This window comes from Megalops cyprinoides, chromosome 19, assembly GCF_013368585.1.
Source record: "Megalops cyprinoides isolate fMegCyp1 chromosome 19, fMegCyp1.pri, whole genome shotgun sequence".
Lineage (NCBI taxonomy): Eukaryota > Metazoa > Chordata > Actinopteri > Elopiformes > Megalopidae > Megalops > Megalops cyprinoides.
The window spans coordinates 26154591-26265629 of record NC_050601.1 but is presented as its reverse complement, the minus strand read 5'-3'; the positions used below and the strand labels follow the sequence as shown (position 1 = coordinate 26265629).

The 111039-nt window shown below is 44.5% G+C and overlaps 5 protein-coding genes across 10 annotated transcripts; 2 read left to right on the top strand and 3 right to left on the bottom strand.

Moving 5' to 3' along the window:
• The first annotated feature begins 2693 nt into the window (after positions 1-2693).
• LOC118794002 (serine/threonine-protein kinase PLK1-like) lies at positions 2694-11518 on the top strand. The gene is made up of 11 exons (XM_036552136.1): positions 2694-3053; positions 3606-3774; positions 3865-4009; positions 4506-4599; positions 5256-5478; positions 5566-5626; positions 6071-6171; positions 9172-9249; positions 9496-9650; positions 10716-10898; positions 11285-11518. Exons 1-11 carry the CDS (start codon positions 2694-2696, stop codon positions 11516-11518), a joined length of 1803 nt encoding a protein of 600 aa, XP_036408029.1.
• Positions 11519-13149: 1631 nt separating this feature from the next.
• Positions 13150-18814, bottom strand: rpusd1 (RNA pseudouridine synthase domain containing 1). The gene is made up of 6 exons (XM_036552720.1): positions 18730-18814; positions 17678-17871; positions 15862-15985; positions 15125-15227; positions 14935-15036; positions 13150-14302 (listed from the first exon to the last, which is right to left on the bottom strand). Exons 2-6 carry the CDS (start codon positions 17857-17859, stop codon positions 13920-13922), a joined length of 894 nt encoding a protein of 297 aa, XP_036408613.1. The 5' UTR covers positions 17860-17871; positions 18730-18814; the 3' UTR covers positions 13150-13919.
• Positions 18815-37624: 18810 nt separating this feature from the next.
• LOC118794994 (guanine nucleotide-binding protein G(I)/G(S)/G(O) subunit gamma-13-like) lies at positions 37625-46737 on the bottom strand. Of its 2 annotated transcripts, none has more exons than XM_036553313.1 (3): positions 46271-46737; positions 43211-43346; positions 37625-38828 (listed from the first exon to the last, which is right to left on the bottom strand). In XM_036553313.1, exons 2-3 carry the CDS (start codon positions 43306-43308, stop codon positions 38723-38725), a joined length of 204 nt encoding a protein of 67 aa, XP_036409206.1. In that variant the 5' UTR covers positions 43309-43346; positions 46271-46737; the 3' UTR covers positions 37625-38722. The 2 variants fall into 2 exon arrangements, with proteins under 2 accessions (XP_036409206.1, XP_036409205.1); XM_036553312.1 differs by having other exon boundaries at positions 43211-43343.
• An 11400-nt stretch (positions 46738-58137) lies between these two features.
• On the top strand, positions 58138-98469 carry LOC118794048 (RNA binding protein fox-1 homolog 2-like). 5 transcript variants are annotated; one of them, XM_036552188.1, is made up of 13 exons: positions 58138-59796; positions 66384-66434; positions 78559-78756; positions 78964-79143; positions 79613-79666; positions 81289-81381; positions 92192-92279; positions 92502-92555; positions 93159-93303; positions 94903-94945; positions 96260-96345; positions 96737-96815; positions 97328-98469. In XM_036552188.1, the coding sequence occupies exons 1-13, from the start codon at positions 59545-59547 to the stop codon at positions 97370-97372; spliced, it is 1368 nt and encodes a 455-aa protein (XP_036408081.1). In that variant the 5' UTR covers positions 58138-59544; the 3' UTR covers positions 97373-98469. The 5 variants fall into 5 exon arrangements, with proteins under 5 accessions (XP_036408081.1, XP_036408079.1, XP_036408077.1 ...); XM_036552186.1 differs by lacking the exon at positions 94903-94945 and adding an exon at positions 94271-94313 and having other exon boundaries at positions 58140-59796; XM_036552184.1 differs by having other exon boundaries at positions 58140-59796; positions 92499-92555.
• A 5173-nt stretch (positions 98470-103642) lies between these two features.
• On the bottom strand, positions 103643-108759 carry LOC118794888 (G-protein coupled receptor family C group 5 member D). The gene is given in 11 exon segments (XM_036553178.1): positions 103643-105121; positions 105449-105504; positions 105827-105845; positions 105847-106029; positions 106031-106084; positions 106086-106121; positions 106123-106155; positions 106157-106471; positions 106474-106508; positions 106511-107121; positions 108532-108759. Coding segments are annotated over 10 exon segments (1395 nt in total). The 5' UTR covers positions 107076-107121; positions 108532-108759; the 3' UTR covers positions 103643-105022.
• Between the last annotated feature and the right edge of the window lie 2280 nt (positions 108760-111039).

The window sequence follows — 111039 nt, the reverse complement described above, 5'->3', positions numbered from 1 at the left end:
ATTATGTGCGTGTGTGTTTTGGGTTGTACAGGCTGTTGGGGAAGGACTTCAGACAGAATGTAAGTTCACAAAGTGGCATTTTAACAGTATGATGGAGGAAACTATTTCACAAAACCAAGCTTAAACAAGCATATCTCGTTAGCCATTTACTATAGGAACATGTTCAATCATTGCTCCACAGAAGTGTGTATCAAACCAAATCGGATGTTCTCTGCTCTGAAAAACTGACATCATCTTGATGTATATATAACGAGGCTATAAATTAAAATGCAATTCACATCAGTTCATGGCGTATGGAATAAACTTCATGAAACATACTGAATGTAATATTAAGTTGTGACGATTAGCCAGGGTTTCTACAACTTTGCAGTTTGAGCCCCCGTCTCTCTTGATGTGCTTGACAAGTTTTCTGGAGTTACAACATGAGTGCGGTTTCAAGGATCATACACCGATGAGCCAAAACATTTTGACCACCTGCCTAATATACTGTTGGTCCTCCGTGTGCTGCTAAAACAGTGCCGACCCGCCGAGGCATGGACTCTACAAGACCCCTGAAGGTGTCCTGTGGTATCTGGCACCAAAACATTAGCAGCAGATCCTTCAAGTCCTGTAAGTTGCGAGGTGGAGCCGCCATGGATCAGACTAGTCTGTCCAGCACATCCCACAGATGCTCAATTGGATTGAGATCTGGAGAATTGGAGGCCAGGGCAACACCTTGAACACTTCATCATGCTCCTCAAACCATTTCCAAACAATGTGTGCAGTGTGGCAGGGCACATTGTCCTGCTGAAAGAGGCCACTGCCATCAGGGAATACCATTGCCATGAAGTGGTGTACCTGGTCTGCAACGATGTTTAGGTAGGTGGCACATGTCAAATTGACATCCACATGAATGGCCAGACCCAGGGTTCCCCAGCAGAACATTGCCTAAAGCATCATACTCCCTCCACCGGCTTGTCGTCTTCCCACAGTGCATCCTGGTGCCATCCCCCAGGTAAACGGCACACACATACATGGCCATCCACATGATCTAAAAGAAAACGGGACTCATCAGACCCGGCAACCTTGTGGCAACCCCACTGCTCCAAGATCCAGTTCCGATGCTCGCATGCCCATTGTAGGCGATTTTGACGGTGAACAGGGGTCATCATGGGCACTCTGACCAGTCTGCAGCTATGCAGCCCCATACACAGCAGGGTGTGATGCACTGTGTGTTGTGACACACATACCTTCCGTAACCATCATTAAAATTTTCTGTGACTTGTGCCACAGTAGACCTTCTGTCAGTTCGGACCAGACGGGATAGCATTCGTTGCCCTCGCGCATCGATGAGCCTTGGGCGACCCACACCCTGTCGCTGGATTGTGGTTTGTCCCTCCTCAGACCACTGTCGGTAGGTACTCACCACTGATGACCAGGAGCACCTCACAAGCCTTGCCGTTTCAGAGATGCTCTGACCCAGTCGTCTGGCCATAACAATTTGGCCCTTGTCAAAGTTGCTCAGGTCTTTACTCCCGCCCATTTCTCCTGCATCCAACACGCTGACTATGAGAACTCATTGTTTGCTGACCATCTAATCTACCCAGACCTTGACATGTGCCCTTGTTTGGTTATTCGGTTCACCTGTGAGTGGTCATAATGTTTTGGCTCATCGGTGTATGCAAACAATTATACATTCTGAATGAATTTAGCTACGCGCAAGAAATGCATTAGAATAGTTAATGCTTCATACTAACCGAATATTACTTAACATGCGTGATTTAATAGCCTACATGATATTTGATACTTGTGTAATCAACTGTATTTGACAAAGACGAGTCAAACAGAAAGCATACAGACAATATCAAAACTACTGGATGGTCTTCGCAGCCATTAAAGCGTTTATTGTGGTTCTGACTGAAATAGCTACTCGGTTTGTGTTTCCATATGTTATTACCATCGTGATTCCATAACACAAAAACAAGAAAATGTTCTTTCTATTTACATGTTTTGACGGGAAGATCATGTGGACGCGAAGTAAATGTCATGGCATCAAACTTTGAAAAGGGCAAGAGTCATCATTTTCTCTGATCTCGCCGCGACCACGATCTTGGGCGTACTGTGCTGTGTGAAAAATACAGTTTGAAGATAGATACAGTTTGTTTGAAATTTTAAAACAACTGGCTAAACAAAAGATTGATATGCATCTGTTTTCCTGGTTTAAAAATAAGGGAGCACCAACATCACTCCAGTGAGCGAGGGACATTTAACTTTTCCCATGATGCATCGCAGGTCTGTGACGTGAACCAATCATATGCGTCGCTAACGACCGGCGCAGAATTTGAAATATCGCAGCAGACCCTGTTGCCAGAAAACAAGAGGCCATAGAAACAGACGGAAGCGTAAACGCAAACTTTCGGACTTTTTGGTGTAATACACAAAACGTTACCGTTAAGCAACTTTACGTGTATTGTACGAACTACTGCGTTGCGGAGTTTTGATCACTGCTGAACACTGCTTGCTCTCTCGGCAAGCAGCAGCAGAGAGGAACGACTAGCTAAGCGAGAGTCATTGGCACTGGCTAGCAAGAGGCAATCCGTGACTATAGTCTTGCTAGTTGCTGTAAACACTGTTTCAGTAACTTTTTCCTCAGGGAAAAGTTAACTATTCCTGAAACTGGTTGACCGCTTTTAAGCTACTAAAAGGATCTCAAAATGAGCGCAGCGACGAGGGCAACGAAACAGTCGGCTCACGCGGATCCTAAACCTTCCCCTCTGAAAGAAATTCCAGATATTTTGGTAGACCCTCGGACGCTGAAGAGGTACATGCGGGGTAGGTTCCTCGGAAAAGGAGGCTTTGCAAAATGCTACGAAATCACCGACATGGCCACAAAGGAGGTTTTCGCCGGGAAAGTCGTCCCGAAGTCATTACTGCTAAAGCCCCACCAGAAAGAGAAAATGTCTATGGAAATCTCGATCCACAAGAGCCTCAATAACCCTCACGTTGTTGGCTTCCACGGTTTTTTTGAGAACGACGACTTCGTGTTTGTGGTTTTGGAGATATGTCGGCGAAGGGTGAGTAAATGTATTCAGCAGCGAGGGTCTAAGATAGATCTTTTTAACTTCTGTCCTCGATTTAGCCGTCTAACTAACTTGTACTTCCGCAGAGATGGCTAGCTAACTACTTTCGCTAACGTTAACCTACACTAGTGTTTAGAAAGTCACAAGTTAGGCCTGCTTTAAGAGAGGATGCTGTAACTTCATAGCTAGGTGGAAGGTTCTGACTAAAGAGGCTGTCAAACATTAGCCAATTGCCACGTTGATGCGCACCTAGTATGTGAGCTGTAGTCTCCATTTCCGACTGGACGCGTTCCATCCAGACAAGCGCTGCATGTAGCTTAAAGCCTTCCACTATGGACAGTACTGTCAAACTGCAGATCAGGGGCATGGAAGCATAATGTTACATAGTTAATCGTAGGTGTGGTGTGTTCGCACACACACATACGGTATATATAAAGAATTTATATGAAATATTTTTCGGGGTAGAACGTATTTGCTCGCTGCCCTATTTCTAATCAGCCAACATTAGCCATTGGCTCACCTCATTTCCCTCTGTCGGACAACTAGTCGCTCCTAGAACTGCACAAAAGGAGGAAGGCTGTGACCGAGACCGAGGCCCGCTATTACATGAAGCAAACTATTGAGGGATGCCAGTACCTTCACAACAACAGAGTCATCCACAGAGACCTGAAGCTGGGCAACATCTTCCTGAATGATGACATGGAGGTCAAGATAGGTAAGACGGCGCCCCCCTCCACCACCTGTACTTTGCCTGTTTTGTACCTGTTCAATCAGTAAGTGTAAACAACCACTCCGTCTTTACAAGGTGACTTTGGCCTGGCTACAAGGATCGAGTATGAGGGTGAGAGGAAGAAGACCCTCTGCGGGACACCGAATTACATCGCCCCTGAAGTCCTTTGCAAGAAGGGCCACAGCTTTGAGGTGGACGTCTGGTCTTTAGGCTGCATCCTGTAAGTATGGGGAGTGTGATACATACGGTGTCCGCGTCAATGCTGTTGGCCAAAATTAGCATGAAGCGCTTCTATTTTGTGACCGTCAAATTCTTGCGCTTGCCTCTGAGAGCTACAGTTTTCAGTACCAGTGAGCCAGAATTCGTGCGGAATTCAAACCGTATATATTAACTTGAGCGTCTGATTCGAAGCTGAAGTGCTGTTAATTTTTACCGTTTTTACGATGTCAATTGCAAGTGTAACACTTCGGTGGCTAATTGTCTCCATTGCGCAAGAGCTGTACTAGGTGCATGGAGCATCAAGAGCATTTTATACCCCCTGAATCTGGCTTCAACTGTCAGTTGTGCTGAAACAAAAGAAAAACCGAGCACAGCTTCATTAACAGCGGCCATACAAGCAGTTAATCATTGGGTGTCACATATTAACATACTTCCCTTTTGGACAAAACCAAAGGGAAACGTTGAAATGGCTGAAAATGTTGTTGTTCCTCTCCCAGTTACACTTTGCTGGTGGGGAAGCCTCCTTTTGAGACGTCCTGTCTGAAGGACACCTACGTGCGCATCAAGAACAATGAGTACACTATCCCCCGGGTAAGCTTCCATGTGTTGTGAAACCTACCTCACTCTTCCTAGTGAAAACCTTCCTTGGGTCCCCCCACTCAGTCATATATTTACATTACATTTACATTCTGTCATTTAGCAGACCCCTTATCCAGAGTGACTTCAAAAGTGCAAGTGCAAAGTTCATTAAACAAAATGGCATATGTTGTACAAAACAAGGACATGACTTCGCATATTCAAACATATGTCAGTGTCAAAAATGGTGACAAACATGGTGCCATGAGATGCGTCAGTCTAAAAGGTTATTTAATATTAACCCCCCCCCCCCCCCCCCGGAATAACTTGGAATTCTCTCTTATTTTTCTATTGTTTTTTTGCACAACAGAAACCCACATCTGGCCCTCACCCAACTTGCCTGACTCACATTTATCATGCTGTCCAGTAGTTTAACTCAATGGCTTTTGTCAATATCTAGTTGAAGTGCCTTGCTCAAGGTTAAAACAGCAGAGCCTTCAGGATGTGATCCCAGTTTCGACTGTACCACACTATCAGTGTAACCTGCTGATGGAGTGTGAGAAGTCAAGCTGATGACCAAGTTGAGCTGAACCAATCGTACCGTTTTTTTGTGAAGAGCATTACCTTTTCATTGGTTGATATGACTGTCTGCTGCACCCCCCTATCCACAGCACATCAGCCCGGCGGCAGCCTCCCTAATCCGGCAGATGCTCCATCCTGAGCCCGCCCTCCGGCCCACGGTGTCTGACCTGCTGGCGGATGATTACTTCACATCAGGCTACATCCCCACGCGTCTGCCCACCACTTGCCTCACAGTGCCGCCCCGCTTCTCCATTGCACCCGGCTCCCTGCCCGAGCCCAGCCAGCGCCGGCCCCTCACTGCCCTCAACAAAGGTGCGGAGGCCTGCGCCGAGTTCCAGGAGGCTCGGACTGACTTTCCCCCCGAGGGCTCTGACTCTGAGTGTTTCCCTCCCCCTGCAGGAACCGAGAGCCCCATGGAGAAGGCGGGGAAGATGGAGCCGAAGGAAGAAGCCCAGCCCAGGTGAGGAGTTCTGGTTCCTGCGTCATGGATTCAGGGTCCGGTATCTGACCTGAAGCCGCAAATGTCCATCTCAACAGAGGCTCAACAGTGCCACTGTACACACACAGGCTGAGCTCCATAACTACTTGCATATGGTCAGCCACTTTCTGTATTTGTTGTTTCACATTATTGTTGTCATTGTGAAGAGTCGGAATCTAACAAAGTCTGCCTAAATGGTATGAAATGTCCGGTTGCAGATGAGTAATAGCAAGTTGTACTGCACCTTCCCTTGAGCTAAAGCCGAGCGTTATAGCAGTGTTTTCCCCAACACAGGTGAGATTTGGGTGTGAATGCTGAAAATATGAGTCTTATTAATGAGAACACTTAAAATATAAAGCTGAATCATGTAGGAGCCCTGAGAAGGTAAATCTGAATTGAGTGGGAACCCTGTATTCTCCTTTGCAGGGAGGAGCCTCAGCCAGCGGAATGCCATCTCTCTGACTTGCTGCAGCAGCTCAGCAGTGTCAATGCAGCCAAGCCCTCAGAGAAAGCCCTCATTCGGCAAGGTAAGGATAGAGTTAAAAACAAGCCCTCATTCGGCAAGGTAAGGAAAGGGTTCATAACAAGTGGAGTAATAACACTTAATAACAAGGGTGGATGGCAGTAGCGAAATGGTCATCCACGGTTTTACAGGCTCACCACTTAAACACCACAGTCATTACTGACCAACAGGAAGTCAGTTGAAAGGGGCCTAAGCTCAAACTAATCATAGTAATCTGCAGTTTTTTCCTACTTTTTTGTGTTTACATTTTGCATCATTGGCTCTGTATATTACTGCTCAGTTTTGGTAATTAGTAATCTCCTGTTATCTCTGTATGTCAAATATAGTGAATAATGTGCCAAAAGAAAATGTTTTCACCACGTGATCTGCCTTTTGAAGAGATAATGTATTTCAGTGAAAGTTGATTACATTACATTACATTATTGTCAACTAGCAACTAGCTCTTGTCCAGAGTGACTTACAGTTTTATCCATTTATACAGCTGGACATAGTACTGGGCGGTGTTCATCCGGTATACCGGTTTTAATTTCCCGTACGGTATGAATTTTTCCTACACCGTAGCATAGCTGAAACAACAGCTGTAACGCTACAATAGGCAGCAAACTATATAATTTTGTTCGCTCAATATACTGAGTGCTGTGTAAAGTGCATTGAGAGGGGACCCCCATTAACTGTGCGTACCCTTCTTACGAACGGTTCTAACTTTATAACACAACAATTAATTACCCACAACTTACTCTCTTCAACAGGGCAAAACACCATGGCACACAACAATTTGTAACACCAGTGGCGGCTGGTGAACTGGAAACAGGGGAAGCGGAAACGCTACCTTTAAATCTGTCATTACTTTCAACCTGTTCCCCTTTATCCTCCTTGATTAACAATAAAATAAATCACAGAAGAATCGACACCAATCGATAAAACTTCCAATAAACTTAACTTTACAGGCGTTTATTGGAGACTCGATAATAAGAGACCTGCGTTTATATCACCTAAAGCTCTTAAGCTTCTGCAAGTTATTGGTAGCTGAACTGACCAGGAAAATTCACCATGTCCCCCCCCCCCCCCCCCCCCCAAGTAGCCTACTTAGCAAACATTATACAGCGCTACTTGGAAGCAACTCAAACAAGAATCACTAATAAAGTACTAATAAAATCAGTAATAAAGTTAAATAATCTGTAAGAATAGCAGTATCATTGTGAATTTAGGCTACCATGATCCGAAAGATAGCCTGTTTTGTTCGTATATGTTTAATCTAATTCGTGAACAGATGAACACGCATAAGACAAATTGAATTCACTAGAACAACCTCATTTAGCCTAATGTAAAAAATTGTTTGCGCTGCAAAGTCATTAAGTAACTGGCCTAAAGCATCCCCAACAAAAGACATTAGGAAACACACTGGCTAAAATTATGCTTGCAAAATGATTTAATTTACAAAAACCAAATTCCATTTAACATTTCAGCTGTCAATGCTATGCCGAAATGTTAAAATTAGCCTACTTTATTGTCTGCTGTGATAAAACTTTCATAGGCAGAATATTTTCGTTTATTTTCACATTTTAACCCACTGCTCTTTCGTTTTATAGTCAAGGCGTGACTTCCCCGGCGTTTATTTGAGGCACTTTCGCGGTCACTGAAAGGGTCGCGCATATCGGCGATTATAAGAGGCCTGCGTTTATTGGCGACTCGGGTTTTACGGCAAATGATTATGCTCGCGAAACAGCGCAGATTGTCTGTAGTTTGTGAAAACTACAACGTTATTTAATTAACAAGGATGGCATTTATCGATTAAAATTACGTTAAATTCTTATGACACATTACAGCTTTTGTGAGGTCTGGTTTCTAAACGTTATTGTTCATTGCACTCAACCTAACCTAAAAGTTTATTCTCAGTAATTTAAATCGATTTAACTAAATTTAGCTCCGTTTTGTAATTTGAATTTTGTAACACAAGGAAGCTGTAATGTGAAACATTTAAAATAAAGCTTTGGGATTACTTGCCACTTAATTATTCAAATTGCCATCCTTGTTAATTAAACAATCTCATGCTGTAGCTTTCGCAATAGCACACACATTTAATCTGCGATAATTTCGCGATCATAATCACTTATTCTAATTACGCAATTGGTGTCGATTATTCTGTGAATTATTTTATTGTTAATCAAGGAGGATAAAGGGGAACAGGTTTAAAGTAATGATAGATTTAAAGATAACGTTTCCGCTTCCCCTGTTTCCAGCTCACCAGCCGCCACTGATATTAAGCTTGCTTCTTGCTTGTGCAATAGAACATTTGAGAAATATCTCTTTGAATACTTAAACACTTTGACTATTTTAGGTCAGTTCATAGTGTTCATAGAACTATCTTAAAATATTTTGTTTTGAAAAGGCAGCGACGTTAAAGTTGCTGGCATATCTATTGTTTAAAGTTCTGTTTTTACTGCGTTGCCGTTTGCACAATAAAAATTGTTTACATTCTGCAACTGTTTTATACATACTGATTCCTTCATATATTGTCATTTTCTGGGGCCAAGCAAACCCTATAGTAATCAAAGCCTTCATTATATACATAATGAAATTAAAATGTTTTATATTCTATGTACTCCTGACAGTAGAATAATCCACAAACCTATATAAAGCCCCAGTCATGGAAAAAAAACGTGAAACTGTCAGAATCTTAATAAATACTGTGATACAAATTTTTGGTCATACCGCCCATCACTAGCTGGACATTTACTGAGGAAATTGTAGCTTAAGTACCTTGCCCAAGGGTACAACAGCAGTGCCCCTGGAGGGAATCAAACCAGCAACCTCTCATTTACAAAGCCTGCTCCATATCATTATGCCACACTGATCCTGAAATACAAACAAGTATTTTGCCTTATGGCTGACCACGATCTTTCCATTTGGGAAGACTCAGTCCTAACATTTTGTTGTCCCCTCTGTAGTTCTGAGAGTAACTCTGCATTGAATCTTTCCAAACTATTGCTTTTGACTCTTACAGAGGAAGCTGAGGACCCAGCCTGTATTCCCATTTTCTGGATTAGCAAGTGGGTGGACTACTCTGACAAATACGGTCTGGGTAAGTTGCCTCGCCCTTTAGTGATGGGAGAATGGAGTTTTGTGAACTCGAGAACGGGCGGAGCTACCACATGCTGTCACTCGCTTGGACCAATCAAAAAAGTGTTTCTCTCCTGGTTCAAATACACAAGTCGCTGGTGACGCAGGACAGGGCCAGCGTGTTTCACAGGTTCTCGAATCCTGGCTCTCCCGCAGCCCGCCAGCAGGCCCCAACTCACCACTGTTCTAACCTCTGTCCCGTTTCCAGGTTACCAGCTGTGCGACAACAGCGTGGGCGTGCTCTTCAACGACTCCACCCGCCTCATCATGTACGAGGACGGGGACAGCCTGCAGTACATCGACCGGAACAGCGCAGAGTCCTACCTCAGCGTGCGCTCTTACCCCCCCTCGCTCTCCAAGAAGGTGGGTCTCCACAGGGCGTCCCAGAGGGGCACGTTTAGAGGGATCCTTTTGCACCGTTTTATCACACTCACAAGACGGCCTTGTGTGACTGAGACTTGGTTAGCTTATAGTAGGTGGGTATTTACTGAAGCCAGTCAGGTTTAATACCTCGTTCACTACCGCAGAGGCAGTCTGCTGTGCGGGATTCAAACCTGCACATTTCTGGCTTGAGATCATTTCCTAACTACTGTGCCGCCCTACTGCTTGGTGGTAGGACATGTTATGCCATAAAGGGCACCGTTGCTGGTTCCCTGAAAAAAACTTTAAAGTTCATGCTACAGTTTACATTTCTATCCATAATTAGAGCTTGAGTTTAGTTAAGTTTTATGGGGAAAAGCTATGATGTATTCAATAATGTAATAATAACCAAGGGGAGTGTTTAGTTTGCTGTGCCAAGCGACTTGAAAATCATGGAGCAACCCAAGGGATGAAAGGGAGTTGAGGGTTTGCAGTTAGCTGAGGAAGACAAGCCAGGGCTTTTTGGCAGACCTGGCAGTGCTGGAGGTTGGGGTCAGATCAGCAGCAGTCCAGGCTTTTGCGGGTTATATTTTGAGAGAGCAGCCCTCTGTGCCTTGCCAGGACCCTGCTGGAAGGCCATGTCCAGACCACACGCACACGCATACACACATGCCTGCCCAAGTGATAATAATCTTTATTTAGCTCTCCCACAAGAGTGTTCTTTCAAGTGTTAAGATCAGCCATGTATATGGCACACTTTTGAACTTTTTCTTGACATCTTTACATTTCTGCCCTGCGTTCCTGGGGGGTTTTATAAATAAGTGGAGACTGAGGTGCGCCCTCCCCAAAATTCATTTACAGTAAAGGGCTTTGAGACCCGTGAAAGGTATCATTCATAAGCCTCCATGCACATGTGTGTGTGTGTGTGTGTGTGTGTGTGTGTGTGTGTGTGTGGGGAGGGGGTTGGGGGTTAGGGGATTAGGGTCTGAGAGAATGCCTCCTCAGTGTTTTGGCCTGCTCCTTCGGGGTGTGACACGGCTCTCAACCCCCCCCCCCCCCCCCCCACAGGTCACTCTGCTGAAGTACTTCCGGAATTACATGATCGAGCACCTGCTGAAGGCTGGTGCCAACATCACCCCGCGAGATGGGGACGAGCTGGCGCGTCTGCCCTACCTGCGCCACTGGTTCCGCACCAAGAGTGCCATCGTGCTGCACCTCACCAATGGCACTGTGCAGATCAACTTCTTCCGGGTGAGTTGTCCCACTGCATGCCTGTGCTTGCTAAGGTGCTATTTTAAACTGATCCCAGTTTACATTACACAATTTCAGAAACAGTCCCTTAGCTTAGAGACCTAAATAAAGAACATTTTATTACCTGCAAGTTTAAACTGCAGGACTAAAATGGAACTGGAACTAAAATTTGAATAGGAAAGTCAAACTTAATCTGATATTTGAATTAGAATTAGAATGGGAAAGTTGGCTAAAATCAGTTCAGCAACAACCCCTTCAGAACCATACCTGATTCCTGTTAACCCTCTACAGTTTAAAAGACAATCCCTTATCTTAGAAACCTAAACATTCTATTACCTGGAACACAAAATGCCAGTCCTGTCCTAAAATCCCCGTCCCCCCTCCAGGACCACACCAAGCTCATCCTGTGCCCGCTGATGGGGGCGGTGACCTACATCGATGAGCGTCGGGAGTTCCGCACGTACCGCATGAGCCTGATCGAGGAGCATGGCTGCTGCAGGGAGCTGGCCAGCCGCCTGCGCTACGCCCACACCATGGTGGAGAAGCTGCGAGGGGCGCAGACCACCTCTGCCCCCACCTCCAACACCCGCAGGACCGCAGCCGACCCCGAGTGTGCCTGAGCGCCCACACAAAAACCGCACTCACAAACATTTCTGGAATAAGGACTGATTTTATGTATATATGTGTATCTATTTAAATGTTTGATATTCAGGTATTTTTATTGTTCCCTTGTTGTAAATTACTAGCCCCCTTGGTTCAGGGCATGTATCTTTCAATGATACTTGAATTGGCCAATCAGGGCAGCAGAATAAGAGCCATTTATCATGTCTAGGTGGGATGGATATTAGTTTAAAATGTCTTGTCTTTTTTTGCTAGATGTTGGTGTTTATTAGGTATTCTGTGTAAGAATAATGCTTAATGGAGAGTTGTTTTTTTATGCTTGTGCGCTGAGTTTACAATAAAGATATTGTGAGAGATTTATGAATTATCCAAGTTTTGGGTTTCTCATTACTGATCATGTGACGAGTGCACCTGTCACTTGAAGCAGCAAAACTTTTATTGTAAAGACACGTACATGGGGGGGGGGGGGCATTCAAAGTTATTCTTCCATTACATCCTGCTGAGGGTGACAGTTTTGTTCAAATACAGATCTTAAATGCAGTTGTGGGATTATAGCACTCAAAGCATTTTATTGGCATTTTCCAGGATTCCAGGATAAACTGCTTTCTGTGTAACATCCAATACTTTATGAACTGACAGGTAAAATGTAATCCTTTTTCCACACCCTCCACAAAAAGTTATGAAGTGTTTTTACAACACAAAAGGCACGTTTGAGTAAATAAATTAAAACTTCATAGTCATTGGTTAAAACTACACCCTGATAGAAATGGAGTCAAATGAGGCATTTCTGTGTGCTGAGCAAGACTTGACATGTAATTGGGCAATGTGAACTAAAAAGTAAAAGTATTTACTTGGTCTATATAGGTGGAATTTGATGACATAACTGCTATGCACAGAGGATTGAAGCATTGTTGCACACCTCTCAGTGGTAGGCATCTGGTGCATTTAACCTGAAATGGAACTGAAGAATTGATTTATCATTGTAACGAACATCAAGGTACAACCTCTACATTAACCTGTGCCACTGCCTCCAAAAGCAGTGATGAGAAAGTGATGCTACATAGAATCCGATGGGCAGAGCTACAGTGAGCTGTCAATCACTGACTCAGCTGAGCCAGTAAAAACATTTCAGTCTTCAAGGCAAAACAAGTATGATTGGTTCAAATCGTGAGGGTCAGCCTCCTGTGGTAAGCTAAAAGTGTATCACATTCATTTGTTCTTTCTCTAAATCAAGGAATTTCATAAAAACTGAGGCAATATTAATGGAAGGATTAAGGAACCACAGAACCAAATTTTCATATATTGGGTTGCTCTGTTTGTATTTATTTGGTTGTTTTTTGCAAGCTGATTCGCCTTCCTTCCCCACGCACACATACTGTCTCACTCTGCCCGAGAAGCCAAATGCAACGTACACTCTACACATTCATATTTATTACATGACAAAACACATGGGCATCAGCAAGAGGAAGTGACAAAACCATACTGCAAAACAGGAAGACAAACCATGCAGAACTGTCGCGTACACAAGTGCCAGCATTTAATAGTTTTTAGTTTAAAAGTTTAATAGGCTTTATGTACTTTCCAAATAAAAATATAGATTTAAATATATAAATACAATATTTAAACATATCACAGGTAAAAAAAAAGTAGTTGGCAAAAAAATGGCAAAAAAATCACTGGCAGCTGTAGTTGTAGTACACATACGATACAGACACTGTTCCAACACAGAGGCATAAACTGAGGAATATAAGTAAACTTTACTGAGTCCCACTCGGACAGATTGAGGAAATACAGAGAAAATTACTCATGCATTTGGGGGGCACAAAGGTACACGTCTGCATGCTGGTGAGAGCCTGTGTCATGGAAACCTTTTTCCCCATTCAGAGGCCTTTGAAAGACTTTGAAACACTTCCCCTGTGCAATACGATATACGTAACTACAGAATATTCCAAACCTTACATCAGACCCCCCCCCAATGAAGTATAAAATTCCCAACACTGACCAGTTTTAAAAATAGAGTTGTTAGCTTCATACCTTGTAGAATGCAAATCACACAATTAACCCATTCATACATAAACACGCTCTCAATCATACCAAGATATACAGGTGTCGTTAAGAACTTCAGTAGTAAGACTAATTAAAATATTAAAACACACCATCCTCGTGCTGTGGAGGCCGTTGCTGATCAGAGCTTCAGAGCTCCCTCACTGGTGTTGGCTGTCAGCAGAGATTGGAGGCATAGAGATGGTGTTACATCACAGTGGGAGAAAAGTGAAAAAAACGATGCAATCCCAGTGAGCAGGGACTGCAGGGGACAGTGATATCCAACATCGTTCGTGATCTACTATATATGTGTGTGTGTGTGTGTGTGTGTGTGTGTGTGTGTGTGCGTGCATCCCTTTAGTCCAGCGCCCACTCACACAGCCACTGCTGGCACTGTGTAATCTGCTCTTCGCTCTCTAAGGGGGTGTGCTTTTTCTCCCCGGTCCCTATATCCTGCTCTGGGCATTCTTCCTCTCCCTCTCTCCCGCATTCCAGCAGGCCCTGCAGAGCGCCCTCTAGTGAGAGGACTGCTCGCTGTGGGACCCAACTGGCGTCAAGGGAGGGCAGGAAGGGGTCGGGGGCCGTGACCTCGATGGGCTCCTGCTCCAGCGGGATGCGCAGTAGGTAGGCGTGCAGCATCATGCGATAGGGGGCGCTGTCTGCGCGGAGGCTGTAGGTGAAGTCGCCCACAATGGGGTGGCCAATGGCACTACAGTGCACCCTCAGCTGGTGTGTCCGGCCTGCAGGACGAAAAAGCAGGGAGGCGCTGAGACAGCAAGACATAAAAGCAACCAAAAGCAAATAAATAGCACTAAATGAAATTTCAAAACAGGGAAAACAATTAGTAAAATCTCTACAGTGAACTCATATAGGTGCACTTTGCCTGTTGCATTGTACTTGCACCTACGTCCCAGCAGAGGGCAGCAATACCCTTTCCATGAATCATTTTCACTGTACAGTAATTTTGTTCCTCCTTTTCTGTCCAGTGCTGCAGTGTCGTGATATTTTTCACAGAGCAGCGGTTCTCAAACTGCAGTCTGTGGACAACCAATGGCTCCAAACTCCACAAAACTCGTCCGTGAAAAGAGTGATATTATCAATAATGTTTTAAAATGTGAGCTGACGTACTGATTAAGCAGCTATTTATTTAAATATACGTTACATTACCTTATTGCCATTTAGCAGACATTCTTACCCAGAGTGATGCACAATTTTTTACATGTTATCCATTTATATAGCTGGATACAGATGAAACCAGCAGCCTTTCAGTTAGGAGCCCTGCTCCTTACCACTACGCTACACTGCCATGTGTTTTACCATGTGCTTAATAAAGGTTTTCCACAGTTTAGTATCAGGAAGGCCATTTCCCTACCTGTTAGTGGCTGAAGCAGGACTTTGGTGACCGGGTCTCCATTATAGGAACCATACTCCAACACCAGAAGCTCTGTCTGACACGGTTTAGGACTCTCACAGCCTGCAAGGGGGTAGAGAGGGGGTGAGGTGCTCTGCATCACTGGCTGTGAGGACATGTGTGTGATTGTGTGGAGGCCCTGGACTCTGACCCTGAACTCCCTCGATGCACATCATGTGAGTCTTGCCCTCCGAGGTGTTTTTGCCAATGGCGAAATTCAGGGTCATCCTGTCGCTCTCAACGAAGCCTCGAACCTGGGACCGGGAGCGAGCATAGAGGTAGAGAGAGAGAGAGAGAGAGAGAGAGAGAGAGAGAGAGAGAGGGAGGGAGAATGAGAGAGGGAGAGCAAGAGAGACACAGAGAGGCCGAAAGAGAGCAAGTCGGGGACATACAGACAGACAGAGAGGGAGTGAGAGGGAATGAGTGAATGAGGGAATGAGGGAATGAGTCACGTATATACAGCATAACACCATTCAGAAATGACAGACACAGACAGGCACAGATGCATTTGAAAAGGATTAAATCAAAAATGTTTTGTTGGTAAATCATACAAAACAAAGCTGAGGGATCTCTCTTCTGCCTCATCAATCATTATTTAAACTAATTACACATGCATGTGTCAACATCGTGTATAGCGAAAGCAAATGTCAAGAGATATGAGTGACTGACGTCCAAGCTGTCTCATAAAATGATTAAAAAATTTAAAATGTTTTGCCTCTGCATGCATTTTGCCTGCAGACTGAATGTGCCATATAACTGTATCCTATTAGAAACCACATGGTAAGTCAAAAAGGGTCTCTCTGCAAGTACAAGCACCATACATGAAATGTGCCTGGTACTGCATAATAATACATAATGTATGCGGTCTGCAGTTTACTGTTGGCATACCAGTGCCAGGTAGGCCTTGGTGACGAGGCGCTCTTTGAAGCAGCGGTATGCCCTCCCGGCAGCAGCCTTGTTCAGGGCAACACACAGCGCCCCACTAGTGGAGAAATCCAGCTGGTGACAGAACCTGGTAGAGACACACACAAGAGCCACGGTCGTCTCGACAGTGTGGCAGTCCAGCTGTTAACAGAACCTAGAAGGGGCATATACACACACACACACACACACACACACACACACGCTGGGTTCATCTCAACTTTGCCATGGTCATGCTGCTAACAGAACCTAGCGGAGACACACACATACACACGCAAGAGCTGTGTTCAGCTTGACTGTGTAGATGTCCAGTTGGTGGCAGAACCCAGCAGAGACTTATGCTGAGCTCAGAACCACACACACACACACACACACACACACACACACACACAGGCACACGCACACAGAGGAACCCTACTCATCTTGACCGTGTCGCAGCACAGCGCCAAACCCCCATTGGCGCTTCGCTGCGGCGCCATTGGGTGTAATGGATACCCCAGCGCAGTGCTGCAGAAGCATGGGGGGGCAGGAGGCGCGCCTCTCTCTGCGTCACATCACATCGCAGTCATCTCCAGTTTCTCAGGCTCTCTCAGTCTGCTGTGCAGAAAAGCACCTCAGCCTGAGATAAGAGGCTGCTGCTGCTATACTCGCTAAAGATAAAGATGCTCTGCATGGTGCCTCTCCTACTCCGTCATTAGCCTAAAAAATGTTTGTGTGCCTTTGTGAATGCATGGGCAGGAGTGTGCACATACACAACTGTGTGTGTGTAAGTGTGTGTGCATGCATGCAAGAGCAAGCGTGTGTGTGTCCATATTGGGTGTGCGTGTGCAAGTGCATGCGTACGCAAGTGTGTGTGTGCCTGCATGTGTGCATCAATGACTGTCAGTGAGTGCGAGTGAGCACATATGCAAGTATGTATGCATCTGTGTGTGTCTGGTCATGCCACATATCTAAGTGTGTGCGTGTCGTGAACGGCCCCATCCACCCTGCAGTAGTGGCTGCCATAATCGATCCATCCTGGTTTACTGTGGAGTTCCTGGCAGCTCTCAGCAAAACTCCTTCTCTTACAGGAAGACAAATTTAAAAGTCCTGCTGGGACATAATTAACATCCTGAATAACAAATGTCACACTCTTCACAGCTGCCTGCTCAATACCTCTTTGAATGCTGCAGCACTCACTACAACTTGCACTATTTGATTTATACATTTCATATAAACCCTGAAAAACATGGCAATGACTCAAACACCTGAGACCTGTTTAAAGGTGGAAGAGGATGGGTATGTCTGAGACTACCTTTAACCAATAAATGCACATGGAAGTCTGATTCCTGTCTCCTGTTAAAGGGAAGTCAAACAAAGTTGCAGTCAATGACACATCTCATGTCAATATTTCAAACTGGAACTATCATAACTGAATTTGTATTTCTCATCCTGGTGATCTCTAAAAGCTACCAGCTGTTCTTTAAAAAACATATTGGCACTTTGCGTTATCATTAAACACGTGAATGCCGATTGAGTGTGTCGGTGACGTACCGTTCAGGAAAGCATACTATTAATCACAATTTAAAGAATGAACCTCCAGCGTTTTGTTGGACAGACTTTCCAAACACACACCAGCTTAACAGCCCCCATAGTGTTCATTTATGAATTGGTGATGATTTGATTTGGTACGGAACCCTATGGATTCATTTTTTCCACAGAACAGAGTGCAATTTAACCGTCTGTGCTTATTTAATTGCAATTGGAGATGGAAGCTCAGAGGAGAATGTTGGGACTCGGACACCTGAAGCCGTAGTAGGTGCCGGGGTCGGCCAGCTCCGGGAAGCGGTGTCTCAGCTGGCTCTGCACGGTCTGTTTCTCATACCACATCTTGCTGTCGATGCGGATGTCCCAGTGCTTGTTGACCACGATGAAGTCAGCGCTGTGGTACAACACGCGCAGGTTCTCCAGACTGGCTGGCTCCATGGTCACGTTGTGCTAAGGAAAAACACGTGGGGGCGGGGAGTCAACTTCAGTCTCTGCTGCAGAAGTATTTAGCTATCTACAGCAGTGTTCTGATCATCGTTTGTAACACTTACTGAGGGCTGACATACAACAAAAGCAGCTCTAGAAGCCGCTATTATTTTGAATAATTTATGTAATCTTCCCGAAGAGCGGTCCCCACCACCGACCACAACTTTTTCCGTCTAGCTAAGTACAGTAGGCTTCGAGCAAGTGGACGTGGTAAACAACCACGGCACGCATCATCATCATCATCATCATCATCACCACCACCAATCAGGGAGATAAGCATCGCGCCTCCATAACCATTGCCTACTGCAATAAACAGCTTTCTATCTAACTGTGGCGACAAAGTAATGAAGAATATTTATCATGTGGATAGTTCATACTACACGGTCATCGATTATTGATGACGTTACCCAATTCAAAATATGTTGTGCGCAGTTAAGTCGCAAGCTGACTGGATGGCTAGCTAGTTAGCTAAAACGTCACTACTTCGCCAGCTAGGTAGCTGTCTTGGGAACTGTGATTAGAAACTCTAGATCCGTCATTATGTCATGTCACGTTTTCTGTCTATCTCTGGATGCTTAGCGAATTACATTCACTTTGCTATATTTATTCATATTTTATGCTACCTACGTCACGTAGCTAGCTAACTAGTTAGCATCCTGTCTAACACAGGCATGGTCATTAAAACTAACGTTAGCTATCTAGCGACCCAGTAATCTAGCTTGCTAACCCTACTAATGTCACCCACGGATGTCAACCGAAATAGTTCTGGGGCTAAAGAGATTTCAGTCGGACAAACTTTTACATAAAAAGGATCAAACCTACTTGATTTTACCGCTCAGCTTTGGATGAATCGTGCAGTTTATTACATTGCTGTCTCCCAGCCGGACCACATTGTGTCAGTGTACAAACATAGCACAACCACGCGTCAGCTACAGCGTCATAACTATACTGACAGATGAAGCCACCAATTACGCAAAAAAATACGTTGCACATCTACCAACCAGAGGCCTGCTAAATCGGATGAGAAAGATACGAGTGACCCGGAAACAGATGTGCATAATCGTTTTGCGCGAAATGTGAATACAGTTCATTGAAAGCGTAGAAAAAGTGTACATGGCAGAAGTACCATGGTACATCTGTAACGACAGAGGGCGTGTTTAGAATGTACATTTTCATAAACGCAGTATTGGTTGTCATTCGGATGTCACTCAGTTTATGACAATATGCGTTTTGTGTTTTGTAGTACAAGTTGTACTACAGATTGTTAATAAGGGGTTATACTGTACAGCCCCTTATTAACAATCTGTCGAATTATATGTTTTGGGATATTTTATCTATTAACTTAATTTTAATAAATGCATACCTTTACCTAGTAACAGGCGTGGAGTAAAGAATAAAAAAGAAACAGACGCAACACCGCGTCTGGCAATACAAAGCAAGATTTAAGGACTGGCGTTTTAGTCGAAAGAACCATTAATGAAATAATTAATTCCTCGAGGTAGATCTGCTTTGATTTTTTTATACATGTTCTCTTGTTTGAAACATACAATACAACATGCAGGAGAAGGAAATCCATGCTTAATTACCCCACCTGCTCCTTCTGTTCCTCCTCCTCCTCCTCTTCTACCCTCCCTGCCTCTCTCTCTCTGCTTCAGTCATACTGTCTGATGAGGCAAACCTGTACTTATGTGCTTGGGGCCCCGCAGACAGAAATGTCTGGTGACTAGCGAGACAGGAGATGCTCCCTCTGTGATGTCAACTCTTAATGTTCATCACTGAGACTCACCGAGAGTCTTTGACTCTTACCTTTTGCCTTTTAACCTTTGACACTACATATACTCATAATGACTCATAATGTGTGTTTGTATGTGTGCGTGTAGTTGGGGGTTGTCAGTCCACCAGTGTGCATTTATTTGTAGAACTGAACTGCTTCAAAAGCAGTCCAGCTGACAGCAGCATGGCTTTATAGCTGAATAACTGAACTTATGACCACAACATTGCAGGTTTGAATCCTTGAATGAGGCACTGCTGTTATTTCCCAGAGTGAGGCACTCAGGCTGGAGGGACTCAGGAACCCTGCAGCTGCATTGATGGATGATTTGTAAAAAATGATGTAAATCATTCTCAATGGGGACATTATCGAAACAATATGGATAGATTCAAGTGTAGAAGCTGTGTGTTTTAATTTGTAGGAAATTCTTTGATCATTTTTCTCCCTCATTCTTTTTTATCCACCTGCCCTCTGCCTTTACCATCCTATGTTCCAAGTTGATTCTGTTTAACCACCCATACTTATCTTTCAAGGCTGTCATCCATTCTGAAACAGAGAGGGAGGGGTCAGACACACAGTGTCACTTCAACCCAATGGCTCTATCTGTAATGACCTGCAGGGGGAGCTCTAACTTTGAGAGCCTCTGAAGACTTATTTATGTTTCAACTGAGGTTCATTTGTGAGATAGTGAATTCATGTATTCCATGAAATAATTGAATATATGTATTTCCAGTTGGGCCACATTAATTTCGAAGGTATCACATTTTTTGTGAGTCATTTTTAACGCACAAACACACACATATGATCATATGAGAGCTGTGAACTGAAATGCATGTTTTCTGGCTCTCTCTCCAGCAGACAGATCTCAGGGTGTCAAAGGAAGATGGAACAAGGTGGGGGCTCCAGTGACAAACTGTAAAAAGACAGCCAGACAGCCACTCCCAGGCTACAATTACCCAGGTTGGGATCTGCATTGGCCGCTAGCCAGGACTAGTCATTGATTGGATGGTCATCCAAAGCCCTCCTGCTTCTAACCCTGAGATATGCTGTCCCACATACCCCCATAACTCCTCCCACACAGAGAACCTTTCGTCTGCTACATGCTAAAAGGTGTTCCTTGAATTGCGCTTTTGAAAGGCAAAAAGGCTTTCCCCTATTATTTCTAATAATTCTCATTTTATTAAGTGCAGTAAAACAAGAAAGGTCAGCACCTAGCATGCAGGGAGAAAGCCTCCTACAGTCACACTGTGCAGTAAACCCAGGTGCATACAATATATGTTTCTAGTTGGACACTGAATACATTTTCAATGTCCATCTACACGCATACAGTGTTTGTAATGGTGGTAATGCATATCGCACATGAAATGAACAGAAGAATAAAGAGTACAAAATATACAATTATGTATTTGTACCCAAACTCCAAAAAAAAAAATCAACTGGATTACAGCATTTCTTATCAAAATACACATCACTGTTACTGTTGGCTTAATTCAAGCCTTTTCCACTGAACTGAAACTTACCTATGCAGCATTAACATTCGCATTCCATTAAATCCACAGAAAATATTGTGCGAGGTGCAACAAAACAGCACTCACTTTATTTGTTTCTCACAGTTAATGGCAAAAAACAGTATAGCCTGAATCAAGGCTCAGAGGTGGAACTAAATCTCAACATGCCACGGTTTCCCCTAGGATGTTTTCCTGGAGAGAATATTTTGTTGGATGTGCCAGGACTATATAAAAACAGCTTTTACAAGGCTGACACTCATAAATTCTTGATATGTCATACCACACACTTTACCTGTATTTTATATTCTCTACATTTCATATTTATAAGGTTACTGTAGCTGTTAAACCTGTGCAGATGAAAGAGTTTTTTTCTCGCTTCACTTTTAAACTCTGTGAGGTAATCATTTCTTGTATAACACCTCTGTAATCCTTCTGTGTTCTGTGTTGGTCCATTGTGTTGCAGACAGCCATACAGTAGAAGCTCAGGGTCCATATGTCATTGACAAGGTCATGCAAACACTCTATCGACCCATTCACAGTTAATCAATAATTTCCATAAGGGGTCTATCGAAACACCATGGTTATTTCCTTTATGGCTTGTGGTTCTTAATATAGAGGCCCACCTCCATTCTGCAGATAAATTAGTGCTAAGAGCCACCGGCAAATTTTAGCGATGCCTGTCTTCATTAATTGTTAAGCCCCTGAACATATTTTCTGTCTATTGCAATATATATGATTTCTGTAAACACAAATATAAAACAGAAATGTGTTTTTTGTCTGTGTAGAGCAAACACAGTTCTGTTTGGACAACATGTATAAGCAAGTGTTTTTCACAGCTGATTTCAAAAATGAAAAAAGTACAATCTTCTGATGTGATTTATAATGTAAAACAATTCAAATTCATAAAAATATTGAGCTAATTAAGTAATTAAGGCATCAGAAATGTGCCTCTGTCAGAGATTACCTCCAAAATGTTCTACATTGAAAAGTAGTTAGTCAGTTATTGCTCTATACAATCCTGGGCAACATGCAGATGATCAATTTATCAAGCTGGACATATGCTGTAAAAACTCAGCCCCAGGCTTTGCCCACACTGGATTTGAACCTGTGACCTTCTGGGTATGACTCAGTACCCCTTTACAAGGTATGCATCTAGTCCACCATAGACTCATTTGCCTACCCTGCATCTTTGTTTGGCTAACACTGAAATATGAACATTCAAACTATATCCTCAAATGTATTTGCTAAATCCTAGCAAATATTTGCTGACTTTCATTTGCACCTGCTATGGCTCTTAACAGAATTTGGAATGTTATGTAATGACTCCTCCTATCACATTATGACACTTTGATTTGGCATGGTCTCTGCTCTTAGATTAACCTTCCCTGTATACACCTTTGTACGTCGCTTTGGGTAAGAACATCTGCTAAATGGCTAAATGGCTAAATGTAATGCAAAATGTCATCCTGACTTGGGAACAGGACAGCTCGCACACCTCCATATCTCCGAGGAGTGGGATTAGGGGTGCGCCAGGGATCAGCGGCAAAGGTGAGCTGCTTTTCAGTGGAAGATTACAGCACAGCACATGGAGGTCTAAATTCAATCACCATCAGCCCCCCCCTTCTGAATGAGGGGGATGATTAAATCAGCACGGTCGGCATCCCGACCGATGATGCCAGCTTCGGCCTCGCCTCTCGCACCTGTGGGACAGGGTGGAACAGAGCCTCCCTCTGTCTGCTAACCCACAAATCAAATCCCCAGCTTTCTGCTCTCAAAGCGTCAGCGCCCCCCATCACTGTGCTGAGCTCTGTGCATGCGTTTCTCCCTTTAAGCGAAGGAGCCATTACTCATACCCAAAGTGGTTGGGGGTAGAGAGTTGGGCTGAAGGGTTGAAGCTGAAGCCCAGACCTTCCACAGCTGGGATTGCAGTGAGAGCTAGGCAGAGTGGGCATTCCCACTGTATCAGATTGCAGGTCGAGACTTTATCATGCATGTTTGTTAATCACAGCCTCTGCAAGAGTTAGCAAGCTTATGCACCAATATCTGCGCATGTCATCTGCTCCTCTTCCACCCGCCCGGCCCACGCCTCCTATGTATTGTCACTTTCTATTCCAGATCTGCTGCCCAGCAACTCTGTGGGAGTTCCTTAGGCTGGTTTTGAGCCAAGCTGCTCATGCTCTCACTGTCAATGACTTTTTCCCATAGAGGTAGAAGAGAGGGCAGAGGAGCCCCCTTTTTAGAGATGGTGATCCAGGGGGGTGTTGAATTGAACAGAAATGGCCATGTGGGCTGGAAGCAGAAGAAGAAAACAGGTGGGCATGCACTCTAAGTGCTGCGCCCTGGAAAGCCCGTCTCATTTACGGCCTTCTATATGGGTCTGTTCATTGTGACAGTCCTGCAGTGGTCGCACCTACATGCTTGTCAGTGTATTTCTGAGCTTTGAATTGCAGTACGTCATTATTACCATTAATATTATCGACTTATTCATCAAATCAGGTTACGTGTCTTGCTCAGGGATAAAACAACAGAGCCTGTTTCACTTTCAACCTACAACCTTCAGTTACAAAGCCAAAAGTAAATACACTGTGCAAAATAATAATAATATTGAACCATCCCAGCTGCCTTTTGAAAGTAGGGTGTGTTCTCCAATGAGCACCAGATTTTCAAATGAAACAGACAGCTCTAATGAAAATCAGTCCGCAGCTATTTCTGGAGGCAAACAGGTTGTGTTCGGCCACTGTTTACCTCAAGCTTTGTACTGATAACGGGCAGAATTGTTTGAACTAGAATTCATTCAGTTATGTGGCGAAATAGATAAATGCACTAATGTTGCATGGAATGCTGTAAGTCCTGTTACATCATCATCCCAACCCTGTAACTCTGTTGGGACAGGTGGGGGGGTAGGTGGGGAATTGTACAGTATTGAGAAGTAACACCTTTTGGAATGTTAACACCCGTCTTCTGTGCATTTTTTTCAAGATGACTGTTAAAAGGACAGTGGAGAAATGCCTTGCTTTTTTACTTTTATTTTCTGGCGTCACTTTGTTTTGTTTTGTTTTGCATGGCTGCCCTGGAAAGTGTCCTCATCTCGCGCACCGGTCACCTTGTCACCATCCTGCGTGAGGGCTTAGTGACGAGGAAGATTACGCTCTGCTGTGTTTACTCTTGATTGGCAGTGGCGGGTCTGCCACACACCTGTTCACCCCCGCTCGGCGTGCCCGTCACTCTCCTCACTGTCCTGCTCAGGCACTGAGCTGATTCGCCGTCTCTCTGGCCGTGGGCGTTCTCTCTGCCATCCGGCACAGGCAGGGCCGTGCGGCCACAGCGGTGGGCTGCAGAGGGACATTGGACGTTTCGCTTCTCAGTCAGAGGAGCACAGAAGTGGACCTGATTGCAGAGAGAGGGGATGGATCCTGCGAACACGCCACGGAGGGGAAGTTCGGGCTCCGCGCTGGTGACCTTTGGGCCTCCCCCTGCTGGCGCCAGCATACAGCAGTCCTTCCTGCAGGCGCGCTGTCAGGAGCCCATCATGACCACAAACTGGGGGCTGCCCCTGTTCATTGCCCTGGTGCTGCTGGGGCTGGTCTACGCTTTCCTGTACCTCCCAGCCACACTCCATCGCGCCCTGCTCCAGGAGGCCATGGCCAACCAAACCACCAGTGGCGCCGCCTCGCATGGCAAGGGGGACTGACAGCACAGGACACGATGGGAGTGGATGGCATATGGATTGAATTCTGCTACGTGACAGCGTGCATGCATTTCTTAACAGCATGGTCATGTTGTCATGGGTGCTCTCTGTGTGTCTATCTTTCAAACACGTCTTTTTTTCCTGTGCCCGTTTCGGAGATTTTCTATCCAATGTCTGGGCGGATGTGGGCGGATGTAGGTGGGCCCCCCAGGCGGAGGCCGCACAGACCTCAAGCATCTGCCAGTTATTTTTACATGTTGGAGAGAGTCCCATCACCAACATCACTCCTACTGCCAAGAAAACCCTCTCAACTCCACTGCGGGAGAGGAGGCTGTAGATTCTGATCTAAAAGTTTTTGGCTGGGCATGGGTAGACAGGTAGACAAGGTTTGTGTGTGCACGTGTGTGTGTGTGTGAATTGTATTTGTGTGCTGAAGGAGTTGTTAGGTGGCAGGTGACCACTGACCTGCCTTTCCTGACCCCCCAAATATATTGCAGCTGCTGCAGCCTGAAGAACTGGGACAGTCTGGATCCTCTTGAGCTCTAGAGTTCCTTCGCTTCAGGGGAGACTTTCCAAAAGGGCTGGATGGAATTGAGCACGCTCTCTGCAGGCGCCGTGATTAAAGCTTGTATGCTCACAATGAATGCTTCTGTGAATACTCACTTCCTCCTGTTCGAAGGGCCATCCTTACACGGAACTGCCTTTTTTCCTGCAGCTCAGAATTTGGATATAGTTAGAATAGGCATTACGCACAGATACATAAACCTGAAAACTGTAACATACGTCATGTGACTATCATAACTGTTGCCCTACAAAACACCCAGAAGCAAATGAGCAGGCTACACACAGTCACTGGTACGTGCGATTAAATCTTCACTGTAAATATTCCTTCACTGTAGTATATACGCACTGTCCTCTGTTCAATGTAAAATCGTTGCAAGGTTCATAACACTATCCCAACTGAATCTCAAATGAAGTCACTGCATGTGTTCATGTAAAAAATTACAACTGTCTGTTCATTGTATTTTGTGAATACAGGGCTCAAGACTGGGCATAACTGGAAAGGTGTAAGAGATTAAATTAAACTCATTATTCTGGGATTCTGACATAATATAAATGTATGTGTACAATTGTAAATATGGATTTTTTTGCTGTACATTGTGTGTACATATCGTTTTATAGTCTGCACACTTAACGTGTTCTTCACATTATTGTAGCTCCTAGATGGGCCCCTTTGACAAAAATTGTTACAGCTTGTTTGAGGCATCTTAAATTGACTGAGGTTACCTCACTGTCATATTAAAGGTAGATTTTGTCAACTAAGCAATTCTTTGGTCTTGAACAGGTTTGGTATAAAGTAGATGGAGAACAGTACTTTTACCCTGTGTGGTGTGTCATTGGTATATTTGCATGCTGTTGTCTGATTACATGGGCCTCCCTTAAGTAATGTTTGAGAAACAGCAATGTCTACGTGAATTGTAATCAGCGGTATGAATAGGTAATATAGTCAACCGATAGTGATTTAAATGATGGTGGAATTAACTGTCTTCAGTGCTGATGGAAGCACTGGGCACCTCTTACCACTTTTTATCATGTAAATCCATAAATAAATCTGCAAGCAAAGCAATGAACATACATCAGTGCTCTGCCTGCAAGTACTCTGTTTACACATACTCCATGTGTCTGTGTGACGCGATTTGTGCACTTTCAGCTGCAAAGCATAGCAATGTTTATGCTTTATACTTTATACTTTTAAACTTCTTCATATCCCATTTATAGAAAACGTAAATGTCAATGTAAATGTATGGTTATTACTTTTATAGTTATCGTTGTCCACCAGTAAATTCTGCACACATGTACATAGCTTTGCAACCACAATATTGTTAATGAGTCCACTAACATTCAAACGTACCTTAATGATGAAACTTATTTATGAAAATCTGTTCTCCAGCCTTACATCTTCAACCTCAAGGTCACAAGCTATCAAAGAGAGGCTCGTTGATCCTGCTAATTTCTCCTTTTTCTTTCAGAGTAGAACCTATATGCACTTTGAACAAATCTCACCTATTTTCAGTACTTTGCTCAAAAGTATGTGTTTTTTATTCAAAATTGAATACACAATCAATGCGTCATTTGATTTTTAAAAGTAATATTCAGTGATTGACATTGTATTGGAAAAATCTAGTTTTCAACCGTGAGTGTGATCGCCTGTGAACCTGGGGTCTTTTGATCCATGAGATTGTATTCCTACAGTTGGACAGACCATTAAATAGCCCCGCGTGACAGGTCTAGGATCACTGGACTTGAAACAAATGGAAATCACAAAAATAATGTCTTTTGTATTCGTAGTACCTTTGAGTCTTAAGTATAACTGCACGAAACTGTGAGGGGATGAACGGCGCGCCCACCAATATGACTGATTACAGGTGTTATTTTTCCCCGAAGTGTTTCTCAGAATGATCTCTCTATACATGTATATTCAAACTAATCTCTCTATACATGTATATTCAGAATGATCTCTCTGTTCAGATATATATAATTTTACTCATGATTTCGAGCAGCGCTCGAAATCCTTTTTTATTTTTCCCCACACACCCGACGCCCGGCGCTTTCATCCTGCGTTCTGTTTCATCGGGGCATTTTAGAAATCACGCCAGGATTGATTTAGTGATATTGCTTTGTATTTGAGCACAAGATTAAAGCCGATCTTACCCCCTCCTAGCTGGTTCTAATTTAATTTGTGTTGTGCGTTATCGCTCGATCCGCGCTGCTGAGCCGGTGTTGCGCTGCAGTTGCAAACGGGGAGCAAGGAGACACCCAGGATTCTCCCTTGAAAATGAACCAATCTTGGAGGAGGCTGTTTGTTTGGGCTCCTTATTTACCAATTAGCCTTATAATGGCCGCCTATTTTGGTTTATGAAGTGTGCGTCCAAACAAACACGTTCCCTGTGTTAAGTTCTTAAATGCCTCTTTATTGAATTTGAACAGCTTTTATTACAATAAGGTATATTTGTTGAATAAGGTATTGTGGTCTTCAGTAATACAGTCAGGTGTACAGTACAGCACTGGGTGATGGAGATGGCTCAACTCTGCAGACGGGGTTCGGTCTCAGAAGTATAGTTGGACTGTATAACTATGCGTGAGTGGGTGCGTTGCTGTTTTTGTCTGATTGCTGGCTTGCATCTCCACTGCTTGGTAAATGACTCCGTTCTTGGTTTTTTGATTTGTTTGAATCAGAATATGATTGGTTGTTGACAGCGTTCTGCGTGTATGACAAGTACTGTACACGCATTCCCTCAAAGAAAAAATTGATTTACTTCGTCAGAGAAGGACAAAAAAATTATTGTGTGGGTTAATTCCCTTGAAGCTGACGAATTCCCCGCTGGAGCAAATAGGATGATCTATATTTATTATCAGTGTGAAAATGGCTGAAAAACAGAAGGCTCGTTTGTCTCGCTTTCAGATGAGTAGCTATAACTGTGCACCGGGGGGAAATAAAGCAATGCTTTAAAATAACGATCGCATTAATTACAAGAAATATGCTGTTAGTGTGGCATTCCTTATGCTTTTTCAATCTAGTGACTATATATTTCGTATGAAATTATTCAAATAACAGATGGGCCCAGTTTACAGATTTGACATTAATAGGTAAGCTCTTTGGTGAAAGCAAAATGTCTCTTGCAGGCCAGCAGCATTTGGCCTTCGCCTAAAACTGCTTAAGACATTTTAACAGAAACATTACGAGACCTCTTTGATCGTGCTTTGCTGTCGCGTGGAGTAAGCTGATTTAATCAATTGCCACCGGGAAAGGAGTCCTCCACTCTGTTCTATTTAATTTTCAATGGGCTGCACATCATAAGATTAAGGACTAATCCCTTTTCGCTTTGCTGGCGGGGCCGTGTGGAGAGACGCGGACGAATCTATTGTTTGGGGCGAGGCCTCGCTGAGAGGAGAGTCTCACGCCATTATCTCGCGGCTGTCCTGCATGAAAGCGTTTCATCCCGAAGTGAACACAATCCTTGGCAGATTTTAACAATGAACCAAATGCATGTTTTCCACCCACCTACCTAAATGTATAGGCCTACTTCTTTCTCTTTTTTCCAAAGAAAAAAGTGTGCTTAATATCAGTAGGGCTTGAAAATATTTCGTAAACCTATTTGGAATAATAATAAACATGCAAGCATGCGATAAATATGGATTTTTTACGATACTGATTTATAAACGATTTACAACCAAACATGATCACATTGCCATCCTTGGTGCCAGTCGACACAATCTTAATGGCAATCTTAATGTTTCAGCATACCAAGACATTTTGGACAATGCAATGCTTCCAACTTTGTGGCAACAGTTTGGGGAAGGCCCTTTTCTATTCCAACATGACTGTGCCCCAGCGCACAAAGCAAGGACTATAAAGACATGGTTTGATGAGTTGGGTGTGGAAGAACTTGACTGGCCCGCACAGAGCCCTGACCTCAACCCCATCGAGCACCTTTGGGATGAACTGGAACGGAGATTGCGAGCCAGGCCTTCTCGTCCAACATCAGTGCCTGACCTCATAAATGCTCTACAGAATGAATGGGCACAAATTCCCACAGAACACTCCAAAATCTTGTGGAAAGCCTTCCAAGAAGAGTGGAAGCTGTTATAGCTGCTAAAGGGGGACCAACTCCATATTAAAGTATATGTATTTGAATACAATACCATTACAATGTAATGGTCAGGCATCTGAATACTTTTGTCCATATAGTGTATGTGATTTGGTGAGACAGGCAGGCGGCGAATCACTACGATACAGTTAGAGAGGCACTCCCAGTAACGAGGCTTGATCGCTCGCACCGGAGACACAGCAGGATTGCCTGGTTTGTCTTTTTAGTCAAATTGGCTGCATTGTCACTAATCCCCCACTAACCTGCGGGATTGAAAACAGCCAGAACCCTGTATTGTTTGGTTTTTTGGTCCCCAAAATCGCATCAACTTAATAAAAGCAAGCATTATGAGTTTCAACTGAAAGGTGGGCTGGTTCCTGTGCAAGTATAATCATGGTTGTGTTTATTTGGTGATCATTGTAAGAGGTAGAATAATCTCTTTTTCAACACTTTCAGAATAAAACGCTGAACACTATTGGCTCTTTTTTGGGCCATGTAACCATGGATTTGGCTGAGGGATGACATCACATTGGCATGGGATTTTGAAATTGGGATCATATCAGGTTATTATTAGAAACCATCTCCCCAGAGTTAAAGTTAGGGTAGGGATTCGGGGTTAGGTTAGGGTTGAAGTTAGGGTCATGATTAGGTAACTCCTTTAGAGACAGTAGAAAGAATGACATAACTCAAAAATTTCAATGTGCTGTAATATAAAGGGAACCAGACCTGATGCAAACCCCAACAGCCCGACTGCTACGTGCCTATCATCCGTAGGCAGAGACAATCGCAGGAGAACCGGGAACGTGCGCATTCTGCCCTATTCCAACACGCGCATCACACCCAGCCTCGTCGCACACCACCCTCGCGGTGTTTCCCAATAGCCACAAGACCTGGATGAGTGTGTCATACCTCCTCCATCCCCGCGTGAAATCTTTTAAAAGCCATTTTCCCTACTCCCTCCCGTTGTTTTGGAGGGGTTTTACGAGGTGAACCGCTGCTCCTGAGGAGGATGGCCCAAATGTGTGCTCATGTGGGTTAATTCTCCGGGACAGAACCATGAAAGATGCATCAGGAACGGAATGTTTTATTAAGCAGTGTTCTCAAGTGCAGGGGATGCAGATGGGAGGCGCAGAGAGAGAGAGACAGGCTGTATTGGGGACACAAACCTATTCATTACCTGCAAGAATTGCCTGGAGTCCAACGTGCAACAAAACATAACATCTTAGGAATCTCCACTGTACTGTACTAGTGCAGAACCTTGATCACATGATACTTTGAGCTGGGCTGAGACTTGGAGAGTAAACAGTTTTCTCTGAATGTACCAACCTTACTGGTTATGATGTTTACCCCTGATCTGTGAATGTCCTAAGTGCTTTGATGGCTCTTTTTAATTTAAGACATATTGAATGCAGAATTATCAAATGAACAAATGAGATGCAATGGAAAGCTGTCCAAAACTCCTGTATCATTGTTTTTGTGTATATGGTCTGATCTTGGGGATAAGTTGTGGTGGACAGAAAGAACTGCCTCTTCAATAATAACTTGACCATGCAAATACTCTGGTCTCTCCTGATTGGATTAGCATTTAGCTGCCTCTCAGCTGGGCCCAGCCAGAGGGTTACTGGAAAGTGGGAGAAGGTGACTGAAACCCTGTGTGCACTAGGGGTCTGGCTGTGAAGTGAAGCTGAAGCCTTTAGACTGGAGCTTTCACTGTAGACTTCACTGTAGGCTGATGTCTATGTCATCATCGACCCAGTGAACCCCTTTCCAGCTTCTCTCTCATTCACATGATCCTGGTGCCTAGCAGCCTATACTATTAGGCCCATACAGTGCAGCCAGAAGCTCCCCCCTACAGCCAGATAAACTTATTTTGCGGGCACAGAGCTCACCAAAATATTAGGGAGGGTATTGCCCTATCCTGTACTGCTATGCCACTCTGATTGCATAGAGAGTGGGATCTTGCTGTTTCTGAAATTTTTACAGCCTGGTCAGAGTTTGCTTGGCTGGAGGTTCATAGGTTTTAATTGTGGGGAGCACAGCGTGGTTGCGCAGTTGTAATCTTGTGCTTCACCTGAGTTGCCTTCCCCCTGGTAAAAATCCAGCTGAGCCACAGAATGTCTCCAATGAAAAAGTGCAAGCTGGAGGTCTCCTTGAATGATAACATCTGCTAAAATAGATAAATAATGTAATGGCGAGTTTCTGCCCGGTTAATTAGCTCTGTCAAACGGAGGGTTGAGGTGAGAGAGAGAGAGAGAGAGAGAGAGAGAGAGAGAGAGAGAGAGATAGAGATAGAGACCGGAGGTGTTACCAAGGCTGGGAACAGGGGAGAAGGCCGCTCCCATGGGGACTCCCATTTTCCCTGTGTTTTGGATAAACAGAGGTGCCCCAGGTGCTGCTGGGAGATGTCCTGGCTTGTCCCAAGGAGGAGGGTTTCTCTTCTGTGTCAGGATGCTTCACATGTGAAGAGACCTTTTGGAACAGTCGTATGGGCTCATGCATGCCCATCACAGGCCACTCACAACCCCTCCCCCCAGTTCAAACAGGTTGTGTTGACGAACGCAGCTGTTTCAACTCTTGCAGTTTGTGCCCTTCAGCTATTTCTTGTCAGACCTTGGCACACAGTGGTTTCAACTGTATTTTAGTCATATGTTATTTCTCCACACAGCACTCATAAATGCAGTACATCATTTGTTAGATCCAAGGCATGGAACCCACATTGGAATCACTATTCATTACCCCCCCACCGGCAGTTTCATTGGCTACTCAAACCCTCCCTTTCCATCTCAGCTGATGTGCGGTGAGTGTTCTGGGGCAAAATGGCTGTATCACACAAATGGAGGATGCTGCACATTGTTGATGGGTGAGGTGAGCTGAAAAGGGCTTGAAGGAGAAGAAACGTGTCCTGATAAATCGGTTTAATTTTCATACTTTAACCCTGTGTGAGTGTGTGTGTATGTGTATGAGTGTGTGTACATCTGTGCATCTCTGCATGTGTTTGCATGTGTGACATAGGAAGGGGTGTGACCACACCACACCTGCAAGAGTGCAAGTACATTTAACAGGCAGAGCATTGAAAAGCATTTTTCAGAAGGTGCTGTATAGAGATGAAGTCCAGGTTTCAGGGTTGTGGACTATGTTTAAACTGGCTCTGGACTTCACTTCCCAGCAGCACCTTCTGTGAAACACAATATTAATGTCTCCCCTGCTCCAGGGCCCTGGTGCCCCTTCGCTACATGGTTCCCTGGCAAAAAAGAGGTTAGAGACATCTGTTATCTCAAGCTTTTCTTCTACTATGTACATAGTGTGTGCACCTTTGTGTGTAATATTTGAGTTTATGAATTTTTGCACATGGTATTTACTTGCCTAAACTTAAAAATATTAATCCCTAGTCATATGGAGTTATCCATATGAAAATGAGCAACTCTGTACACAGTACAGTTACCCTGTAGCTAATGCGCATCTGGTTGGCATGAGAAGTCAATTTTAAGTTTTATGAAAATAGTCAATTAGTATTTGAAACCTAGGGAAAGCATTCAGTAGCACACGCCAAGCCAGATGGTTTCTGCACTTGTACTGAAATAGAGCTACTAAAAAAACAGAAGAAAAACCAAAAAATTCAGACACAGGCACCACAGGAGCTTGGCATTCTTTGCCACCCCATCTCCCCCTCTCCAGTGCGCTCTCCGCCGCCCGCGTGTTACTCAGAGAGACTGGCAGCGCTTTTCTCCGGTTGGCTGTTGTGGGAGAGGCGGGGCCAGTTGCCGTGGGGACGGTGGCGGTGGGGAGGACATGGCGGTCCCTCGGCTCACCTCAGGCAGGGGGGCTGCATGGGAGGTGGCGGGCTGTAAACTTGACGCGGGCCCTGGCGGGGGAGTGGCGCAGCTGTGTAATGAGGACGCGGGGGAATATGGCTGCCCCTTCGAGGCTCCCCTGGCCACAGCCGGCTCCTAATTACAGCGCTGGCTGCTCCCTGTCCCCGCGCTGCAGAGCTGCCATCACCTTCAGTCCCACAGTCCCCTCTCTGGAACTCCCATACTGCTGCTCTCCTCTTTCCTCTCCATCTCCAAACTCCACACATAGAACACACTTATGTCTCTTACCCACAGCACACTTACTGTGCACAGAAGAGGGGCCATCCTCTCACTCAGATATAATATCCAGGCTTTTTACTATTTAATAATACTCATAAGAATAAAAAAGAATAATAATAAGAATGAGAATAACTACAAATACATTGCTATATATAATGTCATTCACAAACCAAAAGCATTAAAAAATGACATTTATACGTAAAGATATAATAGCATATGATTCAGATTCAATATGAAATAAGATAAAAGGTAAAGTAGTTAAAGGAATAATCAAAAGACAATGAAAGACAGTAAAAGTTGTGATAAGGAGAGTTCCTAAATAAAATATTGCTTATCTGTTTGTGGGTCAAGATGGGTCTTGAGACTTGTTTTAAATGTTTGGAAGGATTGGCTCTGTTACTGGGGTTGGGCTACAGGCCTTGATCCTTGCCTGTCTCTGTGTGCAGGCTGTCTTCACACCCTCTAAGTTTAAAGTTCACAGGAATACACAGACACCTTGCCTTGAGAGAGGACATGCATGTGATGAGCGGGCATGGAGGTATTCTGCACAAAGGCAGACTCTCAGACTCCCCAAGATCTCTGTGACAGAAATGGATTGCCTCACCTCCCTGAGATCCTGAGATAAGGGGGTGTGCTCACTGGACAGGTTCAACAAGATTGGCACATTCGCCTCTGTGACATTGGGTGCAGGATGATTGAGATGGAGGTTGTGGGAGCATGCCTTTCTCTCTTGCCCAGCTCCCCTCAACATTAGGAGACACCTGCTGCTGTGGCTGGCAATGATGACCAACTCTGGAACTACAGTGCTGTTTCAGATGCCATGCCAAGAGCTCTGACTAGTGTACCAGCACCAGAGGTTAACCAGCCCTCTCTGAGATTAGCTGGCCTCTCTGAGGGAAATCTCTTGAAGGCTTCCCTCCTGGCTAGGATACAGGAGGCCTGTCATAGCAGCAGGGCCACCATGTGGCTGTGTGGGGGGTTGAGGGAGTGCGAGGGGAGATAGGGAGGAGGAGGAGAAGGAGCAAACAAAGGGAGAGGCGCAGATTTCTGATCCTAATCCAGAAAGCCACTGGGAAATCAGGTTAATGGGTGATAGCTGGCATTAGACACTGCACAGATCCGCTCAGAAAACCCACTGCCAGCCCTGGGGAGGCTGGGCTGTAAAGCTGACACAGAAAAGCCTGAGACCCCTTTATCCACCAGTGTCTTCCTCTGGTGGTGCGGAGAGTTCTGGTGGAAAAATCTGGCTTCAGAAATATGGGCTGCTGTCAGTCACCTGTAACATCTGGCTCTGTCTCCCCCTGCTTTGGAGGGAGGATTTTTTCTGCATTTTTATTGTTTTCAGGTTAAAAACATCATCAACACAGCCAGACCAGAATTTAGTATGTCATTAATTGAAAAAGACAAGAGAGAGATACAGACGGAGATATTGGCCTGAAGAGTAGGACCATAAGCACCCTTGTTTGTGTGCTTTAATACTGGATACCAGTCATGTCCTGTGTGATTTCCAACTCCTGTAAAGTCAAGTGTCCTTAAGATGTCGTCAGACCTACAGTATGGCCTGCTGGGTCTGTACAAGCTGACAAAGAACGATGCTACAAGAACATCGACATTCCCTCCTGGCATGGCTCATCAGTCACCTCTCAGTGTATGTGATGTTTGATTTCAACCTCTACAATTCCTGGGGGAAGAGCTGAACTCTAGCCATTTGTCTCTGGTTGAGAAAGACTATACATTCAACACCATCCGGTAACACTACAAGTGAGAGCACAAGTTTTACCAATGGATTTTGAATGAGGTGGATTTAAAAAAAACAGCCAGTGGCATGACCCACAGATGGTGTTTTCCTGCACTATCCACGCATGCTGGGTTTGGAGCGACGAGATGCAGATCACCTCTTGGGCATGTAAAGATCAGGGGATCAATTTTAACCCAGATGTATATGCTCAGAGAGAGGCGGGTGGGGGGGGGGCATGATCTTCCATGCATTTATTAATATAGCTCAGGGCCAGAGAGGCAGATTATGGTGGGTGGATTAGTTGGCATCTGGTCTCTCACAGTGTGGACAGAGGCAGTACGAGGCTGGGCAGGGCAGGGATGTGCCAGGCTGCCAGATTAGCGGAGGTTAATCCCACACATTGAATGGGGCCCATTATTGACTGCATTACTTTCCTATCTGATGCTACTGCCACCAAGCATCTTGGGAGATGGGCTGGGGGTTTGGGAGTGGTGGTTGAGGTTGGGGGCTCAACCCTGGTTGGCTTTTTGGAGGATGGCCATGACACAAAGGGAAATGGGAGGGGGATAATTTGTGAGTTTGTGGTTGAGGGTTGGGGGGTTAAGACTGGTTGGCTTTTTGACCGACAGCCATCACAGTAAGGAAGAAGGAGAAGGGACATTTTTGGTCTTGTGGTGTTTTGTAGTTTGAGGTTTGAGTATGAGACGAATCTGGTTCAATTTTTGGCTGAGGACCATCACACAAAAGAGGTGAGGGGGAGGGGTTGTGGTTGTGGGTTGAAGGAGGAGCTTGAATTCGCTTAGCTGTTTGGGTAACCACAACAAAGCAAAGGCAAGAGGGACTGACAGAGGGAAGGGGTGGCTAAAGTTCAGAGCCATCACATGTATATTTCTCTCTTCTGTCGAGTGAGCTGGGATGACAGGCCGTTACTTCTGAGTGGCTCCTGTGTTCTATTATTTAGCATACACAGAGGCAGGAGTTCTGCCTTGCAGAATGTCAAGGGAATTATGGGAAGGAAGACAGCTGAGAGTGCAGTTTTGGATGCAGAGTGAATGGGCCCTTTTAGCTTTGAATTAAGGCTGCTGGGAAGCATGAGGGACAAGGTCTGTGTATGTAGTCTTTCTATGAGCAGTAATTGGTTTTATGAATCTGGGCCTACATGAATGTGTTTTTACTCTTGGCCACAGCCAATGTGGTAAAATAAATTGTGGACATGCGTGATAAATCAGTGGAACAAGGTTACCTGGCTCTGTCTCCATGAGGGCATGTTCTACATGGTTTGTTGCACCCACTCCATATATGGGTGGGAGAGTCAGGCTTCATGAGCTCTGTGACACCACCATTGGTTCAGTTCTGTGTATCAGACAGACTGTACAGTAGGTCCACCCATTTGGCATGGGATAGTTATGATATGTTATTGCTGAACTGTACTATGATGATAGTTCAAGGGAAAGAAAACTATTATCTTCATTATACTGTTATTTGTAGCTGTTACCTCATAATTTATTTATGTTTGAATGATATTAAAAATAAAAAAATAATAGTAAATAAAATTAATAATTGTTAAAATCTTAGATGGGCCAAAGACCTTGTTTGATTCCAAATGGTGAGCCAAAGGTTTTTTTTTTTTAATTCTCAAGATACTGCCTTCTGCATGAAGCAGAGCTATGTTTGTACATGCACTGTATCTCACTCACAAAGGACATGGTTCAGTCTGTCCAAAAATCCTCACTTTATTCAATATGACAAATGTTTTTGTAAAACATTCAATAAAAAATTGTCATTTATTGCTTTTCATCATTAACTAGTACTTCATCTTATGCATTATTTCCAAAAGCGCTCATCATATAGATTGGTAGACAGATAATATATAAATATAACAGACAAGACTTAATAAATAACCCCATGTCCTTCACAGATATCACAGCACTACTCCAGCATTGGCTAGTTCACACTAGCTGTCACCATCCCAGAAACCCAAGACACTGCCCCAGCCCTGAGCTAGCCCGCATGAACATCACATTTCAATGTATGGTAAAATGCAAAATCCACACTGTCTGTCTAACTGACAGTTTTTCTCATAGGTCCAAATATAGAGTGTATATCACAACACAAATTGACTCTGGTCACCCCCATACACACGTAGCTTTGGCACGTGCTATGAATTATATTTTACAGTGTAAAATATTCCACAGTTTAAGTATGAAGTGGTTTAAAAATGAAATGAATATATATCAGTTCCTGAAGGAATAGGAAATATTTTGATGGACGCTTAATTCATTGTTTTTAAATGTTAGTTATGGATTTTGCATTTTAGCATGCATTTTTCATGAGGGTGTCAATGGCTGAGTGACCTCCAGCAACAAAAAATACATTCTTTTTAAGGAAACAGTGTACAAGGCAGTATCTGATGATGATCCAATGGTGTTTCTCCACTGTTGTGTTTTTTTGGGGAATGACGAGGAACAGGTTCATCGCAGCTTCTAACAGTGGATTGTGGCCATGCATGATGGCTTGATTCAATAAATAACACAAATAGACAAATAAATAAAAATAAGTCAATAAATAAAATGGGCCAATGCCTGTAGGTGTGTAATCGATCATGTTCCGATGGGTATGCTGTGTGCAGTCATGAGTAGACTGCAGGAAAAAGATTAGGACTGCATTAAAACCATGGAGGTGGATACATGTTGAGGCGATTAAAATCGCTGAGGATTGAAACAGAATGACAAGGTATGAGTTGTTTCTGTTCACTACAGACATGCATGGAAAACAATGCTGCTTGAAACCTTTGCGCAAAAATAAAGTTATGTAACTGTGTACAACTGCATAGTGGCTTTTGCCTTAAACTGTATATGACCGAGAATAAGAATGGTTGTGCCGTCACTGAACCAGACAGCCTCTTTGGGTTACATTAGAGGTCTGCTTCAGTCATTTGAACCAGTCTTCTTCCCTCTTCCCTCTTTAACAAATAACAGAAGCAGTAGTCCTGACAGTCTTTCTGAGGAATAGCGATCTGTGGCTGGCAATGAGTGGTTTCTGCTATATATATACATATATATCTTGGCCTCTTAGGTTAAAATGCGCAGGCAGCAGCAACAACGACAACAACTGACCAATCAAAGTTTTTGCTTGATAGAACTATGAACTGCATATAGAGACCGTGTGTGGGTATATGGACATACAGAGGGTGCCCGCGAGTGTTGTCGCCAGCTTGTACGGCGACCGTGCAGGAGTCATGGCCAGCCTTCCTCGTTGTTCTGCACTGTCTGGCGTACGTTCACCGTGAGAGAAGGGGTGGGGAGTTGTCCTTCGGTGGGGGTGCAGTGCGGTGTGGTTGGTGGCAGAAGGTGGCGCAGCCCCCACCCCGTTAAAGGATGACACACTTGCCCTTCTCCACCCAGGGGTTGTTCTTCATCAGCTCTGGGTTCAGGAAAGGGTCCTCCGGCACACCGTCTTCGATCCACTTCACCAAGCTGGGAAGAATAAGGGGGTGGAGGTATGGGGGGGAGATTATCACCATTGTGTTCTCTTCCCAGAATTCCCTGTGTCCCAGAGTTCACCTCTGGACACTTAGATTGTGGCACATACACATGGATTTATGCATTAGTCTTGAGGAGGGAATGATGCATTCAACAGAGAAAGCAAAGCTTCTTACTTCACCACTGCAGGCCTGGTGGTTACGTTGTGCACATTGTTTTTGTGTTTTTCTTTAAGTGTGTGTGTGTGTGTGTGTTTCTGTGTGATATTTGTGTTTGTGCTTGTGTCTGTAATATGTTTGTGTATACGTTTGTGTGTGTGTGTGTATATGGATTGATCAATGCAACAACGGGATACTTGAGTCAGCTTGCACGAAACTCAAAAGACAGCTGTCCTGGGGTCAGCTCTCAGTCCACAACAGCAGCAGATATTTTATTGTTACTGATCTCGGATCAAAGTATTATTGTCTGAAGTGAACACTACCAGCAATATACCTATGAAAATTCTGCTTTCATGTCCCACCAAGATGATCAGCCTGAAATCCCCGTCACATAGCCTGTTTGTATTAAGAGAAAATTAAACCTGGGGAAAGTTCATGGTTGGATGGATCATACATTTAAAGTGATAAAGGTGGGAAAAATAAAATAAAACTGACTGGAGTCTAGTCATTGTCTAAAGGCCATCTATAACAGGGGTGGCCAACCCTCTCCTGGAGAGCCACTTGTCCTGCATGTTTTAGATTTCTCCCTGCTCCAACACAGCTGATTCAAATGATCAATTTGTTATTCAGCAGCTTCAGGAGTTCATAATGAGTTGATCATTTGAATCAGCTGTGTTGGAGCAGGGAAAGATCTAAAACATGCAGGACATGTGGTTCTCCAGGAGAGGGTTGGGCACTCCTGATCTATAAGGTAAATCATTGACAATTAACAGTCCTAGGGGCCCTTTAATGTTGAATTTTTACTTTTGAGGCATTTTTGTGCTCGATTGAGCTGATCTGTACCCTACCCCATAGCTGCTTCATAACAGTATGAATATTTTCATGTAAGTTTCACGGGCACCTTGTGAAAGTTCATTAGTCAAACTAAATTGCACTCTCTTCCCATTGAGTGATGTGCATCTGGGAAAAATTATTTTAAATCATGAGAGGCCCACATGATGAGGCGGGGGAGGCACATCTGGAAGAGGGATTAATGAAACTGCACTGAGCTCAAACCTACAGTTCAACTCCTGGAAGAGATACTGCTGCTGCACCACTAAGTAAGACACACAACCTGCTTCAGATCCATGACTGAATCTAGATTCATGAATGAATTCCCTCAGATCCATGCATGGATTATTTATAAAAAGGAAGCTTAGTTTGTTGATAAGGTATCCTGTTTTGAAATCACCAGTTACATGGCCCATGTCACCGTGACAAGCTCTGCACTCATGCAAGAACACTGAAACAAAACAAATGAAGTCATCCAGTACACTCATTCATAGTGACTATTTTTCACACTACTAAGTCCTATGATGCACTGTGGTGAAATAGGTGTCCCTGGAGGATAGGTGCTACTTCACCAATGCTATTTGAGTGACCCGCAGGAGTCTGATGAATCACAGGATGCATGAGAGCAGTGATATGAGGGGACCCTGCTGACATATTCAACCCTATGGCTCGAAGTGGCTCAAAGCCAGGTTGTTCCAATAGTTTGAGCTTAGAGTCATTGTTGACTGATGACACAGTTGGGATCAATCCTTGTCAGTAAGACTCAGCCTTACATTTGAAGAGAGCACCTAGTTGACAGCCACTTGGGAATCCAAATACATTATTCAATGGTTTGATTTTCGCATCTTCTCTCATTAGTCATTTCCAAATCGATACACATATGTAGGGGAAGTCAAACTCCAGAGATAATTACAGAAATCAGGCAAGAAACAGGTTTAATATGCTACTTTTACAGCAGACATAAACTTTTATCAGAGTGGAAAAAATTAGTTTTCCCATTATCTCCTTCTTTTTGGTATAGTCATTTCCTGGGAGAGGAAACTTCCACCCAGATTACCCACTTGTAATGGCTCACTGCCAGCCTGCAAACTTCTTGTGTCTTGAAGTAGCTCCCTTGCTTCCTGCTGATCTCTGATCACTGCTTAGCATTTCATGCAAAGTTCTTGTCTGAGGATCACTGGTCTGGGATCAACGAGGGGGTTCAAGTTTCATTCCCAACTGAGGTACTGCCATCATACCTTTGCAAAAGATATGTAGCTTAAATTGCTTCAGTGGATGTTAAACAGCCATATGGATATATCTAAATCTATGTGAATGTGTGTATGTATGTGTGTAAAATGTAAGTTGCATGGCTAAGAGTGTGCATTAAGCAAATGATAATAATTTAAAATCATTACAGATTCCTCACACCCTGGACACAACCTTTTTCAACTCCTCCCCTCCGGCAGGTGCTACAGAACCCTGTATACCAGAACAACCGGACACAAGAGCAGTTTCTTTCCTCATGCCATCACCCTCATAAATAGCTGACCAGTATCATCTGCTATGCTGTAGCTACTCTCGTTTCTTTAGATAGTTATGACACCCCGCTTCACATCTACAAATACTGTATTGTACAAATACTCATACATCACAAATTCATTCCCATACGTGATACACATTATTGTTGTTTGCACCAGGTAACGGAGCTGCTAGCCCGTTACGGAATGCCGCTATAATTGTATCAATAAAAAATAACGTACACGATTGCTCATTACATCAAACAGCTTGCAGAACTACGGTGCAAGTTTGTTTGTTCGTAACCGAGCGCACTGCGCACATGTTTACAAAACAAAATTTTAAATTACTGTCAGGCTACACTGTTGTTGTTACGGTGGCCAACTAAAAGGGCAGTGACACGTTGTTAAAAACATAGCTAAACAGTTTTAACTTTGTTTGAAATGTTTGTGGTACCGTGTACCAAACGTCTTACCACGCATCTGTTTGGGTTTCAGTCCGCAGCCACTGTTTTCGCGTCATCGGGGAGCCAAGGGTGATTCGGTGCGCTGGGACTGTATTTATTATTTAATGTACATTGAGTCCACTTAACACCAGTTTGCATATATGTTTATTTTCTGAACTTGGGTAAACTGGAAAATGTGTAAACTGTGTTATAACTGAAATGCTATTTGTAATGTAAATTATTTCTGTGATTTACAATATTACCAGTTTTGGAGTGAAAAGAATTAAAATTGTATTGGATCATCCCAGCCAGCTAGGAGGGTATATAAGGGAGTCTTTGCTCTCATTTTGGTTGGTTGGTTGAATGGGAGTGAAGACTGGTCAGAGTCTAAGCATGTACAGTGAGTGGGTATTATTGGAAACCCCTGTAAATAGTTTTGTTTACCTGTTTATTATTTTATTTTTTGTTTTTTTTTTTGCATTTTTGTTACTTGAGTTCTGCTTTTTGTTTATTTTGATACTCTTGCCACCTGCACTGTATATAGCTGTCACCTTTACCTGCACGCCTGGGAACCAATAAAAACACCCTTCCCACTTCATTTATTGTTTGGCTTCATTTTGGAATTTTTTTTTCCTGGCTGCTGTGGTTGTCCCGTCACACATCACCACACACACTTGCACTTTATGTATATTTTTTGTCTTTTATATTATCTGTATATTGCTTGTATATTGTGTATTGTCTGTAAATAATATGTACATTGTCTGTATATTGTCTGTACTGCTGAGAGACACCAATGGCCATAACCAAATTCCTTGTGTGTGCTAACATACTTGGCCAATAAATCTGATTCTGATTCTGATAATATGCCTGAATGGCAGAGGTCAAGTGACTGCCTGAGAGACAGGATGCGGTGTCATTGTTCTTTTTATGGGAGGTTGTGAGGCCCTAAGCACCCATTTGGCAGCACTGTCAGCCACTCTAGATAAAAGCAGCTTTGGCAGTGTACATTAATCTGTCTCCATATATAATTGTGTTCCTAGTTGCTCCAGGTAGTCCACAGTTTGTAAGGTGGTGCATATTCAAAATGCTGCATCCAGTAATATCAAGCTGTGTGCACAGTCCTGTGCACCCTAAATATATTTTAGGGAGCTATCCTTAGTCGTGTATCATGTTATTCGCCTTGATTGCTATTTGCACTCCACACTTGTATCCTCAAATGCTTTATTTGTTGCTGTTGGTGAAAGAGTCTACCAAGTAATAATGCTAATAATCATCATATTCATACTCATCACACTACTCCAACAACTACTGCATACTGCTACTAGTATTGCTACTACTACCTACTATGTCTATTTCGTCTATTACAGCTCCTATTCCTACTACTATTGCTACTAATAGAGCTAGTAGTGAGGACAGTAGTAAGAGGAGAGGGAAGGGCCACTTACTCTGTGACGGTTTTGGAGGACTTCTCTCGCTTAAAGGCCAGCTGGTATTTGAGGCTCTCCACCTCCTTTTTCATCTGGGGCAGGTCCATCTCGTCCATGGCTGCAGCTGGGAATGGAAGTGTTCAACGTTCTGCTGCTTCAAACACACAGGGGAGGGGTGTGTTTGAGGGGCTGAACCACTTGTGCCTTCAGGAGCCATATCAAGGGTGCTTTCACACTCTCTACTTTTCACTGCCCTGGAATTCCACTTCCAGCCAGATCCTATGGAGTCTGATTTCTGTAGCTTGCATTGTATTTTGGGCTGTTCCTCAATGGTGATTAAAGGAGAGTGGGTGGGAGCTGTCATTTGGGAGAAAATTATCAGACCTTGTGCTAGATGAGATCAGTATGTTTTAACACCTTGAGGTTTGTGGGTATGGCCCATTTACACTTGGACTGTGGATCACATCACTATTTGCTGTGACAGTGTGGTGGATTGGTTATGGACTTGAAAACCAACGGTTGCAAGTTTGATTCCCAGTTGGGGTACTGCTGTTACGCCTTTTAGCAAGGTGCTTAACCTGGATCATTTCAGTAAATATCCTGCTAAATAAAAGGATAACAGGTAAAAAGATATGCAAATTACCCTGGGTAAGGGTGTCTGCTCAGCAAACATGTAGTTTGAAATTGTGAACAGCATTCCACTGAACTGTCCTCAGTGAAACTCTTACATGACAAGGACTCAAAAATAAGCCATCTTTTGCTTTGTGGATTAAACTGGAACAAGCTAAGGGGATGGAGCCCAGCTGGTTAATGGGTAGGGCTTCAGGAAAAAAAAGTCAAATCACTCACATGATTTCAGTCAAATCCACCCTTGAAAAGCATAGCTGCCATACGAGGGTATGAAACAACCAATTGGGCCAAGCTGGGAGCTGCTTGTGTTAGCGTAGGGGTGACAGCAGTGTATCTCCTCTCCAGTTTCTTTCCTTCATTGACCACCAGGCCTTTACCAATGTCTGTGGAAAGGGTGTGGTGAGTGATGTTGGACATCTGGCAGTGTGTGAGCATGCCCAGTCTTTGCCTAGGGCTTCAATGTGCACATCAAACCATCAGGTTGCCTTTACTGGAAGTTGAACTGAAGATTTGTCTGGTGTCATTATCCTCAGATGAAACCAGAGCGCCAGTGGAACTTGGCCAGCAGTACCCAAACTGGGAGACAAAGGTGAGAATGACCTCCAAACACAAAGTATCCTATCCTAAAGTATCCCCAACCCTGTTCTGCCAGAGCAGGTAATAAAAATCATGACATTGTTTATGCAGACCTGTTTTTTTTTTGGGATAATCATAAGGGAGATCATTTTAAACCATTATTTCCATCGATTAGCTACTAGGATCCTGCAGCAACAGTAATCGCGGTAGGTCACAAAATTAAAGGAGCAAATATACTACGTGAACAGACAACATGTACGGCTTATTATAGGTACTCCAGCGTACTCCAGGTACTCCTGAGCTGCACAGTTCTGACAAAAGTTATTGTCTAACAGAGGATAATATGGCAGTTTTCATAATTTAGCTCAAACATACTGGCTTTTGTTCGTCAGGTTACCATTTAGCATTAAATATCCGAGTGTTATTTTCGACCTCTGGCAGATCCCTTAAAACGTGTCCAGGCTAGCCCCTGGTTACCTGCCTGTTTGCAGTATTTTACATGCCCCTCTGATCAATTAATTTCAGGATGGGTGACCTGAAAGATATGCGCGTGTATTTCGGCACGGAGCGCGGAGAGTTGTGACGTCTGAGGTGGACAAACTTTCCAAACCATGTCCAAACCATGAGAAGTAGGTCGTGCGGCGATTTAGGTCACCCCCATTGCATATTAGGGAGGATTAAATTTTGGTTAGCTTCACTTCTGGTCGTGGCTGTGTGTGTGTATATGTGTGGCGTAGCTACTTTTAAAAATAAACTTTAAAATTAAAAGTTTATTTTAAACTTTGCAGTTTTTACACATGATCTCAGTCGAATCCGTTTACTGGATGCGTCTTTTGTCTGTTGGCTAAAATGGTCTGTTTTTTGAAGTTATGCTTATTGGTGACCTTAAAACAATGTTTAGGCTACACAACAATCTCAGTGTATTGTAACCCTCACGCTTTAGTCTGTTTATTTAACGTTATGAGATGGTTTGCGTCTATTCTGGTCACAAACTCGTTTGATGATGTTTACAGTACGACGAATGTGGATGTAGATGTAGGTTTAGTAGTTGATGCTGCTACGGTTGCGTTGGGAACGAGAGGTGATGTGTCGGCTACTCATCGACATATCCCCTGACTTGATCTGTTCAGCGAGTCTCCAGGGGTACCGGCAACCGGGAGACTGTAACATACTAGTTCAAGGCAGGAGACATTATTTTAAGACGATTAGTTAAAACAACAAATGCCTACAGGATGATTCTCCAGAGAAAAAGTGCCTCCAATACGAACCGGGAAAATGTGATTTGTTATCTATTGGACTACGCATTTCATAATATTAATGGATTTGGGGGCAATAAAGCGGACAATTTAGATTTAAAAACCTTCTCACTCCTTCTGGTGTGCGCATTTATGGAATGTTTCCTGAAAAGGCTTCAAGGGAAAAAAGGAAAACCTTAATCTCCAGCCATCTCCTCCTCTATCGATTAACGATCACAGTCCAAGGAAACGGCTGGAGGGAGGTGTGAATGTGTGGGCTATAAAGAAATCGCCCCCGTCACGCAGTAGGGTCGTGTGAGGCGAGCCAGGAATCGAAGTTTACATAACATGATTCATTTAGAGGTATGGATGACAGCTGCAAGCGCCAACGAAAAGTGACAGGTGCCACAATCCAGGAACAACTTGGTATCACCCTACAGCCCGCCATATAATGCAATATGTGTTCCAGATTCCGATTATGCGTTTGCACTTTACCTTCATGCATGAACACGGGCGCGCAGCCCGCTTTCATTAAATAAAATGGTATAATGTCAGAATAAATATCCATAAATATAAAAGGTGACACCAAAACAATGTAATGAAGACCCTGTAGCCTCTTCCTGCTCACTTCGCTTACCTCACTGAAGTGCCTGTAGCTGTAGATCTGCTGCAGTGGACCGGTTTAGCGGTTCTTCGTTTTCCCCCGTCTCCTTTAAAAAATGATTACAAAATGTCCCAGACTTTACGCTTTCTGTATTCAGTAGGTAGCCTGTTCGGTTCCAGTTGCATTAAAATAATGCAGAGTAATGTTCGCAGTTTCTGTGATGAAAATAACGATGCCTACGAATATGGTACATCAATATCTCATTTTTTGTCCAGTTACTGTGGAGACAAGTCCGTTTGGCTCGTGCTGCAGTGTGCGGAGCGACTGATGCTGTAATAGTTGTGGCAGCGACAGCGGCGGTGCTGAGTGTATTCGCGCTGTTGAGTCGATATTGTTCTCCTCTGTGTGTGTGTGTGTGCTCCCGAGTGTGTTTGTTTGGTGAGTAGACAAGCGGATAAGCCGGGAGGGATGCTCGTTTTATAGTCATCCTCTTCTCTCGCTGTTACGATTGGAAGGCCACAGGAGAACGATTTTAACAGTTTATGTGTTTCCTAACCACCCCCTTTAAATCTTCGAAGTATTCAATCGCACGCTCGCAGGGAGAGGGAATCCAAGCGTTTTAGAAACACTTGCACGTTAATGTGATCGTGAAACAAAAATAATAGTTTTCTGCATGGATTATGCTTCGATGTTAACATCGCACTTCCTTATACGTATTTTCTCACTGATAACACACCTGCGATTAAGGGGTAAATGTAAGTTCGTGGATATAGAGACCCAACGCTCACGTGTAGCTACTCTTTGTATGGTGCGCAAATGTTATGATCTTCCTCATTTGCAAATGTTGGGTCCCTTGATTGTTGAATTCTTCAATATGACGCCCAGCAAAGTTTTATTAACTAGGCCTACAAATAAGTCTGTCGAGATCTATGTTGTTGTTATGTGAACACTGGTGTCAGCCTTCTGTCAGTTGCAACAGAGAATGGGAATCTTTCCTTAATTTTTCTTTGGGGCACTTGGGACCCTGTGACCAAGGCCTCATCAACACAACAATCACCGCCCCCTCCGAGGTAGCTCTCTGTGTTCTCACTTTGATCCCCTGGGCTTTGCAGGGCCTTCGATGCCTTGTATGACTCCAGTTGTGTATCCTTGACTTCTTTCTGTCTCTGTCTTGTTGAGCTAACTTGGCCTTGCGCGGTTGGCCCAGCCTTAAGAGGATGTGGGAGTTAAATGTGTTCAGCTCCTACAAGGGTGCGATAATGACTCATTCAGCAACACTTAGGAGAGAAAGATCAAAGCCAGGCCTGGAAACAAAACAACTGAGAAAGTGTTTTGTGGCACTAAAACAGATTATCTGCAGTAATAAGGTCATTCTCAAGACAAGGTGGATATCCTGAAATAAGTAAGGCTGTTGTGTGGGAATCTGATGTCAGTTTTGTGCCACAATTGAATGTGATGGCACAGAATTTAAACGTGTCTATGTTTGCCAGAGCCCTTTGTGCAAGCAGTTTGGTCTCCACTGCATTGCAAACCCACAAATTACCTCTTTTGGTCAATAAACCAGGATGCTCTTGGGGAAGTTCCTTCATTTGATGCGTCTTTATTCACAGTTATGTGATTCAGCATCATTTTTTTCTTTTTTTTCCTCATATTTATTTTGAAAGTAACAGGTTTTTAGTGAATCAAGTCTTGAGTTGGTGTGGTTGCTTTGTGTGGTCATGGAGGCATGGATGTTGGCTTTAAGGACTGTTACATTCGGACCACTGTGCACATGCTGCCATCTGCCCACATAGCTAAAGGCCCTGACTGTACTAGAGTGAGTTTTACCCATAATTCTCCCCTTGAAGTCAGCTTTGCCAGAACAGGCGGGGTGGTGGTGGTGGTGGTGGTGGGGGGTGGCTAAGGTTCAGCAGGAGGTTTGGAATTGGAACATCCTGTGGCCTCTAACTCTGACACTCACCATTGTATTTAGTGAATTGGGGGACACTCCAGAGTGACTTACAAAGTAAGATTACAAAGTGCATCTAATGAAGTTGCAGAAACAGCAGATCAAAACTGCTACACAACCAACTGCATCTGAGCATGCTTTGTTCCATTACACAGTGCTGTGATGACTAGTGCTACCATGAATACATACAAGCCTCAAAAAATTTATGAATACCTAAGAGCATGAATTCAAACATGCCACACAATAATAGAGCATACTTTGCAGTTATATGAAGAAGACAAAAAAGGGAAAGATGAGTTATGATTGGGTAGGGGAGGCAAGATGCAGTATGAAGAGGCAGGTCTTCAGTCTGAGACAGAAGATGATTTCCATCTCTGTCTGTCAGGACTGTTGCAGGTGTGTGACAGTGAGGGATTGTTTAAAACAGGTAGACACAGAGAGCTTGACTCAGCTCCCTGCAACCCTTGCACTGTCAGTCCTTGACTCTTAGGTATAAATCGAAAGAATTTGCATCGCAAAGAAAACACTGTGATTGGTTCGTACAAGCCGGCAATTAATAGCATGTGTTTGCTCTACCCATAGTGAGGTTCACAAAGGTTTCCCCTCCCATCCCTGCTTGTAAGGCATTTGAACAGAGCACTGGCATTGGGGAAAAAATCTGTTTGATTTGCTCTCTCCACTTGAGCATTTACATTCTTTGTAGCAGACATCTATAATGAAGGTGTGGTTTAGCGAACTAACCCAGAACTGGCACCATCAGACCAGATTAATTCTCCATAACTGTGCTGGGTTATGCGTTTAAATGTGTGATTAGTATAAACTGTGATGAAGTGGTGCCCAGATCAGATTAATAGCAGATCCATACGATCGGTCTTGGCTGGTCCATCTTTAATCCTATGTGGATTAGATATTCTGCCTGTACACTAAAAGGTTCTGTGTTTTAAGTGGTTTTAGAGAGGTGTGTGAAGCAAGTGGTCTCCCCAAACAAAAAGTGTAGCGCACCCACTCATTCTTTTGCATTTTATCATCTTAAAATAACATTTCTAATTAGAAATAAATTTCAATATTACATTTACATTTATTCATTTGGCAGATGCTTTTATCCAAAGCGATTTACAAGTGAGGCAGAGTAGAACGCCATATTGAGAGATCTTCCTTAGCCTTTTACTGCATCTCCTTAACATCACTGACTTTAATTTCACAAATTTTTGAAGATTGACAAAAAGAAATCCAAAATTGTGGTTTGGTTGAAATGACTGGTGGACTACGTGTTACCGTGGTATCTGATGAGTTTGCCCTGTGCTTCGCTGCGCGTCTCGTGCATCAGTCAGACAGTGCGTGACCGTGCCCTATGGTGATGAAAGAAACAGTGCTCGGAGTCAGTCCTTCACTCAGCACTGATCATTAATTCAAGACCTGTCCTTAGGAAGGAATGCTTGGTACAGGAGCGGAAACGGGAATGGGGGCAGTCCGCCCTCGACTTTAGGTCTGTTCTGTTGTAGACCCTGTTTGGGAAGGGGTAAATATATATTATTTCTGGAAGGGACATATCGAAAGGCCTTTCGGGTTGATTTGTCAGGCTCGTAACCAAAATGTTTACTGGTTCAATTCCCAGAAAAACCACTGCTGTTGTACCTTTGCATAAGGCACTTGACTCAAAATTTCCCCATGTTAAATTCAGCTGCATAAATAAGGACAATGCAAAATTTTAAGATAAGTACGTCCCTACGATTAAGAGCATTTAACAACTAAGCATAATATAAATCTAATGGTTGGTACCAATAATTTACTGCATTTATCTGCCATTTCCAGAGATATTTAAGTGGTGTGTGTTTGGTGTAGTACGTCCCACTGAACACCTTCCTTTTGGTTCATTCTCAAGCCTTCTGATTTTTCTTCTTCCTTCTGACTCAAACTGAGTTCAGTTTCTGATAAGATGTGCATGTTTATAACTAAGATGAACTGTTTATCCTTTTTTGAGAGAACAGCCCCAGGTGCTCTTTGAACCCTGTTAATCTGCATTGGGGCAGCGGAGGATGGCTTAATGGACGCTGTGAAGAAGGGAGACTGTTTTTGAGGTCAGCCTTGCCGATGAGGCCGCGCCGGTTGTGCAGTGGACACAGACAGAAGGCTATGAGCTCAGGACCTGAGGGCATGGTCCCAGCTAATGGAAGCTGGGGCGCTCTGTCAAAAAGGGTCAGGGAGGGGTTAGTGCTGCGCGCTCCGAGACGTCCGGTCCTCCTTGGGGCACACATTGATGGGAGGCTCCACTCAAATGAACCAATAGAACCTCCCAACAGCTGCACTTTACTGCTTGAGATTATATATATATATATATATATATATATATATATATATATATATATATATATATACGCACAGCGGCTGTAGGACATCAGACGTCAGATGCTTTAATGGAGTCCCCAACTGAATAAGCACGCTATTGAAGTCAGACAAGACGTTTTAGGCCCTTATTCATCCCACTGCAGTACTCAGATTGTCTGGAAGTGGTCCGGCACCAACCCGAGAGCAGCTAATGGAGCAGGTCCGCGTGCAGAAAAGCGCACAACGCTCACCATGAGGCAGAGAGTCCATAACCTCTGTAACCTAATAATGTCCCGAATCTGTGTTGTCCTGATTGGTTTTCACAGCTAACGAGTTTTCAGAGTTAAATAAGGATCGGTCATCAGCAAGCGATTCACTTCTGTCTAATATGTCAGCACGACCTTTTGTGCATGTCACAGGAAAAAAATTGTAGTTATGAAAAAGGAGATTGGATTGCATTGAACAATTTTGCTTAGGCCTATAGCTTTTACGAGGATCGGATTTTGACCCGAAAGCAGCTTAATTCACGTTATAGCCAAAATGTTTGGAATGCACAAGGCATGATGCAAAAAAAATCTCAGACGTTGACAGCAAATATCAACCTCTGAGACTTGCCAGACTTAACCAGACTCACTGGTTATTAATGAATAAAATTTAGTGAACGAGGGAAATCGTCCTTAACGTACTAATAAATCAATAATAAATGTACTTTAATTTAGATCAACATTGAATCAAGGAAAGGCCGCATGCTACACACAGCCTTTCGGGCATAGCCTCTCTCAGTGTAGTGCTGGTGCTTGTTTGTCGTTCAAAACATTTTTTCGGTATGATCAGCAATCTCGTTACCGGCCCAGAGGTACGTTCTCCGCCTGATCTGTGGCTCATACCCTGACAATGAGGACTCCGCTGCCCCTCCCTTGTAGGCTACCCGAACCGCCTTTCCGCTGCTGCATCGCTTCTGTCGAAGCGTGTCCAGTAATGACGAGCAAATCCGTGATGAGTTCGTCGATACCACATCGAGTACAGGACAACGATCGCGTCGCTGTCCAAACAGATTATTTCAGCGTTCAGTGCATATTCGAAGCGTCTCGCCAAAAGCCAATTTTTGCTTGCACGATCTGTGTGCTCTGTTCAAGCTTTGTTAAAAAAAAAAAAAAAAAAAAAAACAAGCATACATTTAACGTAGAGAAGTGTCATTTGTTTTTACTATTTAATTTTATTACTTGATTGGGTAGGGCAGGGGGACAGTGATTTCCGTTTCATTCCTGCTGTTATTTTTCCAGATGAATTCATTATTCTGTGTAAAAGCTCTATAACACTAGCCTTTAGGGCGCTGTGAAAAATACTTGTCTGAATTACGTATACCTTAGCTGTTGCCTGGTTCGAGGGATTAGATTCACCGTGTCATGTAAATTACATCTAAACAAACACCCACATAAAAATCTACTATGTTTTTGACAAGATTATAGCCATAAAACATAAACACAGAAGCACCCTCTGTGTTTATGTTTTATGGCTATAATCTTGTCAAATACATAGTAGATACATAGCATGATGCATTCAGTTTATACGGATAGTTTTGAGTTGAACTCGATGTTTAAATTCTCATTGGTGCACGACATACGGGTGGGGGCGCCCTCTTCTGTTTGAATGAGAATCTGAAATTCATTGCAGTGCAGTGAGGTTTAATGATTGGCGGCTACAAAACGATACCAGGCAGGAACTGTGTTCTTGTTTGCTTTGATTCACGTTATCTTTGCCCCTGAGAAAAAGTAACACATGCCGAAATATGGTTTCGGCATGTATTACCTTATCATATGGTACCCACCTTATCATATGGTACGGATACAGAATTTGCATACGATGCAGAATACAGTGTAAAGTACCTTATGCAATTTTTACAGTTCTGTCGCAGAGGTCTGATGCTTTGCCCGTAGTTTGGAAATGCTGGCCTCTATTGGTGAAAATTACATCAGCTGAATAATGACTGCAGGCAACCGTAACTACGACGGTCGCTTTCCCGAGAGCTCTGCGTTTTAGGCGGCATTGTGAGAAAACCGGATAGAGCAATAGAAACCACGTATTATCCAAACAGAGGACGGAAGCCTGATTATATAGTGTAGATCACCGTTGTCCACTGTGGCATAAACCACGCAACAACCTTGTTTTAATTTTGGAAAAGTTCAAATAAGCACAAGACAGACTCAGGCAAGTATTCGAGGGATGCACACTGGGGATTCTGACACAACAACAAAACAAAGAACAAACAACAAACAAACGACAGAATGACAATGAGGTGAAACATTTTTGTCCCCCAGACTCAGCTAACACTGAATGAAGGCTGGTGTTAAGAGAATGAAGATATTCGGTATGAGTCGTGGTTTGTTCATGACATAACCAGGAGGATGTGGATTTGAACCCCAAATAGGATGTGTCTATCATAGTCTTAAAAAAGGTGCTGCCGTGTTTGTACACTAAATCCTCGACTGTATAATGGGTATCAAGTAAAATGTAAAACATGTAATTATGACTGATGCCATCTGCAAGAATGTAAGCCATGGAATGAGTAAGGCTGCATGAAAAACTAAATAATAAAAGTAAATGTGGTATCAGTTTTGCCTCCACAACAAAGACTAATGGATCCATAGAGGCAAAATAATTGAATCTCATTGATTAGTGAGTAGCAGCATAATACCTCTCACGATGCTACCCTACACATATGGAGCACAAAAAGTCAGGTTTTGGTAGTGAATGTCTAGTGACCCATAGAGGACAGTTTGAGCATCTTCACATTCCACCTGTCTCACACAGGAATGTCCAGGAAAGACACCACGATTCCACATGAAGTTATACAATAACTCCGCTGCCACAGCATGCTATTTCCTAATCACTACGAACTGCTCTGTCTGTGAAAAATCAGTGTGCAGACTGCCTACTCATGCACACAAATCTGTACTGTCAGCTGTTTCCTGTATTGTTGATGAAAAGAACATTTGAAATGGGGCATTTATTACATTGCACTTGACATTTTGGCAATTTGGCAGATGCTCGAATCCAGAGGGATTTACAAAGAACAAATACAAGGTGCATCTAAAATCTGCAGGAAATACAGTAAGAACAGAGCACAATTAGTGCATGCATGCATGCTTCAACAAATACACAAATGCCATACATAAGCACAATACAACATACCCCAAAATAATGTATAGATGACAAGTCTATTTTACTGGGAATCTACACTATGTTTAACATATTGTTTCAGGTACCTCAGTAGTAAAGCAGACAGGAACATGTGAACTTTGGTCTGTGTATGTGTTCATTAGACAACATTATTGTTTGCATAATTATTTTCCCTATTTTTTCCAGAAGGAAGATGAAGATGAGTGGTTATGCTGCCCTCTACTGGAAAAGAGGAATTACTGGGAATTTAAGATGGCCGACAGGAAACTGACTCCCATTCATGGTCTCTTTTTGTCAGGCAGGGTCACAGAACATAACACAGAATGGAGGAATCACTTAAAGGGGCCAGGCTATTACAGGCCACATGTGGAATCTGGACTTTTTAAAGGCTGGAATCCTGATTAGAGAAACTACTGAGGAGGTGGGTACTGCTGTCTGGGCTAGGAGCTGTGGGGGGCTCCAGAGTACTGACACGCTCAACTTTCAGGACTTTTAGCTACTTCTGAAGATGTAGGCCACATCCACCTTCCACAGCATTACATCATCAAGGTGGATGCCCCCTGCCAGTCAGGAAGAGGCTAGCTGGGCATTCAGAAGGGTGGCCAGTATCACACAGTCATCTGATTGGCCACAGCCCTCACCAGCAGCTGTGGTATCAAAGAGTTACCTGGCACCTGTCAGTGAGCAAAACATGTAGCTGTAAAAGACCCCTACCCTCTGTGACACATTAGGCCAAGCCAGATAGGGGATTCTGTGAGAAACAGAAGCTCTTTGGAACAGAACCATGTCTTCATTACCTGGTGTGCAGTTTTTCAGTACACTCAGGTTGGCTCCTCCTTGCTTCAACTCTCTGCTACCTCGATAACCTTAGCCAATGCACCTCTCCCCTCTAGCTAATCCAGAACAGAGCGGAACATGTATTACAGGTAACTGAATTTGCTATAGAGATAAATAACTTGGACGACTGGATTTCTCTGCAAGGCAAATACAAGCGAGTGGAGGGGGGATACAAATGATTAATTTGCTTCCCAGATGATGCACTGAAGGAGACTTGCCACATAAAAAATTCAGTGCAGTTGGACAAACATTTGGCATAAGAATCTCTTTTCCATGCTAAAATTGTGTTGTTTAAACCTGGTAAGGTAACTTTAAGTCACAACATGGACGGAAAGCAGTATGAGGGACGTCCTCTTTTAGGAGAACAAGGTATGACAACCAAAATATGTGTGGACCAAGGTTCAGTACTTCAGAAGATACGAGTAAAAAACAGGTCTGTAGTAAAGGAGGTGTGTAGAAATCATACATGGAAGGCGAAACCTGTCAGGTGTGTTTTACTTAACTAGGAGGGTCATATTCAAAGCTGGCTGTGTTTTTCAGTCACAACCTGCAGAATCAAGGTAAATAGAGAATGCAAGGGATTAGCAAGCCAGTCAGCTGTTGGGAGGCTACTTAGGTGGCCAGATATAGAGATCCAGTTTGGGAATTTTACTAGAAAGCAGTGGTGAACAACTCTAATCTTCTATGGTAAGTGCCATAGGATTTGTATAACCACAATTAGTCAGGAACTTGTTTTAACATCTCATCTAAAGGAGGGAACCTTCTACAGCACAGTGCCCCTATTACAGTACTGGGGCAAGGGACTGTACTTAGTCCAGAGAAGAGTGGTCCCCACTGACCCACCAACACCACCTCCAGCAACAACTTGTTTTTCCTGTAAGGTTTCTCATCTAATTACTAATCAATGCCAACCCAATTAACTTCAGCTGTTTTGCAGCTGGTACCAATCAGATGTGCCAGTGGAGAGTCGGAGTGGGAGTGGGGCTGTCTCAAAGTACTGCTCTAGAAGAAAAAAATATGATGAAGAAAGGACCTGGAGCCAGAAGTTAATTACAGAGAGAAATATGATGGTATCATAGTCAAACTGAAATGGATGTAGTAAGCATCATTTGCACTGATATTTTGTCGCTGTCCCTGCAGAACAGGAACCTTTGCCAGAGAGAAAATGTAAATAATCTTGGGCTTGATCGTTTCCATTTATTCACAAAGAAACAAGATTAAGGCAGACATAGGTGGCCCCAGAAATGTTTTACTATAGAGATGAACAGTGCTGGAGGTAGGACTGGTTGAAATGCAAATCACCTTTAGGCTGTATTAGAACAGCACTCATATAGCCATAGCAGATTAGCAGAAAATGCAATATGAGCTCAGGCTCCAGAATAGGCTATTAAGCTCAGGGACCAGTCATGATCTACTACTGTGCCTTTTGAAAAGCAGAAGCAGAGATTTACATCTACTAATTTAGCTCTTATCCATAATGACTTTAAAAGCAAGGTACATGTGCACATATAATGAGGAAAGTTGCTTGCCTAAAGATGAGGGTCTTGGCCCCCCTAACCATTAGGGGAAGCTCATTCCACCATACATGGGCCAGAACAGACATAAGTCATGGATCAGATGTGTGACCATGGATGGAGGAGGTGGACAGACATCCCAAGGTGCAAAGCAGAGTAGAGTGGCCAGGCCAGTGTGGAAGTCAGTTCTAATGATTCAAAACTCTGGTTCTGGCCTACAGAGCAGGAACAAAACAGAACCTACACCCCTAAGATGATAATCCATCATCACACCCTATGTTCTTGCCTGACTGTTCCCCTTCACTACACCATCTTTGGACTCCTAGTAGTCCCTTCTTGGAAGGGTCGCTCATCTCGTCCACATAATTTCTCTGCCCCTGCCCCAGATGATGGAATGAGCTCCGTATATTGGTCAGAACAGAAGGATCGCTGTCCATTTCCTGGTGCAGACTCAACATCCACCTTTCAGATTACATCTGGGCTTCCCCACCCTCTTTGAACACTGTGATAAAAGATAAACAATGTCAAACTGATTGCAATTTAAGTATAAAAGCCCGGTGGTACTTCAGGTTTTTGTAGATGCATAAGCCAAACAGCACTCATGTTCTGCCTAGAACATGTTAAACTTAGTGGCTGGAAACTCATAATAGTTTAAGGTTGTACACTCTATGATGGAGCTTACTCTGGTTGTGACAACGTTTCCCACAAAGGCACTACGTTTCAATGATGGCACTAATGATTCAGTGACTACAAGGCTAATTGCCTGACTCTGTCCACAGCACTTCTTGTAAGTCGCTCTGGATAAAAGTGTCTGCCAAAATCAATAAATCTAAATGTAATACTTTGTCCAAACGGAGGAGCCTTTCCTTTTCGCCGCCCAGCAGGTTAGCAGTAGTGTTTTTGAAGTGGACGTTAGCCGTTAGTGGTGGCCAGTGGCGGCAAACGGGTAGAGGTGAGGATGTGAGAATATTCAGGGAGGCCATAGAGTAGTAGCATTCCGAATGTGCTTCAGATACCCCATATGAGGTCAGTGAGTTGCAGTGGTCCAGGTGGGACAAGGCTGGGGCTGGAACCAGGAGCTGAGTGAACATGGCTGTGACAGAAGGGGGGCTGGGAATTTGCTGAATCTGCAGGTCCTGGCTCCCTCAACGCCGCACTCTCCACAAATCTTGTTGTCTGGTGTCGCAAACTTCTCTGCAGTCTGGGAGATGGACATCATACCGTTGCACGGGTCTATGAGCGGCGAATGTCTTGAGGAAGAGACTGGCTGGGATGCAGGGTGGCTCACTCTCGGCCATGTAGAGCATCAGCTGCCGTTATTATCCGAGTCGAGCTGTCGCAGACACACGCTGAGATGTGTAAGGGGAGCTGTGTCAGAAAAGGAAAAAGAGAAACAGCTGAGTTGTTGTCAGCGTAACAATGACAGGCAAAGCCACAGAAAACCACGCTTTTCTATGAAAAGAAAAATAAACCAAAACCACACCTGATGTGCTCCCTCACTGTATTTTGAAGCAGTCTGTGACAAGGATCAAGGACAAGGCAACTGTAGGCCAACGTCCGCCGTCTCCTAGTATAGCAGCTTGCTGACGGCATACGGAGAGACAATACCGTCTATCTCCACCAGGGGTCACATTAATACTGAATAGACCAAATAGCAAGCCCATGAGACTCGTGAGTCCTGTTCAATCCGGCCCTTATTGGCTGCAACACTGAATTAGCCTGGGTTCGTGCGTCGGCTGTTTTTTTATAGTATTATTTCACTTATTTGTGTTGCATTCTGGCTCGTCTGCATGTTACATGACAACAACGAAAACTACGCTCCGCACACTGCACCCCCTCTTCTACCATCTCCCTCTCCTAGGCCGACACGGCTACGTTTTGAACCCCTCCCCCTCTCTGTACCATGATTAGCCAGATGCATACAGTCCGACATCTGACCCAAACTGAAGTTAATTGTTGCATTATGCTATACACACAGAGGGAGGGGTGCAAAAGCGACAGAAAAAAGAACGGGTGGATGGATCGCCCGGGGTTTTTAACATCTAAAACCCTAATTTTGAAAGTACAGAGAAGGAAGGGGGCGCACTCCTAACGCGACAAACCTTAGCGATAAATTGTACCAACATACCAAAATTCGACCCACAGTACAGACTGTTTAGACCCATGTACCCCTATCAATGATAAATCTCTCCATTTGTCGCTTCAGAAATGTGTAATGCAATTTTAACTAATGTATAGCACTGAGTTAAACGCGTGTATGTTCGTAGGTTTGTGTTAAGGAGAAAGAGAAGGGGAGGAACAGTACGGAGTATGGCCGTGTAGGGAGGGGGGAGAGAAGGAGGGGAATCGGAGATACACGACAGAAAGGAAATCGTTTTCCTTAGGCTGCGAGATAGTGCACACGCTGCAAGAGCATACCGAAAGGATTGGGAGAAAGAAAAACGGAAGAAGAGGATGAAATAAAAACGAAGGATTTGTTTATCTTGGGAGGTCTTTTGTTACCAATGAAGAGAGGAATAATATAACCAAGAAACGGGATTCAGGTCATTTTCAACAAAAGGCTTTTCTCTACGGAGAAACCGAGAAGGCGAGGTAGCGGAATGTATAATTAGGAGGAGTCGCATTGGATTTTGTCATTTATGGTATACGGGGTTTATTTGGTATTTTTGAAAAACTATTCTTAGTTAGGTAGCCAAGAAACCTTGGATGAAGGAGCATTTGTGATCGGGCGCAGAATTCGCCTCAGTTGGTAATGGATATTTTTTCCATGATTGAACAATAAAACGAGTTTATTTTAAGGTTAATATAGACGGGCAGAGAATAGATTCTTGTCGATGAGTCATACATTGATGTCTACCTTAGTCCATCAATAACAAACTGTTTTACGGGGGCTCTGAAAGACGCACATATGAATATAGTAAAATATATAGATTGATACTGACTAATGCCGCGGTGAGTGTGCATGAGCGGCATTCCTAACACGTTGTTTTGATTGAATTCCTACCTTAATTAAGCTTAGGCCTATATAGCTAATTAACTAACAACATAGGCCTTGGATAGATGGGACTACGGTTTGCTAACTACAGTGCTGCACATAATTTGTAATTGTTGTGTCATAGCCCAGTATTAGTGGGCCTAATTATCTTTTTATTTTTGTCGTTTTTTGGCATTGCGATAGCTAGGGCAAAGAATTTGCCTTGTTATTTAATCGAATATCATGCAAACCTACCTATAGACTTTCAGACATATACTGTAGTTTACTGGTATTCTGTTAATCCTGACGTGTTATCACCAGAGCACTGTAATACGGTTCCATATTGTTCAGTCGATTGCAAAATTAAACCAATCTGAGTAAAGGAAGAGAGAACGCTAGCTAGCTATTTGGAGAGAAGGCTAACATTACACACGTCCAAGAAAGGTTAGGCAACGTTACAGCGAGGGGGGCGAGAAAAGAAAGTAAAGAATCTTAGGTAAAATAGATACACGGGGGAAGAAATCGTTCAATGTTAATGTCGACCGACGTCGCATCAATTATGCTACCCGTGTCCCGGGGAATAATGGACCGGGAAAGGGACATGGACACAGCGAGCGGAGCGCACACGAACCCTGCTGGAGCCGCAGCCCCAGTCAGGGGCATGAAACGAGGAGACCCGGAGCCCGACGCACAATCGGCAGCAGCCTTGACTGAACTAGCTGGAGCGGAGTGCAAACGACCGCGGATAGAAGGATCGGGAGCTGTCGGTGAGGTCGGACAGGTAAGGGAATGGGGGGTCGTCGCGCCTTTCAGCCGCCGCTCAAATATTTTTGTCATTATTCACCATTTCAGTGCAGATACATTCGCTAGTTAAAGCCACGTATAACGAATTGGGGTTGATTACTCTTTCTTAATGTGAAAACATATCTAGAAGTAGTTTAAGGAAATTGTACAGAGTAAAATTATTCTACAGTAACCTCAAGGCCTACTGTAGAGCACGCTACAGCTCGATAAGAAAAATTCTGCAGAAACAATATTGGACTTCGACAGCACATTCAGAAACGATCCACAGTACAATTTCACTTATTTGTAAATATTTCAGTGTATTTAACGGTACAGTGGGCCATTCATCTGTGATTAAATTTCGTATGTTTGTATGGACGAGAACAAAACGATGACATAACACTCAAATGCAACGTTAGTGCATAATATCAATGAACGTTGAGATCGAGGTAGTGAAATATTCCGCTTGAAATATGTGGCATTGTACGCTGCGCGCATGTGTGTGCATGGCCGTACCAAAACCAGACAAAGGTAATTTGATATGCCCTGCAGTAACGTTATAGCAAAGGCTCGAATGAGCGAAAACACTCCTTGTCTCCATATGTGCTCATGCACGCATGTGCCTTACATCTGTGCACAGTCAACACACTCAACAGAAACTTCTGTACTAAATAGGTCTAATATGTCACAGATACCTTAATTTATTGAGGGTAGATAAGGAATGTCTTTTTAAACAGCAGTTCATGGGTTAGGATTTGGGGTATTCCTTCAAGCTGACATCAGCACTGAAATCAACGAACGTGTTAACGCACATCAGTTGTTTTTGAAGTCATTGTGTCTGATTTTTAGGTAGGTGAAAAGGGGGGGTGGGAGGGGGAGGGGTCATTACAGGAGAGACAAAGAACAGACCCATTCCCTCTCGAATCAGAGAGAGTGGGGGATTTCAGGGTACCCCCGCTTGTGCTGTTTATTAGCGGTCACGTCGTTGTGTCATTGGTATGGGGAATACACATCTATATTCTAGCGACAGTGTTTGTTGTTGTCGTACGTCTGCGCCGGAAACGCTGCGATGTTGCAGCTGGAGTCAGGGCCGAAGCATAATTGATTTCAGAGGAAAGAGGAGCCACGTTGCAATCGCTCACATGGACTGACCGCAGGATAGTCCACATAGAAAGAGGAATGATGCAGAGTTAAAACGCTTCAGATAGCTTGATGGAGTATAGATCAGGCTGCCTGTGTCAATCAGCACAATTGATTCACCCCCCCCCCCCCCCCCCCCCCCCGGAAATTGGCCTGTGGGTTTGAGAGGAGCAGAAATTGGGACGGCATCACAGACCAGAGGGTGATGGGGAGTGAGAGACAGATGGGATGAAGGAGGGCGTAGAGCTGGGTGGAACGCGTTCGAGATGGTCCTGTTAACTCCTTGCTGCTCAGAGCATCACAGAAAGGGCACGTTGAAGCTTGAAGGGTGTTGAAGCTATATTACGTACAGTGACGAGGGTTCAATTGTCAGCTGACCAGAACCGAAGGGCTGCTTTGAGCACCTGGAACACCCCCCCCCCCCTCTCCTATTAAACTATATTTAAAAGAAAAATATAATGGTTTTGCTGTAATAGTTTAATGTACTGGTTTGGTGTAACGGCTTGGTTGTAATGGCGTAACGCACTCGTTAGCTTTACCTGCTGGTTGGTACCTCACCTGGCCAACCTTTGGAACTTTGTCATGCAGTACTTCTAATATTGTTGACTGTATGGTTTTTCGCTTGTCTTGTATTGTACCTCACTTTGGAGAAAAGCGTCTGCCAAATGAATTAATGTAAACGTAAATGCTCTGCTCAGAGGTCTGGATCCGGAAAGAGGGGAGGGAAAAGCAGAGGAGATGGGGTAGAGGAGCTGAAATAAACAGAGGTTAAGAGACTACCCTGTACCTCAGGCCCCCTTTGTTCCTCTACTCCTCGCCCCCCACCCCCGCACTCCCCTCTGTCAGCCTGCCTCGGGGCTTAGTCCCAGATCTCTAATTGACTCCTGCTCCACGGATTCTGCCAGTGCCAAAGACATTCTCTCTCTTCCAGTCTCACTGCCGTCTTCGTCCTTAAGCCTGTCAAACGGCGAAAACTCTGTTGGCTGTAACCCCCCCCCCCCCCCCCCACCCCCTGGTGTTTGGCGCTCCAGCTCAGAGCCGATTTCTCCTATCGTTGGCAGTAAAGAGGCTTTGTGACACGCTAACGAGATCAAAGCTCATTTAGGGGCCGGCATTAATCATGCTGATCTCTAACAGAGGGATAGAGAGCAAGTTAGTGTTTGTGAGTGAGGGTGGGGAGGAGGTTTGGGGGGGGGGGGTTATTAACGTTTCACGTTTGTGTCCAGCGTGTCATTTTGACACCTTTCCCGGTTCTGCATTCCTCCGTGCCCTGCTTGGTTAAATGGCATTGATATGCCCCCACACACACACCACTCCCCTGTTGGTGTTCTGTTTAATGATTGCTGCCGAACTTTGAGCGCTAGGTGCCCACCGTGCTGCCCTTGGCCTTTCATCCGGCCGATAAGGCTGGGGAAAGTACGAGGAGGCGCGCTCCATTGTGCAACGAGCAGGCCTTCATCCGGGCCCTTGCTGCAGCGCTCTCACACACACGCACGCGAAACTAACATGCAGGATGCTCCCGCCCTTTAGATGTTTTCAACAACACACTCACACAGGTCTCTTACACACTCACATACACACACAGACTAAATACTCACCCTCTCACACAAGTACACATACACACACAGTCTCCTACACACTCACATACACTCTCTTGCGCGTGCACACACACACTCACACACACACACACACACAAACGCCCGCGCCTCCCGTCCACCCCTGCATCCCTCCCAGTGTGTTATATTTAATCGCTCTGTTTATTGTACCCTCTTCTGTCTGTTTTACCACCCCCTCTTTTGTCTCCCCTCCACCCTCATGCAGTCACTGTCCCGTTCCCCTGCTCCCAACCTCCCTCTCTCCCTCCCTCCCTCACCCCCTCCCTCCTTCCCTCCCTCACCATCTGTTGACCTCTGGTCATCTCTCCCTCTCTCTCCCTCTCTCTGCTGCTCTTTTCCTGCCGTTCCTGCCTCTCCCTCTGTTCTTTTTCCGACCATTTTTTTTTGCAATAAAAATAAATAAACAAATAGCCAAACGGAGAGGAACTCCTTGATATTGCTACATCAGTGTCTCGAATCTCTCCAGGGCATTTTCCCTCACAGTGCAGTAACTGCCTTCTGGGCTGTAGCTGTCAGCGCGTGGCTGTGCTCTCCGATTCCCTCTGTTTTAAGCTAAAGGAGGGGAATCGAGACTCAACACAGGTTTCACACACGGCTGAGTCCACTGAAACTTTAGTGAGGCAGGGTATGTATGGTCCTGTTTACTTGGCCAAAAGGCCATAGGAGCATGTAAGATTTAGTGCGGCTCACGTTGAAAGTGAACGTGTGTGTATGTGTGCGGTCATGGGGGGGTATCATATTTGGCCCCCCCTCCTCTTGCCCCTTCCCCACCCCTCAAGGAAATTGGTCATGTGACATTCCTCGTGTGTGACTCATTGTCTCAGTTTCCCCCCCGTCCCTTTTGCTGTGTGTTAACACTGTCACTTTCAGTCTTTCCTTGCCTCTGGGTCGTCCTCCCCCCACCCCCACCTCAGCACACTCCTCTGTCTCTCTTCCTCCTTGTCTGTTATTCTGCAGTTCTTTCTCTCCTCCCAGCACCACCCTCCCCTCCCCTATCCTTCCCCTGTCTTCTTTTTCCAGACAGATTGATTCCAGATGTTTCCAAATTCCCCCCCAACCCTCCCTCCCTCTGTTCCTTGGCCCCTCCCCCCATCCCTCTCCAGTACTGGTACGGATATATTTTTTTAACTGTTACTCAGTATTAATACTTGTGTGAAGCTGTTGAGTGTTGATGTTTGCCTTTTGAACATGCAGTGAGTGCTTTAAACATAAACGTTATTTTTTTTATGATTATTTTATTATGTATTTGCTTGGGAGAAGGCTTTATCCAGTGGGACTTACTTATCCATCTGGACTTACTTAGCTAACATCTTTACACAGGATAGTTACAGAAACAAAACAGAAACTTTGCACTTTAGACCAATGAGGAGCAGTGCCCCACCCACAGTTCGAACCTGCCACCTTTGCTTAGCCAATCGTTTTCTCCGGCCGCTTTTTTCACATTTGTGCCTTTGTAATTCAGCCAGAGTTAAGTCTTATCAGCGATGTTCCAGCAGAGCCAGGCCAGTTTCCCGTGAGGTGGTAAGAACTACAAAGACCCAGGCTCCTGAAACTGCAACCATAAACAACAAAGTTTACCCCAAGCCTAGGCAAGTGCTCCTCTAGCTGGCTGAACAATTCACCATCGATTAATCAGTGTTTCTACAGCGCAAAAACTTTTCAGCCCCCCCCTCCCCCAGCTCTCGCACTGCGCACCAGTAAGAGCGTTCCCCCGGGGGGATGAGGCGCGAGGGAGAAATTGGTTCCAGATGAAACAGGAAGTAGGGATGGGGGAGACAAAGAGGCGGCTGTATGCGGAGGAGCAAGGGATCGGGGGAGCAGGAGAGGTCCCACTGGCATGATGGGAGGGGAGCGTCTCTGCACTCGCCCTTCTCCCCTACATCAGCACTCCGGCTCGCTGCTCTATCAAGTCAGGCACTGTGCTGTTTTTTTTTTCGGGTTAAACCAAATGCTTTTTCTTGCCTTGCATGATGGCCACCCCTTATTTTCCCTCATGTGGAATGACCTCATCCCTTCTTCCTTCCTCCTTCCCCTCCCTTGTACCGCCTCCCTCCTTCTCTCAATGAAGCGTGTGTGTGTGTCTGTGTGTGTCTGTATGCGTCTGTGTTTGTGGCCATCCCGATTAATTGAAACACACTATATGAGACTATATCCCCTCTCTCATACTGCCTCCCTTCTTCTGTAAATGTAGAGTGTGTCTATGTCTGTGTGTGTGTGTGTGTGTGTAGCCAGCCCGGGCCGTTGACACACGCTGTATGAAACAGTATCCCCTCCTTCTGGGTCTCCCTGTGGCCGAGCTGTGTGTAATGTATAGCGTGGCTGGCTTACAGTGAGTGCATCTTTTTGCTGCTGTCACCATGGCACCCCTGCCTTCTCTCTGCCTTGATTGGTCGAGTGGTATGGTTGGGTGGGGGGGGGGGGGGGGAACAGGAGGAACCAAAATGATTCCCTCTGGAAAAGGGGGGGGGGGGGGGGGGCTGAGACGGCGGTTAACGTTGTTTACTCCCTGAATGACTGACTAACCTTAAAACACACTCACTCGCATGGGCACTGTGCTGAGTTTGTGCTTCTGCCGTACTGTCATGGCTGATCTTGTCTCTCAGCCCCTGTCCCAGAATGCCAAGCTGCAGAAAATGGTCCTTGTTATGAAATGCAACCCTTTCCTGGCAAGAGGACAATGGATTTAATCTGCTTGTGTAACAATTGCGCAGGTTAGATTTATTACTCCTGCTGCGACACCTGTCCGTCTCTTTCTCTCTCTCTTCGTCTCTCTTTCCCTATTTGATTCTCTCACTCTCTCTCCCCCTCCACTTTTGCCTCTCTTTTTTCTCTCTCTATACCTCTCTATCCCTCTCTGTCTGACTCTCTGCTTTATTGAAAAGGCCTGAGTCTTGTTAGACTGTCTAGCTCTTCATAATTAGGTTTATGAGTAACGGTGCTGGGGGGCAGACTGAGGGGACTCTCGGCAGCCTGGTAGTTTTTGGACTTTCAGCATTTTGGATGGTTTCCCTGCGTTGTCTTAGTGCGTGCTCTCTCTCTCTCTCTCTCTCTCTCTCTCTCTCCCCCCCCCTCTGTCTCTCCTGTCATGTTCCCCCCTGCTCCGTGGTCCTAGCACTCATGAAACAATGTCATTAGGCTGGTAAAAGAGACACAAATAATGTAATTAAAGCCCAGTTACAATGCAGTTAGTGCCAGCGCTGGGCTGTGGGCTGCTGGTGCAGTGAAGGAGCATGGTGCCAGGCACAGGCCCCTTTGTCCCTGAACAAAGACCAGACTGCTTTGTTGGGATGCCGAAGGGACGTTCTGGAAGAGCAATGTTAGTCAAGGATCCTGGGCTATTTGCTGCTGGTGTGAACATGTGTGCAAGTCCCATCCAATGTTTGTATGTGTGTATATCCTTATAGTGTGTGTACTCGCAATATCTTTGTGTGTTACATGTATTGTTGGAACACAGATTCTCTTATCCAGAGTGCCTTACAAAGGTTACAGTTTTTACATGTTATGCATGTAAAATATTATTTTACTTGAGGGTACAACAGCTATGCCTCTGAAATCAAACTGGAAACTGTTGGGGTGCAAACTCTTTTCTTTACCACAACACCACACTGCTGCCACATCCCCATAAATGTGTCTGTGTATCTGTATGTGTCTGTGTCTGTGTCTGTGTGTACAGTGTGATGGTCTCACGTCCCTGCTGTCCATCCACACTGGCAGCATTCTTTTGTGTTGAGAATGGGCTGACTGCTGATTACCGTATCCCATTACGAGAGTGAAATTTGCCATTTCAAATCTGAACATCTGACTCATGGAGGCCTCCCTTTCTTTCCAGAACAATGACCCCTTGACCCCTGGATTCCATGGATATCCACCTCACAGTCAGGTAGGGTGCCGCTCTTATCACTGGCAGTGTCCTAGTTATCTGTTTCACTGACTTATCCTTTTCCCATGTGTCAGAGTTCTGTTAAAGAGCACCACAGCTTCCAGTGTGTTTACCTATTCATCTGCCATTTTGTTCTGCTCCCTTTCTTCCCCCACCCCCTCCTTTCTCCCTCCATCCATGTGTTTCTCATTATTTCCCCCTTTATTCCTGTCAGTGCAATGTACCGATTGTACATTGCAGTATCTGGACATTGACTTGCAGCTACAGGGTCACACCACTGGAGGGTGGTATTGCACCACAGACCGTTGCAGCCTCCCCTTAGGGGGGGCAGATTTCTAGAACTTCTTGTTCTTCTGACAGTGCTTACCTGCCTCCTTTCATGGAAAATTGGCTCAAAGCTTGAGAAGGGACATCTGGGTGTTAGAGAGGTGCTGAGGAAGGATGAGGTGTAGGGGGAAACCAATAGAATTAGCTTGCTATAACAAGTACAGCATGTGCTACCATGTGTAAGCGAAAATTTAATCAGTGAATGTATTGGAATTTTTTTTTATTTAATATTTGAAACAGATACTACAATACACATTAATGTTCATGTAATGGTCATTAACATGTTACTGCTGAAGAAGCACTACTGCCTTGTATGTAGATGGGGATATTTATATACAGTATAATGGTGTTATAATGTCTAAGTAGAACGTGTTGCATTGAATCCTTGTGTGAGCCTGTGCCTGCCTGTGTGCACTTAGCGTACCTGCTGCTCTCGCTGGGTCTGTGTGTGGTCAGTCTCTGGGGTTTAGTGTCTCTTGAAGTGGTCTGCACCCGTTCTGGTCTGATCCGCCTTGTTCCGGCTCGCAGTCCTGGTGTGTAAGGGTGAAGCACAGTCACCTCGGGTGTTGAATCTTCCCGGTCTAGTCTTGTGCTGGGCTGCCTCCTGGGGGCTCATTGGCTGGTCGGTGTGGCCGAGGGCATGGTTGTACCTTTGCAAGCAACGGATCTAATTCCTCTGTCTTTGATCTCTGCTGGAGCGCGGCTCCCGTGCCGGGACGAGCCATTGCGGGAATGACAGAAACCCAACACGCCGGTCGGAACTGGAGGGGCTCCAGACCGCTGTCTGGCCTAGTGGGTGAGCACCTCGCAATGTGGCGTCGGGCCCGGAGTTTACAGATATAAGGGCAGGGTGGTAGGCGTTCAGCCCCAATCTCTGTGTCATCTGGATGACTCAGCCTGTCTGCTGTGCCAGCAGGATCAGCAGATCCACATGCTGTAAAGATCAGTGGGACCACGTGGGATTTTGTGCACTGTGATGTCCTCAGATGTGACTAGGGCCTTCTTGCTCCCCTGGGTCCATGCCCTGGCTGTGATTGGCCAGTGACTATTCATCTCATATAAGGGGGTGTGGCAGTTGTGCTCATAAGTCATGTCCCTGTATCATTACCCATAAGTCATTGCTTTATTGCATATATGCAGTGTGTGCTTTTTCCCTTGCCCTGTCTAAGTGGAAAGATCAGATGTTTAAATAAGTAATATAACACAGCCTAAAAACAGAAGAGAGCAGCTCCTGATTGTGGGCATTGTTCCTAAAGCTGGTGTTTGTTTGCTGTGGGTATCATTCTGAGCTACAGCAGCAGCACGTGGGGAGTGTATACAGCAGGGGTCTCCAACCTTTTTTCATCTGAGAGCTACTTTGAAAAAATGCAAGTGGCGGAGAGCTACTCATGTCTTATATTACTCACACTTATTCACATAATGTATCAAAACACTCACATTAACCAGCTGAATTAAGCTACTTTTTGTATACACATGTATCAAATGTCAATATCCAAAGCATATTTTGGATCAAAAGCATCTTAAATTAACATCAATACCATTTCAAATGTATGTTCTATGCTTAATGCTTAATGTAAGATAATGTCCATACTCATAGGATTTCGGTTTTAATTTTTTGACAGGTGAAAGTGTTTATGACAAGAGATGTCCGAGAGAAATTTGGTGATAATTGATCGCTGTTTTGGAACATAAAGCCACGTTAAGCCTTTTCACGTTAAGCGCTTTAGAATGTCCCTGAAGTGGCGCTGAACGTTTTTTTTTTTATCGACTGAAATGCTAGTACCGCAGATGAGGCACACACACTTGTCCTTCACATTCGTGGAAAATAAAACTCGCGGTCCCATTCCCCGTGGAAATGGCATGTTTTTGGCCTGGCCACTTTCTTTGTTCATCATAAATCTGGTTATTTTATAAGCTAAACTGGCTTGCAAACACCACCGAATTCCTTGCTTTAGCTCAGTAGATACCTCAGTAGCTACTAGCCTACCAGGTAACTGACATGACGATGTGTTGGCAAACTTGACAGTAGCCTAACTTATTTGATTGACAGCTGATATCATTTTGGGATAGCTGGCCTTCTCAGTGGTCCGTTAGGTTTGCTCGGCTGCAGCCCCTGCTGTGTGTCAACACTTGGCAGTAGGGCTGGGCAGTATGGTCTAAAATTTATATCACGGTATAATTTGAAGCACGGATGGTAACTGTATATATCAGGGTATATTCGTTTTTTCTTAAAATTTCAATATAAATGCATCTGAAAGGGTAAAGCACTGGTATGGCAACTGCATTGCAGCTATTACTGTACTCTTAACTGTTTTACTAGGACATATTTCACATAGTACAGAGGTATTTTAAGAACATTTATTGTGCAAAACTGCAATAATAAATATGAAAAAAATACAAAACCTTCTCTCAAGCAACTTCCATCTCTGAAAAACACTTTCATGAAATACAATAAAATCAAGCTGCACAAAGTGAAAATAAAAACATACTCAGGGATTAAAGTCCCCCATTGCTACGACGGATTTCTGTCAGTTGGCTTCCAGAGAGGCCATGTAACAATCGGAGACGATAATATAGCCCCACGGTGTATTTAAGTAGGCTAATCAATTAATCACATCTCAGCGGACGTGCTCACGTTCAACTTTAGTCTCCACACAAGCCGACGTTAGATTAACACCAAGATACACATTTATAAACGTGACAAAATACCCCAAAACCCCCAAATTACGAGAGTCTTAATGTCCAGCAAGCAATAGAAATAGTTCAAATACGAATAAAGTTAATCAAGATTGCAATCAAAGTCAAAGTTTATGACGAAGAAGGAACAAGAAGCCGTGGTTCAAAAAGGAGCAACCTGCAATGTCACCACTCCGACGAACGAGAAAAAAACAATCCTTTTGCAACCACCCATATCTTCTGACCGAGAATAATCCATGAGGAAAGTTTATTCCAGCAGCTAAGAATCGTGAGCCTGAACGCCGTGTTCACCTGCATGTGCACACTAATTTCCCCTCATCCCTAGTGCTTGGCCTGTGAGGACGTCCCATCCACCTTCATTATACAATATAATCGACTGATAGCACACACAATGCATAGCATAATTCAAAAGAAATGGAAAGAGAATAACACAATATTATTAAAATGACATGCAGATAGACTTTTAATGGGTGGCCATTATAGTGGGACATAGGGGTTTTGAAGGGTTGTGTCATGTCGGTATATGTAGGCTACACTTTGTGAGGTTATGCTACTGCTTTGTGTGTGTGTGTGTGTGTGTTTGTGTGCGTGTGTGTGTGTGATCGAGAGAGAATGGGTGCATGTCTGACAGTAGCGCAAACTCACGGCGTCCCATAGGCTATACAGCCGTCGGGCTCACGGTGTCCCAGACAACAATATTTTAATGCTTCAGAAAAGATTCAGCTCTGTCAGGTCAGCAAAGATTTGTGTATGTAGATAAAGCTTAGTATTGTGTCTTTTCGGTGAAGTTACACACCTAGATCTGTGAGGGCTCTACCGGTCAGCACGTATAGTCACATTCTTTCTATACCGTTTATACCACCCAACCCTACATGGCAGTATATGATATGTAATTTGGGTGTCCTGGATCACATGCAGCTGTATAGGGTGCATAACATTGATTTGCTCAGATTGTCATCCCTTCATGTTTGTGCCTGTGCGGGAGTGTGTAGGACTCGCATGTGTTGCACTGTTGATGTGTGTGACTCCATTCACGCCTCTGTGGGGATTCATGTAAAAATAAGTCTTAATGTGTCTCCGTGTGTGCTCTTTGTGTGTGTGTGTGTGTGTGTGTCAGAGAGAGAGAATTCAGAGCAAAAAAGACTGACAGACAGAGTGGCACCTTTGTAAATTGGTATGTAAATTTATATGCATGTAATTTGCAACATCTTCTTGCATGTGACTGAATTACATTTTTCAGTGCCATTTTTTATCCTGTGTGTGTGTGTGTGTGTGTGTGTGTGAGAGAGAGAGAGAGAGAGAGAGGAGGAGAGAGGAGGAGAGAGGGGGAGAGAGGGGGAGAGAGGGGGAGAGAGGGGGAGAGAGGGGGAGGGAGGGAGGGAGGGAGTGTTTCAGTTTGGGAATGCATACAGCTAGTGTGTCAGTATGTGCTGATCTATGTGTGTATGTGTGTGTCAGGGTATGCTTAAAGTGTGTATTTTGTGTGTGTGCGTGTATGTATCTGTGTGTGTGTGTGTGTGTATCAGGGTTTCCATTAGGCGGTAATTACCATTTTTTGCTTGGTAAAATTTATACCAATACCATTTAAACCAATAAAACTTGCCGGGCAAAATGTCCGGTAATAATGCTCACACAAAACATAGCTGTAACGATGGTGCTTCATGGTTATGGGGGTTTAACTTTTACAACAGCTTGCAAAGTGCTTATTTCTGAGTTCAGCAAGCTGTACCCCCACTGGGCTACACTGGCTGAAATTGCCTGTGTTCTGCCCGTGTCAAGCATGCCAGCAGAGAGGGGCTTCTCTCTGCAGAATCGAATTAAGATGGGCACTGCGAAGTCGTCTGGAGGAGGAGAGAGTGATGCGGCTTATGCGCATTGTAAGCTGCAAAGACACATTGGATATGTTTAATTTCAAGTCGGCAGCAGAGGACTTTGCCACAATGAAAAATAGGAGAAAATAAAATGTTACCTGGTAGCCTATAGGCTACATTTGATGCCATGTAGGCCTAGCCTTTTTTTAAACAGGCTACAGATGTTACAGGTTACAGATGTTTCCTAATAGCCTACATTTTAGTGGCTAATGTTGAGGTTTTGCTCAATCGTTACTGTTCGTTTTTGCTTAATCGTTACTGTTCATTAAATAGTCAAACTGATTTGGGGTCGCTGTCATTCTTTTGTCAACCTAGGTGTACATTGTATTTGTGTTCGCAACATTGTTATTGACTGTTATTGAAACGTGACCGGTAAGTTTCAGATTTGTCTCGTAAAATAAATTCTTTCCGGTCACCGGACTGGCAAGAAAAAATCCTAGCGGAAACCCTGGTGTGTACATGCGTTTATTGCAGTCTGCTGTCTGTGTAGTTAATCCTCAGATCATCCTCCATTCATCCTCTCATCCTCCTCACTTACAGCATAATCCTGTGGTCCCGCGCTCCCTCTCCACATCTCTTCATCCCTTTATCTCTATCCCCTTATCTCTGCCTCTCACTCCCTCAGCCTTTTCTCCTTTTTCCTGCTCCACAGGAGACAGGGACACAAGGTGTGTGTTCTTTATAAGAGATGGGCACAGAAGGTGTGTGTGCTTTACGTATCTGGTTATCAGACAGAGCAGCAAATAAGTAATGGCTGTTCAAAGGAATCTGATTTCTGCATGCTGGTGCAGTCGTTTCATGACACATCAAAAGCACTGCATCACAGGCCATGTGCGGGGTGCTGTGTGGAAATGGCAGCTCAGAGATTTGGCAGATGGAAATTAGGCAGAGCGAGGGGAGGACAACCCCCCCCCCCTTCCCTTCGAACCCCCCCCAGGTGAATTGGCCATGGAGTTGGACAGGCTTTAGGATCTTTGGAGATCAAACTCGGGTTCCCGCCAGCTGCAGGTGAAAATGTTGAGCTGGATGGAAGCTCCCCCCTGAGGGGCCTGTTGCAGCCGTGTTCCTCTCACGCTCTTTAAAGGGGGGATGTGGAGCCGGCAGGAGAGCGTTGTTTAATGCATAAACTAGTCAAGGCCCCATCCCCCCCAACCCTCAGGGGGCGGTTGTGTTGTGGCTTGCAAGCAAGCGATTATCTGCTCTCTGCTCCTGGCGAATGCCGCCTGCTTGCCAACCTGGCTGGGGCGGGCAGAGAGGAAGGAGGGAGGGTTTGGAGGTGGGATGGGACGTACAAGCCAAAAAAGAGGAAGGGATAGGAGAGCACAGGTTAAGGAAGCGAGGGAGGGAGGGAGAGAGAGAATGAGTGAGGGAGGTAGATGTAGGAAGCGACCAGCTTGCTACGAAGCGAGAGAGAGGGAGTGGGAACGAGGGAGGTAGAGGGGGACAGGGATAAGGAGCTTGAGAGGGGATAGGGGGGGAGCGCGGGCTTGCGCCCACGGAGAGGAGAGGGGAATTCGAATCGGTGAAAGAAGTGGATGTGTAGCAAGAACTGACGGCCCCACTTGTCTTATGAGAGAAAGGGGAAGAGGACCCAGTTGGCCTTTAGGAACACCATCCTTGTACGATGATGGGCCTGTACTACCCTGTGGTGTTTTCGGTGAGTGCATGTCTTGGCTGTATTGAACCGCTGAGGCCCTAGCTTTACAGGGAAGCAGCAAGCGCCTCTCTCTTTCTCCCTCGCTTCCTTAAGATGCAAGAGGAGTCCTGGCTGGACGCGCTGATAGATTGGCGCCCTGTCTCCACGCGTCTGTGTGTTCGTCTGCACACATCAAATTTTCATGAACCCCACTTTGTTTTCAGGAGGTGCCAATGGCTGGGGCCTTTGCCCTTGGGTATACCTGGTGCCTGCACTAATTTTTAATCATTCGCTCTGTGCAGGTAACCCAGCTGTGATGAGGCCCACCCATGGTCACGGTGCAGTCATTTGCATTGGCTGTGACTTGCACTTGAGTGAAAATCTGCACACATTACCACATGCCTTTAAGTGAGGTGGACCGAACGAGGACTTAGGGTTTAATCCTGTGCATTTGTAACAGCTACAATGAAGGCAAATGTTTTAGACAAGAACTGAAATGCACTGTTTGCCAACAAATGGCACGGGGCCTGGTGGGCCATGGTGTCCAGACTAAACTGGGACATTAGCTGTAAACCGGGAAACTGGGGGAGAGAGAGCTGGAATGGAGGGGGTAGGAGGGGTGAAGGCGTTCTTTTATGGCCCAGCTGTCTTTGTAATTCAGTCAGTCTTTGAGCGAAGGAGACAGGTGTTGTGAAACAGATGTCTGTCTCCTCTCAATCACCCCCCCCCAGCCATTCTCACTCTTTCCTGGCTACAAAGATGGCTAAAATGTGGACTTCAGTGGCATACACTGAATTTATCCCCTGCTTTCTCAAATTATTATTAATTTCATTCTTAGCTTGGAACTACACTACACTTTCCTTTCTGTCTCTTTCCCTCCCTGTCTTTCTCCCCTTCCATTTCTTTGTTCTCCCTCAGGTCTGAGCAGCTGTTATCTAAATATTTTTTTTTCTGGAAGAGCCGGGTAGGAGGAGGGGGTGGGGGGATGGGCTGAGAGAAAGGAATCAGGGGCAAAGTGTGAAAGAGTTTTAAAGGTGACATCGACCTGACTGTCCCTTCCCTCCTGAAGGGGAAAAAAAGAAGCAGAGCGGATATTTAGGGCGACCCCTGATCTCCCGTAACCCATTGCTAAAACTGCACTTTTCATCGGTGTAATCAGAGGAAGCCGAATGTATGCGCCAGAAAAAGTAAAAAGCATTTACCATTCATCAAACGGGCTGACTGGCGGGGATCGGCCAGGACTGGCAGAAAGGTAGCACTAAGTGCATGGGAGAAGCGTGCCATTAAAATACTCAATGCATGAATTCGCTGCTGTTGAGCTGCTGAAAGCAGACATTGAGTGCATTGAAAGGGAGGGAAGGAGGGGTGCTCGAAGTATTTGCAGAGCCACACCCAAGCTTGTGGCCTAGGGGCTGGGAGAGACGTTGTACCTACTGCACAACAGCACCAGTGGAGGAGGCCGCTTGCACCTGCCAAAACGCGCTCGCACGCCACACTGAGATCTGTGCTTGAGCCACGCGCATAGGACAGCAGATATTAGGGTGACCATACGTCCTCTTTTTCCCGGACACGTCCTCGTTTAGAGATGCATGTTTTAGGTCCCAAAACAAGGACATGTCCGGGAAAAAGAGGACATATGGTCACCCTAGCAGATATCATGCTAGGGTGACCATATCATGCAACACCTGTGCACAACCCTGTTGACACTGGCTGCAGTTTCCTGCACCCCTGTGTCTGGGCAACTTAGCTGTACCCTCCCTCCCTTTCCATATCGAGGTAGAGGTCACAGTATCTGAGTTAAATGCCCTGTATCGATTTTTTCCTGCCTCTTAAAAGGTTTGTTGTGCTGTGCAGTGGTAATTGTGTCAATACTTGTCTGTCGTCCTAGTCCAGGGGAGTTTCACATACCTAACAAGTTTCTTGCAAATTGTGCAACATTTGCTTTCCCTCTGGAGGAGGGCTGATTAGTTGATATGGTCAGTGTCCTTGTAATCAGAGCAGGCATTCAGTGGCGATTTAGTGTAGATGTCCGAAATATGGCGGTGCGACTGCCGCTGTAGTTTTGTGCAAATAGACAACGATCTGCGGTGACATTCTGTTTGGAAAGGAAAGGAAAGGACGTTTGCTTTAAGAATCACCATGTGCAACTCTGCCTGCGGGCGCTTGAAGTATGTGGGCCAATTAGCGTTGTTCTTAACTCGCAGCGACAAAAAAGAGGGAGGAAAAAGCAGTGGTACGTTTCATTGGTTTATAACGGTGTGGGTGTGGCGGGACTCAACGCACCGGCGACCTTACAAGGAGGAGGGAAGGCGGAGACACAGTCACGAATGATTGACAGCGGCGGCCCACGTCTGTAACTGGCGGTGGCTTTGATTGGCGCTGAGGGGGCGGGACTTTGTTGAAAATGCACGTCTGGTTTCTTTCAAGCGAGGAGTCAAGAAGGGGAGGGAGAGGAGTGAAAGGAAAGGAGGGGAGATAAGACGTCTTTTTGGCCACCGCAGAAAAAAGAGGAGAAAGAACGGATTGCTCAGAGAGGAAGGAGAAAGAGAACAAAACATTTTCGGGAGCAGTAGTTAGCCACCTTATTTTTATCATGATTATGACTCGGCTATGTTGTAGCTAGCTCGCTAACAGCGAACTGTACACGCATGTTATTTGATGTAGGATCAAGTGGTTTTTGTGAGACGCAAACGGTTAGCAGCAAACACGCAGCAGATAAATACAAGGACAGAGGCTTAAAACGCAATGCACATGTAGCCACTGTTTGTATGCAGCACATGTAAACTTATACTTGTTCTAAAAGACGCGCGTAACATTAAACACCTGGGCTCTCTCGCGCGACCCTTCCTGCCCCACGCCCATTTGGTGCATGGAAAATCAAATGGTGCCTCAGGTAACACCGTCCAACCGCCGTCTTGGTGGAGGGTGGGAGGAGGGAAAGTGTTCATTATTGCACGCTGGTAACGCGTTTTTGGGAAGGGTACAATCCTGTTGGCAGTTAAGGTGTAAAGTGGGCTGGGTACGGTTGAAGGGGATTGTATTAATTGTGTCTCGTGCACTTATCTGTGGGGTAACTACATTTGTGCGCGCGCGCGCTGATATGCACGGTTCGACATACACTCTGTGTGTTTCTTTTCCGAGCATCGCAGCGGCGAATAGTTGAGTTTCAGGACACCTTTAGCCATCTCCGTGTATATGGACACATCGTGATATTAAATCTTTAGTTTAACGTAGTATAAAGTACCTAGTGTACCGTGTGTAGTGACTTTACTCACTGTGCAGTATGTCGTATTGCGCGTGTCGTTATGAGTCTGTGTATTTAGTTGTAAATCGGGTAGGCATAAAACGCCGCTGCTGTTACGTGGTGAGTTAACAAGATTCAAGAGCTACAGTGCCTGCGGTGGTATTAACGGGTCACTGAAGTTATTAGATTTATTTCGTGCAATGGCTGTAGTGTAGCATGGAGGCAGAGTTGTGCTCCTGCACAGACTGTGTAGCTAGTTCATGTAGCAGGGCACTGGTTTTTCTCTCTCAATAATGCCCCCCCCCCCCCCCCCCCCACTGCCTCCCTCTCTCTGTGCAAAACTGCCATTTAGGGCAGTACTGGCCCTCTGTCACATTGTCAGGAATGCACCTTTGACAAATTGCTGTCTCCCTCTCTGATTTCTCTCTCCCTCTCTCTCCTTACACTTCCCCCCCTTTCCTTGTGCTGCTAAGTACAAGGCGGTTGCTTTCCACGGCAGTCTGTTTGGTGTGGAAACGCTGTAGTGTAACAAACATCTATCATGCTGCACCCCCCACCCCACCCCCACCCCTTGTGTCTCTGACAGTGCTTTAGTCACTGTGACTCACTGGGCAGGAGACAGGCGCACCCTTTGTGTGGTCACACACTTTGGGCAGTGGTAAAGCGACAGGAACCAAAAGACTTCTGGCAAAGATGGTTGTTAATGCAAAGAAAATGGTGTGGACCTCCCAGAGAGGGAATAATTTAAAAAAAGCAAATGAAATGGGCAGAATTTGTGCCGTTCCATCTTCGCCCGTGTTCCGGTAGAGTTCCAGGAGGCTTAAAGGACACAAAGGGAGCTGGGACGGGCGCATAAAGAGCACCCGGGCTGATTTGTGTACTTAGTGTCTGTCAGTGGCCGTGACGTGTGAAAACCAGTGTTGTTAGTTTGCCGTGTTATGTATGGAGGAACCTCGCAGGTCCGGACCAAGGTTGGTGCTACACAAATAGTGTTTGCAGTAGCATGGCACGGCAGTTTTTGGAGCTAAACCTCTGACTGGGGGTGTGGGGCGGGCTGTAGAGTTGGGCCAGAGATTCATTCTCCAGATCGCACCCCTGAGCCGCGCACTTGGATGTGGATGTTGGATGTTGGTGCATCTGCACTCACTGGTCTGGGAGTGGTGTTAGCCTGTCTGACACTGCTGCTCATACAACTTGGATGGACACACTTCTGTTCTCTTGCACTGGAAGTCACTCTGGATAAGAGCCGCTGCTAACAATGTAATGTAACGTACTGTAAGCATCCATCTGTAGAGCCGCAAGGTCTACAGGCTGTGATTTCCATGCACTGAATAATGCAGTGACGTTGTCCTGCTTCTGGTGTGGCTTTCAGTAGTTGGGGTGCAGCTTTGACGCACGGCACGGACAATGGGCACACTTGCACCGCTGCTGGTTTACTACATTACAAATGGCAGGCGAGCTATTTCTGTGACGGAAAGTGCAGGCCTCGCTGTGGTTATGGGGCTGTTGGCTGGTTTTATTGCTCTGTGACCCGGCTGTGATGGTGATTAAAAGATGCCCGGTGGCTGGGAGTCGCTTTGCACTGGCTTGTTAAAGGGAATCCCATCCCCCCTGTCCTGTGCTGGGCCTGCTCAACTGTCCTGCACCTCCCCTACCCCCTACCCCCACTCCCCACCTTCCACCCTCCACCCTCTCTCTTACCCTGTTTGTGTGTTTTTGGGTGAAGTGTGCAACCAGGGAAGCCTCTTAAACTGTAACCAAGAGTATTGGCTGCTATCCGAACTTGTCCATTTTGGAAAGATCAACGCTCACCCAGAACCTGGGGTAATTGTTTTTCTTAAAGACCCCCCAAGAGTTCAAGGAAAATATCTTTCATCATTATTGGCAACCATGGGCCCGAGTTCGCCTCCACCTCACATGAAGGGGCATTGGTGAGGGGGGAGGCTCGCTCCCCATGGTAGCTTCATTCGTAGCCCAAGAGTATGCGCCTCGCTTATAACCACAGAGTATGCAGTATGCGTGTATCAGTTGTGTAGTGATGTGTGTATCAAATTTTCAGACCTTCAATAATAGATGGAGCTGCTGTGAATATTTCATGTCAGACTGACTATAACCCTGCTGCTGTCATAGCAGTATATAGAGAGAGAGGGAGAGGAGTGATATGCAGCCGGGTGTGTTTGAGCCCCCCCCCCCCCCCCCCCCCCCCCCCCCCCCCCCCCCCCCCCAGCGGGACTGTTTTCAGGCACAACAGTGAACTTTACTGTAGTCCCCACCCCATTCCCGTGTGGTGGGGCCAGCGGGCGATCACGTTACATTGACCCCCTCTTTCTTCTTCCCCGTTTCATGCAGGGCTCTCAAGAATCAACAGGGGGTCAGGAGGGCCTGGTGCCCCAGGCCTTCTCCACTTACCCACCCCCGCCCCCTCCTCAGAACGGCCTGGGGTCGGAATTCGGAGGCAGCTTGTTTGGTGCGGGGGCACAGGGCCCCACAGAGGCCGGTGCTGGGGCGAATGGCTCGGCCAGTGCCCCTGCCAGTCTCAGCACCCAGGTGAGTGATGCTCGTCCAACATCCTGCCATTTCCTCGAGGTCCATGCCTCCTGTTTGGAGCACTGTTAGGACTGAAGTGTTTTGCCCACACGAAGTGTTGATGCTCTGTGAACCTGCAACTCAACTCCCTTCCTCTTTCTGTCTCCCTCTCCTCTCTCCCCTCACTTTCTCTCTCTCTCTCTCTCTCTCTCTCCCCATGTCTCTCAGCAGTCAGACAGCAGCTCACAGGTGGAAGGTGGCAGTCAGTGCGGTGCTGGGGTGAGCGGAGGTCTGGCAGGTGGAGTTGGAGGGGGCGACCCCTCAGAAGCCAAAGGGACCCCCAAGCGCCTGCATGTGTCCAACATCCCCTTCCGTTTCCGGGACCCCGACCTCAGGCAGATGTTTGGGGTAGGTCCCTGTCTCATCTGAGAATTTACCTTTTTTCCTCCTTTTTGGGTAGATTATTGGGGTGGTCTGTGTAATATGCCTGCCTTTTTTGCAGAGAGTGGTAGCTGAGAGACAGGGAGAAATAGTCAGACATAAAAGTGAGAGAGGGCGGACTAGTAGAAAGGGATAACAAAGAAGGGAATGGAAGGAAAGAGAAGGTGGGTGAGACACCATAAACAGGTTGGTTTTCTGTGACCCTACTGCCCCCCAGTGTACAGAGTGTGTGTTGCAGCTGCTGCTCTTTCTCTGTATGGAAGTACATGTGTAAACAGATCCTCATTCTAGTCTACTTATCCACTTGCACATAATTAACTTGGTCAAGGTACTGTTTGTGCTTGTTTCACAGGGTGCGAGATAATAGAAATTTATTTTTGTACATCAGCGCAGTGTGTTTTTCTTCACACTCTTGTGTGTTTCGTTCTCTTTTTAGCAATTTGGAAAAATCCTGGATGTTGAGATCATATTCAATGAGAGGGGGTCGAAGGTGAGTGATGGCAGGTGGCGGGTCACATGCAGAGAGCGCTCCTCGGGGGGGGGTGGGGTGTTTCCAGCAAGCACATTAACCAGCCAGGTTGAGGAGTACTGCAGCTGACTGTGACGCTAGCAGATATTGGCACAGTATTCCCAATGGAAAATCTGTAAAGAACTGATATTCTCTTAAGCCGTAGAGCAGAATACAGGCAGCCTTACAGAGTGCATATGTTATCTGTTGATACTGCTGGATGTATTTACTGAAGCTGAAAATCACTCATTTAAATCGTCAGGCCAGCTTCAGTCCCTCTGGGCAAGTCCAGTGTGGGGTCAGTGCTCCTTTGTTCTGGGAAAAGGTATAAAAATGGCACTGTACGTGTAGATTTCAGAGGGAGGCTAAAGTGGTTTCCAAGAAAGACATCACAAAAACAGAGGGGTGTAGAGGTCCTCTCAGGGTGAAGAAGTGTCCTCTGTTGAAGGGTGGGTTAGACCCAGTGCCACTGAGTGAAAGGGGACCTGACTGCACCCACAAAGTAGCAGCAGAAGCACGACAGCACAGAGTAGGGGGGTAGAGAGCTGCATGGCTGAAACAGCACAATAAGCAATTAGCACACCTTTGCTGAGAACACATGCTGTTTACTAGTCTGTAAAAACTATCACTAATAGGAGCAATAGTACATTTTATATGTAAAATGCTTCCTCCAGGCCCCAGGTGCTGTACAGGCATAGAGAAATTAGAAATAAGCTGGCAACTCAAGAACTAAAGTGGGGAGCTAGCAGGTATACATGCACATATAAATTGAGGTGATGGGTGATGCACATAATATTCTGGAATTATTTGTGAGTGTATTTGCCATGGCTAATAGCTGTTATTGATTTGGGACTGGTGCATAACCACCCCCCTCTAAACAAAAAACAAAATGCCTTTAAAATAAGTTAATGGGAGGAAGAAAATGTTAAATGAAAGTGTTACCCACCCTGGCACTAAGAGCGATACAATACCATCCTATGGGTCTTAACTACGCCAGAGTAAAGGACTTGGCAAGAGACTATATACACACTTTTATGTTTAAGTTGTAAGTTGTAAACTTGGGCTTGGTGTAGTCAACATTTTGGTTGTATTCCATTCCTGGAGGTTGTGCTACAGAGGCTCACTCTAATATCATTGTTTTTTTGTCTTCTCAACCCCAAACTCCTCTGTCTCCTCTGCTTTTCCCCCTCCTGCTTTCCACTGTCTTCACTGCTTTTCCTCTGTCTTTCTGTCCTGCTTGTCTCCTTCCATCTTTCTCTTTTCCTTCTTTCCTTCTGTTCTGTGCTCTCCATCTCCTCTTTCTTCCTCCATCACACGTCCCCACGTTTCCTCTCTCATCCACCCCCCAATACCATCCTCTTCTCCCCTAACCTCTCCCCCCCTTCTCCCTGTCCCCACCTTTCTGATGGCCTAACCCCTCCTCCCTTCTTCCCAAACCCCTTCCTCCCTTGTCACCAAACCTATCCTTTCCACCCCAATTTGTCCTCTCCTCTCCCCTAATCCCTAACCCTTAACCCCTCCACTTTTCTCCCTTTACCCCTAATCCCTTCCTCTTTGCTCCCCTAACCCCTCACTCACTCTCCTCTCTGCCTCCTCTCCCCCAGGGCTTTGGCTTTGTGACGTTCGAGACGAGTGCAGACGCCGAGAAGGCCAGGGAGCGGCTCCACGGTACCCTGGTAGAGGGACGCAAAATCGAGGTGATTGTTTTCCCCTGGCTCTGTCCACTGCTGTTTCCTCTGCCCTGTGCACTGATCTGACATGTTTTACTCCACTGTTCTACACTGGTTCTGCTGGGATTGCAGTCGTCTCAGTTCCTTTATCAATTTATTTTAGTTTTGTTTTGGGCTTTTTGGCCACGCTGTTTTGCGGTAGGAACACAAGGCATGCTGGGACGTTCAGTGCATCATAAAGGCGCATGTATGTTTTTGCACAATTTCTCTTTTTTTTCTTGTGTTTTTAAACTACTGTAATTCTCCCTCACTTTTGTTGCTGGCAGTTGCTTGAGGATCAGGGCATGATGGAAAATGTTGTTTGGAATAGGTGGTGCATGGCAAGCTGCACACTAATGGCACTGGTTTTGAGATGTTTCACTCGTAGTGTGTTTGCTGTAGTTTTTTGCTGTCTGTCTGTTTTTCTATGTGCTGTCGGACTGGAGTAACAAGCTGTAGACTCACAGCATGGCGTGCTGAAGAGACCAAGTGACAATGCATGTGTTCCCAAACTGATTAAAAGCCAGTCTCCACCTTGCTGTTGCACATTAAAGACCGGTGTGATTGGTTCAGTCAAAGGTCCCGCACACAGTGGAAATGATGCATGTTTTTCAGAGTGTGGTCCGTCGCTCTCTTAATTTCTTGCGTTCCCCCCTGGGGCTGTGACTTTCACTGCAAGCAAAGCGATGCCCCGGTGAATCACAGTTCTGCATGGGCTCTTAGGTGTGGTAGTCTGTCCAATAGCATTGTTTGACTGCAGTTCTTCTGCATGGGTGTGGCTGCTCCGTGTGTGATGATTTTGCAGCGACCTGAAGACCCAACGGTGTGCTGCACTGACCGGAAAAGGTGGCCATTCACTGCATCCTAAACACCCCCTTTCTGATCCCAGACCAGCGCTTAGCACATCATGCAATATCCTCACTTGCTGGCTGCTGTGCTGGGATCGGTAATTGGCGAGGGAGTGGTTTGGGATGTGGCCACAGCCTTTGGCGATAGAGCAAATAAAAAGTCGTTGTGATTGACAGGACTTAGATTTAATACATCTGCACCAGTATGTTTAAATAAATCTCAGTCTCCATCAACCCTCAGGGGTCATCATCACTCTTGCCTTTGACTGCTCAGCCTATTTAATTTCTGCATGGTTTAATACCTTCAGTCACATAAGGATAGAAATCCAAGCTAATCTTGCAAAGGTCACCATTGGTTGCATTGTACCACTGCTGCATGGGAAGTGTAGTTCCTTCACTTTGTGTATAACCACTGTGTTACTGCATGGGTAAGGTAGTTCTAGTCCAGTGTGTATAGCATTCTGATTTTGCATGGGTCAGTGATGGTGCCATAGGTTTGTCTGTAAGCAGCTAGTGCATGAGGCAAATTCACTCCCACAAGCTATGACCATAACAGCTGTGCAGTGGTCACTCTTTCAAGGGAATGTAGTAGAAAGTGAACAATTTCTGAAGTGGTGTTATATGTAAATTTAATTTTTATTGATCATTTTTATAGATTATTTTATTTATCTTTAAACAGCATTTGTTGCTGGCTTACATAATGCCCCTCAGAAACTTCAAAGATTCCTGCTGATCAGAGACATGGTGAAATTTAATTGAATAGAAGAAGTGTGATAATTTGGCTGTAGCGTGAGATACATTTAGCTGTAATTCTAAATGTATCTCACGCTACCAACTGGATTTTCGTTCCTCCTCAGTTTTGGAAGTGTTAAATGATGGCCCTCCAGAGCTGGAGTTCCGTAGCTCTGACATACGCTTTCTGCAGGATTTCTATTTGCAGACTTGCTCCTCTGAGGGATGACAAATTTTTATAGATTACCATTATTGGACCTAAAAAAAACTCCTAGTAATTCTTTTAGACATGTGAATCACAGAAAAAAACCCTGTTTTGAAGGAGCCATCTGCAAGCACTGTCCCTCAAGGTCCGTACCTCTGGTTTTCAGCATTGCACGGGGGGGGGGGGGGGTTGTGGAGGTGGGGAGATGCTTTCAGCGCAACTCTGTTCTCCTGATTGCATTCCATTAATGCATGGGGTCCTTGCTTACCACAGCTGTGCATGCATGTGACGGGCACAATCTAATCTGCTTTTTACCACGTTTTTAGTCAGGGATGAGCAAGTCCTCTTTTCAGGGGTCCATGTCTGCTTCAGCAGTGTAACTCCCCAAAAGTTTTGGCCAAGGACCTCTGCCTTTCACTTGCCAATCTTGCTTCACTAAAGTACAGATCAGCTTTTAATACCTGATAGAAATGATGTCACCATTAAAAGCCACCTGTGGCTCTTGTTGACAAGATCGGTTTGTTTCATAGCCTTTATCTAAGGGGTTGGTATGTAATTGGAGCTCGATTCGAATTTGAAGTTTTGTGCAAAAAAGACTTGAGAGATTAACCCCTCTATGGGCAAGTTCCAAGCACGTGACGTGTCAGTGGGCTCCTCACGAGGCTGACTGATGTCCAGCCAGGCTCTTAGGTGTGGTAACAGCCACCCTAGGTCCATTTTTGAAGATGCAGATAGTAAACCAGTGTGGCCTCAGCAACACAGGCTGATGGGAAGGCATTGCATGTGATGTGTTTTCAATTGTCGATTTAGCCTGAGATGATCAGACTGTCAGCTAAAAGGCAGGTGTCAGCCTGGTTTAAAGTAACCCAGCTGAAAGAAATCATTGGTCCAATAAGCCGATTATAATCACTCTTTATTGTAGTGTGAAGGCATGACACTCTGCTGCTCTCCTCTCTCCCCAAATACCAGGGGTTCTACCTGTGCATAGATTTAGCATTGAGCTATCCTGTTCTGTTCTACTATAGGCTGCTTTTATCTGTAGAGGCCTCAGTATTTTTCCTCTCAGTTGTGAAAGGTTGTGTCTTTTTTTAAGGGGCCACTTAAAGATGCATTTCATATAAGAACATATTATGGCGAGAACAGGCCATGCGGCCCAACTAAGCTCGCCATTAATATGGTGGATAGCAGTTTCCCTGCACCAATAGTAATTCACTGATCTTTACCCCATGTGGATCGGGCCTAGTAAATAATAATATAATGAGCCTAGTAAGCTGAACACCTGTCTAGGTCACTTAAACATCAATGAATCCATGCTGCATTGATCCAGTTCACTTGATCCCAATGAACCAGTCCTATTTTTCTGGACTGAACAGGGAGGTTAAGCTTCTAAGCTCAAGTACACAGACCCTGTGAGAGTGCTGGTATTGCATGTGGTAGAGCTGTAGAGAGAATGGCACTGGCAATGTATCAGTGTGTGGGAACTGCATGCGGTGGTGTGTGTGTGTGTGTGAGTGGTGCTGCACTCAGACTATGTTTCTGTTGTACTGACCGACCTGCGTCGCCCACGCCGTTCTGCATGGTGGACTGAAATGGAGAAATGCAACTGGTTGATGAGTAGTTGTGCAGGGAAAGATGTCACAGCCTCCGTTATCAGTGAAGACAACCTGTCTTTATTGAATTTACTCTTTGAATGTGCTCCACATTTGGCATCCAAAAGTTGAGATGTGGGGTGACGCTCCACTCAGTTTGATTAAAATTTGACATTTGCTTTACCTTACTCAAAAAAGTGTGACACATTTCTTTATTTCAGACACTTAGAATTGTTTTAATGTGCCGGAGCTTAAAGCGGCGTCTCAGGATCCCTTTGAATGGAAGGCTGTCCCCTCTTCCTCTGTCTTTGCTTTGAGGCTGGACTGTGTGCAAGTTCATTAGCTTAATGCTTTGAGTTTGGCTTCTGTCATGGTCCCGTAATATTCTCTGCATGGCCGTCATTTACAAATGGAAAAGCTGAGTTCATCCTGATATTGGTTTGCCTATGGGCATATGCGTGTGTGTGTGTGTGTGTGTGCGTGTGTGTGTGAGAGAAAGAGAAAGAAAGAGGGAGAGAGAGCTTTTTGTTTGCTTTCCACTCCTCTCTTGCTTTCTTTATCTCTGAAGACTTTCAGCCTGCTCCATCTCTATCTCTCTTTCCCTTCCTTTCTCCCTCCCTCCCCTCTCCATGCCAGTCCAGTGTGTCGTGTGTGCATGCATGTATATATATATACATATATATACACACACACATATAATAATCCTGGAATGTCTGGCCCTCTGGGTACCTCCCTTGTTTCTGTAGTGAAATTGGGCCCTCCCATCCTGCCTTCATTTGTCTGTCTGTCTGCACATGCCCGTGTTTCCCTTAAGGCTTTGGTTGCCTTCCACTTGTCATGTCTTTTCCACTTCTGTCCCTGTCTCCCTCAGCCCTCTCTCTCCCTCATCCCTCTTTCTCCCTCTTTCTTGTCTTTTTTCCTGGTTTTGTTTGTTACATCATTTAGCATTATAAACAAAGTGAATGGATGCCAAGTAACTCAAAACAGATTAAGTAATTGTTAGGTCTTCCCTCCCCTCTCCACTCTCTCTCTGTCCATCTCTCCATCCTCTCTGTCCCTCTCTTGTTTTCTTGCTTCTAGCCTGCCCAAAAAAATAGTGCTGTTGAGTTTACAGCTCAGGCCTACTTGCATACTGCAATGGTCATATGGAAAAAATAATCCTGTGAACAGATGTTGCCTGTAGTCTTGACAAACAAGACATTGTTAACGGCTATAGTGGTAGCATTGAACCAATACAATAATCCTACCACTGGTGATCTAAAGGGATTCTTCTGTAGCATATATATCTGTTGATACTGATCTGTATGTATTTGTATTCTGCTATAATGCCGATTGTTATGAAAGTAAAATGTAAGTGAACATTTTGAAGGCAGAATGAAAACTGACCTTTTCCTGTCTCTCCAGATTAGATACTCTGAAGATCATGAATATTAACTTAACCTTTACAACATATGTGTGAATTATATGAAGTCACTCCTGTATGTGTTTAAAGTAGTGCTTTAAGAATGTAACATTCTTAAAAAATGTGTATGTATTTTGGGCTACATAAAACTGAAGTATTTGGCGGCCGTGTGAGATTTTTTGAGCGACCTGGTAGCGGGCGCAGTTTATTCTGTGAGCCAATCCCTTCATGCCAAAGCGAATGCGTGGCAACCGGCCTGCCAGGATTTGGAGTGTTTCTACCCTACATTATGATAGTCACAATTTACATACAATGAAAGACAACCCCCCTCCCTTCTCTTGTCTTTGGCACTTTCACTAATGTGGAAGTGAATGGACGCTGTCCGTCTGTCTGTCTATTTCCTCTGTCTGTGAGCCAGTCCACCTGGAATCTCCCAGACAGCGGCATCAATCAGCAGGGGTCTGCTCACTGTGGAGTCAGCGTTAATCTGTATCTGTTCAAAACACTTATGATACTGCGTTAATTTGTAATATTATTCTTTAATCTTCATTTTTTTTTTACTTTGATATTTTTGAGGGGGGAAGGGGTTAATTTTCTTTTTTGTTTGTTTGTTAGGTTGGTTGTTGGTTTATTTATTTGTTATATTTTTTCTGTTTCCCTGACGACTTCTATGTGTGTTGTTGTCAGTCTCCACGGTAACCACTCGCGTGTCCTCACGCTGTTTCCTCGGCAACGGTAAGTTGTGTATGTATGACATCATTGCTGACAGACCCCCACTCCCCCCCTAAAAAAATACAGTGAACGCAAATAAAACTTGCTTCTTAACAACGTGGCACCAATTTTTCTCATTTCCTGTTGAATTGACCTATCAGCTGCCTGCGTTTGACTAGCTTTTGTGACCAGCTAAGTGTTTATTTGAAAGAAGCAGAGCTAAAGCAGTCGCATATTTTCATCTTTTTCATTCAAATCAAAGTAAAGGTTGTTTCAAAAAGAAATTATGACAGATTCTTTACCACAGCACACTATATATAGTATATTCCAGGGCTTCCATGTAGCAGCAGTAACAATGACTTCACTTTGGGCTTCAGCATACAGGACACAACCATGTCGTCTGGTGCGTTATGTCTAATCAGTTCATATTGTATAGTAGGTATAAGCCCCATCATTTTCAATTTTCATTTTTTTTAATCAGGGAGTGTTAATCAGGGAATGTTTTTATAGCTGTACAAAAAGGAATTTGGAAGACAGCAGTGAGGTGCTCATTGTTCTCTTTAATGTTGAACTGTGTATGCACTGCTCAAATGTATTTGCTGTGGTTATAGTCCCACTGAACACAAGACATTCAGGGCAATTACAGCACTGTGCAGTTAATTTTAGGATACCTGTATATCAGTGAGGCCCCCTATCCTGCTTCTCAGCTTCCTCCAACACAATTTATCCTCTATTAGGTGGGCAGTTTAGCAAGTTAGCGATCCTCTGGCAACATAGTAACAGGAACCCAAACATGTCCAAAGCCACATATTTGCACAGATTTCTCCAATGGCCATGGGCAAGGCCGCTCGACAGCACAGACAGCACAGAGGAGGTAACAGCTGAGCTGATGTTAAGCCCTAGTACTCTGGCTCGCTTGTGTAAGTGATACCCATGCCTGTATCGTTCTGTGTTTGGCCTTCTTCCTAACCATGAAGGTTGCGACACCATTTGCAGCGTAACATTTTGTACTTTCCCCTGTTTTAATGGTCTCCATGGAGGCTTTGTGTCCTTCAGCTGGTTTGCCAACAGAATTGCCCTTTCACTCGTTTTAGTGAAGGCATTGATTTTGACTGCAGCCTACAGTCATTCTAACATAAGGTCAGTGAGGGCATACACAAGTGCTTCACAAGAATACTAGCAGGTGATGAGGTTTACCACAAAGCAGTAACCAGTCATTAGCTTAATCTAATCCTTGCATGACAGAGACAGTTTGTAAAATTCCCAATTAGTTTATTTCTGGCCTTTTCCGTGTTTTTTTTTTTTCCTTCATGAAAATGATGGGGCTTTAGTACGTGGCAGTGAATCTTACTGTGGAGTAGTGATACTTACACACTCATTAGAGTTGGTGCATAGCGCTCTGTCTGATGCACTCACATGGTGGAGGATGTGACCGTGTGGTGGAGGGAGGCTGTGGCTAAAGCTCAGAGTTGATGCAGAGTCTGTTAATCAGTACATCTACAGACGGTGGGTTTGAACACTGGATCTCCCTGTGTTGCTGCAGTATTGGTCTGCTACAGCTTTCACTTTATGAATTAGCGACCGCGTCGTTCACATTTGCGAGCGAAAATGCACTCCACCCACGTTTCACTGAAAAAAAGCTGCGGTGGTTTGGCCACAGTTGAGCCTAAATTATGTAAAATAAAGGCGAGCACTCACGTACACAAAGTCAGCACGCAGTAAAGGCAGAGCACAGGAAGTAACTGTATGCGCACCCCTCCTCCCACACCCCTCCCCTGCCCCATCATTAACACCTCCTTGGAATGCCCAAAACTTAAACTTCTCTCTGCAATGACATGGCTGACCAGATTCATTTGATTAATTCTTTATTTCCCTAACTGATTTGTAATCACGGTAATGAAAATAACCCCATTTTTTGTTAAGGTCCTGTGGACTCATTCAATTATGATGCATACAATTTGCTTATGGCGTTTGTGGGTTTAGGGGCCCACGTCGGTACTCGGTACTCTCCCACTTTTATTTTGTTTTATTTTACAGCTCTGTTCTCACCTGTCACCAGCATTTTTTTTTTATTTCTCCACTCACAGAACATATTTCCACACCCTATTTGACATGTACAGACACGGCACATAGTTATCAGCACTCTCGTGTAGAAATACGTCTCGATAAGATTATGCATTTGTATGTGGACATCTGGAAAAAAGAGCACCCTTTGGAAATCTGTGTTGTTTATACTTTTTATGTTTTATATACATATTTACTGTTAAACTAGTGGCACAAAAACTATGAATTCCGCCTCGGCCATCTGTAAAATGACTAGCTTGTCAGGGGCCAGTGTGTCTGTCCGCAGACCCTCCTGACGTCTGGAGTGAACTGAGCTGAACCAAGTAGAGCTGTGCTACTTTTCTGTTCCAACAGAACCCTGTTGGGTGGCCAGTACCTGGGCTGTACATGACATCACACAAATTGGAATAGAAGGAGTGCTACCGCCAAAGTATGTAAAGTTTAAAGAGAGTATGTCAAAACAAAAAATGCAGTTTTTTGTAAATGTTTTGTGAGATAATTTAGAGAAAAACTAACCGTTAACTTTTGTTTTCAGTGTAGCTATCAATAGCTGTAGCCAACATGTTTCTCGAGAGGACAGGAGTGAACGTTTGAAAAGAGAAAAAAAATTAAATGAGACCACCAATAGGCTTCCTCCTTCATGATAGCTATGGACCTCACTTTACACCACACCACCATGCGTGTTTTTCAAGCCCCGCCCCTTGGCTGTCATTGGGCTAGTACCCAATAGGCACTGAGGCCACATTTTCCCAGTGAGATGCAATAGTGTAAACCGGAGAGGGACTGTATCTGAGTTTGGGTCCAACACAAAAATAGGGGAAAAGGTGACGTTAGTATCTTAATAGTAACATTATACCCTAGATCTCTGGGTTATGACTGTCAGAGGTCTATGGCACTCCTATGAAGAGGCAGCAACAGGACAATGTCAGTGCTTTGATTGGTCCAGACATTTAGTTACCAACCACTGAGTGCTATCCTGTGAATACATTGGGTTATATTTATTTATAAAACTCATTTTCTTCCTTTGTGTTTTTTATTCATTTTGGGAAGGGTTGAACTCTGGGCTTTCTTTTGGGGGTGGTTTTTCCCCTCGCTTTTCTTGTTTTCCATTGTTCATTTTGTTCTAATATGATTTTGAATGGTGTGTGTATAGTTTGTGTATTGGTCTTAGTTTGTGACACCAAATATTAATGCCTGGCAGTGTTTCTTACATATCATTTGATTTTTTTTTTTTTTGGGTATGACAATTGCTTTCTATTCTCCTCTCTCTCTTCCCTTCATCTTTTTTCTCTCTCTCAATCCCTCCCCCCACATTTTAGTGATATTTGTAGGAGAATGGTCACTGATTCTAATTGCTTTTTTTGAATGACGCACCTTGGTATTTTTGTTTTGGAAAATAATTGTTTTACTTTTGGTGTTGCTTACGTAGATGAAATGTTCTTTCTCTCTTCCCTCCTCCATATTTGTGTTCCCTCTATTTTTGAATGTGGACTGGCTCTGTCTCTCTCACCTGCATCCCTCTCCCAGACTCCCCTCCTGTCCCATCCCTCTCTTTCTCTTTCTCTGTATGTGTATTTGACATGGGAGTGCTGCGATTGTTTTGATTGGTCTCTTTGCTGCATCCGACGCTTGCTGATTGGCTGAATTTTTTGGTTCTTTACTCTCACTCTTGGTCATGTGATGCGCCCATATTTGGCTGCGTGTAATTTCTGTATTTTATTGAATTTGTTTTTGTTTATTTATTTGTTTTAATCGGACAGTGTTTTTGCACCCTTCTCTCTTTCCCTACCCCATATTTTATAAATTTATTTAAAAAAAATCATAGGCTTTGTTTTGTAAGTGTTTTTTTCAATCAGATTCTTGATGTTAATGTTCTATTGTGGGACTGTGGTAGAATTTGGTTGGGGCTGAAAAGGAATATTTTATTGTTCTTTTAACCCATGTAGACTTGTCTGAAATTTCAAGATTTTAGATTTGTTTCCATTACCTCTGATTTTTAGTATATCTCAGAGAACATAGGTAACAGACTAGTGTGTGCACACAGTCAAACATGATTAAGAAATGAAAGGAAACATTTAGTCAGTATAACAGTTGCTTACAGATGGATGGAGGTGTATCTCATCAAAGCGGTGGCTATGGAAAATACATATAAACAAAGGGATCATACTGATTTTAATCTGACTTTTCAACCATTGTGAGTAGAATGAGCTGATTTAGTTGATATCACACCAGCAAATCAGACACAATCACATTGATCGCATTGGTGATGATGAAGTAGTGATCTTGCTGACTCTCGAATCAGACAACCAGTGGTTCCAATGAGGCGCACTTTAATTCTTTCTTTGGTTGCCAGTTCAAGGAAAAGTTTCCACCACCAGGCACATGCCAGTAAAATAGGCAATACTGTCAGATAATGAGAAACATTATCTGACAGTATTGCCTAGCCTATTTTTTAACACTTCTGTCACTCCCCCAACACACACACACACACACACACACCTCTTTATCTCTGACTTTGGCTGTACATATACTCTGGCATTCAGAAATGTCATTTTGGCATATTAATCATCAAGCTTGCGCTTTCCGTTAAGCAGTGCACCCTTCTCCAATTGCATGACTAAAAAGCCTCCATTAACAAACACATACACATACACACACAGCGGTACATCCCAACTCATCACAACCTGGTGTAAGAGGCAGACGCTGAAGAATGGTCAGTTCCATTGAACCTGTTTAGCTGAACGAACAGCCATACTGGTGGGCTCATTCCTGCATATGTTTCTCACACACTCACATGCACACACACACAAATAATTAGGTAAACATTTTTGTTTGACCATTTGATTCTTGATGTTAGTTTCATCAGACCAGAAATGATGTCAATTCAGGATTAATTGCATGCACATTTACCTGTGAATTGCATCTAATGTTGAAGGTATATATATATATATATATATTTTTTTTTTACAAAGTGTTCTCCGTCTCTGCATGTAGCTTCCAGGATGGTATATGATTGTTTGATATATGATCCTTTGACTTTGTGTGTCTGAATATCTGTGCATTACTGGCTGTGCATCTGTGTGTGTGTGTGTGTTTGTCTGTGCACGTATGTGTGTGTGTGTGTGTGTGTGAGTGTGTGTCTGTCTGTCTGTCTGTCTCTCTGCCTCTCTGTCTGTCTGCATGTCTCCACCTTGAGCACTCAGCCTGTGTAGGTACTGACTCGGGGCCTTCTCTCCATGTCCCCCAGGTGAATAATGCTACAGCCAGGGTGATGACCAATAAGAAGATGGTCAGCCCTTACCCTAACGGAGAGGCCCTCAGCACCCTGCCCTACGGTAACTCTTAGCACTGACTTGTCTATACTCCGCTCATGCATACTGTAGCTCCAACACACAGGAACCCGATGCTAACCATGAGCCCTTGTGTTTGTGTTTCCTCTCTCCCCTCCCTCATCATTGTATCTGTGTCCATGCCATGCATTTTTTCTTTCTTTCCGTGTCCCCCTCTCTCTCCTTCCCCTCCCCTTGTTTTCTTTGGCCTGTCCCCCCTTCCAGCAGGATGGAAACTCAGCCCAATGGTAGGAGCCATGTACGGGCCAGAGCTCTATGCAGGTAAGGTCCTATCCTGAGGGCTTGGCTACTGTGAGCTTGATATCTGTGTGTGTGTGTGTGTGTGTGTGTGTGTGTGTGTGTGTATGTGTGTATGTGTGTGTGTGTGTGTGTGTGTGTGAGAGAGAGTATATGAGTGTTCATGCTTCACCCTGTCCTATTCAGACCTTCCTTTTTGGCTGCTGAGCAAACTGTCTTCATATCTTTTGCTCACTCTCCCTTTCACTCTCTTTTGCTCATTTATAGTCATTGTGCCTTCACTTGCTCTTCTCTTTCTCTTCCCCTCTCTCTCGTGCTCTTCTCTTGCTCACTGTAAGCCGATAAGGGCTCTGCCTAGTTTCTCAGATGTTCTCAGGTGTATTTGGAACTGTGTGTCCATTTGTGAGAAGAACAGAGAAGGAGCTTTAAGGTTAAATACTTTCAAAATGTGAATGTTCAGGGATGTCTGTTTTCGTTGCACGTTTTTATTGTAAATTCTTATTAGATTTTGTTTCCCCGTATTTTGTATGTATGTTCTCCTTTGCTGTAAATGGGTGAAATGCAGTTGGTTGAAAGTCCTCTCTGCTCATTATTCATGTTCATGCTTACTGGCTCACTCCCCCCCAGTTCCAGGGTTCCCATACCCCTCAGCGGCAGCAGCTGCCTCTACCGCGGCAGCGTTTCGGGGCGCCCACCTCAGGGGGCGGGGCCGGCCCGTATACAGTGCCGTCCGTGCTGCTGTGCCACAGCCGGCCATTCCCGCCTACCCCGGGTAAGGTGCTATATCCACCACCTAATGCACATACACACACACAAGACTGCAGTCTCTGTTCTGGATTCATATTTTAATAAATCAGGTACTTTGCCTGGCACAGAAGACTGGCACTGACACACAGAGTCACTCACACACACACACTCACACACACATACACACCACACCATACACAGTCACACACAGTCACACACACACACACACACACACACACCACACCATACACACTTGCATGCCATACACACACAGACACGTAATGCATGTTCTCACAGACGCACACTGTCGATCTGCATGCTATCTGTGTGTGTTGTGGCTGGGCTGTGCAGATTCACAGGGTGGGGGTGGGGTTGTGATTGCCATTATGGTGTACAAACAAACCTAATGAACGCTGTGGGGAATACTACTTCCTTACTGACCGGCAATCTCACATAGCCAGAGTGGGCTACACCATTAGGCCAGCCAATGAAAGTGCCGAGAGCACGCGCTCCTGAACACAGTGCACGCTGGAGAGCCTGTCCGCGCAGGGACAGCTCTTTTAGCAGCACGGCGTAATGGGGGTGCTGCTGGCCTTTAGAATGGCACCATCTTCTGTAATGCAGTCCAGGAGTGAGTAATGGTCTGTGGAGGTTTTATTCAAACTGCATGCTGCATGCGTGTGAAATAACTTTTCCATCTCTCTCTCCTCTCTCTGTCTTGCTATATCCCCCTTTGTTCTTTCGCTACCTGTCTCTCCCTTGCTCTCTCTCCTACATTCACTCTTTCCATAACTTGCTCTCTCCTGTTTACTTGGTTCCTTCCTTTCTCTGATTCCTTCTTTTTTCTGTCGTTTTTCTCTCTTCACCCCCACTTACCTCACTTGTTTCGCTTGCCCCCTGTCATCTGTTCACCCTTTCTGGATTTCTGCTCTTCCCTCTCCATCTCTCCATCTCTGTCCATCTCTCTCTTTCTCTCTCTCGTTCACTCTTAGTGTGGTGTATCAGGATGGGTTTTATGGAGCTGCAGAATTATATGTAAGTAAAACACTTCCCTCTCTACCCCCCCCCCCCTCTCTATCTCTCTCTCTCTCTCTCTCTCTCTGAGTGTCTGCATGTGTGTTCGTAACCACTGCACCGGAGCCGTCCAGCTGGGAATGATGGAGAATGCAGGGCTTCTTAAAAATTTGCAGCTTATTTTTAGCAAATCATTCATACCTTAAATACCAAAGCTACATCATGTTGTTACTGGACATTGGGATACCCTTGAAAGTAATATTTCACCTCAGTCAAAGTTTACTGAGGAGTGAAACTTGTGTGCAGATATGCTACAGAATCATGTTCCTGCTCCGTTCATACTCTTTAATGCAATGGCGTGATGTGTTGCATGCTCTAATTGCTAAGATTACAGTCCATGATCACAGTCAGTGTGCTTAAGCATATATCTGTTCATTCATAACTGGACAGCACTGTGTGTGTGTGTGTGTGTGTGTGTGTGTGTGTGTCTGTCTCTGTGCTTGTCTGTGCATGTGTGTGTTTGCTCCTTTATGCGTGTCTGTGCCTGCCTTGCCTGTCTGCCTGACTGTGTGTCCAGGTTGACAAATGGTTATTTCTGTTCTCTCTATAGAATAGTGTTTCAGGACTCTGTCATTAGCGCCAGGTTGCCTCAGGTAGGGCCCGTGCGGTAACACCCCTGTGTGCGTTGACGTGACCGCATTGGTGTTGATTTTCTGATGAGGAAATGGTTTTGAATTGTAACAGCTTCTCCTTTGTACTAACTCGCTGCAATCTGACACGGGAGTTTTAAGGGGTGGGGGTGTCATTAAAACATCCCTACTTCATGTCATTTAAGCTAAGTTACCAGCCTAACCTAGGTTATCTAACCAAAACGTTGATTAGTTTTAGCCTGCATTGCCAGAAGAACCAGGCCTACTATGCTGCTGGTGCTCTGACCTATCTGGCGCTGCCAGAGAGCACATGGATGTATGTATTATGTATACACATGCCTGTTTTATGCCTCTCAGCCTAGTGCTCATAAGACTGTTGAGGCAGCATGTAGATCTAGTTAACTTAAATTAGATTTTTTTTGCTATACAGCAGCTGGCTAGCTAATTAACCTGTAGGCTAATGAAAAGCTTTAGAGAAAACTAGGTCAAATTACCTTTTTAGGTAGCTGGTAAACATATGTTGGCCTCAGGGCATGTAGTAAGTTAGCTGGCTAATAAATTCACAGGTGAGGTCACTAACGTGTTATCTCACTGGCTTTTGGCAGGTCACCCCATGTGGGCATGTGCAAAGGGAATTTGTGTGTGCGGTGCTGTAAACCAGCAGGTTTCTGTGGTGGCAGGATTGTGCCAGACACTGCCCACCCCCTGTTTTTCCTTGTTTTGCTCCAAATAATATCCCAAGAAAGAGGTTCTGCCCCCCCTCCCAGTGTTTCCTTCTTGTCTGTTGATTGTACGTGTGGCATGCTGATCAACATCTGCATGCAAAGCACATTAATGATCATTTTCTGCCTCTCTCTCCTCTTACCTGCAGTGCCCCCCCCCCCCAGGCTAAAATACAGAATGTTGCTGGAGTAGGGTTGCATGCTATGTGTGTGTCATATTGTCGCTGTGTGTGTGTGCGCACGTGTATGTGTGCGCTTCCTCTCTTCAGTCTTTTCCTCCTAATGCTTGTTCATGAGGATGTAACTGCGGCTCATGTAAATGTCCATGCCCCTGGCTGTCTCTTCCTCTTCCTATATGTCTTTTAAAAATGTTTGGAGCGCACTGTGTAGTTTTACCCTGAAGGCATTGACATGTATTAGCTTTAGCTTGTTCATCTTGCTGTCAGAGAGAGGTAATATTTCTCTTGTGTGACAGAAATGCCTTCAATGTATGTGTTAGTTTTCCTCTCTCTCATTTTTCCTCACTGTAACCAGCCTCTCTATTAGTTGATGTGATTGAGGTCATTAAGCCCTGCCTCTTCTCTCTTTCTCGTAGGGAGGTTATGCAGCCTATCGCTATGCTCAACCCGCTGCTGTAACCGGGGCAACTGCTGCTGCCGCCGCCGCTGCCTATAGTGACAGGTGAGGATGCCGAGTGGCTGTTTCTTTTCAAGCATTGATGAAGGTGTTCAGTTCAGCAGGGGCTTATTTTATATGAGTTTGATAGCTTGTGATTGTAGAGGATCTTTGCTTATGTATTTTATTGTACAGGATTATTATTTTTATTTCTTCTGTGGTTGATCTTGTACCAGGTGCAAGATATTTTTACAATAACATACAAAATAACAGAATCTTGAACAAGAATTACACCTGCAAAATCAGAACTTGCATAATATATAGTGAAACAAAAATAGGCTTTGGTATTGGTTTTAATGCAGTTCAGATTTATTTTCATAAATGTATTGTAATTATGTCTTATGGCCATGCCAAGGTTGTGTGTATCGTGACCTTTAAACCACACATCTCTTTTAAGTTATGGACGAGTCTACACCGCAGACCCCTACCACGCCCTTGCACCTGCTGCGGCTGCCGCCTATGGAGTGGGTGCCATGGTGAGATTCTGCCTACCTACCTCCATGTGACCCTGTCCCACCAACCAGTAGTGATACCTCAGCTTTGCCTTTGACATGTAGCTGGCAGCCATGCTTGTGTCCCATTTGTTATAACATTTTGCTTTTCTTATTCCTCCAATTGTTTGACCTTGATTCAACTGTGTGAATGTCTTGCATTCTGATAAATTTCTCTCGGTTGGTTCCTTTTAGTGTTCAGGTCATTACCTCACACAAGTCAAATTATTTTGGACTGCCAATAAATGGGTCCAACCTTTGCCTGTAAATTTAGGTCCAGCTTGAAGCTGTATTGATTCGTTAGTTATGACCAGTTGTTTGTAGAACATATTTAATTTCATCATTTTTTTAAAAACAAACTTATGCATGGAATACCTCTGTGGGTAGTGCGGCCGTACAATATCTCTGTGGGTATGAATGCACAGCCTCCTCCTTTCTCTCTCTCACTTTCCCTCGACTTCCCCACTCATTGTAACCCCTCTCTTTCTCTCCAACAGGCTAGCTTGTACCGGGGTGGATACAGTCGATTTGCCCCCTATTAAATGCCCACTGACCCTCCTTGGATCTTCCCATTCCTTGGGACCCCTTTTTCCACACTCAAAATTTGGAAGGAGTCATTTCTCAGTCATAATTACAGCTTGGTTTTATTATTTTTTTGGACAAACATATTTAATGAAGATTGATTGACTTTTACTCAGCTAGCATCTAGTAACACACAACTACATTTATGGGGACAGCTACAAGTGAATTTAAAAAAAACAAAACGGAAACACCTGAAGAACACAGCTACGCAAAAACCACAGCTCCATTACCGGAAAAGAATTGCTGCTTTAAAAATTTGATCCGCAGATGTTGCCTCCACAATCATTCCCTCAGTACAGAAGTCTGGCCAGACACGTGCAGTAAAAACAAATCAACAACAGTCAGCCAAAGTCTTGACTGAAAAGGATGCAGCTGTCAGTTCGGACCTGGGGCTAGTCCTACTGCATTGCTGGTTGTCTTGTTTGAATATGAAATGAACAAGTAAGCAAGTTTCTTTTTTGCTGCTTAAGACAAAATTTTCTTTGATTTCTGTTAATGAGGAAAGGAGATAACATCGACTTAGGTTAATGAATTAAAATGAAGGACAAACCAACATGCAGTAGGATCGAATCTAGGCCTTGCTGTCTCAAAACAGTAGACTGCTGTGAATGTTTGACAACGACAAACCGTTGAGCACCAACAAAAAAGGAAGAAATACATGACTGCTTCTATATACACTACTTTGGCAAGGAATAGGTGATGAAAATGGAGGGACCCCACGAGCAAAAGGGTTTTAAAATACCGAAACTGTGGCAACATCTGAAGAGCGGACTTTGTGACAACAGGATGGCACAACAGAAGAAGGACGACTACACAAATTAAACAATATAAGCTCGACAACAAACGTATGACAACGCAAACATTCAAAACAACGCATTTGAAGCAACAAAACAAACGTTTATTTTTTGTTTTACAATGCGAGGGAGAAAACATCAGTTTCCCTGACGTAATTCACACACTGAGTGAGAGGCTATACCAAACTGCCCAACCAGCTGGATGGAAATATGACAAAAACAAAGCCGCTGGAAAATGACAAGGAAAAAAAACTTTTTAAAAAGACTTGTTTTTGTTCCGCATTACCTCATTTGTTTTTTTGTTTTTTTTTTGGTCTCTGGAATAAATGTCTCATTTAAACATCAATAATGATAATAAAAATAATAATAATCAAGAGTGAAATTGGGACGAATTAACCAAACATTATTATTGTTATTATTATTATTATCATTATTCACATTTTTCCAGCTCATTATTCCTCATTACTTTTTTGCTGGTTATTAGTATTACTTTATGATTATTATTGCTGTTGATGTTGTTTCAATATATTATATTGACACACAATTCCAATCTGAATCATGCATTCTCATAACACACAGGTGTACTGTCTACCCTTGTACCTAAGAGGATATGACACAGTTTATTTGTAGAACCAGACGAGAGGGGGAGAGAGGAAGAGTGGCAGAAAAGAACTTCTGCTGGGTTTTTAACACCCTTCACTGTACAGGATTACATTCCATTCCGATTATAGTGTCAGTGCATTTCACTGAATGGGTGCTAGAAGGCTAGGAGTGCCAGGCTAACTCAATTAAAAAATTCAATTGACAAGACCTCCACTACCCACAGTTGTTAACTTGAAAACTCAGGGCCTGAGAGAAGAAATCGGACGCAAAAACACACAAACGTACCCTTTAAACATTGAACAAGTTGCAACAGTTTTGTTCTTCTCTTTTTTGGTTGCTTTACTGACACTAATCCTCCCCCTCTCAAAAAGTGGAGCAGTCCCATTGTGCCCTTAAAAACACACCCTGCTTTCAGGAGTTTTTGTGTGAATGGTTTAGTCCGTATGTACGGAAGAGTCACTGCCTGTTGCTGTTCACAGTGAGAGAGGATGTGACGTAAACATAAAAATGTATAAATACTGTCTTTGTTCTAGTACTATTATGTATATCTCCATATACTCTGAATATCTTATTCTCACTATTGTTTTTCTTTTGGCTCCAAAGATTCTTAAAAAGCACATTTTTGGTCAAGTGTATACACATTATTGTACTTTTTTCATCATTGTTCTTGGTGTTATTTTAGCTCATGTTATATTTTTCTTGTTTGTTAAAATTGTAGTTTTTCCCAGAATAAGTTCCCCTGTTTTATGTTTGGTCTGTTCAAAAGTCTTGTGGAGATACAGGTTTTTAAACCACACTGTCCTGAGAGAGTGAGCAAGTGTATTTTTGGGTGGGGCTGAGGTATGCAGGGATGAATGATAATTTTACCAGTCAATTTTAAACATTTGTACAGACCATTGCAGGAATGTCATAGATGGGAAGTGGAGAATCGGGAGGTTTATATATCATTTGGGAACTGATGAAACGAGAAGTCCTTCATATGGAGTTGGTACACTACAGTTTTGTTTGAGGTGGCATGTTTGCGTGCATGTACTGACCGGAGAAGCGGAGCCTTTTTGGGGTGGGGCCTGCAGAGATGCACGAATGCGAAATGGCGCATTGTGGGTGGGGAGGGGGGGCTATACTTGTGATATCTGGAGTTAAGCGGGGAATACTTGTGGGAGCAACTGAAGAGAGGAGTATTCAAATATTGATCGTAATCCCAGTCAGATAGCAGTATGAAGAACCTTTTTTAAAGACTGAACTGTCTGAGGGGGGAGGGGGGTAGGGTTAAAAGGGGAAACAGGATTGAGCCATATTTCAATATTAACATTTATTAAAGTTGCTTGCAGAATTATAGGATTCACATTTTGCAAGTTGGTCATTTTTAAAATGTGTAAAAAGTTGCAAGGGTCTGTTTTTAATCTGGTCAAAACCCCTCCCTTTTTGATCACATGATAGGGGAGGTACATTTCAAGGCTGATCTAAGAGTTCTGAGAAAGAGTGGGGTGCCTAAACCACATTTATGGTTAAAAAGATGTGGCTGCATGGACGATTCCATTGGTGACAGTTGAGTGTCATGTTTTTAAAGTATTAATAAAAGGATATGATTGTAGAGTGGGTGAACCTTTGTGAGTTAGTTTTATGAGTGAGAAGGTGGTTGCAAACGAATAGGTGCATCTGTCATTTGCTGCAAACCTTGAAGGTGGGGGCGGGTTGCGCCTCCCAAGGTTTGGCCTTGAATGTCATTAAATGAAAGTAGAGAGTTTCACACGGGATCTTGCTTCTCTGGAAACCAAAGAGCTGTTCTCATTTCCATCGAACATCAAGAGTGAAAAAGGAAAACAAAATTCTTCCATGAAATTTCAGAATTTATGGGGTTTAAAGACTGTAATGTCTTAAACTGCATCACAATGGCTTTGGTCTCAATAACTTTATCTGGGTGGTAGTAGGGGTGTGGGGGGTTTTGCTGTGGTTATTGCTGTTGCAGCCTTTAAATTAGTGGTGACCAAGGGATTCATGGACCTGCTTATTGAAAGTGGGGTAGCACAGTTAACCATGCCGCTAGTCATAAACTATAACTATATTCCGCTACAAACCACGGAACATGGAACAGTCCGGTCCAGTAAGCCAATACCTCTGCCCAACAGAGTAAACCCTGGACATGCTCTGACACGGAGCCAACTGTCTCGTAGTGCACCGCCCTGCACTATGGTTGCCCTGGGGCATGGAGGAAATGGGCAGGTTTTAGCAGGGATTCTAATTCGGGGCTGATTTGCATACACATTTCTTTGTCCCAAGGTCCCTATTTGTGTGGAGACTGATATCCCCATTGTCCTTTTTGTTTGGGTGTGAAAGTTTACTGTTGTGAATTTTGCTCATGGTTTACCCACTGTCATGTCCGCTCTGTGTTCTGTGTCATTGTTCATTGAATGTACATATAAACGGTTTGTTTGGTTTTTATGTTTTGCTCAGTTGCCTGTTTTTGTCCCTCTACACCCCCCGACACGTGGGTTGCTAAAGTTTGATTTCATGCTGTAAATTAGCAGCAGTGGGAAGTCCATATTCCTGAATGGTAAAACTTAAGATGCCTGCTGGGGAGGTCGAAAGTCAGTCTGACTGGGGTTTTTCTTCCTGCTGGTGGTCTTTGAAAGTATGATCCCAAATACTTCCCCTCTTGATGTAGTATCCTACAAATAGAAAGCAAAAAGCAGTTAACTTGTCCTCACCTGTTATCTGTACACTGAAAAGTAGTTCCATAACATCTGTTCTGGCAAGAAAATCTGTTTGGGACAAAGGAAGAATAGTCTCAGCTGCCACTGCCCGCCACACACAAACACACATACACAAACGCACACACACACACAATGAAATGATAAAAATCTGTGTGGTTTGGGAGCCTGTGTGTACATGGTCCTGTGTGAGATGGTGTCTGCTGTCTTCCCTCATCAAGATGTTATCAAGCAGGTCAGGCCATAATTCTGTCCTTTCACATTGTACAAAAGACAACAACAAAAGTGGGTTAAGAGGCCAGGTTGAAGGCTGGTGAGGAGAGGAGTCACTTTTTAGATTAGAGCAACACGCCGCCAACTGTATAACATGGGAATGTCTTGGTCGAAATGTGTTCAAAGGGAACAAGGCAGGCCTAATGTGACTCAAGGGTGAGGCTATTGTCTGGCAATACCTATCCAGAACCAACTTTTCAAGAGCTGTGGGGATGTGGGTTTGGGAGGGAAAGACTAAACAATTACTTTTCCAGTTAGTCTGCTGTCTGAAAGAAAAACAAAACTGCCAGCAGCAGCAAAACCCTCAACCCAACACATACTGACAAATACAGACATGCATTTCCTGAACGGTGCCTCTAAATTTTAAACTTTTTTGCCCTTCTAAATTAGGGAGTGGGTCTGTGATGCAGAGTAGGGAGGGAGCAAGAGAGCAAGCTCCGATGGTGAAGAGCTGACATACCCACACTCTGCCATATCTGATGAAATGTCATGAGAGTGTGTGGTCCCAAATGAATGTGCCTAAGGAATTGCAGTTACTTTACACTAGAACAGAGGATGATCTGAAGTTGCTTTCTAGAAAATCTGTAGGCTACAGGAAAAGAAAGACATAATGAAGTTTGAAGAATGCCACTGGGATCTCTGAGGATGCATCCTTCCAAATGAGGAATTAAATTTCCTCACAGTGCTTTGTATTTTAATTTTCAGTACAATTGTGTTATTTATGTTAAAATGTATTGGAAAGACCAATTAATATAGAATTAGGCAATCCACTCCAGCAAGATGTTATGTATTTATTTTACAATTTTTTAATGACTTTTTTTTACAATTCCTTTTTTAATTGACCATGCGCTTTTATGACTAAAAAGTAATTAGTTCATGTAGTGACTTATGTCCAAATACCATTACGCACAGTATATGCCAGTGAGATGTGTGTATGTGTGACATAGCCTGTATTCTGAGTCGCTGCTGATGTACACGTGTGGCACGTGACACGTTTGATTAACGAAAAAATCGTGCCGTTAAAATGGGAGTGCGCGTGTGCCACGCACGGACGACAAAACTGATGTGCAGCTGTCGATATGGTAAGCGTATGAACTAACGATCATGGTGCTGTTTAGTGCCGCTGTGCTGCCGCAGGGTGGCGGTAGAAATTAAGCGTTGGGAAGGGCATAAAAGGCTATACTATTTTTTTCTCGGTTTGCTGTTGTTACACGGTTCAGATTAAAATGTCTAAGTGATTACCACATAATCCAAAATTTATATGGCAACACGTCAATAAAATGCATACCGTGAAACAATCTACAGTCCACTAAATATTATCATTTTACAAACCTGATTGTTAATATGGGAGAGTTTTTCAGATTAATCCCATTATATCCTATTAAATAGTTATTTCCCCGTTGTTTTCAATGGGCAATTACTATGAATCACTTCTTTCTGCTTAATGTTGTCATCTTAAAAATGAGGTTTGTCAACGAAACTCAGAAACGGAAAGCATATATAAATATTTTGCCATCCTCCATCAAAATTTAGTAGTTGAGGTACTATTGAAAATGTCTACAACTATTAACTATTACCATTATTGTTTCAGCTTAGCATCTCAGAATGTCTCTCAGTTGTTTCTGTGTGTGTGTGTGTGTGTGTGTGTGTGTATGTATGTGTGTGTGTAAAATTAGAAGTCGTTAACTGGCCCTGATTGTGTGGCATTTCAATGCTGTTTGTTTGGAGTTGGTTATGACTGTGTTGTGATGTGTTTGAAGACTTTCTGAAGGCATGGGTTCAATTACAATGATAAATGACATTATAGATCAAAATATTTCTTAACAAGGGTTTATTGTCCTTTGCCCATCTGAAACCAAAATAGACATGAAAAGCGAAAAGACCATGAACATTGTGTGATTATTTTGAATTACAGTTTAAACTCCCATATAACTTTAGGAAATTTTTTAAACCGATGTAGGCATATGCTTGCTCTTGTGCCTGGTAGGATTCTGTGTAGCATCACCATTATCAAGAAACATCTTCATTGTCATCATTCATCAACATACTTTCCTAAATTTGGACACCTGTCCAGTGAGTGTTTGATGCCATCCACAGCATCTCTTCGCTGTTGGGTGAAACTCCCTTTTGTCAGTCCTCATTCCATGCACAGGACTCCAGAATGTCTCCAGTGTGTGTGAGACACATGCTCCTTTACAGAGTGTGTCACCTCTCATATGTTCAGAGAATACCTGGTGCCTTCATGCACTCAACCTTTGCTTTCATCTGTGCAATTCTCACCTTCTTAAAGGGCTCCCTCTGAAAAACTTCATCTAACTGCAGCCTGAACATTTTTAGGAAATGGAAATACAATGAACCCCAGCAAAAGTTGGATGTATCAAGCTAGCACCAAGTTTATGGTCCACACAGAGCTGTGTTATGTTTTGTTTTAATATTCACTTTGTATATGGCCAGCCAAACACAGTCCCAAGTTAGTCACACAAACTGAAGTGTTACATTAATTATTCTTGCAATATGGCCTTTATTAATTTTAGCATCTGCCATCCTCACAATGACATGCTCTAAAATTCAGAAAAACCTGCAACACTTACTAAATTCAGCACTCAGATTTACAGTCATTTTGGATGGATTGAACCTAGGCCCCAGCTGTCCCTTGAACTGCCAGAGCGTATTTGCAGAATACACTGTCATACACGTGTGTAGAGCTACCTGGCTACAAAAATCCTTTAAATCATGGAATTTCTGTTGGAAATGTCTCCTAGCGCCCCTCTGTAAACCACTGTATGTGTGCCAATCTACCATTACATTATATTACATTACATACACCATTTGCCATCACTAGAAGGCGCTGTTTATCAGTATAAAATACACAGAAGTGCAAAATGAGAGGCCTGGATGCAGGCAAATGTTTTCTCTGAATGTGTCTCCTTTGTCCTGTGCATCCACGTCTGTGTACATTATATCACACCATAATATGTAACATATGGTGATATTCTACAGTAGCTAAATAAGTGCCTGTTTGTGTGGACATCACTTCATGTGTGTGCATGTGTATGTGAGTGGTGAATGTAAATGTAAATCAATGGCAGTCTTAATCAGACTGCATGTGCCCATGAGAATTCAGAAGCCATTTGCAAGCATGTATATGTGTGTGTGTGTGTGTGTGTGTGTGTGTGTGTGTGTGTGTGTGTGTGTGTGCGTGTGTGCGTGCGGGTGCATTAGTCCAGTCTTAATCAGCCAGCCTGTTTCCGTAGTAGTCATCATAAGGTTCAGTGGTGTTAGTGGTCTGAGGACGGGGGATAGAGTAGTCCCTGTCTGGGTCTATTTCCTGAAACACAGCAGCATATTGGTCACAGTTTTAACACCATACATGATATATATGAGTATACTTAATAAAATCTAGTATAACATGATACTAATGTATCACTTCAACCATTATACGTTTATGTTACTAGATCTGTCTTCATGAATTTCAAAAACTGTTAACAATAATGGCCACATTACTGTGACAATAATGGTAAGTTACCAGGTCGCACTGTGCTTGTCAAAGAAAACTAAATTACAAAAAGCAAAAGCAAATTACAAAAAGCAAATATTACAAATATTATAGGCAAATATTACACACACAAACTGTATTTATTTTTCCAGTACTCACTGTCATGGAGAATCCAGACTCATAGGGTGAGCGCAGAACTGGTTCCTGCCTTTTACCTGGGAAAGCAACACATTTTCACAAATCTCACAGGATTCAAATCTACAGTCCTCTCAGACTGCCAATCACTGGGCGTGCCAATAGATTACAATGTTACATGACGTCATTTGCTTATCAGAAGCTCCAGTACAGGGAAACTTACATTTTTACATATCTTCCACGTATACATCTGGAGGTTTTGCTGAAGCAAAACTAATACTTTGTCCCAAGTGCCACACTTGGGGGTTGAGCAGTACAGTCAAAAGCCCAGTTCCCGAGCTGCTAACTGTTCTATCCACACCGTAACCCCCTCTGGCTCCATCCTCTAGACAGCCCCCTTACCTCTCCTCTCCTGCCCGTCCGCTCTCAAAGCTGCAGTTTTCCCGGCCTGTTTTGGTGGAACTGCCCAGCCCAGGCATTTCGGTGCTGGGGCTGGTCCACCCAGTGAAGTCCAGCGGCCCCTCCTGTGCCCCTGGCTTCCCCCTGCAGAGGAAGCTGGTCTGGGCCAGCCCGTGGGCCAGCAGCAGCACCCAGCCGTTGGCCACCGAGGGCCACGCTGAGCACAGGGTCGTCCCATGCAGGCCTCCGCCCCATGGTCGCTGTTCCCGCGGGTCAGGAGGGCAATCCAGACCACCCAATATGGCGGCGGAGAGGACGGCGGTGAGGCAGAGGAAGCGCGGCCTGGACCCGCGTCTGTGTTCGGCTGGCGCCGGTGTAGCTGTAGCTGTAGGCACAGCAGGAGCGGCAGAGGCCGCGCGTGGTGAAGGCCAGGGCGACGGCCAGCAAGCACAGCACGTAGACCAGCAGCGCCACAAACTCACCCTGTGTGTAGGAGCAGGGCAGGCCATCCCGCACCAGCACCATCACCAGCCACTCGGTGGCCACGATTACCTGCACCACCGTCAGTGCGAGGACCAGGCCCGCCTCGCCCAGGCCGCGTGCCACACCGAAACCCTGCAGGGCGAGGGAGCGGGCCAGCAGTGAGGAGAGAAGGCCAGGGCAAAGAGCACGCCGAAGAGGAAAGACGCGCGTTTGGGCAGGTCTGTGGGGTGAGGCGCACAATAAAGGCGAAGGTGAGGCCGAACAGCCCCGCCGTCCCAAGCAGGGACAGGAGCAGGGATGCCACGGTTCCTGCGATTCCCCGCCTCCGCCGGAATGGCATGCATGCCCACAGCGCCCAGCCGGCCAGCCCCAGCAGTAGCCCAACTGTGACCAGGAAGCCCAGGGTGGCCAGTGTCTCCACCACGATCCCCCACGCTGCCTGCCTGTCGCACAGGTTGGAGTAAATTGGGTCCAAGCCTACCTCGCACCCTGGTGCTGGAGCGGTTGCGTTGCTGGCGGAGGTAAAGTTCGGCAGAACGGAAGCAGTCAAATTCAGGTTATTGGTGGCACTGCCATTCTTGGTGACATTAGGGCTACTGGTTAAGGTATTGTTTGTGGCCTGGCTGCTTCTGGGCAGGGGGATAAGGAAGAGGAGAACGAGGAAGATGGATGCGTGGAACGGGAACGAAAGCGTGGTCCTTCCCTTCTGTGTCATCCTGGTCTCTTGTTTTGTAATGTCTTTTACTCCTGACCTGTGAGATCTCTCCATTCCACTCCTGTCCTTCCTTTTAATCACAAAAGCAAGACTTTGTTCACTGAAATGAAAAAAAAAATTGAAGGTAGCAATGGTGTTACTTTCATAATCACCTGATTCACCCAATCATTGTCCCACTTGAACCAACTTAGTTTCCATACTAAGCTGTAAGAGTGCAACTGGATTTTGTGAGAACCACCAAACCTGCTATACCATCCCTATCTGGGACAGGATATGAGCTGGGCTGCAGCTTCATTTGGAGTTACTCCATTAAATAGCAAGGAAACCTCTAGTTTGTTGTATTCTTGGCCCACTGTTTGCTCTTACTGTGGCAGACTGTAGAGTTCATCTTCTCTGGCTGGAGCTCAACAATAAGAGAGAGAGAGATGGAGAGGAGGGAGGGAAAGAGAGAGATAGAGAGGAGGGAGGAGAATGACATGAAGGAGCAAACAAGCTGGAACAGGGAGTGATCTGGAAGTGAGAGAATGCGTGATGTCAATACCTGTGCATATGAATAGGAGTGGAGGTATAGCAGTGTTGGCTCTTGTGTCTGGTGCTAGAGATTCACAAACCTGAGAGTTTCATTCAGAGGTGCCTTACAGCCAGCAGCTGATTAGACAGCTGGAGCAATGGGTGATTCAAGCTCCCAGCCAAACAATTGCTCTAGTGAAGCAATCAAGCCCTGAGCTGGAATGACCACTCAAAAACCCTGGATCTCCAGTGGACATGACTACACTATGTAGCTGAAAACGAAGGGAAAAGGAGGGAGTGAAACATCTGGAGTGACAATGAAACAAGGAAAGATGGACAGAGTGATTGGCAGTGAAATGGAGCGCGAAAGAGAGAATGAGGGAGGGAGATATAATCTCCTGATGGCCGGTGGCCACTTCCTTCAACCCATAAGAGTGCCATTGTTTCAGGGGCAGAGATTCACTGATGACATTTAGAGTCTTATCACAGAATAAATATGCCCTCACTCCATTACTCAACCATCTTGAGTTGCTGTATATCAGTTTATGCAGTGCAATGAGTTTATGAGTTTTTAGAGAACAAGAATTTAGAACAAGTAACCTTTAACCTTCAACAGCTGTGATAATTACAGTCAATTAAATGAATAGAATTATAGTTCCAAAGTCTCTGGAGTATTGGTTTCAGAGGAACTGGCCCTAGTCAAATTAAATTAATTAGTCATCTGTAGCCATCAGGGCTGTATTTATGTTCACAGGGAACATGAAAGGTCATATTTGGTAACAGTGAGGGCTCACAACAGTAAACTTCAGTACAGTGCAGTCTGGTCCTCTATGTTTTGGGTAGGTCAGTTTGACTTAAGCAAGGCTAGGCTAACCATATAATTCATGTTTACACATCCAATGAGCACAATGAGTATCTGGTGAGAACACACAGAAAATGTTGTCTTTGTAACTTATTTCTGCGTTTAAACCACGAAGAAGTCATTGAGCCATTGACTCACCTTTTTTCCCCAGAGCTTTTTGGCCTCAGCTTTTTTTAAGTCCACGTACTGAGTCCAGCTATGCTTGTGTCCTCTTGCTGCTGGATGGTAGTTCTGTAGCTAAAATTTTGAGTCACAGTGTCAGTAGTTTTGATTGTAAAGAGTGTACATGGCTGTGATCAGCCAAACGCACGGCTTCACCTTTTTCAGCTCCGAGTTTGTCAGAGAACAAGTGGATGGGAGGGAGATCAGGAGGAAAGGAAAAAGGGAGGGAGAGAGGGCGAGGAGTGTTTTTACAAGTCCCCGAATTTACATTGACAGCTGAAAAGAGGAGAGGTGTGTACGCACTGCTACTCAACCCCCGCCCCCACCGCTGTCCTCATGGGCCACATAGAATAGGTGTGGTCCATGCACCTAGGGGATATGGAATACTGACACTCAGACACACTCAGTGGGATTAAAGCATATGCTTACGCACTTATGCACACTCATTTGAACACCCTGTCATTGCTGCCTTATGGGACCCCTCATGTCCTGTATAGGTTTTGCCTGTGTTTTTATTAAAACCTCCATGAAGAGCCAAAATGCATTTTTTACAAGGCCATTATAAAAACATGACTTCAGAAAGGCAGTTGCGCCATGCTGCCAGTTGCCTGTTGCTGTGTTCGGTGGAAGAAGGAGGAGATCATACGGATGGTAAAAGGGGTGAATAATAACCCTGACTCATGCTGCTGTCGTTACAACAACGGTAACCAGCTCAAGGCACCCCCCACCCTCCTGAAGTGGCAAGGCTCTTATTTGTCTGTGTTTGGTGGGTAACGCTGAAGTGAGGTAACTCGTTACGTAAGCCGGGGAAGAATGCCTCAGCCCGATGAGTGTCTCAATGCAAGCCCATGCACAACGCTTCTGCTCAAGTCTGAGCAAGCTGAATGTTTCTGTGGGGCATGCTCCACGGCCGACAGAGAGAGGAGATAAAGATAGGGAGAGGAGAAAAGAGGGAAGGGGAGAGGGTACTAGAGGGAAGGAGGAAAAACACAGATGTACATGTCCGGATAGGCAGAGAGGGAACCATGAGCAAGTGAGAAACAGATAGGCCTCACTGAAATTGAACCTTGAAGTCTTGAGTGTTGGATGTAGGTTATAATGTGTCCTTTTTCCATTTAAAAAATGGAAATATAAATATATATATATAATATAAAAATATATATATGTGTTATAGTAACACAATAGTAACATATTTTAATCACAAATTCATAAATATATGCAAAAACAAGTGCATATACGCAAAAACAAGTGCATATATGACTATACAGTAACAATATGTATTTTGCAACATGAAATATATGCATATTTTCAAAGGAAGGGACCTTAAGCAGTAGTGTACAGTTGGAGGTATTGGTGAGGTGAGGGTGGGGGTTTTGGGAAAAGGGTGCAAACCTTGGTACTTATGAGAATCTGAAGGAAACATAACTTTGACTGTCCAGGGCTTTGGAATTTTGTGTTCCCCACCTCCCCATCAAATATTCAAAGGACTTGGTTAGGGTTAGGGTTAGGTGAGGAAAAAAATCTTTCTTTCCCAAGTTTCCCCCTCTGAGGGCTGCTTGGGAAGGAGGATGTTGCACTGGCCATTCAGTTCTCTGCAGCCCTTAGGTGGGAAGAATTTGGTCCCTTGTGTCTTTGTGTGAGTCTGTTTTTACCTTTTGTTCCATCCTCCTGGAAATCTGATGTTAAGTTTTCTTATCCAGTGGTTTTCTGTTTTTTGCCTTTCCTCCTGTGTTCAATCGTTGTTTGATATTTCTGGTGCCCAGATATATATATCAATATCAATCAATATTTTCTTGATTGTTTGTGACTTGTTTGTAAAATATTGTAAAATACCTTGTGTGGGTGCCGTGTTGATTCCCGGGAGCTTGCTTATTAGGTGTTTCCTGAGGTTTTTGGACTTCTGGAGCATCTGGGTCCTTTCCAATATCTGTCCAATGTTAATTTTGATCCCGTTGTTGTCCGTCTGGCTGAATACCAAATATGTGGTGCTTAGTGGGACGATTTTCCTTTCATCCTGTTGTTTTCTGTCCAAGAAGGTCTTCCTGACTCCTCTTAGGAAGGACCTGGAATACCCCCTTGGTTTTAGGGATTTGAAGAGGGTTTTAGTAGCCTCCTCAAAGTCTGATAGTTGGCTGCAGATCCTGTGGAACCTGAGCAGTTGAGACTTGATCAGGCCCCTGAATGTGTGTTTTGGGTGGAGAATGTTTTTGTGTAATAGTGCATGTGTGTCCGTATCCTTATAGTAGACTTTGCAGTCTAGTGTGTGTGTGTGTGTGTGTGTGTGTGGGTGGTTGGTGGGGGGGATTGTTGGTCCCTTGTAAGTGGTGGTGTCCGGGAAGTCTATTTGTTGGTTATGGGTGGTATATTTCACTATAATGGATGTGTGGTGTGTGCTGAGAATTTGTATGAATTGTGTGAAATCCTTTAGCTAACTCCTTGTCCTGTATGTTTTAGATCTCTCCCTGCTCCAACACAGCTGATTTA

What these genes read in the sequence shown, in the direction of transcription:
- LOC118794002 (XM_036552136.1), top strand. Translation starts at nt 2,694, where the DNA reads ATGAGCGCAGCGACGAGGGCAACGAAACAGTCGGCTCACGCGGATCCT. An exon ending in GAAAGCCCTCATTCGGCAAG is followed by an intron (nt 6,172 to 9,171) that starts GTAAGGATAGAG and finishes TGACTCTTACAG; the next exon opens with AGGAAGCTGAGGACCCAGCC. An exon ending in TGCAGATCAACTTCTTCCGG is followed by an intron (nt 10,899 to 11,284) that starts GTGAGTTGTCCC and finishes TCCCCCCTCCAG; the next exon opens with GACCACACCAAGCTCATCCT.
- rpusd1 (XM_036552720.1), bottom strand. Translation starts at nt 17,859, where the DNA reads ATGGAGCCAGCCAGTCTGGAGAACCTGCGCGTGTTGTACCACAGCGCT. An exon ending in CCAAGGCCTACCTGGCACTG is followed by an intron (nt 15,228 to 15,861) that starts GTATGCCAACAG and finishes TCCCGGTCCCAG; the next exon opens with GTTCGAGGCTTCGTTGAGAG. An exon ending in CCTGCTTCAGCCACTAACAG is followed by an intron (nt 14,303 to 14,934) that starts GTAGGGAAATGG and finishes TTCGTCCTGCAG; the next exon opens with GCCGGACACACCAGCTGAGG.
- LOC118794994 (XM_036553313.1), bottom strand. Translation starts at nt 43,308, where the DNA reads ATGGACGAGATGGACCTGCCCCAGATGAAAAAGGAGGTGGAGAGCCTC. An exon ending in TCCTCCAAAACCGTCACAGA is followed by an intron (nt 38,829 to 43,210) that starts GTAAGTGGCCCT and finishes TATTCTTCCCAG; the next exon opens with CTTGGTGAAGTGGATCGAAG.
- LOC118794048 (XM_036552184.1), top strand. Translation starts at nt 59,545, where the DNA reads ATGTTAATGTCGACCGACGTCGCATCAATTATGCTACCCGTGTCCCGG. An exon ending in CTGCCAGTCTCAGCACCCAG is followed by an intron (nt 78,757 to 78,963) that starts GTGAGTGATGCT and finishes CATGTCTCTCAG; the next exon opens with CAGTCAGACAGCAGCTCACA. An exon ending in TCAATGAGAGGGGGTCGAAG is followed by an intron (nt 79,667 to 81,288) that starts GTGAGTGATGGC and finishes CCTCTCCCCCAG; the next exon opens with GGCTTTGGCTTTGTGACGTT.